This window comes from Lepisma saccharinum, chromosome 9 (genome assembly GCF_977018435.1).
Source record: "Lepisma saccharinum chromosome 9, izLepSacc3.1, whole genome shotgun sequence".
Lineage (NCBI taxonomy): Eukaryota > Metazoa > Arthropoda > Insecta > Zygentoma > Lepismatidae > Lepisma > Lepisma saccharinum.
The window spans coordinates 72,578,865-72,723,043 of record NC_139237.1 but is presented as its reverse complement, the minus strand read 5'-3'; the positions used below and the strand labels follow the sequence as shown (position 1 = coordinate 72,723,043).

Below are 144,179 nucleotides of genomic sequence, written 5' to 3'. Positions count from 1 at the left end.
ATCCCCTAGTGTTAGGTTGGATGTGAACATTCCAACGGGGGGGAGTATGTTGGAGATTTATCTATAAAAGTAACCATGTTTATTCTTTCTTTATATATTTTATATTGCATATAGCTTCAATTGTTTATTTGTGTATTTCAAATGCCTTAAGTAACCTGCACTCCCATTGGCTAATTCAATGTTAGCGCAGTGTCTAGTTGCCGCCATCTTAGCGCGGTAGTTACTTCCAGCCAGTGTGCGTAGAGAGGCCACTCGGGACACAGCCAGAAACCGTCGCGGACAATTATGGATAGCGTAAGCCCAACGTGGCTACGTTTCATTAGTGGCGCGTTGTGGTAACACCAGCTGCAACTTCGTGTAAACAGTTTTCCCTGGACAGGAGTGCATGGGAAGTGTAATCAAGTGTTATGTGTATATACCTTATAATACATAGTTATAGTTATCAGTGTGTGTGCCTGTGTTTTCTTTACAACTACCAAGAGGATCGCGGTGAACTTTGCCCTGTAGCGACACAATCCATACCAGAGAGATGTAAGTGGTACCTACAATTTCACTTACATTTAGATCCTACCGGTTTGGATCATCATTCATTTCTGGTCCTTCACAGCCGGACAGGTTCTACATTCAGTTTTGGTCCTGTACGGTCCGGAACACAAACAATGTCAAAATTCATAAAGAAATATAATTGACAATGTACGTATTCCCAAATATATTTGACTGTATTTTATGTCCACATGTCTGACTTTTCCTACTATCAAATTTTATTCTCATAGTGCCATATGGATATTGTGGCTTGAACATACGTAATAAGAGGCTATTTATAGATAATACATCAAGTAGGTAAATTTATCAGTAATTCTACAGATAAGAGTAACAATATGTTCCATTCGTAAGAAAATTATATTTCAACTGAATACATATTAAATTATAGCAGGGGTGCCAAACGTTTTGACATTTAGGCCCAATAACTAGTTGAGCAATTGGGTTGGGTCATATTACATCATATTTACACTAAGTTATTGCCTCAAAATTAAGAGGCTTTTTAATGAGTACTAAGGCACATCATATACAAGGCAATAGCAGGCCAGGTGTGGCCTACAGACTGTAGTTGGGAGAGGCTTGAACTCTAGTATTCTTAATACAAAAATTGAAAGTTATTCACCAAACATATTTATCAAAGACATAATTTTCATTATTTAATACATTAATTTCAGATGAATGCAAAAACTAAATGTTTCTTCATTTTGTGTTATGGGCTGACTGAAGAATGCTATCATCTTATGTGAACTTTTTTCTGAGATATTGTCTTAAGTTTTCCAACTGTAGCTTCAAGTTTTGAATTTTGCTCTTGCAACAGCCTTATCCGTAACTCATTTGCTCTTATTTGACCCTGCATATCTTCCATAACATCACCCTTTCCTACATCAAGGAAAGAAAACTCAATTCAATGTGAACAACAGTTCTAACAGTTAGAAAATTGCACTATTTCTTTACTCTACTTTATTGTATACAAGATAGCTACTCTAGGATCCAAATACAATTTAAGAATAATACCAGGTTCTCAAGCCAATTTTTTTCAAAATTTAAGCAGAAAATTATACAAAAAAAAGTAATTTTACATAAGTCGTGGTAGACCTGTGAATAGGAAATCTGGTTGTCATGCAAGAGGTGATATCATGTGGGAATTTCCAGCAATGTCTGGATGTGGGGTTCAGTCAGTCAGCCAGTCTCTAATGTATTGGAAGGGGCATGAATTTTTCATTTTTGGCAAAAACCTGAAATGTGAAATAACTAGAGGCACATAATTTTGGTAAATAAAAAAGCAAAATTTTGTTACAAAAACTGATTTCGGGTTCAAAGGCAGTAAATAAAATAAAATTTCATTGTTATAGCAGTGAAAAATCGTATGAAAAGTGGTAAATAGAAATACATTTTGGTTTTAATTTGATTTGATTTAAAAACTACACTTATTACACAAAGTTAACATTTCACTTCTAATAGCATATTTATGTAGTTATCAGAGTATTAAGTTTATTCCTGCATAAAGATATTAATATTTTGCTTCTGCAATATTTACAGCAGAATTAATCAATTTTCCATAAATTACATAACTCACAGGATAATTCATACCTCAGAAAGGTCGCATCGGTAAATAAACCCTAAATTTTGTGTTTGTCTATTTCACATTTTGCATTTCATTTTGCATAATTTCGTGACAAAACATGGTAGTAAAATGCACCTCTAACCTTTCAAAAATGTGAAAAATTAACACTACAATGTGTTTTTTGACATTGTTGTTTTTTGTCAAAAACAAAATATGCATGCCCCTAGAAATAACACATTAAAGTGTTATTTTTCATGTTTTGAAAGGGGTGAGGTGCATTTTGCTAACATGTTGCTCCAAAAAATTCTGTGCGGACACTGCACAACAAATTTGAAGACATTTTCTGTCCTTTAGATGAAATCATGTGATTTGGATTAATCAAAGGATACAGAATTGAGTGTGAAAACCGTATGCTTCTATCACGCATCATTTTCATTGGACAGCCACCTGATACATTGCCACAAGTGATGGGCATATTACAATACACTGTACAGTAAGAAAAAACAGTAACAATACCTACGAACATGATGTTGTGGAGCATTTACGCTTGTACATATCTGTAGGGGTCTCCCTGATGATAGACCAACAATAGTCAGCAAGCATACTGCCGTTCCAACGTCTTTTCAAACACAACAATGTCCTGGTGGAACCTTTCCCCATGTTCATCACTGACTGCTCCCAGGTTTTTCGGGGAAAAGCCCACATGTGAGTCCAGAAAGTGTAATTTGAGGTACATTTGGCACCCCATGATATGAAATAAGTGCACCATGTCACGAACAGTGACTTCATATTTGTGTGCTTTGACATTACCCAGGAAAGTAGAACACACGAACTTGAATGCCTGCCATGCTGCATTTGCTGGGTCAGAAAATGTAGAATCAAACGGCTCTAATCTGTGTGCCAACAAACACACCTTTCTTAATCTTTGCCTCACTTAAGTGTGGGAATTTCATCCAGAGGTGCCTGAAAGCTTGGCCTTCTCGGCCTAGTGCTTTGATGAAGATTCTCATCAAACCAATCTTGATGTGTAATGGGGAGGACATATATTTTGATTGATTGATTATATTAAAATAGCTTCTTCCTCGTTGCCGCATCCCACATTTTGGGGCTTGTCAATTTGATCCCGTGATATGTTCTTAATGCCTGTCGTGGCAGCCAGTGTTTACGAACATAATGATTATCTCTGTCCCGACTGCCCCACTCACAGAAGCAACAGTATTTCGTGTAACCTTGTTGCATTCATCTTATCCTGTCATACCAATGTATAATTTCAAGCATTCATTCTTTGTAACACAGGAGAAACACACTTTCGGCTATTGTACCATACGTTTCTTATTTAACTTTCACATTTTTGGCTAAATTACACGTGATACACGGAAACAAATTGCAGATTCGTTTTGGTCATGCACAAATACATTACAATCACACATTTTCATCTAAAGGACAAATTTCATGTTGTGCAGTGTTATCCTTTCTTTATTATTTTGCACCAGTTTTATGTTATTACAAAACGTATTAATATTTTTTTATGTAAAACCTGAATATTTTAGTCAAACTCATGGTAAATTGATTCATATAATTGGAATGGAATACTCATCCACTAATATTAACTAAAATTTTAAGAACTTTTAATTATTAGTTTTGAAGCATCGGTATTAGTGGCAATCGCTAAGGTTAACAGCTCAGCCTTTCCGCCTTTCCTTGTCCTCTAGATGAAGATACCCCCCTCCCCCCTTCTCCCTGCCCACAGCACCTCTTTGTGATAACATAAACCTTCAATGAAGGTAGAGGGTAACAAAATATCACATGAAAATGTCCATTCTGAATTAAATATGGGCATTTTCCACATCTATGATGGAATTCTCGATGACAAAAAATTGGGTGAGACAAAAAATTAGGTGAAATTTTCTCAAAATTCCAGATCAGTACACACTCAGTATAAAATAGCCTGTACCTGAATGGTGTGAATTACCTTGAAGTATTTAAATTGTCAATTTTTGCAACTTTTATGCAGGAGACTTATTTATTTATATTTATTTATTAACGCCTTGTTTTAAATGGCGGAGTTAAGGCCGTACAAAGCCTTTTCTTCCACTCAACCACACACATAAAATTATACATTATTATATTATACACAAAGTACATTAAGTCGTTTCACATAAGTCCACACACACACATTATACTCATACACACAAGTTTTAACGCCCTGAATATAACACACAAAATACAAAATATATAATACACAAAATACGATATTGGAATGCAACATTTAAAATTGTATAGAAGTAATTACAAAGTATTTTAAGAATTAATGCACTTGCATATGCCCTTTGATCTGCTTGACAGGGGAAGATCTAACGAGAATTCTGAAGAGAGTGGCAAACACGTCTGCTAAAGGAAGCGACGGAGCTTACTGTTCTAGTGCTTTCTGGCAACTGATTCCATAGTCTTACAGCAGATACGGAGAAAGAGTTGGAGAAGTAGTTTGATCTGTGGACGGGGATAGAGAGAGACGAGGAGTTGCGTGATCTGGTGTCGCGATCGTGAAATTCGTGAAGAAATTGGAAGCGAGAGAGAAGATAGGAAGGTGACTTGAGGTTGAGAACTTTGTAAAGTAAAATCAGTGTGTGCAGCGTTCGTCTTTCTTGCATACGTAGCTACCCCAATTTGAGAAAATAAGGTGATAGGTGGTCCCAATATTTTAAATTAAAAATGTATCGTACGCAGGCATTTTGAACACTGCAGACGTCTAGCTGACTCACCTGTTAAGCCGGAATACGCTACGTCACAATAATCTAAATGGCATAAAACTAGGGACTGACATAGTTTGGCCTTGATAGAGGTGGGGAGGAACTGCCCATGCATCTTATAGAATACAGAGATGCGAAGGCTTTTCTACATGCCAAACTTGTGTAATGTGACCATGATAAATTTCCGTCTAATACAATTCCCAGATCTTTAACAGTTTGGTTAAATGGAATGTGAATCTACAAGAATGGAAGGCTGAATGTTAAGATATACGTAACGTTTCAGTTTATCGGAAGCAATCAAAATCGCTTGTGTTTTATTAGGGTTAATATACATGCCATTGTCTAGCGACCAGTTAACAATCCTCTCTATATCTTCATTAGCCTTGGAAATGCCATTGCTTAACATTACTGGTGGTGCAGAATAGTACAACTGGAGGTCATCGGCATACAGGTGATAACGGCAGTGTTTTAAGATATTTGGCAGTCATTAATGTATAAAGAAAATAATAAAGGGCCGAGTACGCTTCCTTGCGGAACGCCACAGGTGATCTCAGATAGCTCTGAGCACTTTCCATCATAAACCACCCTTTGTTTACGTCCAGTTAAGTAGGATTTGACCCAGTCTGTTGCAGAGGTGGTGAAATTGAAAAATGATTTTAGCTTGGAAATGAGAATATCATGGTCGAGTGACTGGAAAGCTTTCGTGTAGTCCAATAAAACTAAAACTGTCGCCTGTCTGCAGTCCATCGCTTGTCTGACGTCGTCGGTTATGTGAGTCATGGCGGTGCTAGTGCTGTGGTTAGGTCTAAATCCCGACTGAAATGGAGCCAGAACTTCATTTGTATGTCGGCTGATTTGGTTGTGAGCAATGTATTCTAATGCTTTGGATAGCGCAGGAAGAATACTGATAAGTCAGAAATTGTCAATGGAAGTGGCAGGGTCAGTCTTGGCGAGAGGAAGAACGTGTGCTATTTTCCACTTATCTGGAAAAATACCAGAGCGCAGAGAAAGATTAAAAATGTCAGTGATGTATGGCAATACATGAGGTAAAATCATTTTTATTAGTCGCAATGGGAGGTTGTCGGCTCCTTCAGAACCAGATTTGATCCGACCGATAGCAGTTGCAACTTGGAACTCATAGACTGGGTTAAAATTAAACTCTTATCATTTCTGTTTTGTGGTTTGCTATAGCTCTAATAGTAACATTTTTAGCATCATTGTTCATTGAATTAGAGAGAGAGAAATGTGTATTTAATTCATCAAGGGACGAAACACGAGTAGGATCTACGTTACGTTTCACTCCTAGCACTAGATTTCTTAAGTTACTCCATAACATTCGGGGGTTGCCTTGCATATTTAATAATTCGTAAGAAAGCCTCCTCTTTGCGTTGCGCACGGCCTGATTACATCGATTTCTCAACACGCGGTAGTTATTAAAACTATTTAAAGTATTTGGAGATTTGAGGCGCTTGTCAGATTTAAACCTGCGGTGAGCCGAATCGCGCTCTGCCATAAGTGTGAGAATGCTGTCGGTCATCCAGGGGGAAGCAGGCCGCGTGACGCGTTTTTTCTTTAGTGGAGCATGTTTGTCGAAAAGGTGTAAGATTAGACTATTTAATTCATTAAGCTTATCGTTAATATTAGTGAAGCTGTATATTGAATTCCAGGGGGTTCTTGTAGCATCTTCGTTTAGTGAAGCGAGGTTAATTTTCTTTAAATCGCGGTATTCAATTATGTTTGGCTTGGATTTCGGAACATTGAGCGAGTAAGCAATGTAAATAAGGTCATGGAACGAGAGACCGCAGGCGCTCGTTTGTCCATGTTTGGTGATTCGAGAGCAGTCTCCTGTTAAGATTACGTCTAGCCAAGAATGCGAGTTGGCCGTGTGGAAGGTAGGATCGAGCTTCAAAATATTTAGATTGTAAGAAGAGATAGCAGCGTGGAATTTCTTTACTTCAGGTTTGTCAGTTTCTAAATGAAAGTTCAGATCGCCCAGTAATAATACATGCGAGTACATGGGAATGAGTTTAGCAAGTTCCTCCTCACAATTTACAAAGCACATTCCAGGTGGATGGTTCGCAACAGCCAGCAGTAGCTTCTGTTTGTTGATGGTAAGTTCCAAGAATAGATATTCTGTCATTCGTGCGTAGTTACCGTCAGATTTAGCAACAACCACCACGTTAATATCCTCCCTTATCAGTGCCATCACCCCGCCACCTCGTTTCCCCAACCTGTCGTTTCGGAAGACGTTGCAGCCTCTCAAGGAGACCATGCTGGAGGGTGTGAGGGGATTAAACCACGTCTCCGATACAAGAATGCAGTGGAGATTCAGGGGGAAGAAAATAGCTTTGAAGCTATCGAGGTGCGCTTCGATGCTCTGTGCATTCACGTGTGACACCAACAGTGAGTTCGGACAATTCTTCAGCTCGTTTCCGAGAATTTCGGCTGTGCTGACCGCAGGGGGCGGAGTGCCAGGGCAATTAGCAGAGCAACGACCCTCTTCAGAATTTCGTCCACTGTCACCGAGATGCATTGTTGCCAGATTAACCAATTTTAGAATTGAGGTTTAACGAACAGAAACAAGATGGGAGAAGAAACATTAGCATACCAAAATTAAATTTAGAATTATTACTTACCCTGTCAATCAGAATAGCATGGAGGAAAGCATCAGGGAATGACACACACACGCACATTAAAGGACGATAACATAAACAAGAACCCGGACAAAAAACTCACACTAAACACACATGATTTGAACACATCACACACACAATTATTCATACACAGCGTATCATAACGACAAAAGTCACATATGCTCTTCATTACACTTCATACTCAGTTCGCGTTGCACCCCATCTCAAGGGAGAACGTCAAGATCCTCGGGGGAAGATATAAGGTAGCGACAACCTCCATGAGATAAGAAACTGCGCCCATCTTGGCTCCAGGCATTGCGTGTCCCTACGCGATCCTTGGCCTCCCGCAAAACCCTCTGTCTGTAGGGAGTTAGCGACTCTGTAATTAATAGGGACGAGTTCTTTAGCATCTTCTTTGACTTCCACACCTCGTTCCTTTGACTTCCACACCTCGTTCCTGGAGCGGTAGCTTACAAATTTCACTATGATGGGGCGCTTTCCCGATCTCAAGACTTCCGCAGACGATCTTTTCGGAGGGCCAAGCCTGTGGCACCGGTCAACGTCCTCAAGCTTGATGTGCTGCAACTGAAGCTTATTTTGAAAAGTCTGGAGCACAATGCTGTCCACGTCTTCGTTGGTGGTTTCGGGGACCCCATGCAGCAAAATCTATTTCAATGGTGTTCTTGTGTATCTGCTTGTCCATGCTGTCTAGGTCTCGCCGCAGCGCTGTCATGGAGTCGCTCGTCGATCTCTTAAATTCCACAAACTCCTCTCTGAAGTTCAGGAGTGACTTGCGGAGGTCAGCATCTTCTTGCCCCGATCCATGGTTGTCTAGCAACTCATCAAGCCGTTGCTGGAATGCTTCCATAGTTTTGCCTATTTCTTCCACTTTGGTCGAAACAACTGACAGTGTAGGCTTGGACATGATAACAACCCCGAAGATCCACACGGTGAAGCTATTGACCTGGTGGAAGATGTGGTAATGTACAGCGGTGGAGAATAGAATGCCAGGCTAGCTGAGGGGTGAAAGCACGGAGCTCTATTCAAGCACGTCCATCCACTACAACTCTCCAGACGCAATTCTTAGGTAAACTATGAATTGGCCTATCAGATACCTTAAATAGTTAGCTATAGAAAATGGTTTTCTTCTTCAGTACTTGTTATTTTCAGATGTCTTCTGCCTGAATTGTTCGTAGGTTCATATCATCTTGGATGCAGGTGGTTACACTCCTCTGTTGAGGTGGTAGGTTTCCACTGTGTAAAATTGGTGCTATCCTCCTGCTAACAATGAGTGTCACGTATGTTTAAAATAAATATACTTAAGAGGAAGGCAACATGGAAAGAGGAATATCCCTCTACTAGGTACACCAACCATGTATTCTGTACTACGCCATGCAGTCACCTATAGTTCAAACAAAGACTATTCCAAGAAAGTACAGCTGAAGTGTTATGCTGACCATACCATGCTAAATGCATGATGCATGGAATTTTAGTTTTGTTTCCAGATTTTGCACTTCTAGTCTCCATGTACAAATATTACAGAAAAATTGTCTAAATTATACATTTCCCTAGTGTACGTTCTTTAACAAGTGCTCTAAAAAAATTTAAAATGAGGTTCCACCATTTCTCTCAGTTATGTTATGTTACTTGGGTTAATTGTAACAATGAGAGTGAATCTAGTGATATTCTGACAAGATCACACGAGCAAAACACATTATCTGTCAGACATGAGCTAATTTCTGAACGAAATTGAAGTTGCTTTGAGGGGTGAGAGAAGATGTAGTGAGGGTGTTCAGAAAAGTAGGGTATAAAATAAGTGTATACGAAATTCAGCAGTAAATCGATGATATGGTGGATGTGTTAACTTCTTTAAACGGTGGTTGTAAAAATGTATTATTATTTTGAATCACTTTTTATGCCACTTTTGATGAAGGAGACACAAACTGTTAACTTTTGATAGACTTATTTGGTTTAATTTTATTTTGCTTCTCTGCCAGTTTTGGCAATTTGCAAATATTAGGATGAGTGATGATGATTGATGATGAAGGGGCACTTGCAAAGAACAATCATGAAGTGCTTTAAAAATATGTTGATCACAGCAATACCACTGGCAACTCTGTTCTCTGTAGGGAGGGGTGGGGATTGAGTTTTGACAATGGGCAATAGTAAAATAAGGCACTCTCTCTATGCAGCAGATTAAAGGGGAAAGGTTGGGCCATATCTCTGTGAAGATTTTCATTTGAAAAAAATACTAATCCTTACCTTTGGTTTGTACTTGAATGGGGCCATTTAAATCAGGATACTGGATCAAAGCGGTTTCTCTCTCCCTGTATTCTGCATTCTCCTTCTCCAGTTTTGAGACTGTGGTCCACATAGAGCAATTCTGGCACTCGAGAGCTTTCACCTTTTCCTCCAGAACTGTTTTCATGCCCTGGAATAATATATGTGATTTTTTGGTCTCGGGGAAAAATAAACAGATTACGTAGAAGTTTATACAGTGGAGCAACAATTTTACATTCTCTAGACATCTCAACAGGTTCGGCAAAGAACAATCTTCAAAGACATGTAATCCCCATTTGTCAGTTTTGAAGAAAGAAAAAAAAAAGCTAAGTTTTAGAAAACCGTAATTTCTGGGTAGTTTTGAAAATTGGATGTCTCCCACTGGATCACTAGTTGCCACATATTGTGAACAATTTTTCTTTGTTTTCATTATTACACATAAAAGTAAAACATACCAGAAAAAATTGGTTGTTCAAGAGTAATACTCATTCGTAAGTTACGTAATTTTTGGAGGGGAAAATCGACATTTTCAAAATGCATTTGTTAAAAATAGTAACAATGTATATATTTTGTTGCCATTGTAGTATGTCATAATTTCATATGTACATAAATGAACAAAAAATACAAAACTGAACTATCTCCAGTTTTCAAGAAATTAGGGATTAATTCAGGTTGGCTACTCACCAGGAATTCCTTGAATTCCGAGAATTATGTGTGAATTGTTGACTTCGGGAATTATGCATGAATTCTGCTTGAATTTGTCTCCGTCGACGTGAAAAATTACAACTTTTATTAATCTAAATCCTATTGAATTTATACATATTTATAAATGCCCTGAGGTTTTGCCTAGGAAGGAAAAGAGTGCTGTGTGAAAAATAAAACAGCATTTTCTGGTTCCACTTACTTTGTTAGTGTCCTTTGTAGAGTAATCTGACAGACGGAAGATTATTGCAAGATATCTTGAAGATTATTCGGTAGATTTGAGTTTGAAATTCTTACACAATAAACAATGTGCCGCAATATTTTTGACTTGGGCTTGTAGATGTATTTTGATACTGAGTATGTGAAATGGCAAATATAAACTACGGACCTCAAATTAAATGTTTTAAATACACAGTTTAATTCAATTGAATTAAATTTTTGATATTGGAATCACACAAACCCTTTATATTGTTACTATATTTTAGGGATGGGACCGATTAATCGGTACTCTATCGGTATTGGTCGATATAGGCATATCGGTTTATCGGTAAAATTACAGATTATTTTACCGATCCGATATATCGATAAATATCGGATAATTTAGTGCAAAATTCTGCCATTCTGTTGTAATTTTTATGGATAATCTCCATAACCTACTTTCTAAAAAAGTAAATGTCTAAATATGCAATTTATTTTGCACTGCAGTCACCTCGAAACACACATTTATTTAGGAGGTCAATGAACCTTTCAGGTTCTTCAAGGACCATTTCTAATTTTATATCGAATCGGTAGAATATCGGTTATCGGTATCGATAAATTATATATCGGTACTTTATCGGTATCGGCCAAAATTTCATATCGGCCCATCCCTACTATATTTGTATGTGTGTGTGGGTGTTGAGAAGCGGTAATACGTAAGGTTAAAATAAAGAAAATACAGTGGAACCTCGATTTTACATTTTTCAGGGGACCAAGCTGAAAAAACTTACAATGCAGGAAAATTTAAAATTGAGGAAAATTTTATAGCATGTTGCTCTATTGGGACCGTGAATATTGAATGCGGGAAAATGTAAAGCCGAGGAACATAAAATCAGGGTTCCACTATATCTGCTTCTAGCCTTGAATTTTTGGAAAATTCGCCTTGAAAACTGGGAATTATACTTGATTTTTATCATGGTCCTACAGTAGCCACCCTGTAATTGTTGTCACATGGTGGGGTCATACTAAAGGCCTCCAAAGGTTAAAATTCTACTCTAAGCACTCCTATCCCCATAAAGCTGTACACAATTACCTCAAGTTCAGATACATGTTTGTTCCATTTCAACATCTCATTCTTCAGATTTTCCTTCTCCTTCAGTGAAGATTCCCCTTCTATCAACCTCTTCTCCAATTCACGCCGATTTAGTTCCAAACTTCTGCAGCTCTCTTCAGCATCTCGCAGATCCCTTTGCAACCTTTTAGCCTCGTTCTCCAAAGACGAATTATTCAGTTCCAAAGCAGACGATCTGTTTTCAAGAATTTCCTTCTCTTTCTTTGCAGCACCCAGGGCCAATTCAGTTTCTTTTAGATCTCTAGAAGTTCTCTCCAAGTCTTTGGAAACTTTGCTCAAGTTATTTGTGAGTGCTTCTTGAAGTTTTTCTAAAATAATAGTAAAAAATTGGAATAAATGTAAATTTTTAGTAATACTTGTTCCAAAACGTTCTTACATACATGGGGTGTCAGGTGTCCTCTGTATTTACTGGACATGTTCTGCATTTTAGACTTAGGTCCAGCAACTAGCATAATTTGAAAAATTATGGACCATTTGGAATTCTACATTGGATCAGTAGAATATCAGTTATCAGTACATTTTATATCGGTATCAGCCAAAATATCACATGAGTCCTACCCTACTATTTTTGAATTGAAAATGTGCCAAATCTAAGATTAATCACGAATATTTACTAATAATACACATATAAACGAGTTCCCTTTACAAATATTACCTCTGCAGCACATACCATGATGGTGTAGACATTCAAACAGAATAAATGCAGAACACAATGCATAAAACACCATTAAGAAAATCAAGAAGCCCACATGTAAAATGCTGTCGGTGATCCATTTCCTGCATGCGAGGAACATAATAACAGCTGAAATTTTTATAGTCAACTTTGAGAGATGTATGGCAAAAATGTCATAACACACGTGTTCCTGCATCCTTGCTGACAATGACAATGAGGTCAAAGGAGCCATTATCACACAGTTTGCATCACAGGCCTCTTTTTAGCATGAAGAGATACAAAAACTGGTACCCTACTACGACAAATGCCTCAACGAAGGTGATAAGCAGCTCTTCTTTTTCCGGTGGTGCACGATATGCGATACCAGTGTCTTCTTTTACTACAAGTGAGAATAAAACTAGGGGAGAGTGAGGTAATAAGAAACTTACTTTTTATTTTCATTATTTGTGAAAGTAAAAATTTGAAAAAAATTCACAAGCTAGCCTCATTAATTGTCTATCACTAAAAAAATCAAGAAAATTGTGGTTATGTTTAAGATTATTCCATCATTTGTTTATGCTTGTGTGAAACTTTTTCATTGGAAAGTAGCGTTTTCACTCATAAATATTATTTTCTATAGTAAATACAGATTATACATTCTTGATATTTTTTACGTGATTCTGTGGACAAAAGATAGTAGGGATGGGCCGATAAGAAATTTTGGCCGATACCGATACAGTACCGATATAGAATTTACCGATACTGATAACCGATATTCTACTGATCCGATATAAAATTAGAAATGGTCCTTGAAGACCCTGAAATTTTCATTGATCTCCATAATAAATGTGTGTTTCGAGCTGATTGCAATGCAAAAGAAGTTGAATATTTAGACATTTACTTTTTCAGAAAGTAGGGCATGGAGATTATCCATAAAAATTACAACAAAATGGCAGAATTTTGCACTAAATTATAAGATATTTATCGATATATCGGATCGGTAAAATAATCGGTAATTTTACCGATAAACCGATAAGCCTATATCGGCCGATACCGATAGAGTACCGATTAATCGGTCCCATCCCTAAAAGATAGGCTTTCTGGTCCTATTTTGTTAAAAATCACAAAAATAGAGAGTGATTATTGTCATGTATCTTATTACCCCAAATATGAAAAGCAAATGGGGTAATAAGATTGACCCTTGCTTTGGGCAATAATCAATAACACTTTGATTTCTCATCATGGCAAGCAGAAGTCATCTCATGAAGATGAAGAAGATAGTGAAATAGATACTATTATGTCAGAATGATACTATGCCATTTACTATGGCATCAGCTGGTATGTGGGACGAGTTACTAAAGTTCAAGAAGACAGCTGCATAATGAAGTTCCTCAAATAATCTTTGGGTACTTTTAATGAAGTACCTACATATGCTAATGAAATTATAGGTGATTATCAATGTGGATTTAAACGTAACAGATCAACTACAGATCAAATTTTTCACATCAGACAGACACTTGAGAAAAAGTGGGAATATAATCTTAGAATATGCTGTTAGGAAGGTAAAAGAAACTAAAGAAGGACTAAAATTAAATGTGTGACTCAGTTGTTAGCATATGCAGATGATGCAGACTTACTGGGGGATGATGTGAATACAATTAAGAATAATGCTAAAATATTTTTCAAAACTGCTAAAGAGATAGGTTTGGAAGTTAACAAAGAGAAAACTAAATATATGCTTACAGGCCGAAACAAAGTGTTAGGTAATAATCAAAATCTAATTATTGATAACAACTCGTTTGAACCAGTTTCCAAATTCAAATACTTAGGAGTAATATTAACAAATGAAAATTATATTAAAGAGGAAATAAAAAGTAGGCTTAATTCAGGAAATGCATGTTACTTCTCTCTTCATAAACTTTTGTCTTCTCGTTTAATATCTAAGAAAGTAAAAGTTAAAATATACAAAACAGTAATTTTGCCTGTAGTATTATATGGATGCGAAACTTGGTCCCTTACATTGAGAGTATTTGAAAATAAGATCCTTAGGAAAATCTTCGGACCTAAAAGGGATGAGGAGAGAGGTGAGTGGAGAAGGTTACATAATTTAGAACTACATAATTTGTATTCATGTCCAGATATTATTAGAATAATTAAATCAAGAAGACTTAGGTGGGCAGGCCATGTGGCACGAATGGGAGAGGAAAGAGGAGTTTACAGGATTCTTGTTGGGAAACCTGATGGTAAGAGACCTGTAGGAAGGCCAAGACGAAGATGGAGGGACAACGTTGAGATGGACCTAAGGGAAATCGGATGGAAAAGAGTATATAGAACTTGCTCAAGATAGGGAAAGATGGAAGGCCTGTGTTGCTGCAGCCATGAACCTTCGGGTTTAAGAAGGCTAGGGAGTTAGTTAGTTAGTACTTTTAATTGACCTTCTTATGACAACATACAAAGTGTACATAAAGACTTTCTCATGTGTGGCCCTATATCTTTAAATGGAAACGGACAATTTACTCTAAGCTGCTCAAACCTAGTTAGAATCAAAACACTATATGCAGAGAAGAAAAAGGACATTATAAAGTCACAAATATGATTTTCTTTGTTAATTTACCATAAAACCTATTAGAAATAAGCATTTGAAGATGTCAGTTGCTTTTGCTTTGAAAATATAGAGCTGTATCAAAACTTTTGCCATTACATTTATTTTCTAGCATTTTCATTCCTTTGTAGTAAAAAATATAAAAAAAATATGCGCCAAAATTTTATGGGTAAATAAGCTACACATGTTGAGTGTATCTTTTTACTCCAACCAGTTTAACTGCTAGAATGCATTAAAATATACAGGGGTAATAAGGTGAAAAAAAATTGTCAATTATTTTATAATTTTTGTGTGCTCGTTTTATTGCACAATTGAGCTCATTTTTTTTTTTGGGTACATTGGGTTACCAACTGTGCAAGAAAAAATTAGCAATGCTAGAAATTTAAAATTGTTGGCTATGTTAATTTTTCATGTTTCTTATTACCCCCATGTGTTTCTTATTCCCCCACTCTCCCCTAACAACATTCTAATGAAAGAAATGTATCTGTGTGTGTAACTCCATGGGTGCACGATCATCTACAAACATACCACAACATTTTCACTAATTTGTATGATAAACACAACAAAACCAACTTCAAGAGAACTAGAACCTTTTTTCACAGAAAAAAGAAGCTCTGATGATAACTACGTCAAAAACTGATGTTTGTACATAAACTGGCAATACAAAGTTGGCAAACATATTTTTGTATTTTTCTCTATACATCCCATTGGACTTTACTTTCTGGATAACCCCCAAATTTACTGTTAATGATATTGTGTATTACATTTTGATTTAATGTCTCCTACTTTGCAGGGTAAACCTATGTATAAAATATGGATCTGTTGGCGCAACCAAACGTGAAAGTTTTTTCATTGACACCCTACATGGATTCAAAAAATATGAGACATACCTGCATCTGCTAGTTTTTCATTCACTTTCTTCAATTCTGCTTCTTTTTTTGAAACCTTTTTTTGTAATTGCTCAATTTGCTTGTAAGTTGCAGCATGGCCTTCCTTTTCTGAAAAATCACAATTATACTTATCAATTGATTTTAACAGTAAAATGAATGCAGTCACACATAAAAGAAATAGCGTAATATTTATCATCCCAAAACAAATTTAAGTAACATGTGAATACTGCCAATGAGTCACTGAAATCTCCACATATTTTCCCCCATAATAGTGATGCCCCTCAAAAAACAATATTTCGATTGTAACACCATTAAGCCTTGTTTCCATGATATGAAAAACTAAATATGCTGACCAAGGCAGTAATTTACTTTATTAAAAACATAAACTAAACGTAACATTTCAACCTTCTAGCAAGGTCTTCTTCAGACTCTGTATCAAGTACAAATGTTGCTCGACCTTGCTAGAAGGTTGAAATGTTACGTTTAGTTTATGTTTTTAATAAAGTAAATTACTGCCTTGGTCAGCATATTTAATTTTTTTTAATATTTCAATCTGAAATTATCATGCTTCTTCAACGAATTTATAGTAAGTAACACAAATTACTGTGACTGAAATGAAATTATGTGTGAAATAGATAATTTTTAGGTGGATATTAATTTTCCAGGGGGGGACTGCCCCTCCTTGTCCCTCTTCCAGACGTCCATGATCAAGTGGAAGTGCAAAAAGAAAATATGCATGTCTGTCAATGTAAATAAGCACATGGAAATTCTAGTTTCACATACAACAATGCATTGCATCCTACAACTCGGCAGAATCAGGTAACAGCAATCTGCATATGGCATCAAAATGAATTTTGCAGCTGACAGCAAATGGCATAATGTTGGAATATGTTTCTAAGTTCACTTTAAGCACAGAAAGGCTAAACAGGACAGTTTAAAGTGGGATCCAAACCACTATGTGCCTCCCAACAGGTACTGAACACAGGATCCCTAAATTACTAGGTGTCAACCTACTGACCTGTAGCCAAGGTGGCTCAGTTGGTAACGCGTCTTGACTACCATGCTAAAGGTCCCGGGTTCGATCCCGGCCGGTTCAAATCCGGGAACTTTTCTAACGTTGGAAGCGGCCCGGCACCCACCCACCCCGGTACCTGGGGGTTAAAGGCAGTCAGGGGCATGATGCTGATCACATCACTCCCAACGCATGACCGGATAAAGAAAGTGTGGGGTGTTACACCCTATACGCCTTCATGGCGGGGTACTAAGCACAGGGGAGCACTTTACCTTTTACAACCTACTGACCGATTGTATTTATTTTAGGTGTGTTGAAATATATTACTACTGTAAAATGTCTAAATACATACTTTTATTTCCCTAAAGAAAGCCCATCAGCGTTAGATATTAATTGAGGAGGTAAATTTCTTTAACACCATTAGATAGATCATTATCAATTGTGAGCATCAGTATAAAGGTTTATTTGAAGTAAAAGCTGGATAAAAACACAAAGAGGCAACACAGTTCACAAAAAATAAAAATCACAAATGTTGCATCCCTGGTGGATGATGGAAGTGGAAAGTAAAAACACACAAATGTTCCATTGGTAAACATTTTACATTGTACTAAATTCAATACTTCATTTTTATCAAAGAAAGTTCCCTTAATAATCATTCCCTCACCTTTCTTCACTTCAACTCGCAAAGAATTAATTTTAGATTCTGAAGCTCTAATTTTAGAAGTGAAGCCGGCCTCTTCCTTACGTAACGCATCTGCATTTGCCTTCATATCACATCTTAGCTGGGCAATTTCCCTCTTGTCTTCTTCCACCTTTCCCACAAGTCTGTGCACATCGTCAACAATGGCACACCCAATGTCAGCAGCAGCACACCATTGGGTAATTTTATTTGCATTTGCTTTCAGCTTTTCTCTAAAATTAATAATGAATATGAAGAGAGATATAAACTACACAAATAGTCATTTATTTTAAGCATGGAGAGAGATTAATTTATTTTACCTGTACTCGAAAGGTTCAACCATAAAGCATAAGACACCGCTAACTGTGTGTCTCTAGATAGGGCTGAGCCGATACCGATGCTTGAAAATTGTAAAAATTACACTTTCTTCAAAATATTGATTAGTGCCTGATTATTCCACTTCAATTATAAGCATTAATTGCCCAGAGTTTTGCTTTAAAATAATAATAAAAAAATACATAATAATATTAGAATAACTGTTGTGTAATCACAAAATACAGTATTTTTCACATAATACTGGTGCAAAATCAATGGAGACTTTGAATTTTGCATCAACTTTCAAGATAATTAGACTCCACAAAAGCATCATGTGACTTCAATTGATTTATTTTACTTTGCTTTTCTGCCACTTTGGCTAATCATGAAGATGGGAATGAATGATATGATGAAACTGATGAAGAAATAATCACAAAGAACTCACGCCCGTTGTGCCGTAGCTCGCTGTCGCGGAGACTGGCAAGCGGCATTTTTACCGACCATGCAAGAGAACATCCATATCGGCTCAGGCCTAATTCTAGATAAGCCGCTCACCTCCCTAGTTAGCATATTACTCTCGCGGGTAGAGTTTTTGAAAAATAAACAACATATTAGAAATTTATACTACACAAAAAAATCAAAATTATTGGCGTAAATATTAACTGAATTTAAGGTTCAAAATCAGTATATAAATATTGTATTTCGGTGCTGTTATGGTGAACATGATTTGAAAATTTGATTTGGAAACTTCACGTACAGGGTTTGTCCAATAAGTATTGGATCTGAAGTCATAAAAATAAATTTATTGAAGATATATGTACAGTGTGTATTATTCTTCAAAATATGACACTCCTGCATCAATACACCACTGCCAGTGCTTTTTCCACTCTTCATACGCCCCCTGGAAGTCTGCAACCGCAAGGCTGTTCAGGCACCATGTCGAAGCTGCTTCGAAAGCCTCAATCACCCCGAAACGATGTCCTTTCAGGCTCCTTTTGATCCGATGAAACAAAAAGAAGTTTTAGAGAGCCATGTCTGGACTGTAGGGTGCTTGCGGCAGCATTGCCACATTGCGTTTGGCCAGTACCTCCCTCACAATTAGCGACGTGCGACTGGGTGCATTGTGGTGTTACAGCAGCCAGGAATAGGTGATCTCCCTTTGGATGCGGTAGACCATAATCCTCAAATGTTCGAGCACTTCTGCATAAAATTTCCCGTTCTCTGTTTGCCCAACAGGCACAAACTCCTTTAGCACCACACCTTTTGCATCAAAAAAGATGATGAGCAGCGATTTCACTCTTGATTTGCTCATGAGGGACTTTTTTTGGTCGAGAAGAGCTTGTGTGCCACTCAGCACTTTGCCTTTTGGTCTCCGGATCGTAATCAAAAATCCAGGTTTCGTCACCGGTTATTACTCTGTCCAAAAGATTTTGGATCAGTCTCCAAACATTCCAACAGTTCACGACAAATCGTCACACGGTCTTCCGTCTGCTCATCTGACAAAACCTTCGGCACCAACTTCACGCACACCTTCCGCATTGCAAATCATCGGTCAATTGAATGCACAGTGGATTTCAGTAAATTTAACTCCTGTGCTATCAAACGAACACTTAATCAGCGATCAGTGTTGACGTTCTCACACTTTGGCCACATTTTCAGCATTTCGGATCGATGTCGGACGTCCAGCATGTTGTTCGTCTTTGACGCCTTCCAGGCCATTTTTGAATTTTTTATGCCACTCAAAAACACGTGTTCTGGACATGGCTTCGTCCTTGTAAGCCTCACGGATCATAACTTGACTCTCGACACGAGCACTAAACACACTTTCACTTCAGGCACGACCTACACACACCAAAGGTTCGGAGGCAACTGAGCTGGGTCTCCTAGCTCACGTGACATCCCGCAACACCGATCCCACCCACAGAGACCACCCTCCACCCCTTTCCATTGGCCGGACAAAGTCAATCCCGATACTTATTGGACAAACCCTGTATTGCACGCAATAAAAAAGTCCATCCTAACAGGCAGGGGTCCCCACAGGGTGGTTTCATGATGCGCATGAAACACCACCTCTTATGCCTTTAGAATCGATTTGGATTGGGGGGGAGGGGATGTGATGTTCGCATTTATACAGATTAGTCGAGCAGACAAACTACAGAATAAGGTTGACACTAACAATGGCAGTGAGCCATAAGTATTTAAAGTAAACATATATTGTTTAAATATGTCTGTATTATACAATGATGCAACCACAGGGGGTCATTGCCCCCCCCCAACCTAAAATTACCCCTTCAATTTCAAATTTTATGCAAATAAAAATTTATTTTGAAAAATTTTCTTGCTCCCTTTGCTCTCATTCTATTTGTTTTCTGTAATGTAATGTATTTAAATAATGTGCGTTGTATATTTGTATTGAATAAGCTTTGAATAAGTACACAACTTAGTGTTAGCTTGTTGCACATGTATTTTCGAAATGCATTTATCATTTATTTTTTGCCATTCAAAAATACAGTTTGTGTGCTTGGTTTCCATTATTAGCTAATGTGAAATTGACTGTGTTGAAAAAATATTTAAAATTGTTTGTTCCAAACAAATGCTTTAGCACAGACTTCTACCCCTCTTTTGCGTAAATTATGAAAATAACGTCATCTCTGATACTACTACTACTACCAGTAGTAGTAGTAGTAGTAGTAGTAGTATAAAGCCATTATTACTGTTATTATTATTATTATTATATGGGTATGTTTATCCTGGTACTTGCCCCTCCTTAGACAAAAATCATGTTTGCACCTCTGGTACTATATTTTTCCGCAAATTTTGTCTGACAAAAATAATTTGAGTAATTAATTCTGCATAAACAGGGGGGAATGTTCTACCTTTTTGGGGGGAGTGCATCATGGGCCTTGGGGGAGATGGGCACCCCTGTTAACAGGCATGCTTATAATCTTAACACTGTCACTGAGATGAATGCCATGCATTTTTATAAAATTTGTGCTTTCTTAAAGAAATCCACTTTTCTTCCCATGTTTGCCTGCAAAAATAATAACGTTTTGAGATTGTTCATAAGGCACAGGACATTCCCGAATCAGGAAAGTATGTAAGCAGATAATATGAACTATTCAGGTTTATGAATTTATTCTACACTTTGTATAATGTTGTAAATGAACATTAAGGCTCCCCATCACACGTTCATTTCCAGCATGATGCCAGAACTACCATTTGTGCTTGCCAGAATTCATGACACATGAGTCATGCAGGACTGGCATTCTCTGCTCATAATTTCAGTCAGTGTAGCTAGCAGAAATTGCAGAGTGGATAGTTTGCAGCGATGCCAGTATGGAGAAGCAATTGAAGTGATATTCTGTGGATTAGATGGGCCTACATTTAGAATGTATATGTAAACAATTTAAAATATAGAAAAAAAGTACGTCCCAGTATTGAATAATAATAATAATAATAATTTGAATAATGCCAGTTCATATCCAGTTCATATCCAACTCAAGGGTCTCCCCAGTGGCATAGTGGTAGCATCATCGCATTGTAATCAAGGGATCCTGGGTTCAATATCCCGTGGAGGCACATAGTGGTTTGGATTCAACTTTAAACTGTTGTACCAGCCTCGATTAGCCTTCCTATGCACAAAGTGGACTTAAAACTGAAACTCAATATCCAACAAAAGTAGGGCTGGGCTGATACCAAAACTGATGTATCAGAATCCGTCGATACCTGTGCTATCGGTAACTGAAAGTATCGGTTGGAATTTACTTATCGATACCCGTTGGAATCTGTTAGGGAATTCATATTGGCTCAGTTCTAATTATTAGATTTACAGATCGGTATTTCTCAATACAGAAGCATCTATCTCGTTGCTTTACCAGTGCCCCAAAATATAAAGAACATTAGCCAAATTTGCACTTCTATCGAACCTCGCCTTACTTAGCACATTATTGCTATTACATGTACAATATTTGCTGTACCTGACATGTTACCTTTCCTCAGAGGTAGCTGATGGAAGGGAGAAGAGTTTCAAATCAGATTCCAAGACTCGGACAATAGACTTCAACGTTGTTTCTGTCATGGAGCAACTGCAACAGCTCAAGAGAGAGCATGCGTCTGTTTGAACACTTCGTGACAAAGAATCCATCGATATAATGTCCTTTCTTAATCCTGATTTCAAGGCTTCGAAGCTTTCATCAGAAGTTTCATCTGCTTCTCTTGCATTATTTGTCATGTTGGAGTTTTTTATCTGTGAATAATGAATTAAATATTGTAAAGTTCAACAATAAATCACAAACGTAAAACAATAAAACTATACAGATATCAGTTTGGGGAACAAATATTCAAAACAGAAAAAAATGTTTTTGAAATTCATTTTTTCCCTGCCCAAAGGAAAATTAAGACAAATCAACTTGGAAAAATAAAACACATGTATAAAGTAACTATAAAAACATTAATACTTGCTTTTGAAGGTTTTCTAGGTATTTTCAAATCAATCCTGATCATTTTGTAGTGTTTTAATTTACAAAACTAGGTTTAGGCATGGGCGCCGGGAGGGGGGTCAAACGATCCCTTATGGAAATTGACTTTCTTCATTTAAAGATACAAGAAAGTCAAAAGCTTGTTACTCTTATTGTTAAGAACAGAAATAAAGTTAATTTAGTTAGTATTCAAACAGAATAATCAAAGTAAAGATGCATTGGATCGAAAACATTGAGTGAAAAATACAGGACCAAGGTTATATTCTACCATTTCATCCAAAGAACAAATTAGTTCCACAGTTTTCAAAATTCTAATAATTAGAGTTATAGGTGAGAGGTCACACAACAAACTTTATGGGAAAAAAATCCCCCCTAACATTTAAAGCCTTTTCTTGAACGAGACGTGCAAAAGTTAATATCAAAATGCTTTTCAGATACTAACTGCATAAAATGCAAAAGAAATAATGGAAAATAGTTGTGCTGGTATCACTCGTTTGGTGGATCGAGTCTCCCCATTTACATAATACAATTTATTTTTATTAGTTTATAATATTTATTATTGTAGCTATAATAACATTTATAACTGTGGTAATAATACTTATTATTTTTCTACTATTTAACTTTTATCATTTGCCCGACACCTCTGCAAAAATTTCTGGCGATGCCCATGGATTTAGGGTATATTATGTAAACGTCCCACCTGGAAAATTATTGGTGACTAAAATCAGATACTTCATAATGCCAATAGAAACGAAACTGACATACTAACCAATCATCATCCATTAAATAATCCAGTGAACACAAATATATTTTCTGGTCATTTATGTAGCTTATTACTAGTCTCTCCATGAAGGACCTAGTAATATCTTTGAAAGATAATAGTCACTTCTAATCCTCAATAAATTAAAATGAAATAATTTATGTAAATTTTAAGTTGCGTAATAATTTCAGACTAAAAAAATTGTGGATTAACATATTCATGTGCCCAAGTCAGGACTCAAACTGGAGATTTTGGTAGCAAGACTGTGGCTCAATCACCCTTTGGGCTTGACCAGGGAGGCAGGACATGTAATAGAGATTTTTAAAACATACTTTTTACATCTTGTTCTTCCTCTCAAATTTTCCACAAACAAATTCCTTCAACAGCAGCATATTTTACAGAGTGGTTACAAAATTGGCATACCTACTCTTTATTTTCGACACTACGATGGTTATGGTTGAATGCTTGATATGCACACATACATGATGGTTTAAGAGTCCAGAACATTGGTATGGAGACTTGTCATTTTCATAGCATAGTCGAATTCTGCATCATGTTCCGACAGATGTTTTGCGGAGATAATCCGAGGTCACGTGCATAAAGCCATCTTTCACAGCTGCTCGTAACTCCTTGTGTTGTGCAATACTGGTTACTTCTCACTCAGTCATTGATGAACCACCAGAGGTGAGGTCAGGACTTCTTGGAGGCCAGGCAAAGGGAGCTGCATAATCTTCAAAACCTCATGCAATCATCCACCCGGAAAAGGTCTTATTCAGGTAATGACACAATGCAACGTGAAGTATGCCAGAACATGGTATTCTGCTGTGCTACGTAAATGACTGTCTCCATACTGATGTTCTGGACTCTTAAACCAGCAGGCATGTGTGCAAATTAAACATTCAACCGTAACCATCGCAGTGTGGAAAATAAAGGGGGTACACCCACTTTGTGACTACTCTGTATATTCACCATTTGATTCAAATTATATATTGGTAAAAATGTTGCATCACACTAAATTCAATATTTCATTTTTATCATAGCAGGTTTCCTTGATAATCATTTCATCATCCTGTTTCACAGACAATTAATACTAAATACTGTGGAACCTTGTGTTTGCACTAATGGAAGTGAAATCTTGCACATTTGCCAATGCAGATGCAATTTTAGAAATGTCTATATCTTTGTTACCTAACTATTGCTCAATTAACATACCATGGTCCTTAAGATGCTCTTGTACAGGGAAAGCAGTCTGTCCCAAAACATGTTGACAAGGGCTCCAAGAGATATGTGCCTGGGCTGAGTCACGTGGCGAAGTGGCTTGAACTGTCCACTCAGAACTGGAACCATTTCCAAGAACTTAATGAGCACATGGACCAAAAAGTGGAACCTGCAGATCATCATACAAAATAAGATTAAATAATAATAATAGTTATGAAACTTATGATGGGTATAAAATTGAACATAGGTTAGATCCTTTTTCCATAACATTTGTTCTGATTGTCAAAAATGTTTAAGTGCACTTTATGCACAGATCGGCTAATCATTCCCGGAACACTTTGTACATCCACCAGGGAAACCTTGAATACAAGGAGACAGAGCTACCACTACACCAGTGGAGAAACCTTGTTTTAATTGTGGGAAGCACTAAAGATATTTTGAGACACTGATTAATTGGGATTATTTTACTTCACTTTTGGCTAATCGCATGATGAAAGGACACCCACAAAGAATATCCATGGCCAGGCTGGGATTTGAACCTGGGACTCCTGTCGTAGTAGCACAGTGTGATAATCACTCCGTAGCGAAGACCAGCGATATGATACAAGAATTTGATGAGGAAAATCAATCAGATGGTGAGGAATGTATGGAAACAGAAGATCACTTAGAAGAATGACAATCAACTTAAATGTGGAGAGTCCTGAAGCAATGTGTTGCATTTCATAAGCCAACAACGAACAAGGTTGAAGAAAAAGATGAAATCATTTTTGCAATAGCTGTGAAAAAAAAAAATTGTTGATGTTCTTTGATATCATGATACAAAATATATCTAGAGTTCAATATATTTTTTAAACATTTTTATAGACAATTTTTTTTCATTTTCAACAAAAAAACATTCCAGAAATTAACAAAGACTAAATTTTTATCATATTTACATTCTGTTCCAGGTACTTCTGGACCAAGGCCACGCATAGCAGCAGAGGAGGGGGGATCGAGTGGGCAGAGCAAAGCAATACACGCTGCTGAGAAGGCTGATAACTAACTAACTCTCTAGCCTTCTTAAACCTGAAGGTTCATGGCTGCAGCAACACAGGCCTTCCATCTGTCCCTATCCTGAGCAAGATCTATATGCTCTTTTCCATCCCTGCAGTCGCTTTTCCCCCTCTGTGCAATCCCATTCTCTCTCATGTATTCATTGGTGGAACAGTCTCATTTCACTACTTGCACAGGTACTTGCTCCAGAGATAAATGGGACAGAATATATGCTAAGAAATTATTAATCTAATTTGTCTTTCTTCTAATTTTTTTGAAGTAATATATAATTAGGAAGACAAAGGGGTTATTATTTCAAGTAGTCAAATTTATGAATGTTGAGTGTGTAGGGTCAAAATCATACAAAATATTACAGCATTCAGGTTAACTTTTTTTAAAAAAATTACCTGTCATAAATCAATTCCAGCAAAAGAAAATATTGCTCAGCAGATAAGCCAATATTTTGTCTTAATATGGCATTAGCATCAATGCTATCACTTCTCTGATCAGGATATCTCCAAGAGTGACAATCTACTTCTCCTGCCCATGATATAACTTCTCCTGTTACCTTGCACAGCTCCTCAAGATCCCAGTTCATAGATCGTAAAAGATTCTTGTTCAGTTTGGGCATTTTTCTCCAACCCACACAACTTCAAAATATTTCTGCAATATAGGCAAAAAGAAATGGTTATTTGCAAAATTTTGCACTTTAATATTTTTACCAAGCCAAACTTTCACAGTACACAATAGTCCGTTGCATGGCAAATGGGCATATTCAGAAAATCCCTTTGCACACTACCCATGCAACCTTGATGATAGCAGAAGTCCATAAACAAAAGAAGACTGTGAAGTATGCGTTAACAGACATAAATTGAAATTATCAATTCGGAAATGGCTACGGCCATCGAATTTGGGACCTCTTGTGTTCGTACATAAAGTATGTAAACACTCTCACTGTTATAACCTAATTGGCATCTTACGTCAATTAAAAATGAAATGTTCCGTTAGTAAGAGAAATATAATCACAGACTAATGTAATGATGGACTTGTTTTTAAGAGCTAAAGAAATGCTCCTTGCATTTAAAAAAATGGCCATCTATATTAAAATAATGACATGTTGATTTCAATTTTATGCATACGACTTTTGATCTTGGTTTTTACAAAACTGTAATGTATACATTGTCTCCCTTACCTATTAACTTCATTTTAGGATGCCTGCAGGAATTAGACTAACAAAAGAGACCTTAGAGATAGCCTTAATGAAATAAATTTCTATGAATTGTTAAGTACTTGTAATAATTTGACTGAAGCATGGAACAAATTTACACATACAATTGTCGATACTTATAATGAGTGCTGTCCAATAAAATACAGAACTATCAACACTGGTAAGAAAATGAGAACACATCTAACATGGTTCACTCCTAAATTAGCGAACCTTAGAGCTATTATGGCTAGAGTCTAGTTTACGTCCTTCTTGCCCATTTACGTCTTTCTTGCGCACTCCTTCTTGACCGTTTACAAAACCATGCTAGCAGACAGCCGGCGCTCCGGCATCCATAGGGTAAGTAAGTTTTTCTTTTTACACTTTCTGTCACTAACCATTCACGGGAACAAGGTATGCCTACGAGGTTAGGTTAGGCCTGTTAGGTTAGGTTCCATTAGCACTCATTTCACCCCTAAGTATGTGCTTCATCATCGAAAAATGTCCTCAGTACGTTCAATCACGCATATCCGGACAACATCGGTTTTTCTCGATTTTCTCCTCCAGGAAATTTTCCCTCGCCTTGGGATTTACTTTGTTGAATTCCTTATAAAATAACCTTTCCAACGATATATGACACGTATTCCTTAGGAAAAGGACGTAAATTAGACTCTTACCACTATTATGCCCAGACTACATGATAATGCCAAAAATGGCGATCAAACTGCTAAATTGAACTATAATGAGATTAAAAAAAAATTAGAAAGGAAATAAAATTAGATAAGCTAAAAGCTAATCAAGGTGGCCGCGGTGGCTCAGTCGGTAACGCGTCTGACTACCATGCTCAAGGTCCCGGGTTCGATCCCCGGCCGGTTCAAATCCGGGAACTTTTCTAACGGTGGAAGCGGCCCCGGCGCCTACCCAGCGTCGAATAACATGGGTACCGGGGGGAAACCCTGGGGGGTAAAGTCGGTCAGGGGCGTGATGCTGATCACATCAACCCCACTCACGACCGGATCAAGAAAGTGTGGGGCGTTACCCCCACACCCCCTATACACCTTCATGGCGTGGTGCTATGCACAGGGGAACACTTTACCTTTTTACCTTTTTTAAAAGCTAATCAAGAGTACATCGTGAATGGTTTTTGGGGCTAACGTGAATGATTTTTGGGGCTATCCGGCAATGGTTTTTGGGGCTATCGTGAATGTTTTTTTGGGGCTATCCGTCAGTGCTTTGTGATGATATAATGAACACGAAAGTAGGTATCTTTCGGTTAAGAAGGTTGAAACACTGCATACCCACGACAAAACACAAGCACGGCGCGATGATCCATGACGAGTGCATGCCATACTGTCTGTTACCCAAGCGGAACAAGGAAGACAAATAATCACTCGTAATATGAAAAGTTGACACTATTTTATGGAAAAAGGCATAACTTCACCTTAAAGAATGTTCCGCAATGCAGAAAAGGTAAGTACCAGTGGTAAAATTAAGGAAATAAATGAGTTAAAGGTGTCCGGGCGTTATCGCATATTTACCATCAGCTAACCTTACTAAATGAAACAAATAATCCCATTGAGATTTTCACTTCAAAAATCACATGTGCCCCATTACATGAAGGGAGAATACGTTATTACATAATATAAATCAATAAAAATATACGAATCTACTCACTTGTGTTTCGAAATTTCGCACTCGAAGCGATGGCGAAAGTGCGAACTCGTCTCGAACGGGGTCTCCCTTATCGCACAACAAAGAAGGTAAGCTACATAGTGACTAGCTGCTAGTCCCACACATGGGTGCGGACATGTTGGTTGTATACATCTGGTTGCTAGGGGATTTGCTAAGGCGCGTAGCGAAGCCTACTTTCTTCAATGCAGGTACAGTGGGATCCATGAGTATTGCAGTGCAAATTGCCCATCACCATGTTCGTGCACTTTAAATGACCCAATAAAAGCTTCAAACATTAAAATAAATCTCAATACAAGCTGTTGACAACTTTTGAACCAGCATACATAAAAATCCATAGCTTTAAAACACACAGGATGTAAAAGAAAAATTAATGAAAATAGTCATGGACAATTTGCACGGTAATACTCATGGATCCCACTGTACGTACTAGGGGTGTGCGGGATCCCGAAAAGTCGGGACCGGGATCGGGAAAAGAAATTCCCGTTCCGATCCCGACTTCGGGAAATGACTTCCCGGAACGAGTTTACAATACCGGACCACTCTCCAATTTCTATGAAATGTCGTCTACTCACTAATTGTGAACTCCTAAACATGAATCTGCATGTAATAATTGGCGGTCCAGTATGGAAATCGAGAAAAAAACGAAATAAACTATGTTTTCTTAACGTAACGTAACCCTACGATAAGAACAAAAGCTCCACGGAAGACGCCATTTTCCCAACATGAAGAAATCAACAGGCAAGCCAAGGTATAGTTCTCGTAGCTAAAATATTAATTTTTCTTTGTATTTATGCTAATGGAACCTAACATAACAGGCCTAACCTAACCTCGTAGGCATTCCTCGTCTTACGTCAGCAAGATTGTTGTGCATAAAGGAAGACCATTAACGAATTGCGAGAGAAAGATGGTTCCGAATTGCTGTGTAGGGACAATCAGCGTGGTAAATCGCAAGGTTATTTTACAATTTCTAAACGTAAATGTACAATTTTAACAAGCGACCGCCAAATATGAACTACAGTTACGTCATCAGGACACCGAAGTTAGTAAGTAGGCGAAATTTTATAGAAATTGGAGAGTGGTCCGGTATTGTAAACTCATGCCGACTTCCCGATTTTTCAGGATTCCTAGCAGTCGGGAAATACGAATGGTCATTTCAAAAAGTCGTTAATTCTCGACGTTTCTTACATTGTAAATATCGGGAACTTTTCGGAAATTGTTAGTTCTTGTACGTACCAAAAATGTAAAATCAATCACTTAAGGTGAAAATGACGTGAAGAATTCTATATTTCAAAAACTTCGAACATTTCACGTCCCGAATGTCGGGATTTAAAAATTTTCCCGTCCCGCCCCCAAAAGTTCTGTCCCACACATCCCTAGCAGATAGTGATAATTCTTGGTAGTTTCTGCTGCCACGTTATTTTTCTGCTGGAACCTCAAAAAAGATGCTCGTGGCAGCAGACTCGGTCTTTGTTTTATCGTGATTTCATCATGCTATGTATGCAATTACGTCTGTAACACATACTGTGTAGTTGTAGCGATTACTTTAACAAAAATGTTTTAAGATTAGGTCCGGCCGGTTTTTCAATGTTCAGTTAAGGTTCATGTTAGCACGTAACTCGAAGTTAGTGAAAATTTCGGTTTTTCAATGTACAGTTAGCTCGTAACTGGAACTCTGGTGGCGATTATCTTTACTGCAGTAGCGAAGCGTAGTCTTACGAAGGAGGCAAGCAATGTTTCAGTACAACAAAACATGTAGTACAACGACATGCCGAGGGGAAAGATTCAAGGTTTAGTATAGCCTCATTTACCCAGTCGCTGGATTTGTCAAAATATCGTAATAAAGTGACTGTACTAAAAATAAACCATATGATCCGCAAACGTCACATTTACTTTTTTAAAAAAATCCAGGTAACGTTATTCATATGATATTAAACGTTTTGCATATGCGAACTTTCCGCATACGACTAAAGGGAGACGGAATTTCTTACTTACTTATTAGTACCTTTATTTGTTCATTATTATTTAATATGGTCAAACGGTGACCAAACTGATTTAGATAAAAAAAAAAATGGGAATCATTTGTTTATTTTACGCTGCATGATGTAATTTAGTATTTTTGGGCACCCTAAAAACCGCATTGGAGTAACTTAAACACTAAATAAAAAGTTAAACACAAAGAATAAAAAAATCATTTCAAAGCAAAGAAACACATGCATAGACGATGTACTCACCACAATAAATTTCAAACTCTTGGTGTTGGTCGACCCCCTTCCACGATTTTCATTTTAACACTTATCTCTCTGGAGCTAAACGAAGCAATTTTCAATTGCTCAATAATACACCCGCACTTCACATCAACCGTTCCTAAATACGCGTTCATTCCGATAAATTCACAGCACAAAACACGAAGCAACAAACACTCACACTATCCCACGCGCTTTCCACAACTGCAAATGCAAGCATCTACACAAGATCACTTTGAAAATCTCTGAAACAACAGAAAGTGATACCAACCTATTTCCTTAATTTTATCCGTCACAAAGGAAAGATATATCAGTTTGGAGATAAAAATTACGCGGAGGAATCACAATCATTTCAGCAGAACGAGTATGTACATTAATATTTAAGTAATAAAGTGTCATTCAATGGCGTGCCCGGGGCAAAGGGGGGGTGGATGGTAGACATAACCCCCTTTTGGCCCAGTATATCTAAGAAAAAACGTCAAAGGAAGGAAAAGATGACAAAATGGGGACCGTAAAAAGACCCTGGGAACACCACTTGCGTCATAATAATAGAACTTAAAACATATTCGGGCCTCCCCGATGGCGCAGTGGTAGTGTCGTCGCCTTGTAATCAAGGGGTTCCGGGTTCGATACCCGGTGGAGGCACAAGTGTTTCAGATCCCATTTTAAACTGTAGGTCCAGTCCCGATTAGCCTTACTGTGCATAAAGTGGACTTAAAACAACAAATCAATCAATCAATCATTAAAACATATTCTTGTGCTCATAATATGCAGAATGTATACGATTTACTTCTATGCCATGTACAAATGTCAGTAGATAGTTCTTTCTCAGATAGCTTTATTTTCACCCCAAGTTTTATTCAAAAGCAGTCAATTTATTGATTGTAAAATTTGTGAAAGAGCTCACTTGAATTACTGCGTAAATAATTTGGCAGTTGCAAACACTGGTAGCGGTCAACACTTCTGGCGTAATTTGAGCTGGACCGACCAGGAAGCAGGGTGCAGGACCAAGGTCCGTCCAATCTTCCCTCCCTCCCTGAGAAAACTCTTCACGGGGGTGCAGAAATTCCACTGCCCCAACTCCCAATGTCAACTTTTTTTACGCGTTTTACATTTCGCGAAATCTAAAATAATTTGTAATATAATATGATATATATGGAATTTAGAACAGTGATAATAACTTCTTTTAGTTATTTTATGACTAACAATTATTATTATATTTGCGATCTTGTTTACGTGTTCATGAAGACAAATATTCGTTACTAGTCTTTGCTGGCAACGTACCCATAGATGAATCCTTCTGCTTTCGGTTGAACTCGGCTATTTTCGGGAATCACGCAAGCTCGGAAAGCACAGCTTTTTGTAGAAGCTTTGTGGACGGGTTCCACCAGAATTCACGCTTCGCCATGTGACTCCTTCGGAGGCCTTATTTTCCCGCAGAACGGCTGCAAGCATTGAGGCTGGTGCTTGCTACAGAGCTGCTGGGGGAGTTTGCGGCCGCATTTTTTCGCGAAATCGAGTGCGATGGAAACTAAATACGGTTAGAACATTAAGTACATTAAATGATATTCGAATTATGCAAGCAGTGCTTGCATTGCTTGTACTATATCTTCGCCTCTGCTTTACTGGTACTTCTTCTTGCAGTTACCAGCCTAACTGGAAGTTGCGAAGCAACATGGATGCTTCGTGCAGCTATCGAAGTTCCACACTAGCAACTTCAATGTCAGATTAAACAAGATATGATTCATAAAACTTTCAAATTGGTACAGAAAAATACTTGTTTTGTTTGGCAGAGCTCGCCAACGTCCATGCAAATATGGAAATTAAGCAGCGTAGTTGCTAGAATTCGCTTGGCAAGGTTGTGTTAGAGAATTTGTGGCCAGGATATCTGGTCTGCGTGATAATATCCAATCGGCAATTTGGTGTAGTGGTTAGCGGCACCACCTTTCGGAGCGTGTTGTGTTTTGTAATACGAGTTCGAGTCCTGGTCACGGGTATTTTTTTTCTTGTCAATTATTTATTACGTGTGTTGCATTCAATTCACGCTTTATTGTTGAATGTTCTTCTCGGATAAATATTACAGTAAATTTTAAAATTATTTTTACTAGTACCTTCATATTTTTAGAAGTTTAGAAAGCATGCTTATTATTAAAATGTTGTTTTTTCGCTCAACAACATGCATAGAGAGGTACAAAGCATGCAGTCAAATGTACAATGTACAATATTTACATATTGATAATAATAACACACAGTTATTATTAATGTCTCGACTGTCGAGTTCTTCACGTTTCTTCTACAAGAAAGTATCTGCGCTTGCGCCTCATAACATCATTTCCCCCACGTGGAATTGGCCTTTATTAGAAGAGAACCAAATTTGTAGTGCTGCCTTTAGTTAATTTATTTCGTAAGTACAGCGCCTTGAATAACGTAGTGTGGAAAACGACCCAAGAAACTGGTTCCCCGAGACGATGACAAGTAGATGGCAGTGCGATCGACACAGCTGCTAATTTTGTTATGAAAGTAATGCGGCTTAGTTAGTTTTTGGAATATATTGTGTAGATTTGTTTCTCTAGAAAGGCGGTAAGTGAATTGATGGAAACAGTTATATTTGTGGAGTGATTTGCAATCAAGAAATGGCATTAATTTGGAAAGAAAAGTAAAATAAAATTAATAAATAAATAGCATGCGTAACACAAGAAGAAACATCGCAATGTGATTACGGACGTCAGGTCTTGGACTGTGTATTAGAGTTTATTTTTCTATGTTATTAGAATATAAATAGTATCCTGAGAGATATTTCATACCGAGGCGACAAACCACAAATGTCGCTTGAAAGCGAGCAGTCGGAAATCAATGCAGCCTTTCGAACCGTAGGAACAAAAGCTCTGACTGCACCGTTTCCTCAAGGAGATTTTACACCAAAGCGACAAACGATACGAGGATTTCACACCAAAGCGACACGGGTCATTCGGTCCAAGGCAACTTTCATACCGAAGTGACACATGTTGCTTGGGAAGGAGCCAATCAAGAGCAACATTTCACATCGTAGCGGCATGACGGGAAGCACAGGCCAGCGTTCGGTTGGTGAAAACCTCAAGCGATAAGTGTCGCGTGCCGCTTGTCGCTTTGGTGCGCAATCTCACTAAAGCAAGACACTCATTGCATCGCGTATGCGCGAACAACAAACCACGGCAACATGTTGCAAGCTATTGAGGAAATGGCCCAGTTTGAGCGACAAAGCGACACGTGTGGCTTATCGTGTCGCCTAGATCTGTTGTTGTAATGTGCGATTTATCGTGTCGCCTATCTGTTGTTCGCAAGCAACGCTTGCTAATAGACTGAAGGCACCATGTCGCTTGTCACTTAGTTGGGACCCTCATGTGCAATGAATGCTATTTTACAATCTGGAAGTGTGTGTCACTAGTGTGACAGTGTGAACATCCCGTGTCGCTTGTCCCATTGGTTTGAAAGTTGCCTTACACTCATGTCGATGGCACTAAGAAAGTTTTGTGGGGTTCCCCTTGTCGTTTCATGTAATCATCATTATCATCATCGCCGCGATTAGTTTAAAGCAGAAGAAAAGAGATAAATATCCAAAATACAAATGCTTCAGTGTGTATATCTTTAAAAGAAATGATGATGATGATGATAATAATAATGAACCTAATTCATACACAAAAATTTAGTTGCCAAGAACATTCCACGCGTATTTTTTCTCCCGTATTATTAACGAAAGTATGACGATAACAGGACGTGGTCGACTGTCTAGAATGTTCGTTAATATCTTCGCGACCACTGTACCAAATATCATAGCAATTATCACATTCATAGAAATGCTTCATGTAAAAGAATCAGACGTTGCAGCGAAAACTCCATTTACTTCCATTATAAGCAGACGAATGCCTAGCACGTGTACCGACACCAGCGCCTCTAGCGGTATCATTTTCGAGTGGAACCAGCCTGAGAGCGCAGAAGCATGCCGTCAGGGGGTGCTATTCCATCACCCCCTGAAACTCAAGGCCATTTCGGTCAAGAACCTCCCCCTCGTGACGTAGGGACAGGCAGACCCTTGGGGGGTCAAGGAAAGGAGGGTGAAAATTCTCCACACCCTGCAAAAATGCTACTTTTAGTTGAGCTTCTAGCTGTGTACTGTGAACGTGTGCTTTTACAGGTGGATGTGCATTCGCCTTACATTTAGTGTTTTAGTGGGTTTTTTCTTGTTTTTTGTACAAGAAGTAAACTTTTGATGGTATCATGCCATTTCGTAGTTGTGTGCCATATTGTAAAGGCAATTACGACAATGAGTCAAGAGTGACAACTATTTTCGTATCCAAACCATCCAGAAAGCCGAGAGAAATGGATTAGAGCTATCCACAGGAAATATTTTTCACCAACAAAAGCTTCCAAGGTAATTTCAAGTAGCTAGTATAAGATGCATGTTATGTTTGAAATGGCGTTCTCAAGTTGCCTTTGTATATTCCTAAACAGCTAGCAATTCCTCTCCTTCGTTCAAAATTATTACATGAGTAATTAACTAGACAAGAATCTATGTTCTATTCATTCTTATAGACAATACTACTTTTCTCTAGACGGAGTTCTCTTTATGATATTCCTCCACTTGCACATACTTTACACTACATTATGCTTAACTTCAATAAACGGAAACTCACCCTTCATATTTTTATCTCTTCCCTGTAATAGCTATTTAGTTGGGTAATAAATAGAGACAATATAGAATAATTTTGTACTTCATAAAAACGCTACGTTGCTTTTCAGACTCTCTAGGTTAATCACGATGATGAGTACAAACAGTGAATTGATGAGATATATATCATCTTTGCTTATGAAGGCAAGGACAAGTCAAACTTTTCCAATTCGAAAAGAAACCGAGAACGAGACATTCATTTCGAACTCGTAGCGAAACCGAGAACGGCTCAACATTTTTGCAGTTCAATAAGAAATGGAGAACGAGACAAATAATTGCAATTCGAGACTAAACCGAGAGTGAAACATTGATTTCAAACTAACTCGATGCGAAACCGAGAAAGACATTCGAGAACGAGACAAACATTTTCACCTTAATACGAAACCGAGAAAGACATTCATTTCAAACTATGAAAAACCGAGAACGAGACAAACATTTTCAACTCGATACCAAACCGAGAAAGACGTTTCTTTCAAACTGAAAAACCGAGGACGAGACAAACATTTTCAACTCGATACGAAACAGAGAAAGGCATTCATTTCAAACTATGAAAAACCGAGAACGAGACAAACATTTTCAACTCGATACGAAACCGAGAAAGGCATTCATTTCAAATTATGAAAAGCCGAGAACGAGACAAACATTTCCAGCTCGATACGAATCCGAGAAATGCATTCATTTCAAACTATGAAAAGCCGAGAACGAGACAAACATTTCCAGCTCGATACGAAACCGAAAGACATTTATTTCACACTATCAAAACCGAGAACGAGACAAGCATTTTCAAATCGATACGAAACCGAGAAATGCATTCATTTCAAACTATGAAAAGCCGAGAACGAGACAAACATTTCCAGCTCGATACGAAACCGAGAAAGGCATTCATTTCAAACTATGAAAAGCCGAGAACGAGACAAACATTTTCAACTCGATACGAAACCGGGAGAGGCATTCACATCACACTATGAAAAGCCGAGAACGAGACAAACATTTCCAGCTCGATACGAAACCGAGAAAGACATTCCTATCAAACTATGAAAAGCCGAGAACGAGACAAACATTTTCAACTCGATACGAAACCGAGAAAGGCATTCATTTCAAACTATGAAAAGCCGAGAACGAGACAAACATTTCCAGCTCGATACGAATCCGAGAAAGGCATTCATTTCAAACTATGAAAAGCCGAGAACGAGACAAACATTTCCAGCTCGATACGAAACCGAAAGACATTCATTTCACACTATCAAAACCGAGAACGAGACAAGCATTTTCAACTCGATACGAATCCGAGAAAGGCATTCATTTCACACTATGAAAAGCCGAGAACGAGACAAACATTTTCATCTAGATACGAAACCGGGAGAGGCATTCACATCACACTATGAAAAGCCGAGAACGAGACAAACATTTTCAACTCGATACGAAACCGAGAAAGACATTCCTATCAAACTATGAAAAGCCGAGAAAGAGACAAACATTTCCAGCTCGATACAAAACCGAGAAAGGCATTCATTTCAAACTATGAAAAGCCGAGAACTTGACAAACATTTCCAGCTCGATACAAAACCGAAAGACATTTATTTCACACTATCTAAACCGAGAACGAGACAAGCATTTTCAACTCGATACGAAACCGAGAAATGCATTCATTTCAAACTATGAAATGCCGAGAACGAGACAAACATTTCCTGCTCGATACGAAACCGAGTAAGGCATTCATTTCAAACTATGAAAAGCCGAGAACGAGACAAACATTTCCAGCTCGATACGAAACCGAAAGACATTTATTTCACACAATGAAAAACCGAGAACGAGACAAGCATTTTCAACTCGATACGAAACCGAGAAATGCATTCATTTCACACTATGAAAATCCGAGAACGAGACAAACATTTTCATCTCGATACGAAACCGGGAGAGGCATTCACATCACACTATGAAAAGCCGAGAGCGAGACAAACATTTCCAGCTCGATACGAAACCGAGAAAGACATTCCTATTAAACTATGAAAAAAAAACGAGAATTTAATACGCTTTTGATGTAATTGTGTTTTAATTTTTTGAAGGGGCTGTTTAAATTAGGAGGGAGGAATCTTTGCATTTAATTGCATGAGATTATTCTGAAATTCTAACATTTTGCTTAGAGGTGATTTATTTTTTATTTAATCTGCTTAGTTTTGATGTAATTGTTTTTACTTACATTATGCGTTTTTTTTAGAATGAGCTCATGAAACTTATGTTCTTGGTGTTTTAATTTCCATCAGACGTTTTGAGGTAATGACATTTCAGAATGATTTTATTTTTTATTGTGATTTTAAAATTTTAGGTCGGTAGATGTAGATCTAAAATGACCTAATGGAATATAAAGTCAGCCAGGGCGGGTGAATCCAAGTGACACATGAATGACTTGGTCAGTGAATAAGTTAGAGCCATGCATTGCAGCTAGGTTAAGAGAAGGTAGTAATTACACTGTGCACAATTTTCTTATTATCTTTAATAACAAGATTTTTCTGCCTGTTTGCTGCCTTTCCAGGTTAAATGTGTCAACGACAATGAATGAATAAATAGTCATGCCTTAACTTGTTTAAATTAATCGCTGGCTGAAAATCTGTATATCCTCCTAAATTGTATCTATTAATATTTTTCTTTCGAATGCGTTTCAATGCTAAGATCAAAATGCAAAAATTGTGCGTACATAAATGTAAATCACTACATTTGGAAGAAAAAATTAGATGTTCGAACTTATCTAGTACAATGTATATATTACTTTATATTTTGGTATATTAAAATAATTGACATTCAACAGATTTGTATATCCTTATTTACTATTCTTGTTTAACAACATTCTGCTGAACATTACGTAGTAATTCTTTCCCGCTGTAGAAGCAATATCCGGAACTGCTGAGAATCGAACAGCTCTGGCTAAGGGTCGGATCGGCGTGACGTCACGCGGCAAGGGAGTGGCCTTCTAGCTCTAGGGGGTGATGGCTATTCCGGCTTCCCGCGCTACGGCGGCACGTGAAGGTCTTCTGCTAGAGTGACGTCAAAAAGGGGATCCCTCAGCTGCGGGCCGCTTAATAACATGTAAAATCATACAAGTTTATCGCATCATAGAGGCGATTATAACTCTGGGGAAGCAATGTTTATAACATGTAGTTCTTCTTCACTGCTTTCCCGTACCTTCTCAAGTTAACTGAGGTTGGCAAACGAACAAATTCTTGCTGAATTCAGCAAAAAGGGAATCAATGTCTTTGGTTCTTTAACACTATTTGTCTACACTTCTACAAGCAACAAAAAAAGTTGGAAGGTTGATTGGTTGATTTGGTGTTTTAAGTCCACTTTATGCACAGTAAGGCTAATCGGGACTGGACCTACAGGTTAAAGTGGAATCCGAACCACCATGTGCCTTCACCGGGTATCGACCCCGGGACCCCTTGATTACGAGACACAGCAATGAAGTTAAATGATTATTAGATGAGAGTCTCATCTTGAGACGAGCACAATAGAGAACACCCGAAAAATCGTAAGGTGAAACAATTTGAAATGCCTGTGTGTGCTGGAGGGGGGTGGGAGTAGAGTCTCGTGCGAATATTTTCATGCAAATAGTTTACTAGAGTGCGCGTCAAATCTCCTGCATATGGCCTTGAACTGCTGAACAGCACCAGCGAATCACAGACGTGCGGCGTTGCCTAGTTCAGAACCTGTTTCACCTCGCTACTAAATCGTGTACCTGGCGCTCGGATATAAATATATTATTTCAAGTGTCAGTAGTTCAACAGATGGAAAGATAATGAATTTGCGAGTATGTACGAAAAACAAGCGTGATTGTAGCTTATACCGTTCCCTCTGTAGAAGCAATGTCATTATAAACGTATTTGCATTGTATCGTTTTTGTTCTCCCTTCGTTCCTATTGCATTCCGAAACTTTCCGATTAGCGAAGGGAACAGGGCAGGTTCGTTCCCAGTGATGGTAGAAGGAGAAATTGACGAAGAGGATACCGTCACTGTTCGTTTTTCCCACGTTTTTAGTGTGTGTGTGTGTGTGTGTGTGTGTGTGTGCGTGCGCGCAGCATGTCGTTGAGTAAACCAAGTGGTAGTGATAGCGAGAGAAGAGAGAACAATACAGTGTTGTACGAAGCCAGGCACGACGGGTGATTTTTCAGGTGTACAATTTTTTTAAAAAAAAATGTTCGAGTGAAGAAGAGAGCAGTAAAATTGACTTTAAGAAGTGCCAGGCTCTAACAGCTCAAGCGTGTGGTGTGAATCAAGCTACCGTTTCTCGGATATGTTCGGGGGCAAAACAATGTGGATCGGGGCCTGCTCCAATGTTTCAATCACCTAGAAAGCACATTAACGTACCGAAAAGAACGACAAACTTAGATGACTTTGAAAAATACGTAGTTCGTAGAACCGTCTTTGAAATTTACGATTGTGGCGAATTTTCTACTGCCAAAAGGATAACGTACTCTTTACGGGACAAAATATCTTACAAAGGCTGTACAACTTCCACCTTGAGAATATTGAAACAATTATGCAGTCCCTCTGGCATAACCAGGTATGTTCTTTTCTTCCATTAAGTTTATTATATGTTATATTATCTAATGTTCCGTGCTCTCCGTGACAAGGTGTTTCGCTCAACCACGCTGTCTCTTTTCCGTGTGAGATTTCGACATGGCACCGCTGCAGTGCGCTGCTATTGGCTATCGCCATATGCAGGAGATTTGACGCGCACTATAACTTAATTAATTATAGCGTGGACATAACTGCAACAGGATCGAGAGAGTAAGATTGAACGGAAAGGATTAAGTAAGTCCCTCTACATGTATATAACGGATCTCCATGACAGCATAACGCTTTAGGAAGCCAGAGGCCCCAGTTTGAACCATAGTAAGGCATATAGCAACGTTTGTCTCATTCTCCACTCATTAGTTCATCATTCATCCTCATAGTAGCGATCAACCCAGTAGAAATTCGTCTTTAAATGAACGACACATACATACGTATTGATTTATTATTATTTCGTTTTTCTGCTACTTCTGGCTAATCGCGAAGATGAGGAAGAATCGTGATAAGATGAGGTGGATGAAGGGACAATCATAAACATGTAAGGACAACACAATACGAGCCCCACCAAGGATTATAATGGCCACGAGTCCAGACGCCAGAGCCTCGCTAGTATGTAAAATGCAAATTAATTACGTGGAAATTAATACAATTGGACACTCAGGATATATATATATATATATATATATATATATATATATATATATATTGTGTGTGTGTAACGACCCTATATTTAGGCTTTTTTGTAGTCTTAGGGTCATGTCGAGTTGCATCCACGGGAAGCTCCAAAATTTCGGTGTTGTGTGTGTGTGAGTAAAACTATTATTATTATAAGTTACAGTTACGCAATAATAAACTTCTAAGACGTATGAATGCAAATATTGCCATCAGTTTCAATAATACGAATGCCTATAACAGTATCCTTCTTATTTAATTTTTATTTAACACGTAGTGTTTTTTTGATACGGAAGAAACATGCATCAAATTATGTCAATATATTGTAACATGTTACATATATTCAGGTAGTGTTGTATTTTAAAAATTTCCAGCAGTAGAATTTCAGCAACTTCTTTGCAGGGGTGACTTATTGTTGACAAGAATTAATTGAAGTTACTGCTGCATAACATAATAAGTACGAGTATATTGCAAAATCATAGACAAAATGCAGTGGGTGGAGGATGTCTATGCAATTTATCCTAGTGGGGGAATTTTCTTTAAGAGGATTTTCTTAACTAGAGAGATATCATTCCAAACCCTTTCCCTCTTTGCACTGCTGCCTCTCCTGTGAAAAAATCTTGCGGTCGTCCATGTCAAATTGCGTCATTACGAGGCAAATATTTTTTCTTATTTTTGGGTTGCTTTCCTGTAACTTTTACCTAATTGGAAGGCGAGGATGAGTAATGAATAGATTAAATAGATGGACACCCGCAAAGGGACACAATGTCCAGGCGGGACTCGAGCCTTAAACCTTCGCTGGGTAGCGAGATCTTTACTGAACCAATTAACGTTCTCATCTATTTCTATTTTGAGGGTCTCCCGGATGGCGTAGTGGTGGCGTCATCGCCTTATAATTGAGGGATCCCGAGTTCGGTACCCGGTGGAGGCACGTAGTGGTTCGGATCCCACTTTAAACTGTAGGTACAATTAGCCTCAATGTACATAAACTGGACTTAAAACGACAATTCAATCAATCTGTTTTATTATTTCACGTCGGTTTTGACATATAGAGCAAACTAAGGCAATGAAATGAAAATAAAAGATGAAATAGATAAGACACACAATGATACACACCCATGCCTCAACCAAGGTTCGCTTCTGAGTTCATAGAGCGTTACGCTAGCGATTCCTCCAGGTAAGGGATATACGATAGACGATTTGAAGTACATCGAGGGGGTTCATACCTGCAGTTGGGAACATTCAAATGGAAAGTAATTGCTTCCAGTTTCCGAAAGCGACATGGCTTTCATTGTTCGATATAAGCCAACTTCGAGGCACAGATTTCTCCCAGATGTCAGAAAAATCTGCAGGTCCAGTAGTAGCGATCAGGTATTCGTTTACAGAAGTGCTTGTGCTGTTTGTCTTGAATATTAAAGTGAGTAATTTTAGGTCGTATTACATGTATTCGGTGTCTGTACCATGAATAAGCGTGCCAAAGGTAAACATTCTTGTGCTGTTGCAGAGTGTACCAATTGGGGCTTTAAGGAATCTGCACCAAATCTATTTCTGTTTTGAGGGCCTCCCCGATGGCGTACTGGTGGCGTCATCGCCTTATAATCGAGGGATTCCGGTTCGGTACCCGGTGGAGGCACGTAGTGGTTCGGATATGGAAAAAGTTATTCAATTTGAAATTGTGTTTGCATCCTTCCATGGGTCAACTGTTTCCAAGCAACATAAAGTTATGGACACTCTAAAGACAGTACTTCAGTCAAAATTTCCTGAAGATTATTTCCCTGTATGTCAGAACAAGAACTTTTATTAGAATTCGATATTTGAATACACTAATGAAACTCAAGTCCATGGAAGCAAGTGCAGCGAGAAAAAGACGACAGTGGGTAGCATCGTCTTCAAAATCATAAGTCTCCAGCAAGGGTAAGTTGTAATGAATTTTTTTTCTTCCTGATATTTATTTCCGCCTCGGCCTCCACCGTATAGTGATTAACAAATCACATTGCTAAACCAAGACAGAGGCCAGGCCTATTGTTCATGTATTTGTTATTTGACGTCGCTTTTTTACCACTTTTGGTTAATCGCGGCGATGAGTGTTGATCACATAAAATTGATGAAAGGGCAGGCACAAAGAACATCAATGCCCACGACGTGACTCCAAGTCGGGAACTTCAGTGATGGGATTCAAAGTCGAACACGCGGTTGACCAGATTCGCCATCGAGCTGGCACGAATTTCCTTGAATTTATTAAGGGATTACGCTTTCCCACGACATTGCATTTTATCCATTTATTATTTATTTATTAATTTCTAAAAAAACATATTTTGATGTTACGGTTTTTTAAACACAAATCAGTTTAGGTAGAATATTTCTGCAATTTTACCATAGTGTAAACTTTAATGTAAGCGAAAGCATGTTTGCATCACTAGTTAAAGATTTTCACATCTACAAAAAAAATATCCAAAACCCATTTCCACCTCACTCAAGGATTATGTTAATTCAATTCAAATTGTACGCGGGTTCAGTGCCATGAATCTAACCTTTGCTGAACGGAATGAGATTGGTTCATATAATGTATCGCCGAAAATCAATTTCGCTGATATCCCGTTGTCGCTGTTCTATTTTCATTAGATACGAGCTCCAATTACCAATTTAATCCTTCGTTTTAAAAGTTATTCAAACACAAAAATAGTTATTGGGGGTTATTTTAAAGTTTTTTTTTACTTCATTACTGTCTTCATTTGATTTTTTTTATTTTCTAAGAATTTCGGCGGGCTGCAGCCCCTTAAGCCCCTCCTGCGTACACCAGTGCTTGCCATACTCATCTAGCCCATCAAATTTATCATTTCATCATTCATTGTTATTGTTGCGGTTACCCTAAAGACGTAGAAAAGCGACGTCATGTAACAACAGCGACAGCGACATCCGTATACTAGATATATAAATTATAATGAACAAATTATTAATAACAAACATCTGTGAAAATTTGAAGGTATGAAGGATAATAAGTATTGATGTGGTAGCGAAATATTTAATACGTGAAATTGTATTTATTTATCCATACGCAACTTCAGATTTCAATGTAGGGGCGATATAAGAGGATAGTCGGGATTACTTTTTGTTTGATTTGTATAACGCCATTTATTGTAATTGCGTGCTGTAAACTTCTTCATATTATTGCCTAGGTCTTATTCCTTGCGTTTTGCTTATTATTCTGCTGCAAATGATTAATAGAACCAAGGTATGGACAATTAAAAATGAAAATATTTCCCGTAAGCTTCCATTGCTACGCGAGCCTCGCCCCTTGACAGATCCCCTTGGTCACGTCAGAGCTCGTTGCGGCTTCTGGCCAATGGGAGAGCTCCGTGTCTCGGAATGCTCTTCCTAAAATACTTCTATATTCCTTGGCATGCCGTTTTCCACACTACGTTATTCTAGGCGCTGTATCGTAAGTACAGTACGCGTGGAATGCTCTTGGCAACTAATGTTTGTGTATGAATTAGGTTCATTATTATTATCATCATCATTATTTCTTTTAAAGATATACACACTGAAGCATTTGTATTTTTGATATTTACTGTATCTTTTCTTCTGCTTTAAACTAATCGCGGCGATGATGATAATGATGATTGCATGAAACGACAAGGGGAACCCCACAAAACTTTCTTAGTGCCATCGACATGAGTGTAAGGCAACTTTCAAACCAATGGGACAAGCGACACGGGATGTTCACACTGTCACACTAGTGACACACACTTCCAGATAGTAAAATAGCATTCATTGCACATGAGGGTCCCAACTAAGTGACAAGCGACATGGTGCCTTCAGTCTATTAGCAAGCGTTGCTTGCGAACAACAGATAGGCGACACGATAAATCGCACATTACAACAACAGATCTAGGCGACACGATAAGCCACACGTGTCGCTTTGTCGCTTCTGCGTCGCTCAAACTGGGCCATTTCCTCAATAGCTTGCAACATGTTGCCGTGGTTTGTTGTTCGCGCATACGCGATGCAATGAGTGTCTTGCTTTAGTGAGATTGCGCACCAAAGCGACAAGCGGCACTCGACACTTATCGCTTGAGGTTTTCACCAACCGAACGCTGGCCTGTGCTTCCCGTCATGCCGCTACGATGTGAAATGTTGCTCTTGATTGGCTCCTTCCCAAGCAACATGTGTCACTTCGGTATGAAAGTTGCCTTGGACCGAATGACCCGTGTCGCTTTGGTGTGAAATCCTCGTATCGTTTGTCGCTTTGGTATAAAATCTCCTTGAGGAAACGGTGCAGTCAGAGCTTTTGTTCCTACGGTTCGAAAGGCTGCATTGATTTCCGACTGCTCGCTTTCAAGCGACATTTGTGGTTTGTCGCCTCGGTATGAAATATCTCTCAGGATACTATTTATATTCTAATAACATAGAAAAATAAACTCTAATACACAGTCCAAGACCTGACGTCCGTAATCACATTGCGATGTTTCTTCTTGTGTTACGCATGCTATTTATTTATTAATTTTATTTTACTTTTCTTTCCAAATTAATGCCATTTCTTGATTGCAAATCACTCCACAAATATAACTGTTTCCATCAATTCACTTACCGCCTTTCTAGAGAAACAAATCTACACAATATATTCATGGACGTCCGCAGGATTTTTTCCAGGGAGGGGCAAGGAAGGTATTTTTTCCAGGGGGGGGCCAACATGGCATATTTTCCCCAAGAATAGTGTTCAGCCCTCAAAAAACATTGCTTAAATTTCAATTTATCATGTTTGTGCAATAATTAACACACATTATTGTGGCTGAAATTAAATTATATGTGTGAAATATGTAATTTTTGGTTGACTTTCGTTTTCCAGGGGGGGCCATGGCCCCCCCTTGCCCCCCTTCCGGACGCCCATGAATATATTCCAAAAACTAACTAAGCCGCATTACTTTCATAACAAATTTAGCAGCTGTGTCGATCGCACTGCCATCTACTTGTCATCGTCTCGGGGAACCAGTTTCTTGGGTCGTTTTCCACACTACGTTATTCAAGGCGCTGTAATCGTAAGCATACAGGATGGATGCGCTGCCATTGTTCATATCGTTTCACAATGCAATAACGTGCTTTCGAGCGCGCCGTGCTTGTAGTTCTACATTTAAACGCCAGGCTGTGTGCCAGTCGACGCTGTTTAAAACTATACTAATAGATGGCGCGCAGATCGATTTCCTGTAATTTCAGTGCTTCAGAATTGCCAACACACTGTTTCGGAGAACTAACCATGAGTTAGTTAACTGGTAGTTACTTTCACATTGAAAAAACCGGTGCTGGTTAAGACTGGCTGTTATCTCGAACTGGCAGTTAGTTAACAGAAAGATTAACAGGACATTAAAAAACTGAGCATTCTTCTAATAATAAACCTAAATGCTCTCGTAGTTAGGTTAGGTTAGGTTCTGTAAGCATTAAAATAATATCACTAAATGCTTTCTAAAGAAAAAGGTTCTAAATTAAATGTAACTTACATTCATTCCCACTAATCACAAACTTGCATTTCTCTCGTCTTAATCTGTTCTTAAGATTTGTAACATCCTCTTAGCAGACGAATTACGTGGCAGGAGGAATTTGACGCTTATTCTTACTGCTGCCAGGGTTGTCAAAATTTGTGTTTTTTTTTAAAAAAAAAGAACAAAACACACTGCTTTTTTTAACATGAGGGGGGTGGGGGCTAAACATCATTTTTTTTTACAGGAGTATAGATATAACCTCGCAAGGTTTAAGGTCGATGGTGGCGATCCAGTTCCAAAATGGTGGGGGGCGGGGGCAAGAGAAATTTACTTTCTCTTAGTTGACAAAGGTTAGCATTAAAAAGCCATGCTGCGGGGCCAAAAATGGGGAGGAACTGTTTCCTAAATCTGCCACTGTTTCAGCTGCTGTTTTTTAATTTTTTCAGAACGTGATATCGGGACATTTTTTATCACTCGACTCCTCTGTTGCAATGTACGAACATTGTGTTTGTGCCGAAACGATCTCAGTATGTATGTGTGTCCGTTTCATGAAGCTGTTATGCAATGGACAATCCATTCGAATGTGTTCTCCCAGGTATAGATATGATCCTTTACGATGTTGTCGCCTGCCTTCGAAACGTAACCTTAACAAAATCCTAATTTTCCATCCTTGTGACTGCTTCAAGATTTAGGAAGAATTCAGACCGAAGGCACACGTGTCGCTTGCAATGACCCAATCAACAGAAACTTTTCACACCGTAGCGGCTTGTAGCTTCGGTGTGAAACCTCCCTCGGTGGGTCAATATCATTGTCACCTTGAAACGGCAGCTCGTGTTGACCATGGAAGAAAAATATCTCTTCAACCGGTCGGAATGTCACTTAGTTTTATTCTATCTCCTTTTTCTGTGCTTGTTAATTAAACTGGCAACATCTTACGGTTGGGCATACACAAGAGATGTGCTATGCAGAAATTTTAGCGGAAAATGCAGGCTCCACCAGGCATACTGTGCCATTGCTCTACAGCGACAGCAAAAGATCAAGCAAAGCCAAGGGTGACTCGGTAGCTCACTTGGTAGAACAAAGAATGGCACGGTATATGCCAGAGACCCTGGTTTTGGGGTCATGTTCGAACTTGATTTTTCCGCTAAAATTTTCACATATGCAATATCTTCTTGCTTTCTCTTCTCGACATTCATATAATTTTCGGCCTTCATGGCTGCCCCTTTGTGGTAGTTAGTGTTTGAGTGTGTTTCTAAAACAATTGACTTAAAAGTCCAAACCCATGAAACTATCGGACTGCATACACGAAACTTGATCCGGTCACTAATAAATCGTCACTCAAAACTTAGATTTTCAGTCGATCTGTGCAGCTTATTCCTTATTTTTTTTAAAAATGATGCTCCAATGCCCATTACTGCTGAAATATTCACTTTACAGACCTTCGATCTCTTTGACTCATGACCCGAAACTAGCACTACACTGAGGCTCCACTGTCGGCAATGTCTTCAGCTTTGGACCCGAACTGGTACTAGCAGTAGACTTCAGCACTTTCCAGCAAAATGTGTCACTAGTCCTCACCCTCCCCCCAGAATCTCTAAATCTTATAAAACTGTCAATGGGCACTGACTGATCACTAATCGACTGTCACACTTACTCCTGCAGTCTTATTGAATGATTCTGTTGTACAGACCAACCGTGAAATTGAATCCACGTATTTATATCCACATCAGTGGCGTACGCAAGGGGGGGGGGTTACGGGGTTTAAACCCCCCCCTTGAGCTTGTGAAATATTATGAAAAATGCTGTGGAAAAAAATTAAATGGCCAATTTTTCACAGTCAAAGATCTGGGACAGTAATATTACTTCTACTACTACTACTACTACTAATAATAATAATAATAATAATAATTTGAATTATTATTTCCATGCAGCATGGAAAAAAACACAGCATTCCAAACACACGCGTCTTCAAAGTGATGCCTTGAAAATAAACACGAGTTTATGAGGTTAGGTTAGGGTAACTATGATTTAAAAGAGGGGAAAAACTTGTTTTGTATCTCAGTTGCAACAATGTTCAATACACTGGCGTACGCAGGATTTTTTTTCGGAAGGGGCTGGAATAGTAAATGTGGATAGCACATGGCTTCGTTTTGGAGGGCAGGATGCATAATAAAATATTTCGTATTTTTGGAGCTTTTCAGTCTATTAAAATTGTATTCAAAGACAAAAATGGTAATAGGGATTCACTTTAAAAGAGGTTTCGCATTTACACATTTTGATTTTTTAAAGTTCTTAACGGATTTTTATTTGAAAATTCTGATTTTCTCAAAATTTTGGTAGGGGCTGGAACACCATCGGCCATCCCTCTACGTACGCCAGTGTTTAACGAACATGTATTTTTTTTTGAACAATGAAAATTAACTAAATAAAGTTATTGGTACGTTGTAAGAGGCTAATGTATGTATAGACAAAGGCTAGGCGGACAAGAATACAGTCACCAATTCGCCTTCCCATTATATTGTTTACCGCAGCTCGTTTGAATGTCTCCCTTTAAAATGTCTCACCTTGTGGATGAGACAATTATTCAAACGACAATAAGCTTAATTATTGTAAAATGTTTTGTTGGTAAGAACAGCGAGATAATCGAGATGTGAATTGTCGGGGACATTTATGCGGGGAAAAAGCCGGAAAAATTCCAACCAATTTCGGGAATCGAATCCGGATCTCCCGCGTGATTGTTAGATGCTCTACCGACCAGACCACCGCAGCTCCTTTGATGAGTTCCATACTTTGATTATTTCAATTTGTTTTATTATATTTTCTTGTATTTATGGATCTTCTTCACCCTTGAAATGTCTCACCTCGTTGACCAGACAATTATTTCGTAACAAAGAAACAAAAAAATGCTCCCAGGATTTGATAAAAATCGAATGACTAGAAGTAATTTCGTTCTATTGTTTTCATAAATACTATATTTATGTAGATCTCTACTACTTAATAGTAGTAGTAGTGGTGGTATTAGTAGTATTATTAGTATTAATTCAGCTAATTAATTAATTATAAGTATTATTAATTAATTGTGATTATTATTATTTAATTAAAGTATAATAAAACAATGGTAATCTGAATTTGGAATAAAGTTTTAGAAATAACACCCCCCTTGATGAAATCCTGCGTACGCTACTGATCCACATTATATTCTGGAATGTTCCGCACATAAAATGTTTTGTTAATACTGCCAGTAGTTCGACTTCACCTCCTATTAGTGTTGCCCACGAGACGAGACTTTGGCCTGTCTCGTCTCGCGGAAATGCTGTGAAATGCTGTCTCGTCTCGTCTCGAAAATATTCGTTTGTCTCGGGACACATGATCAATCTCGTCTCGTCTCGAATTTATAATATCATCAATAACAGGGTTATCCCTCAGGGTTCTAGAACATTCTCCGCCTTTCTTCGATAATTATATCTCTCCTCAAATTATAATCACAATATTTTATTTCACACACATAAGCCAAAAATCTCATTTTATCTAGTGTAAACCGAAACATTTCGGAGAAGGCTTGAGCCCCCTTCTGGATACGTGCCTGCTACAGTGGCGACAAGGACAGTTGATTTCCCTTTGGAGATAAGGTTTACCATACTGCAGGGTAGCGGTGTGCGGGACAGAATTTTTTGGGTCGGGACGGGAAATTCTTTAAATCCCGACATTCGGGACGGGAAAAATTCTCAAATTCCCGACAAAGTCGGGAAATTTTCGGGACAGCATGTGTTCGAAATTTCCCAAAGCTCTTGAAATCTCGAATTCTACACGTAATTTCCATCTTAAATGATTGTTTTTGCACTTCTGGTACTAAAACTAACAATTTCCCATAAGTTCCAGACATTTAGAATGCAGAAAACGTTGAGAATTGACGACGTTTTAAAATGCCCATTCTGTATTTCCCGACTGCTTGGGATCCTGAAAAGTCGGGAAGTCATTTCCCGAAGTCGGGATCGGGACGGGAATTTTCTTTCCCGATCCCGGTTCCGACTTTTCGGGATCCCGCACAACTCTACTGCAGGGACAAAAGTTGGGGGTAATAGACCCCCTTTTCCCCCCACCACTACTGAAGTAGGTTAGGATTCATATTCATCTAAATTTCAAGAAAATAAATATTATGGAATAAAGCCCGCATCACACGGAACTGGATTTCCAGTAGGTATGCCCTAGTTGGCGCTGGACTGGCTACCAATTTGCTAATTTTCACCTCACACGATACTTATCAGCGTACTTGTCGATAGACTTTTGTTCCCATACGAGGGAAGTTGTAATGGCGGCCGCGTGAGATGTAAACAATGTATCAGTTCACATTTTTAAAAGCCGATAGCTTTCCAACCGAGAGGAATAACGTTTCGTATAAAATGTTATTAGATACAGAACAATGGCGCTGCTTAAATACATACTTTATGGAAGAATATCTTAGTTGTTTTAAATGTAAACACCGCGCACTCAGCATAGATGGTGTAACTCAACGTGCCTTTCATGCTGTATACGTTATACATTGCTGGAGTAACACTCGGGCATTCCTACTAGAAATCTAGTTCCGTGTGATAGGTGCTTTACTAAGCACGGGTCTTTCTTGTCGCACAACAATTTTACTACCTTGTGTGTACATAGCTAGCCTGCCTAACCTAAGAACGTAGGCATTTAGCCTAAAATTAAAAAGCTTTCTCCCGTGACGTCAGAACATAAGGTTGCAGATTCGATGAAAAACAGAGTTGCCGAACAAAAACATTATCACAGACTATAAAATATCAACCACCAAAATGTGTTTCAAACACTTGTAAAAAAACATGTTTAAAACATATTGTTTTAAACGTTTAAAACATTTGTAAAAAAAAGCTGTGTGTTTTAAACATGCCAACCCTGCTGCTGACATGTGCGTGGCAGCAGACGCGGCCATAAATCATTCTCCGGTGACGTTAGATCTAGAATGCAAGGTTTGTCCAGTGTAGTGCGATAAGGAAGACCCGTCTCGAACTACCCAATATCGATTATCGAACAAGTGAAATCGAGAATCGACTTAACTTCCATGGTTTGTCTTGTCCCCCAAATGGGTATTTAACCAGAAAAACAATGATAATGGGGGGGGGGGAGTAGTGATTGCTGCTACAACTGTTTCAAGCTTTGCCATTGGCTGGTTGCTTTTTGGGGTTGTAAATAATCTGTGGTCATTAGCTTAGGCTTATTGGGTTTGGTTCTCTGAGAAGAAGTAGTAGAGCTGGTCACCGTAGTCACATCCTTTGAAGTAGAAATTGGTATTTGGGAAAGGTGGAGAAAAGGAGTTTGCTCAAACTTGGAGGATAACTGGAGGAATGCTCCTGTATGATTACCATGGTGACCATGAATCATCCAGTGGAATGCTTTGCATAAAAATCTTTCTAGCTGGGTATACCAACCTTCATCAATTTGACTTTGAGCACTGATTGATTTGGTTTATTTTACTTCGCTTTTCTGCCACTTTGGCTAATTGCGAAATTGAGGATGAGTGATGATATGATGAAATTAATGAAGGGACATACAAACAACAGTCATGCCCATGCCAGGATTCAAATCCAGTACCCTTAGCATAATACGTGTGCAGTGCTAACCACCCTGCCATGGAGGTCCGCACTTAGAGCTCTGATTGCATCACAGGAATCCTCAATATGAATCTTAAGAAAAATATTCAAGGACATTATTATATTATGCTGAGATAAAAACCTGAACCCCTTCCGAGCTGTGTTCAAAGTGGGGTGATGCCAACAAAATTTTAATGATGCATCCTCCCCCAACCAGTTAGGATTATTTACATAAGCATCCTTCCACTAATTGCAAATCACATAGCATTTTCAAATGTTCTTGCATACATTTCCAGACATTAGAACTTGAACCAACAACTTGCTGGACCATACCTCAGTGATTTTAAACAAATGAACAAGTGTGGAAATCACGTGACCTAGTCAGCAACAAGCTATGCACTTGTGTACTTGGTGCTTTCGAACTGTACTAGGTGACTGTACTTTGTACCTTTCAGACAGGGCCAATGTGGTGAAAATTGTGTACCACTAGTGAAATGACATGGTCAGATATCCAATCTGGTTATTTACAAGTTATGAATTTTCTCAAGTGTTCTGAGGCATGCTTCTATATCTAGAGTAAGTGGCTCCTGGAGATTTTTGAAATATATTAGAGACATTTAAAAATTCTGACACCTTGATCAAAATTCAAAATAATTCTCAATCTAAAATTTTCTCATACCAGTTGAACTGTTCAACTAGTGGTCTGGCGGATCAAAAACACAAAATGTACACTTGCATTCCAACATAGGTTTATAAGAAGAACTTTAACCCTTTGTGTGTTGCGTGAGAAAATTACGTTGATGGTCAGGCATGGTGCCAGACACCAGGTTCTTAACATATGTTCAATTAATTGTCTACAATGCCAAAACCTCGATTATTATGATTAGATCCTTTCTTCCAACAAATGAGATTCTATAAATCTATAAAAATTGAATTCTATAAAACTATAAAAAGGCACTCGTCGTTAGTCGGACATGGAACAGCAGACCAGATTTTCAGTGAAAACTAGGTAAGCCTATAGTTGGTAATGGACTCAATACAGGAAGGGGCTTCAACGAACACCTCATAGAGGTTCGAAGATCTGACTAACACTGAAAACAAAACCATGGTGTAGAGAAGGAAGGTTAGAAACTTAGCTAGACAGAGGCAGTGTGTTGACAAAACAATCGTTGATAAATGACGACATTAAAACCACACACCTAGAACTAGAGACTAAGCACAGCCAACGCAGGGTTAAATATTTATAGTTCTGCTAATTTCATTTTGTTATTGGGCTTATGGTCAATCATCATCAGAGCCAATGGCATGCTCAGGATATTCATAAGCGGCAATAGTCGGTCTTACACGCTCCTCCTGGACACACAAATGGTTACTACTTGTAAGTGAAGATGTATTGTTTCATTACAGTATAGTAATAGTAAGAATGTACAATAAACATGTACATTACATTGTCTCCAATGTTTAATATGTATATATTTTTTATTTATGTACATATTCTTAAAACTTATTTTTCTTGTCCAAAAATCAACAATGCTCATGCAGCATAGTGGTACAAAAAATGTACCTGGTACAGTAAATACTCATAATGCAATTCAGAAAAAAAAATCCAGAGCAATATTATGTAGAACACAAAAGATCACAGAAACTCAAATATATCACATTTTGTTTTAGTTAACCTTGAATATCCCAAACAAATGTATGTACTGATCGATATTTGCCACGTTTAGAAGAATTATTGGAATCACCTTGGTTAGGACATTCAGTTTAATCCATGTTGATAAAAGTTGACAAGACTTATTATTGCATGATATGAAATTCAGCATCAGGATGTAGGTAATGATAGTTGCAGAAATACACTAAAAGTCTACGGAGATCAGAATTCTCATAAAGTGCATATAAAAGGTAAAGCTATCCTCGTTTATTGAAGGGTGCCACAGTTTTCCAATATTGGCCATAGTACAGATGATGTGATAACATGGTCAGACACCTTCACCTCTCTCATACCAAATAATTAGAGACTGAGTGCATCCCAGAGCTGCCTCGTGCAAGTGCATTGTCAGATAAATTCCCACGATCACTAACCTCATCTCTACTGTGTGGCAGGGACATAAAAACTTGGAAAAATATATTTACCTTAGTGCTTAGGGTTGCCCTAAGTATACTAGTGTGTATTTCATTGTAGGGAATGGTACAGGCAAAAAAAATATTATTTTGGCTTTTTTAATACTTTGTATTAACTAAAGAACTCTTACATTTTTGTCTCTCAAAAAGGGTCCTTCTGGTTTAAAACTTGGACTGAGTGAGAGTAAGTAATTTTACTTGTGAGAGGCACCTTTGTTGTTTATTTTTCACCTTTAGCCCCTCCGTCACAAGCTATTCTATCACCTGCGTAACTGGAGAATCTTCAATGCTTGCACTTCCTTTTCCAAATTGACACACTATTCTCTATTACTATTTTTGTTTGTTCACTTTTTATTGGTGAAGCAGTTTTCTGACCCAGATGACCTTGACAAGTTTTTTTTTTGTTTAAAGTCTACTTTATACAGGGATTCTAACCAGTACTGGGCCTACAGTTTAAAGTTGGGTCCAAACCACTATTGGCTACCACTGGGTATCAAACCTGACACACCTTGATTACAAGATGATAATGTTACAATTAACCTGTTGCGAAGGCCCAGATATTGAATTTCCTTGGCTGCACATCTCTTATTTTTCCTATTAACATTAACAATTCACATACCCTGTTTTTAAATGTAATTTTACATAAGTCACTACATTTCTAAGACACAATGAATATATCATTTAAATTTTCAATTTTCTCTTTTGAAGATATTTGGATCGAATAAGGTGAATATTAATAACAACATGTGAAGGCCAAGGTCTACCTACCGACTGCCGGCCTCACTCCCACCTGCCGAAGAAGTGGGAGACCATCCAACCAGTTATGGGGTGATGTGTGGTCAGCATGACAAACACAGAGTTGCCGTTGTAGGTTTCGGTGACTGGGTTACACTACTATTCGTAACTCGCCCATTTTCTCATGATGATGGATGGCCACTGGTCCCATACACAGGTCGAAATCTCAGTAGAAAAGTTGTTACGCTTTCCCCACGAGACTCGGACCTTCAGAATCCTATAGCCAGAGCCCAAAGCTTGATGCCGTGCCGTAGATTGTATGGCCACGGTGCGGGAAGAATGAGAGGATTGAAGAACCATATATACAGAAAACTAATAGTGAACTTCAAATATCGATACAACAAAGAAATGTAGTGAGACAAGATAAAATCCAGAAGGATAGCCTAGACTGACCACATTGAAAGGCTGGAAGAAGCTCGAACTGCTAAAATAAATACAAAATGGCAACCATTTGCATCCAGCAAATTATCTTGTTAATTATTTATTAACAACTTATACACATAATTGGACAACTTTCTCAAATGAATTACAGAAACAAATACATTTACAAAATATGTACATAAACAACTGTGGAATGTCCACTGTCTAGTAGCCACACCATGTAATCAGGATACAACTGCAATTGCTGGAGGTTTTCCTTTTGCTTGAGGCTGAAAGCATAAATTATACAGAGACTTGTAAAAGTCAAACTTAGAAATAATGGAATGAATATTTTATAGAGATGGGCCGATATGAAATTTTGGCCGACACCGATAAAGTACCAATATAAAATTTACCAATACCGATAACCGATCCGATATAAAATTAGAAATGGTCCTTGAAGAACCTGAAAGGTTCATTGACCTTAATAAATGTGTTTTTCAAGGTGACTGCAGTGCAAAAGAAGCTGCATATTTAGGACATTTACTTTTATGGAAGAGAGTTATCAAGTGTTAGAAGAGAAAGCACAAGAAGTAGGACTGGAAGTGAACACAAATAAAACCAAATATATGAAGATGGGAGATCCAGAAAGAGGCAGAAGAGAACCTTACATAAGAATACAGGAAAACCTCGTTAATACGAAGTTCAAGGGACCAAAAAATGTCAACTTCGTATTAAACGACTTCGAGTTATCCAAACTTTTCAAGATGGTGCCTGTTTTCAGGTGTAAATAAAGTAGAGTATAAATTAGCCTCACAAAGGATATTTTATACTTGGTGGTAGCTCAGAAAATAAGCTTTATATGTACTATATAATAATATTGTACGTTTTAAAGGAAGTGTAAAAAATGTTACACAAAATGAGAACACGGAGCTTAACGTGGACACAAAGATTACAAGGAGTCGGTTAACACCATTTATCCTGCCTAGTTATACAACCGGTTATGCACGGGATGCATGTTGTGGCAAAAAGTCTTATAAAAAACGGTATTTTCTTTTAATTGTGCAAAATTGTTGCTCTTCCACAAAATTTTTACAATTTTAGTTCATAAGAAACCCGTTTGCAGGGAGACCTACGGAAAAGAAAACAATCTCGTTTATTGCAAGAAGTGAATCTTGACAATAGTCACACGCGAGCAAGAGACGGGATATAATCGGACAGAATGAATATTGGATTTTATGTACTAGAACATTGTCTGTTACAGGATTAACTGGTAAGAGAAGATTCTCTTGGGAGAGAACACAACCTTTCCCTGGCACAAAACAAAACAAAAAAATCGGGCATGTAAATTTCATTCTGTTTCGGCTGTCTAAAACACATCGTAAAAAAAAGTCACGTATTATTTGCTTCAGTTAACTTCATATTCGCCCCCTCCCCTTTTTCAGGGAGCAGTCCAAACTCTTCCTCAACTTGCATTGTAATCCACTCTGAAAAAGTAAACACACAACTTGCGATGTTTGCACCCAATGTGCATCCTAGGCCACATTAAACAGTGCCGCACTCGATAATCACTCTGGTTTGGATCCCACTTTAAACTGTATGTTTAGTCCCGCTTAGTTCTGCAGTATAAAATGAACTAAAAACAAGTTTTACGAAACTTGAGTATTTTCAGATTAATCGACAATTTATTGTAGGTTTGAGGAGTATTCTGGAGGTGAAACACTCGCTCCGCCAAAACTTTTCCTCTCGTATTCCTACATTGAGCATTGGTTTTTTTTTTTTAACAGCAGCATGCTAATTGTTCTGAAGAAAAGCGGGGATTATATGGCTTTGCGAGATTCAAAACAATGAAGCAATGAAGCTTATTCCTTCCCACTGGATGAGTCATTGCAGTTATCAGCAAGCCAGAGGTTTCCAGACGCTAGACTAAACACTGGCGCCAGCTGCAGCGTAAAAACACTGAGACCCGCTGGAAGTTAGAGCAGCAGGTGGCAGAAGGGAAATCATAGGCATTTTAAAGATAACGCAGTTGTCGAAGACCAACTTTTATCAGCAGTGTGAAAATTCACATTACCATGCACACCAGTGGCGGATAATGAGCTGTTGTAGGAGAAGGAAGGGGGTCACTTTTCTTTTACTTATCATGCTGTTTTTGTTCGTTTTAAAGAAGGTTTTCAGAACTGTTTGCTTTTTTTTTAGATGCCAAAGGAGCCGGTGTGCGCACACGAGCATGAACACTCAGACAACAAAACAAATTTTATGACCGGCACAGTTGGGAAACGTATGAAGCAGTTGGGAAACTGGAGTTGCAACATACGTAAGATCGATGTCAACTTTTGCTACATGTCAACGCTCTTTAGTTGGCCTATGCGGCTTTGATTATCTGTAACAGTTTCCCTTTTTTTATGAAGTTCTACAGGGCACAAAGAACACGCTTTTAATGAAAGTGGTTACCGGAAGTTGTCTGCTACCAGGCCAAAAGTTGCTCGTTCACAGGAAATTGCTGTATCTCTAGCTCAGAGCTAGACAGATTGGTGAGACTTCCAGGCACCACGCATCTTGTATTTTGGAACATTCGTGCGATCTTATCTTGCATTTCTCATCTGGCACTGGTGAATATTTCCAAGGTGGCACATTCAGCGGGGAAAGAACTTGACCCCCCTCCCCCATGCACATTGACAAAGATTGTCAATGTCCAGCGGGCATTTCGGGCTGCTTCCCTCGAGTTGTCAGCAGCTCTTAGGCCAAGGAAACATGTCAAGGTCAAGTTAAAATAACGTCCAAGCTCTCTTTACATTCGATCTTCCCTTGTCGACTTACACAGGCGTCTACTTTGAATTAAGCAAAACCAGTTTTGTGGAAGGGTCTTGTAAACAACTTCGTATTAAAAATTATCCGTATTTCGATTTAACCGTACTGAAATACATTATAAATCCTATCTTATCGGCTGGGGAATGGGAAGAACTTCAGATTAAAGGGTACTTTGTATTAACCAATATCGTATTAACGAGGTTTTCCTGTAAATGGAAAAAGAATATGAAAGAGTGGAAGCCTTTAAATATTTGGGCTCAACAATAACAGCAGATAACAAGACAGCTACAGAAATACAGAAGATAACAAGTGGAAATCGATGCTATTTTTCTTTGCAAAATATGTTTCAATCTAAGAACGTTAGTAGGAACACAAAAATTAAAATATATATAACAATATTAAGACCCATAGTAATGTATGGTTCAGAAAGTTGGGTGATGTCGGTAAGAGAGGAAGATTGGTTGTTAAGTTGGGAAAGGAAAATACTGAGAAGGATATTTGGAGCATAAGAGATAAAGAGGGATGGAGAATGAGAACAAATATGGAAGTACAGGAATTGTTTAATCAGCCAGATATTGTAGTGAAGATCAAACAGGGTAGAATACCATGGGCTGGGCATGTTCAGAGGATGGAAGAAGCACGGGTTGTCAAGAAAATATTCAATGGAAAACCGGAGGGGAGAAGGAGAAGAGGTAGGCCCAGGAAAAGATGGATAGAGGACGTGGAAGAGGACCTAAGTAGATTAGGAGTTAAAGGATGGAGAAGAAAAGCAGAGGATCGAGATGAATGGAGAGAGGTAGTCAGGAGGTACATGGACTGTAGTGCCGACCAGTAAGTAAGTACGTAGTACTTTTTTAGAAAGTAGGGCATGGAGATTATCCATAAAAATTACAAGAAAATGGCAGAATTTTGCACTAATTTATCAGATATTTATCGATATATCGGATCGGTAAAATAATCTGTAATTTTACCAATAAACTGATATGCCTATATCGGCCGATACCGATGGAGTACCGATTAATCGGTCCCATTCCTAATATTTTCTGCTAAATTCAGGTTTTACGCATACTCATGTTATTTTTGATTAACTATTATCACAAGTGATAGTACATTACTGCCAAATGGCTCAATAAACACTTTCATACTCTAATGCATTGTTTTACAGAGAACAGAATTGCTTCCTCAGACTTCATGTTTTGACTAAATGATAAAACGTTTTGCTATTTTTTTTAAAAAAAAACTATTCCCTCACTCTTCACAAAAATATATAATTCCATACATATAAATAAATTGTGTTTTAAGCAAGTTACATGGAATTATTACATATGTGTCTAAAAAGTGAAATTGAACAGTATTTTGAGTTATGACTTTAAAATCTATTCTTCTTTATTACCTTCATAGATGGTGAAACGTACAGGGAATGAAATTACTTTTACTTCCTTACTATTCTTCCTTAACCTTTCTGTTTTTCTGTACAGTGTAAAATCAGTTTAGTGCTACGGGATCTGACCAGAAGGCAAGTTAAAACTGTATCCCTTCCCTCCAAATAGCTATAGGAATAATTATTCCAGTTTCAAAATAACGCAAGACAAGTACGTACCATAACATACACATGTGTTGGCAGCGAACGGTCAAGGAGTTCTCCCAGCTGTGCCTGTCGGATGGGAACATCGCTGCCATCCACAACAGTCAGACGTAGCCTTGGCAAAGCTACCAAACCGGACAGCAGAGGATATAAATTGTATGTCAAGGTTTGTATTGACTCTGGAAGTATGCGTAGATGAAGCTGAATACAAAGCAAAAGAAAAAATGCATTTGTAGTGGACTTATGTGACATTACTGTACTGGGAAGCAGAACATTAAGTATATCTTGATTATGTCCAAAGTATGCTGTTCACACAGTCTTTTAAAACAATTTTGTTTTTAGGTGCAATTCAGTCTACATAGTAAACTTAAAATATCTTCAAATATGAATGTATTATACCAAAATTACACTTGCATGAATCAACTTTTAATAAATTTTAAAAATAAACAAAAATAGTTTTCCTCATAAAATCAATATTTAACAATATACACAAGCAATTCCATGCAGTTTAACTTGCACATAATATATACTGCAACTTTATCAATAATGATATTCAGCACTGTGTATCAATATAGAAAAAGGTTTGATTAATGTTAGTACTGTATGGGTGATGTTCCATATTTCCATGTTGCAAATTTAATTGGTTTTTCAAGTTAATTTCAAAGGACCACTGCCTTCATTAACAAAGGATATGTATGGCATCTTGCAGCAACATCAAAATATCGATCATAACATCTAGAATATTAAAACTGTGTTTACTGTGACCGCCATGAATGTTAGTATGACATACTTTGTATTTACAACTCACTACACTTAAACTATGGTAAAACTAGTTCTAGCACTGACGGTATGTTTATAGCACTAATGAGCTATTATGTTCATGTGACAGTGTATTTTGATATCCAAAATGTCATTTATATGAAATGGGTAAAGTCCCATCATATTTGGATAAACAAGCCCTTGACGTACTACTATTACTTCCGCTGTTATTCCTTGTGATATTTCTCAGAAAACCACCTACAAAAAAGTCATCAACTCAGCCCCAAATTTGATGCACACAGTAGACACACACCATTAAAAACTTAGCAAATGATTAAAGATGCAATACCTGTTTATGACCTGCAAACATGAATGCGTCACTGGCCTCCATTGTAAGTTCCAATTCCATCAGACGCGTTGTGCGATTGTGAACATGGTATGATACTGTCATCGGAGTCCGAACCCAACCATGAGCTGGGAGTTTCATTTCCATGTACAGAGGGATTGTTTCGACCCGAACCGTCGGCAACGTAATACTGCTGCTAGTGACCAACCCTGGATCAACTTTTGAGGTTTTCCTGTTACATATATAAGTAATAACATGTCATCCTGTTCTGGAGAAGTACCACAATCTTACAAACTTGTTCCTTTTTCAGAAAAAAATTGATTTCAAATCACTTATCTTTCATGTTCTTCTCTAATATTCAGGAAATTACAGAGCAAGTAAGAAGGAAAGGAACAAAAAATTAACAGTGAATGAAATGTTACTACTATTAAAAAAAAAAAGCTAATAATAGCATGGTCCCGTCATCCTTCCCACACAGAAAACTACATCTTGCAATTTTTGAAATTCTCTAAGAGTGTAATCTTAAAGCCTGCATGTGACATCAGTCTTTCCTAGGTAGCCACAACACACAGTGACAGTCATTACCAGGGAACGAATTTATATTTAGCAAAAATGTGCTAAATATGTAAATACATATTTAGTTTCACTAAAATATGGAGTTAATATGGACTTAAGATTATAAAAAAAAGGTATTACCTTTTTAATAACAAGACACTACATGAGCTACATGAAATACAGTATGCTTACATTGACATTAATTGTAAAACAACACAAAATGTGTTTACATTATCAAATTTTTGATGTAAGCATTCAAATGTGAAATTCCTTCTGTTGCCTCTTAAGATGAATTTATATTGACTAAAACTGTGTTCAATATCACATGAAGTAATGGAAGCGTGTTTAAAATTTTTCAGTTATTCGCAAGAATTTTCAGAAGTAAGGAAATAATAGTAAAAATAACTTAAATATATAAAATATGAGCCAAAACCTAATATATGTAAAAATATGAAAAATAAAAACTGAATTTTTCGAGTCTACATGCCACTATATGCAATGATAACACAAAAAAAAAACTCATTTCAGCTTCATACATAAATATGTATTTACATACAAATCCATTCATTACAGTCTGTAAAACAGAACAGTAAAATTTTTGCAGAACACTTGCAAATACAGAAAAAACATGAAGCTCTTTTCTTTGTTGTTCTATTAATTTCAGGGTCCACTGCTACCATCCTTGTTGGAACTTGCTGTAACATTGGCAGGCGTGCTTCTGTTATTAGTTTGTTGATTGCTGCTAGGTGTGCTGTTTTTGTCTGCCTGCCTGCATCTGTGTCGTACAGTAGTTTACAGCAAGAAATGACAGACAACGGCAGCACACCTAGCAGCAATCAACAAACTAAAAACAGCAGAAGCATGGCAAGCAATATTACAGCAAGTTCCAACAGGATGGTGGCAGTGGCCATCAAAATTAATAGTACAATAACAACAACAAAATCTTCACAGAAAAGTGGGTACTTACTTATGTTTCTCTGTATTTATTTACTATGGCTATTTTCTAAAATATGAACAAGGCTTGTACACAGTACAAACTTACTCTACTAGTTGCGACCCATGTGTTTGGTTCACTAGCATTATTAGAAAATTATGGGTGAACGTAAGTTACAAATACCTAACATACAGAGATGAATTTATACAACACAACGTTTTCTTACCTCTTCCATCTGACTGTATACATTCCGGCTGAAATGCCATTCTCAGAATTTTGGTTAATGCAGAGGCAGAAAGCTTCGGCACCCATCTCTCCTGACTGCAAGCTGAGGGACTCCAGCTGCGACTGCATGTTGCCGTCAACAGACTTCACCTGGGGAGACTTGAAGATAATGCAAAATAATTATACAACTTAATATACATGCACAATTGTAAAATTACATTTAGGTAAATTGGACATAATTGATAAAATATGACATAGGGTATAAACTGGATTTGAAACCTTTCTAAATGAATATGTTATTAGGAACTAATTGCAACCCAAGCTGAAATTCCTAGAACTATCTTGAAAAACAACCATTTATTTCACGTCATCGCCGTTACATATTGTAGGGCTGAGCCGATGCCGATGTATCAGTATTGGAATGTATCGGTTGGAATTTATTTACCGATACCGGCTGATACTTTTCCGGCATTTTCGTCTTTCACGGACTCTGCAAAAATGTTGCATGGCACTTCCGCTGAGTCAGTTTCTTTTTATTCTGCACCAGTTTTGTGTAAAAACAAATCAATTTTGTAATAATATAACATGTAATTTAATAATCTGATGTAATGCTTGAATATTTTAAGATAGAATTGATTGATTGAATTTAAAACTTAGGAAATTTTGCACCCATCACATACGGGGTCCAGCATCTAAAAGATAACGAAGAGCACAAGTGTAGTGAGGGACAAAAATATTCTGACCAGTAAAAAGCTGAGGCTGTAAAGGGTCGCTCAGCACAAACAAGGACAACACAAACAGTCCTACGAAGATTATACTGGCTGTAGGTCCAGACCTTAGTCTGCAAAATGCAGTCCAGGGTGTATTAGGTGGAAATGAGGTTGCCAATAGGGTGTATTATGTAGAAGGTTGCCCCTTACACCCCATTTTAAGGTAAAAATGTTTGTAAATCGATGCATATAATTAGAGTGGAATACTTTCACACAAATCAGTATTTTGAACAACTTTCAATTTTTGGAATTTTCAAGTATCAGTGTAAGTCGTTAGGGCGTCTGACTACCATGCGAGACCCAGGTTCAATCCCCGGTGGAGGAGAACTGGGTACCTGGAGGAAACTCTGGGGGGGGGGGGGGTAAAGGCGACCAGGGGCATGGTGCTGATCACATCACCCACACCTTTGGCCATGATCAAAAGTGCGGGGGTCCTAACTCCACACCAATGGCATGGTGCAAAGCACTGGGGAGCACTTTACTTTTTTTTACGGTATCGGTGGGAATTGGTATCAGTTCAAAGTGGAATCAGCTCAGCTTTAATTTATTGCCTTTATCTTTGATGATTGTCTTTCAGGCAGCATGGAAGAATACAAGGCCACTGCTTAAAATTTGTACTTTCTTCTTGAAAGAATACTATCAAACACCTTAAACTCACAAAATATTAATAATAATAATAAAAAAATAAGATTATGTGTTTTTTTATGAATATGAGTAAAATATGGTGAAATTTACAAATAACTGTAATTTGGCAACAATTAATGTCTTTCGGTGTTATTTGAACTGAAAAATGCAGGTCCCTATGAGGCCTTCCATTGTCACAGGTGGGGAACCCAGACTATATTTTTGACATTAAAGTAACTATTCTACTGATAGTTAAGCAACATTTTTCTTAGTTTCTGTGCAATGAATTATGAAAGTGAACACTGTTCAATAAACATAACTAGCTTCAAAATACTTTTCCAGATTTATAGCTATATGTGAACATTTTTTTTGTGTCGTGGGTTGTACAGAAAAAACACCGCCTCCTTAGTAAGAAATTTATTTTGCTTTCTGACTAGCAAGACAAAGAGCGAAGGTAATTAATTGACCTTTGAATATTCTAGTGGCGTTGAAGGGGAAATGTACAGTTAAAAGGATAAATTACAACCTTGGTGACAATGAAGTTCGACCAGAAAGGAATACATGATTAAATGCAGAGGCATAGGCGGTGGAATGGGTGACCCGCAGAAGTGACGCATGTGTGTAAGAGGAGGCGTGTGAGCAGGCAAGAATCGTGATCCCAGCATGTTGCACCCAAGGTCACGTAAAGAACGAAAACGGGGAACTATAAGCGTGACATTGAACTTCGACCAGGCACCAGACCCATACGGAAAATTCCAGATAGTGGCGCATTCCACGGAAGCATGACGTCACGGACACGATAAGGGAGTCCGCCGTATATAAGTGCATGCTGTGCACCGAGGAACTGCAGTGCATCATCACCATGGCCAGGGGCAAACCTATTGACAACACCGTGAGGAGAAGAGTGGTGGAGTTGCAACGGGATGGACTCAGTGAACGGGAAATAGGGCGCCAACTGAACTTACCCAAGTCAACCGTCCATTGCATCGTCAAACACCACCAAAATACGGGTACTACAGAGCCAGGTAAGGCCCCCGGTCGAAAACGCCTGCTGAGCGTGCGTGACCTACGGATATTTAGGCGCTATATCCAGACCAACAATCATGTTTCTGTGGCCGAATTACGACTGTGGACTCGAGAACGCTTTCACATTGAAGTGTCAACCAGAACCATTCGCCGTTACCTACAGCGATGAGGTTACCGAGTGTACAAGGTGAAACGTAAACCCTTCCTTTCCATGTTAAACAAAGGCAATTGACTACGGTGGGCACGAATGTACCGGGGATGGATATTTCGGCAGTGGAACAGGGTTTTGTGGACGGACGAATCCATTTTCAATGTTGTGTATGGGAAAATACGCAAAACAGTCATTTGTCAGAAGGAGGAACAGAATGAAGCAAAATGTTATGCACTTCGGGTACAGAAACCTGCGTCAGTGATGGTATGGGGATGCATGACGGCATTTGGGGTTGGCCCACTGCACGTCTGTGAGGGCATTGTGAATGCACACGCCTATACACGCATACTGGAGCGGCATCTTCCCCCAGTGCGAAGGCACCTGTTCCACAGGCAGCGTCTCATCTTTCAACACGACAATGCCAGGTCTCATACAGCGTGGCTGACAAGAGAATGGTTGACTCGCCATCGCGTGCGAACTCTGCCATGGCCACCATCGAGTCCCGACCTCTCGCCCATTGAAAATGTGTGGCGTGTTCTTAAGCGACGTGTGCAACAGAGGGTACCCACGACAGTGAATGCTCTTATCGCCTGCCTGCAGGAGGAATGGCACCGCATTGATGTGGAATACCTTGAATGACTCGTCCGCAGCATGCCCCGACGCATTGCCACAGTTATTCGCCGACGGGGCGGCGTCACACCATGGTAAACAGGATCCCCTCTAACAGTGGTCGAACTTCAATGTCACGTGTAGATTTACGAAAATGTTTTATTTTGTGTGGACACCATACATTGCTGCGTTGCAGTGGAAATTTATGTTTTCCTTTGTTCCATGTAGCCTGCTGAATAAAATATGTTCAGCATATGCATGCGTTCTCCTTCTTTCACAACGCACTCCTATATTTGTGACTGGTCGAACTTCATTGTCACTAAGGTTGTAATTGTTTCTTGGTGTCATGGGTGGGACACAATACAAAACAAAAGTAAAGCAAAAAGTTAAAATAAACAAACAATATGTAAATACCTTCTAACTTAATTACGTATGATACTTGAATTTTTATCCAAATCACAAGTCTAGATTGTTGACTCACAAGATTAAAGTTACAGCATTTCATTTCAAAAATTGAGATTCAGAATATATATTTGATACGGAATATCCTTAAAATAAGTGGTTAATTATAATAAACATGCCAATGTTTCAGTTTTTCAAAACACACTAACAACTAGCCACCAAAAATATTCTTACAAACATAATTTCATGAGAATTTTTGAAGGGCTGAAATTTCTAATTTCATAATACAGTGGAAACTTGATTTTGTTTTTCAGGGAACAAGGGCAAAAGAAGATTTTTAGTCTATTGGGACCATGAAAATTGAATTTTAAAAGCAAGGAAATGGTAAATTTGGGGTTCCACTTACTTTAAGGGATTCATCAGTATTTATACATACCAGATCCAAGTTTGAAGATTCAATGATGATTGGCAGGGGTGACAAACAACTAACTTGCGGCATCAAAATGAAAGGCTCCTGGACAAATGTTTTGTTGATGGGCTCGAACTTCATGGAGAAGAACTTGGCTGTGATATCAAATGGCTTCTGCACCGACAAAGTGAGGGAAGTCTCCGCAAAGCAGCTGCCATTCACTGCTTGTGGAACATTATAACTGGCCTACGAAAAGAAAACAATACAAATGCCGCTGAACACCTCTGACTTTATTTTCCCTTTTTTTTCCGATTTATGATCTTTCTTTGTGTATTTCATTTTTTATCATCCGTACACAGTACATCGCTATTAACAAATACACTTTGGGTTAATGAATGCCACGGATTAAGTAAATTATTACAGAGATCAAATGTTCCCTTGAAGGTTTCGTGATCAGGATAAAACTTTTGAATACGGATGAATTACTGATATAATGGTTACAATTACTGGTGAATGATATTCTACCAATTCAATATAAAACCGAGCTGCAACTTTGGTTTGATTCCTGCAGTGGGTGATTTAATGTCCGAATTTTTCTGATACTGTCTCTCCGAAAAGGAGCTCTTAGGCTCACACAATCTGTAATAGATGGGTACCTGAGGCAAATCTGTTGGTAAAGGCAACCAGAGCATGGTGCTGTTCGCATCAACTCCTGTATAGCGAAGACTGAGAGAATTTTTAGGGTCCTACTTCCTATGTAATGAATGGAGGATGGCTTTACCTATGATGAACCTGAATGGTTTATTAATTTTGTTAATTAATGTATGCAATTAGGTAACTGCTAAGGATTTGGCCTTAGAAAAAGACCCTGTGTGTTTAGTAGAGGTAAAATGGAGTTCTTTGTACTGTACTAGCAGAATATTAAGTATTAAAAAAATTATTTAATTATGGTAACCATAGTAACACCTATCACCTTACTCCTTGTTTTACTTCTATTGACACGGCTATGAAGCAATTTTGCTACCCAAGGAGATAACCTAAGGAAGGGATCGACTGACTCCCGAAATGTAGTTTGGCATACCGTACATCCTCATACTAAACTATATTTTGGTATTTTTAAATAATTTTTAAATACTTAATATTCTACTAAGTGAGTAATTCGCACAAGCGCAAGATATGAATAGCATTAGCAGTTACAGGTATATAGTTGTATAGATTTACAGGTAAAATTACCAATAATTTTACTGATTCGATATAAACTATAAAACAGGTCTGTAATTTACTGCAAAATTCCACCATTTTATAATTTTATGAATATAAACACATAAGTGCATGGTTTTGTAAAGTAAATATGTTATTATTTTTTTTCTTTCTTCTTGTATGTATGCGTTGCTTGCATTGCAGAATTATTTCTCTTGTAGTCTACGGTTATTACAAGCATAAAAATACAGTTTTTCATTGTGACATTTCAGGAGAACACACGCTCCCTTCATCAGACATTCAAATATAAAACAATAACCTACTTACGTACATTAATTAAGGACGTTCTGAAGCATTCACGTTGCAAGGATCAGTAAAATATCAGTTATCAGTAAATTTTATAAATGTATTGACATCTATTTGACATTGGTCCATCTTTCCTTTACTTTATAAAAATCAGGCATAGTCAATTTAAAAAAAAAAAATGTTCCAAGTTATAGGCTATTTTCAGAAATACAGGACCAGAAAAAATACCAACAAACCAATACATTCTTACAAGCTGATGTCGATAGTGTATCAATTAGTCTGTCCCATCCCTAAACACACTGTTCCAGCTTCCGAAGTTAAAAAATGAATGACATAGTGATTTGAAACAAGAGGTAAAAAAAATGCAAGGAAAAATTAAAGAAAAAGAAGCAAATGACATTGCACAATGGTAATTCTGAGTGGATAGGCTGCTTACCTTTATGACTAGAATCCTGTTTCCTGTAGAATGTGCCCTCAAATAGAATGTATTCTCGGTTTTTATTTTCTTCCTCAAATCACCTACTTGTACTTCTAAGGCCTTCATATTCAGAGAACTTGGATCTTGATCCAATGTGGTACACAGCTGAGCTGTAGAAATCAATTGATATTGAATTAATTAGTTCATAAGAATAAGAACAATTGTATTAGCCACTGATAATTATATCCTAAAAAAAATGAACCTGTACGGAATGTGTGCAAAATATGTAATAATACGTCCACTAAAATATTTATTTTAAAAAGTACCTGAAGTTACTAAATTTGCAACAGGAACAAAAGAAACATTTATGTGCTTTGGATGATAATACTACAGAAAACTGTATGAATACTGTAGTAAAATCAATCAGAGAGATTTTAATTAACATTGCTTATTTGTGTCATTAGGTTGAGATGGTGAAGTGAATAGCCAATGGAAAGAAAAGGAACGAAGTCAAAGCCAGTATTTGCCTGTAGTGGCTCATAGAAAACCTTAGGATGGCATCAGAACTTAGTTTGTTCTTTTATGTATATTGTTAGTACTTTTACCTTTAAACTGAAAACACAACACTCACTTGACTGTTCCACACTTGGATCTTCGCCAACTCCAAGGTTGATATCCAACACAATTCCAGCAACATCCATGTCTTCATTGTTAGTGACGGACAATGTGATTGGATACCATTCACCGACTAATGCTGGAGAATCATGAAAGACTTCGATGATCAGTTTGGAATTTCGGGGAGTTATCTCTGTTGTGGTAATTTGCTTGATGTTTTCAAAGTCTATTCCATTTTCAACTGGTGGTCGCCTGGAAGAAACAAACACACAATATGTGTGTGAATAACATTAACTTTCACATAGCTATTTCAGTTTGAAACTGTAATGAAAATACGTAGGTAAATTTCTTTAACATTTTAACTACTGAGAGTTAAAGGAGTTCATCTTTCAAGGTACTACATTCACCAATCAAATAACTTTGATCAAAAATTATATTTGTACGCTGCTTAACAAATTGCATGATGAGGATGAGTGATGACATGATGGTAAAATTGATGAAGGGAGAGTCACACAGCACATTGCTATTTGAACCCAAAAACTTCGGTGGCAAGATTGAAAGTTAACCTACTATCCGTGACAAAAATATTGAGCCCTCGATTTGCATGCTTGTAAAATTGTACTCCATGGGAGGAAAAAAGTCAAATATACCTCATTGGAAAGCTACAAGTGTCTGCTTTTAGACAAAAGCAAGACAAAGTGATTTTAACTGTCTTGTTTCTATTCAGACAAAAATGTTTGAAAAAGTGTAGCAATTAGTCGAATTCAATTGTGTGTAGCTTCGTGTAAAACAGTCGTAAAAATATGATTCTTTTTGTGATTGAAGCTTGGTTTTGTGGAAATATCTCAGCCAAATATAATGGTACTATCAGCTGTACAACAGCCACAATTAATGATTAATTATGATGTTGCAATCTTGGAAATGGTCAGTGCAATGGTCATGAAATGCATATCAAAATGATGGCCGTGGAATAAAAATCAAATTTTCATATCTCATTCTTTCACACTGTGCGAATTGAAAACAACAGAGCGAATTGTTTTTCTTGGCAACCGGTTCCCGCGCGATGCACATCGTTGCTATGAACGCATGTAGTGCAAGTGAGCTTTGTTGCCAAGCATTTCCATTGCCCTTTAAACTCCGCGTCCAAGCAGCTTTGACACGGGAAATGAGCCGAAACAATGTGTTGTGCAAAAAAAAGCATTGTAGAGATGCCGAAAGTTTTTTTTTGTCACTTCTGTGTTTACATTCCTGCCATGAATATTGCCTGAACACCCACATAGCCATAATAATTCTTATGTGCATTCTGACCAGGCAGTCGGTCTCTCACAAGTTCATGTGTTTGTTTGTACGCACAGTATTGAGTGATAGCGATTCTGTGAAGTCATTTTTTTTGTTGCATGATAATGGCAAGATGGTAATATCATAGTGGTGCAAAAGAAATGATAGTCAATGCCAAGAGATATTTCTACCAGGAGAAACGAATGGGCGCATCTCACGACATAAGCCAAGGTGTCAAATGCACAGCGGAGTGTTTGGGAGTTATGTCAGCACAGTGAAAAAGGTATGTAAAGAGGAAGGGAACAACAAAAATTTGCATCGACCCAATATTTTATTGGGCGAGTTTTTGCAAGATGTGGTGAGAAGAAAGATACACGACTTGTATTTTAAATATCCAGTTCAACAGAATTCATTATGAACAGCATTTTATACTTTTACCTTTCACTCATTATATTTATTGAAAATTTATTAGTTTTTAATCCTTCTGTCTCTCTAAATGAACCCACAACTCCTTGCTTATTACAACAGTTGCAGTTGTGTAAGAGACCAAAATATAAAAGCAATATTTCAGGTGGAATGTATAGCAACACGTTAAATGCTGAAACCACCACCACTACTCCATACAGTGCTTAAGTGAATTTTGAGAGATTAAACACAATTTACATGTGTTTTTGATCGAAATATATTTTAAAATGTTAGTTAGCGTGAAGGCTTCAAATGCACAATTTTTTAAATATAATTTTTATGTGTTGCTATCCAGGGGTGCTGACTTGTCAAAATTATTAGGGGGGCTCTGATCACTGAAATAAATTAATGAATGACTCACTCTCTCCCATTTTTAAGTTTTGCCCTCAGTGTTTGGAATTTCATAAAAGCCCATGAATTCCTTAAAAATATCAAAATTTTTATTCACAGTTCGAATGTAGAATATTAATTGTCCACGGATGGATATGTCACAAGTTTCGTCAACCATAATAGCAAAATATTCCCGACTTTTAATATCTGCTACCACAGAGCGCAAAACAGATCTCCCTCATATATCAATGATTTCGTTCTGAATGTCATGTGAGAGCCATTTGTAACCTGAACATCCCATACACTACCCTAGTTCATGCACATAGTCTTTTGAAACTCTTTTAGTAAAAATTTTAACAATACTCATAATTACATAATTAGTATATAGTAATAAGTCATGTGTTTTGCTGTTTCTGGTCATAGCCCTCCCAAAATTGATGGTTTAGTGGTCTGAGCCCCCCCTCCAAAGTTGATGGTGTAGAACATTTCAAATGTGTATTTAAAGTTAAGTTCATGTGGCACAATTCAGAGTAAACTTTACAAGAGAAGCAAAATAATACATCAGATCCTCTTAAGCAAAATTATTTGGGGGCTCTGTCCCCACATCGTTAACATTGGGGGGGGGGGGGGGCTTGAGCGCCCCCAAGCCCCATGGAGTCGGCGCCTATGTTGCTACTCCTTATACGCACCTCGCTCTGTTTCCCTTGCTTATGAAATCGCTGTACACAGCAGGTGCGTTATTATTGTATAAAGAGAAGACTGGATCTCTCATCGAACATCGTTGCACTCAATATATCTGTTTAAATGTACGACATAAAATAATACTGGGAAAATTACGTTCATATAAAGCTGAGTGGAGTTGTTTTCTCTTTCTTTAAGTTCACTTTATGCACAGGTAGGCTAATTGGGACTGGATCCGAACCACTATGTACTTCCACCGGGTTTCGAAAAAGACAACGTTCATATGAAGTTAACAGATAGAAGAAATACACCCCCCCCCAAAAAAAAAAAAAACCCAGCAGTACTCCATTTGCAATGTGAGAAATATTTCATTCATTATTTCATGCTGCGACAATACGGAACGCAGTTGCGCGATTCTCGAAGCGAAGTGCAGCGAAACGGCAACCCTGTGGAAGTCGCCTGCAGCCTGGGGAGTCTGAGACTGGCCGCACCCGGGGATTCGTCATGCACCCGTTTACCATATTAGGAGTGCGAAAGAATAATAAATATCTGGAACTATATTTGAGGTACACACGCCAAACTTCTGGAATTTGATCATATGTGTTATATCAACAGTTTTTTGCAATTTCATTGAATTTGTAATTATGCATTTCAAGTTTGCACATTTCCCTAAAACGCCAATTTATGAAACATCTATTACAAATATGCATTTGATTTTTTCCACAGAGGTGCAGAAATAATCAAACTTTAAGTACACAAAATCTTAAAATTATATGTACAGTCGATTTTGAACTTTATGGTGTTAAGTTCCCCATTTGTGAAAATTGGAAGATAACTACACTTTTCAGTGATGTTTTTATTATAGTAACATAACAAAGTTAAGATTAATTTTGAGATAACGCTTATTAAAAAGTAGATACTTGAAGCTTTCCAATGAGGTATATTTGAATTTTTTCCTCCCATGGAGTACAATTTTACAAGCGCGTAAACCGAGGGCTCAAAATTTTTGTCACGGATAGTAAGTGGTTGACAACCAAGCTGGCTTGGGTCAGAAATAGTTGTAAAATTCTGTGATGACAGCACTCAGACTAATTCTTTCTTTCTTTCCTCATGATTTCATGGTCAGCTGGCTTCGCTATTCAGTTACATTTTGTACCACAATAGCAACAACAGGAAAGACAACTGCACAAATGATCAATTATGATAACTGTACATCACAGGGAAAATACACCATGACACGACAGCTTCAGTTCACAAGCATTCTCATCTTAGGCCCACTTTAGCTTCTCCTTTAACATTTTTGATAGCGTAAATGCTACGTAAATGCTTGCAAACATTTTATAGCAAATAGTACTTTACAGGGAAGCATTTCATGTACAATTTCGGTAAGCTTTTGCGATTGCAATGTATAATATACACAGCATGAAAGATGTGTCGAGGTACACCATCTATGGTGAGTTCACGGTGTTTACAATTGAAACAACTAAAATATCTTTCATATGTGTTCAGTAAATGCAATAAAGTATGTATTTAAGCAGCACCATTGATTTGTACTTAATACCTTTTAATGGGAAATGTTATTCCCCTCGGTTGAATAGTTATCGAACTTTTCAGTTTACATGGTAGTATTTTGGTCATGACATCAATGCTAAGAAAAATGCTATCGTCTACAGTGGGCCTTCCACTATGTGATAGCACTGCGACCAAGTCCCCAATCTACAATTTCATACAAACAAAATTCCCAGACTTTTCAAGGTTTTCCAGTCCAACAACCAAAATGTTCGAGACCATATCATGCGAGCAGCACGTGTACATGTCTGTGGTCCCCATATTTTAGCTGAACACTCATATTTACAATCCCACTGAACCGAGTATAAAAGTATTCACTCCAGTTATTATGCGAGGAGAAATTGAACAGTAATCGACTGTTGGGTAGAGGGAGGAAGATTCATGTAATACTTCACGTGTATTGACGAATGATTAGCAAATAAATATATCATATATGAATTCAAAACAATTATAGTACAAATAATATATAATTATAGTAAAATGTAGTAATATATTTCTTCAGATAACCATCTACAAAACATTCTCTCAAAAAAAATTCAACAAGAGAGCAGTAAATACTAATAGCCACTTATTGAAGTGGATTGCTCCATGAAACAACATGTAGCAAGTTCGAAATATGACTCTTCTCATAGAACATTTAATAAAACAATTTCTATTGTAACAACCAGTTACTCAGATTATCAAACTGATGTATAGTTTGTCCACAATAAACTTAAAATCTCTTGCTTTTTCTATTTTCTTTATATCAAAAACTTACTTTCACTACACTGTAACAAAAAACATTAATTCTTCTAGGAAAAGAGTAAATTTACCTGAATTTCCCGAAAAAGAAAATTCCCAGACTTTCCTTTTCAGACTGGTACATGCCCTGATGCTTCACTCAAGAAAACAATGCATTTGTTAATTTGCTCAGAATAAAGATGGCTGTTGGTAATATTACCTTATAACCACAGGGTTCCATCTGTGGGCACATAGTGACTTTGGTCCCACTATAAACTGTACGTCCAGTCACAATTAACCTACTTGTGCATAAAGAGGACTTAAACAAACTTTCTGACTATTAGTAAAAGATTTAAAATCACTTTATGAAGTGAGAAACGTTTTTCCTTGTGTAGTAGCCAAGTAAGTTGAATGCTTGACAAATGATCTTGCCCAGAAAGTTTTAAGTTTGAGTGGATGCATCAGTGTTATGTATAATTTGTTCTCTCCTGTAATCCATTCCATGAAAATCCATTCTCACCTTTGCAGTGCAAGAGATACCAAAACATGATCTTTTTTGAGTTACTGAGTACATGTCATTGAAACTGAAAATAGCACACATACCTGAAGTGGTTGAGCATGGCGGAAACATTATCTGCAAAGGAGGAATCATTTCCAGATACAGAAAACTTTAACACAGCATGTCTCTCCTTTTCAGAACCAAGTTGCAGTAATATCGATTTAATCTGCAACAACAAGAACTGTGAATTATACACGCACCTACATAAAATCAATAAAATCATAGGTACTTACTGTGATAAAACTGAAATATCCCTTTGAAATCGGTATTTAACCCCTTAAGTGTGGATGGTGTGTATGTATATACCAGCCGCAGTGTGCTGTTCAAGTGCAGAAGGAGTATATGTATGCCTTGTGTTTGCTTCGACAATATTAGACTGCAGATGGCATACATATTTACCCAGATGTTCTGAATGTAACAATAATGTTAGGTAAGATTATGATAGCTGAAAAAAGAACAAAAACAGTAGCAGAAGAGGAAGAGCACAAAAAGAAGAAGAGGACGATGAAAAGGAAGAAGTAGAAAGAGAATATAAGTTAGATGTAAGAAAAGTTGTCTGTCTGCTCTCGTGGGGTGTTTTTTTGTGCTACGATATGTGGGTTACAAGGATTGATTAGATACAAGTAATTAGTGCATTCTGATAGATGGAGAACATTTGTAATATATTTCCAGTTTCAAGATATAAATGGTTCGTAATCATCACAATGCATGGTGTACATTTACGGTGTAATCCTTCTGCGCCAATTCCAAGTAATGAGACAACATCCCCAGTTGGTGAAACTAAATTTTCTGTTATGGTTTTTGGAAGCCTTATTAACAAAGGCAGCAAAAAGTGCCATTTCATTCAGTTATGTCGTTGTCGCCTTGTAATCAAGGGGTCCCGGGTTCGATACCTGGTGGAGGCACACAGTGGTTCGGATCCCACTTTAAACTGTAGGTCCAGTCCCGATTAGCCTTACTGTGCATAAAGTGGACTTAAAACACCAACTCATTCAGTTATGTAACATATTTTAATATTTGATTGTTGGCATATAAGTTTCAGGTTACTATGGGGCCAATCCATATCAAGTCATACAACATGGTAGCTTGACCATTTTTAAAAAAGTTTATTTTTTGTGTGGTGTGAGCCTCATATGTTGACAATTCAGGACCACTGTTATTTTATTTTTACTATCACCGATTTGAAGATGGTGGGCATTTTTTAAATCATGGCGTGCGTCATTTCCTCCAATCGTAAGCATCAGCGGCAACTTTTTTATCTCAGCTTTGGTATGCAGTGCTTTAATTTTGATGGTACATACACACTAACATGCTATTCATTATTGTATTATTTAAATTTGTTGTGGAATATGAAAGCATAAAAGAAGGTGGGAGGCAAATACTGGTGTTATAGGTCAGTTAACTTTGTTCAAAGGAATTTTCTTTAAAAAAAAAACATACATTTTCCAGTAATGACTTGTTCAGAAAATTCCACACAGGGGTTAATATTATAAACAACACATTCTATCTTGTTACGTTATCTTTGCATATTATACATGTTGTCACACTCGGATTAGACTTTTAAAAAAACACTGTTTGCACCACGACGGAACCTTTTCATTACTCAACATTTCAAAACAATTTGCATGCGGAGTCTCTGGATCTATATACAGATCTTGAGAAAGATGCATGTGAAATGTTTGTCAAGGTTTTTGATTTGATTTGGTGTTTTAAGTCCACTTTATGCACAGTAAGGCTAATCGGGACTGGACCTACAGTTTAAAGTGGGATCCGAACCACTATGTGCCTTCACCGGGTATCGAACCCGGGACCCCTTGATTACAAGGCAACGACGCTACCACTGCGCCATCGAGGAGGCCCTTGTTTGTCAAGGTGTACTTTGAGTCCACTTTCTTTGTTCAGATAGGCTAATTGGACCTGGACCTATAGTTACAACTTGAGGAAGCTCCTGTGAATAGTATGGAAACATTAGTAACTAAAAGGGTTGATCACTAAAACTACAGTTCTATTGTTATGTATACAAAAGCAGAGGGGGGGGGGGTGTTATGAAACAATACAAAATTTCATAATTTGTTACTATACTGTCAAGAAGATAGGTGGAGGAACTTGACATGCATGTTAAAATTACAGAAGATATGAAAGAAATTGAAACAAATGGTAAAACGAAAAAGAAAGGTGTATGTATACCTGAAGTTCTTTCCCAATGCCTTGCTGATTTGGAAGAAACTGACAGCAATACTTTTTTACTTCATCGTAACCAAATTCCAGCGAAGGGTTTTCTGGCCCTCCTTTGCCTAGCGTCTCTTCTGCAGCATCCGAGGAGCACACCACGCACTCTGCACTGTATTGCGCAGCATTGCTTAGGACAACACTCAGCTTGGAGAAGTGAACAGGCTGGGTACAGAAGCTCCTGCAGAAACAAGGATGCAATATGACTAGAAAGCAGAGGAATGATCTCTGAAAACAAAGATCAAACAGTACGTAAAAAGTATTCTGTAAAAAGATAAATCAAAACTTAAAAAAAGAACTGGGTCTTAATGAGTGTAGAATCTACTACTTTAAGCCTTGACTGGACTGGCAGCTGATTTTGAAATTTTCTGCTCCTTTTGAAAAACAGCTATGATATTCCAAAATTTAAAAAATTACATATGCTTAGAATTCATTCTAGAGCTTTCATGTGAATTTTCATGTGGTTTGCAATTGCTGTTGTCTGAATGATATAACCTTGCTCTATGAATTCTTAATGTCCCATCGTTGCAGGATAAGGAAACAGCCTCAGTGGCTCAGTGGTTAGCGATTCAGGGAATAGTTTAACCCTTTCGAGGTGGAGCCTCCAGATGACAAAAGTAACTGAAGGGCAGTTGACGAATATTTCGGCAAACACATATCTTCGTAATAAATGTTCAATAAACAGGAAACCGAATAAAAAAAAAAACAACAACACTGAATCTTTTTGGCTTTAATCTCCAAGTATCCACCTCACATCTGCCGTCATAACCGGGTCGACTCTGATGTCATTGTCGTGTCGCCAGGCAGATTGTTAAAAGACAACAAAAGCCCACGTGTTTTTCAAGGCTTTGTAAGTTAAAGGGTTCAGTCTTTCAAGGTCTAAACAAGCGTCATTTCTACGCAGTAAATTTGACTCTGGAAGGAAGAAAGGGATTAGAGCTTTGTTTGTCCTGTTTTTTCCACTTAGCAACAGGCGGGGAAGTGGGAGGGGGAGGAAGCCTTTCTGTATAGCGTTATTCGAGAGTGCTTTTCACGGCATCTGTGGCGCACAGGTGGCTACGGTCTTCGGGGGGAGGGAAGAGGCATGGGTGAAATGTAATATGCACTTGCAGGCAAGGAGTTTGGCTGCACAAATCATTCTCTTGTTATCGGGCTATGAACGTGAGTGCTTTTGAAACCTTGTCGTAAGAAAGAGTCTTTTGTGATGGCATCTCTTTGGCCAGGAGAAATTCGTGACTTGTTTTAGGAGGGGTTTGACACGGGGGATGAAACAGAAGTTGAAGATATACAGGGTGGTTCAGAAGATGATATACAGGGTGTGCCAGAAGATGACCGAGAAGAACCAGAAGAGGAAGGGGGGAAGATGAAGAAGAATTAGAGGAGAATGAAGATAGTGGTGATGCGAGTGAAGTGCAGTGGGAAGAAGTGAAGAGGGGGATAGACATCGAGGGGCCAAATGTTCTTCCTTTATCTGGACAAGTAGATGTAAGAGTTCGTGCCCTTGCGAACAATCCTACTCCTTTTCAAGCTTTCAGTTCGGCGATGGGCAAATTTCTGATGGAGTTTCCAGTCAGTTGTGATAAACATTCTCCTTGACCTTGAGTTTTCTTCTTCTTTTCTTTAAAAAAAAATTACTATTTGTATTATCGTTTTGATACTATATATTCGCCATTACAAAACTTGGGGCAATCAGCGACAAGTGGTGGTTTATCCAAATCGATGAGTGATACTGGATTGGAACTTGAAATTCCTCTGTCTGTTGCTTCCAAAAATGGGTACACATCGACATGTTTACCTTACCGAACGAAAGCCTTGGAAAGTCTGAATAAAACGAGCCCTCATTGGCATTTATCGTGTTATTACAACTTCTTTTTTTTTTTAAAAAAACATTTTCCAACATGTTACATTTTGCTTAAAATGAGCCCCGTCCTTGGCGAATTTCAATGCATGACGAATATTTCGTCATCTGCCTCGAAAGGGTTAAGGCTTGGCTGCACCTTTGGCTGCTGCCTGGGCAGGTTTTTAGAATCTTCCCTTTCTTTCGAAAAAGTGCTGTGATATTCCAAACTCTGAAAAGTTTCATGATTACACAAGACTATTTAACTATTGATAATAACCGCAAAAGCAAATCACACGAAAATCCACGTGAATGCTCTAGATGGAATTCTAAGCTGATTTAATTTTTCAGATTTTGAATATCACAGCAGTTTTTCAAAAGGAGAGGAAAATTCGAAAACAGTTGCACAGGTTGCGGCCGAGCCTTAATATTCACACCTTCATTAAACACTCATTTTCATCTGCATGTTATGAGAGTAAATGAGTGAATTAGGAAAATTTCTGTAACCTGCAAATTGATAAAAAGATGTAAAATCTTACTTACCTCACAAACACTTCAATTTGGATATTCTCGTCTGCCTTGAAGTGGGTCTGGGTGAACCTGGCTTTGCTCTCCACAAAAGACGTAATGTTGCTCATTTCCACAGAAACCATGAGGGGCTCTGTCCTGCACATGACATTCCACAAATCCTTAGAATTCGAAAGCTCTGCTTCATTGCAACTTGGCTCTGGATCAGGTGGAGCCATCTGTAGCAGATAAAAATATAAAAGTAGCTTCACAATTGGTAGAAATGCATATTACTACCCTTTAAATAGGAAATTTTCATAAATAGAATGTGACTGCATAAAAAAAAGTTCATAGTTTTATAGACATCCTGTTTATTTAAGTGGGCTTATCAATATTGCCACAATTCTCCTTGTTCACATGTCTCAAAATAAAGTTCACTAACATGTGGTGTCATATGCTTTGTTCTTTGGTGGGCAGCTACATGTTGACCACAACGTACATTATGACACAGAACTGGCAATAGTTGGCACTAACAACGAAAATCATTTATTGCCGAACACAAAAGGATGTAACTATGTCACAAGAAAGCACTATTCATAACTATAGAATTTTTATGACTCATTTCTTGGTAAGAGTGATGCATTCCTGAAATACTGGGTGACTCAAAACTCCCAAATTTTGTTTATAACAATTCACTGCTGTAAAACTAGAAAAAAAATTCCCAATATTGTTGCTTGCAGTATACATGGGTGTAGCCTTTCTGTACCACACAATAGCTGTATGTGAAAGTACACATTCACGGTATGTGGCAACAAGTAAAATCCAGTCTGCCACGAGTCTTCACAGGGAGAGAATTGCTGTGATGGAAGCTTCCAACAGTAAAAGTGTTGTATTTATTATGATTTTTTTCATATATTATACAACACTATATAAACTGTATTAGTATAGTGGAACACAGGTAAAAGAGCCTGCTCAGGCCCACGACTTCTGGAGGGAAGGGGTAAAGTGGAGCATGCTTCCTTATGGCCTGAGCTGAACTGATGGAGGGGAAGGTGCACAGAGACTTTTGGCTCAATGTTCTTTTCCTTGTGGTCACTCTATATTGGGTATTCCACACATGTTCTTGCACCCAAAGATCATAGGATTGAGTACAGGACTGGACATGGGAATTCTTTTGGCACGCATTGGCACTAGATTAACCCCTTAAGTGTGGGATTTGTTGAACAAGTCGCTACTGGAAAATGTATGTTTTTTCGTCAAATTCAGTAAACGCCGTCCGCATTGTGCTGCTGTAGTGCGGAAGGCGTATATATATGCTTTATGTTTGTTTCAACTATATTCGGTTTACTGTGGCGTATATAGTCATACAGATGTTTGGTGAGATAGTTCTAGCTGTAGTAGAAAAAAAAATAGCAGCAAGAGAGGGAAAAGACGAAAAAGAACAAGATGAAAAGAAAGAAGGAGGAGGGAAAAATGAGTTAGGTGCATTGTCCTGCTGCAGTGCGGAAGGCGTATATATACACACTTTATGCTTGTTTCAACTATATTCGATTTACTGTGCACTACAGCAACACAATGTGGAGGGTGTATATATACGCCATCCACACTTAAGGGGTTAAGGAAAAGAACCAGAAGGGCAGATAAATGAAAATAAGTATGAGACAGAAAACACTTACCACATACATAAAAGAAAGGCTGATATTACGTGGCCTGGCCACATGTTGACCGTAGAGAAGATGGCATCGGTACTGGCCAGGTGTTATCAAAGTATGTTCTCGTCAACACCTGCTACCTATCACTTTCTTTCTGGCTACACTACAGCACAGATGCCATCTTCATCTTTATGGTCAAAATGTGGCCAGGCCACAAAATATCAACCTTTCTCGTATGTGTGTGGTAAGTGTTAACTGTCTCCTACTTGACTTATTTTTAAGTCGATTATATTATTGTCAGATTGTGACAAGGATGAAATGTCCAAACTGGTACTCAAGTGCTTGGCATCGGAGGTAGTTTTGCCTTTGTCCATTCATAAATTTCAATTAACCTCAACGGCTGGTTAAATGACAAAAAATACATAAGATACAAACCAAAACACAACAAATGCAGGTACAATATGGCAGGAATGAAATGTAAATCTCCAAATAACTACAGAGTGTACTGACCTCTAAAACCTTCATTAAATTTTCGAACACCCTCATCTTCTGCTCTTTCTCAAAAGTGACACATGGCCCAAGAGCTTCCAAGCAAAGAACAATATATTCCTGTACATTTGCTGTGAGATAGGCGCAACACAGGGCAGAGGAAAGGATGTTTGAAAGCAGCAGCCACCACTTTTCAGAACGGTAATCCCACAGCATGTTGTTCAAAAGACTGAAAAAACAAATACAAAGTAGCATTTTAATTATCATATACGGCCAATAACATTATTTCGAATGGTTCTCGTTTTGTTTCTGTCCCATTTCCAGAGACTTCCTCAGGAGTTTACTGTCCCATTTCCAGAGACTTCCTCAGGAGTTTAAAACATTCAAAAATAAGAACCTGTAGCAATGATTACCCACAACTTTTTATGACAAGCATTCTTCAGCAGTTTGCTACAAATCTCCAACCTTCTGTTTTAACCTTTTTAATTATACTTGTAAAAAACAATACAAATTACATGAACAGCCCCATAAAGGCCCTTTAAAAGTTTGTGTGAGTTTTCGACTCCATCTCTGATGATGACTCCAAGATTGAGTCAAAAGTTCGGACAAACATTTAAAGCATCTTTTATTATGCTTTTCATGGTCTTTTGTGTTGTATTTAACAAGTATGTTGCTGGCACGTGGCATAAGAAGCTTTTTACTGTCATATTACTTTTTAATCATATTACCTTTTAAGGGCACGAGGGAAGAATTTCCGCATGCCATCCTCTCTGTGGCAGCTGGAGCACTGTTGCCAACTTAGCTCTTTTGATTTAGGTCTGGCTATTTTGTGCACTCCTTTGGCTGTGAACTGAGGTACACATCATCCTGCCTCACTATGGTGCCATCACTGGCTCCGGCTTACATACTTTTGCCACAAGTATACATTTTGCACATGATATTTGTTATATTTGCTGCATTGCACCACTCCCTCTTACCTTGGCTGACATGAAGAGGGTGTACTATTATTATCCGGGAATACTTTATTTTCGATTTCATACAAGCATCAGTGGATTATTGAGATGGGTGATGCTACCGGATCTAGACAGTGAAAACTAAGAAAAAAATACCATCACTTTAAAGCAAACGGTATTAACAGAGCACACCCTCGCCACCCCCACTCATTTGTCACCTAAAATTATCCTAGGAGGTCATTTATTCAGATTTGTAATTCTAGCTCCTTGATAGTTTTACTCCGTTTATGGTGAAATTCAGCTCTTTTATGCGCATCAGGTTGGCAACACTGCCAGGATGGCCGTAGAAGGCAAGAAGAAATGCATTGCGCTTATGAAACTATTATTTTTTTTGTTCTCTTGGGAATATCAAAAACTTCCGATGGTATAGAAAAAGATATCAATGGAAAAAGGACAGACTGAAGGAATAATTGACAGGCGGAAAAGTCGAAACTTCCACTTGATTAGCCATAACTTGAAGTTGATTCCCCATAAGGAATACATGGGTTTCTGAAAATTCTTATCCATCATGTTTATCAAACATCATATCTAGCTTAATGATGAACTTTAAATAATGCTTTCACTTGCCACATGTGGAGAAATTCATACTCTATTCAACGCCGGCTTTTTTCCTCAGTAGCATTACACATTCGGACAATATTGAAATAAATGCACAACTGGTACGAAATTGTCACTCTTTCCCTTAACCCATTTGGTGAGTCTTTTCCAATGCTTTAAATTTCTAGAGAAAGCCCTTGGAAATGTAATTTCGGAACAAGAACCACATGTAAGTACCTTTTTATTTTCCATGTTGTGTAGCAGTAGTTATGTAACCATTCAAGAAAGTTACATATATACCTATAAAGAAGAGGGTGAGTTGTAATGACTATGTACGTTAATGTGTTATCATAAACTTCCTCATCAAGAAGGTATTAATTGATGAAGTTGGAAGACGAAAATAGTTTATAGTTTAAACTACAAAAAAATAATGGTTCACTTAAATGCACCCCTTCACTAACACACCACAGCCTTACATTATAAACCTAACTTCCATTATAGTTTTTAGCAAGCTAGCAAGTTAAAACATTCCCAAAATAATAATCAATGTGGATGAAATCATCACTTGAACTAATTACTTGTCACTTTAGCCTGAAAGCTCCCCTAGTGGTAACAATCAATATGATTTATGATTTTATGTTTTAAGTCCACATTATGCATAGAAAGACTAATTGTGACTTGACCTACAGTGGGATCTGAACCACCATGTGCCTTCACCTGGTATCGAACCCGGGACCCCTTGATTACAATATGACAAAGGTACAAAGTACACATTTGGGTTAATTTACTAAGCTGTTCAGTTATTACATGACAATCACATCTGTCCATTGTCAGCAATTTATCCATGCACCCCCAACAGCCCCCTCCCATTTTTTTTCACAGCATTTTCACAATAGTTCAGTTTAAGGTTATTTTGGTGCAAAACTCTCCTTCACACCCCTACCTAAAAAGATTTTACACTCCCTCATCCCCTGTCCATTCTAATTCAAATGAGGATGTTCACTTGTAACTTATTTATTTTGGTTAGTAGCTATCCTGTTTCAATTACACCAAAATTTAATTGTACTCACGTTAAGGCTTTCCCATAATCTCTAGACCAATTGTACTCCTCGGCCATTTGAACAACTAAAGAAGTGAAATAAAACAGGAAATTAATTCTAAAAAGTAATGTTAATACACATATTCAAATTACAGGAAAACCTCGTTAATACGATATTGGTTAATACGAAGTACCCTTTAATCCGAAGTTCTTCCCATTCCTCAGCCGATAAGATAGGATTTATAATGTATTTCAGTACGGTTAAATCGAAATACGGATAATTTTTAATACAAAGTTGTTTACAAGACCCTTCGGCAAAACTGGTTTAGCTTAATTCAAAGTAGACACCTGCGTAAGTCGACAAGAGAAGATCGAATGTGGAGAGAGCTTGGACGTTATTTTAACTTGACCTTGACATGTTTCCTTGTCCTAAGAGCTCCTGACAACTCGAGGGAAGCAGCCCGATATGTCCGTTGGACATTGACATTCCTTGTCAATGTGTATGGCAGGTCAAGCTCTTTCCCCGCTGAATGCGCCACCTTAAAAATATTCACCAGTGCTAGATGAGAAATGCGAGATAAGATCGCAGGAATGTTCCAAAATACAAGATGTGTGGTGCCTGGAAGTCTCACCCATCTGTCTAGATCTGAGCTCGAGATTCAGCAATTTCCCGTGAGTGAGCAACTTTTGGCCTGGTAGCCGACAACTTCCGGTAACCACTTTCATTAAAAGCGTGTTCTTTGTGCCCTGTAGAACTTCATAAAAAAAGGGAAAGTCTTACAGATAATCAAAGCCGCATAGGCCAACTAAAGATCGTCAACCCGATTAATGCGTTGTCATCTAGGTTTCCCACAAAAGTTGATGTCGATCTTACGTATTTCCTGCTTCATACGTTTCCCAACAGTGCCAGTCATAAAATTTGCCAAAACAGTGTTCTGTTAGCCGAGTGACTTCTCCCCTTTTTCTATCAGCAAACAGGGGTGGGGGGGGGGGGGGTGTCCGTTGCTAATTGTTTCGGCCACGATTTTCTTGCTCGTGTGTGCACACGGGCTCCTTTCCTTTGGCGTCTAAAAAAAAAGCAAACAGTTCTGAACAGTTTTGTTCAAAACGAACAAAAACCGCATGATAAGTAAAAGAAAAGTGACCCCCTTTCTTCTCCTACACCAGCTCATTCATTATCCGCCACTGGTGTGCATGGTAATGTGATAATTGCAGAATTCAGGTCCCTCTTTCTTGTTTGAATGCAGCTGTCTGGATAGGAAATATTGCCCGTATTATTGTCTGTTGCATGGTAAAAGGTAATGCAAGGATCATTTTTCTTTTCAACACTGCTGATAAAAATTAGCACGATGCTGTTAAAAAAAACAACTCAATGCTCAATGTAGGAATACGAGAGGAAAAGTTTTGGCGGAGCGAGTGTTTGACCTCCAGAATACTCCTGAATCATACAATAAATTGTCGATTAATCTGAAAATACGCAAGTTTTGTAAAGCTTGTTTTGAGTTCATTTTATGCTGATGAGCTAAGTGGGACTAAATATACAGTTTAAAGTGGGATCCAAACCAGAGTGATTATCGAGTGCGGCACTGTTTAATGTGTCCTAGGATACACATTCGGTGCAAACAGATCGCAAGTTGTGTGTTTACTTTTTCAGAGTGGATTACAATGCAAGTTGAGGAAGTGTTTGGACTGATCCCTGCAAAGGGGGAAGTGGGGGGGGGGGGGGGAAGGGGTGAATATGAAGTTAACTGAAGCAAAGAAAAAGTGACTTTTTACGATGTGTTTTAGACAGCTTAACCAGAACAAAATTTACAGCCCCGGTGGGTTTTTTTTGTTTTGTTTTGTGCCAGGGAAAGGTTGTGTTCTCTCCCAACAGAATCTTCTCTTACCAGTTAATCCTGTAACGGACAATGTTCTAGTGAATGCACATAAAATCCAATATTCATTCTGTCCGATTATCTCCCGTCTCTTGCTTGCGCCAGTGTGACTTCTGTCAAAATTCTTCCGAGTTTCACTTCTTGCATTAAACGAGATTGTTTTCCTTTCCATAGGTCTCCGTGCAAATGGGTTTCTTATGAACTAAAATTGTAAGAATTTCGTGGAAGAGCAACGACTTTGCACAATTAAAAGAAAATACCGTTTTTTAAAAGACTTTTTGACACAACATGCATCCCGTGCATAACCGGTTGTATAACTAGGCAGGATAAATGGTGTTAACAGTCTCCTTGGAATCTTTGTGTCCGCGTTAAGCTCAGTGTTCTCATTTTGTGTAACATTTTTTACACTTTCTTTAAAACGTACAATATTATTATATAGTACATATAAAGCTTATTTTCTGAGCTACCACCAAGTATAAAACATCCATTGGGGGGGGGGGGTAATTTATAATCTACTTTATTTACACCTGAAAAAGAGGCGCCATCTTGAAAAGTTTGGATAACTCGAAGTCGTTTAATTCGAAGTTGACATTTTGTGCTCCCTTGAACTTCGTATTATCGAGGTTTTCCTGTATTCAAACGCTAAACAGTGCCAGAGTTGAAAGCTCTGTTGGCAAATAATATAGTGATGTTAACATTATAGTTCAAGCTCATGGCGGAAATTTTTTTTAAAGCAAATAATACAGTTAATATTTTTGCCATATGTAAAATTGCCTACACTCAGGTGCAACCTATCTTGACAGTGACGTCAGCTGGGACCGCACTACACTACTAGTGTATCAATCTGCACCAAGCATGGAAAATTCTCTGTCACATTTGCATCTCAGAGTCTGCAGAGAAAGCACACAGGAAGAGAGGAACGTTCTTGTGTACCGCTGATCTTCATGAGGAGAAATGTCAATGCTTGGTGCTAACGAAATACGAACACAAAAAGATAAACAAATTACAAAGTTAAAAAATATATTTGGACTAAGAAAGTATGGGCTTTTAATGTTTTGAATGCATGTAATAGACGAAGTATTGATATAAAGTGTTGATGTGCTTATGGTAGGCAAGTAAGGATCACAATGAATTGCGGAACCCACTTTTTCCATTGTTCATTGTTGGAATTTCGTTTTTCTCATTTCTCATTCTCATTACAACGTTTTTGTGACAATTGAACTCGCAGTTTCATCAGAAGTACGTCGCAAATACAAATATGTTTAACACTTCTTTTTTATACATCACAATTTAAAGTTTTCCCTTTACAATGCGATTTAAAGTAACACACAACAGAAAAACCTGTCTGGATCTCGCTCACTGAGGATGTGTGATATCCAGCAGACAAATATAGGCCATGCCCGAATTGGCAACAGATGTCACCTAGAGCACAGCACATCTGTTGTCCGAATTGGCGGCAGACGTGGAGATGGGGGGGGGGGGGAGAACTGCAAAAGGCGACAGATGCATGCTTGCTGTGGCGCTGCGCTTGTCAGCCATATTCCAACTTTCACTTCGTGCAGACAAAGTTTACTGAATAGACGATGTAAAACTCAGTGGTACTTGAACATTTAATCGATAACACTGAATGTAGAAAAATTGTAAATTAAGAAATCACATGTTACATTTTTAATATGAGTAGTAAATATGTGGAATTCATTGTGATGTTTGTTTGGCGTCTGCCTTCTGCTTCCGTAAGGTGTGCCTGCGCCCAAGAGTGCGGTGGGTGATGTTTGGGCTGACACTTGGCGATAAAAGTGACAACCATACGGCAAGGGGACATGTTTATTCGGACGACTTGGACGTGACTATGACGGCACGCAAGAGGAACGGGATGGAGCACTTGCCAATCCGGACATGGCCAAAGAGTTGTCCTTATCCTCACCTCGACCTGCAATCAGCTCCAAGATTTCGGTCAATGAACCCATGCATATTTTTTTTTAGCTTTGAATTGCAATAAAACAATCATACCAAATACTCTTCATTTCAACAGGTTTTTCAGAATCTAATATCTGTAATACATTTGTATGTACTGTATACGCTGCAACATGCTTCAATTAAGGAGCTATATTTTTGTGCTCAAGTCTAGCGAACTTGCCGTTCGATGGTGCATTGACAACACATATTCATTATCACATTCCAAAGAAGTTTTGTAAAGTTAATTATATTTATGTATCGTGCTCATTTTAATTACTATTTATTATACATTATTAAATTCTGCAAGAATCCTCGCATTGAGACATTTTGAATTTCCTTCCCTTGTATCTTAATCTATTAAATTTCATTCCCTTCTTTTTCTTTTTTCCGAGTGCAGTGAAAGTATGAACGCTGTAAGTTTGCAATGCTGTCACAACGTCACTGTCAAGTAAGGTTGACTCCCAGTATAAGTTATACATTCACATGTTTATCTATCCATTTTTTTTTTGTACCCAGAAGATTTTTGCTAATGACTTTATAATATTGACATAATAAATATTGTGCAAAGAATATACTAAATTGTTTTTACCTATGGATTACCAAATAAAAGTTTCAAGCATGTATAATGTATTACAATTGGCATTGTAAACTCTATGACTGCAATAGTTCTTTGAGAATGAAGGCTTGCCAAGCTGCTTTTTATTCCACCATGCAGAATCAATATGTCAACTTATTATACTGTTCCAAACTTTCTGCCTAGGATTTGCCACTTTTACTTAATTTGTGTGTTTGGTCAGCACCAAGAATGAGTAACCAGTGCATTTTTACAATTTAATTTGGGAGGAGGGGCTTAATTTTTTTTAAAAAAAAAAATTCCATTTATTAAGTCTATAGTCCTCAAACTCCATCATTTCATTACAGCTGTACCTTAGAAGAGTAATTACATCGACAAGGGGCGTAAAGCAGTATTTTTTTTCAGAAAATTTCAGCAAAATTCAAGCTCCCTCCTACCACCTTAAATATGCAACCAAAATGAATTTGAATTTAAAATTTTGGGTGTGTCAGCACGTAGGCTATTTTGCACCCGTCACTTTATACGGGGTCTTAGCAGAACTAAAATTACACAACTGTAATGTCGTGTCGTAACTAAGATATTCTGACCGGTTAAAAGCTGAGGCTGTAAAGAGGCACTCAGCACACACAAGGACAAAACACAAAATTATACTGGCCATTAGGCCAGTCACCAGAGCCTCGTTAGTCTGCAAAATGCAGTCCAGGGGTACTACGTGGAAGTGAGGTTGACAATTGGGTGTATTATGTGGAAGGTCACCCCTTACACCCCAGTAACCAAAATGAATCAAATACCATTGCTCATGTATGGTTGGCGACCAAGGTTGAGCCAATTTTGGTGGTATTGAAAGTATTATTTTTTCTTTAAATCATCAATACTGGTCAATAATTTTCTGCAGTTTGGGTATATCATGAGGTCTACTACAAGACATTCTTACATAGTATAAATATCCTGAAAATGTAAAATTCACAATTTTAATTAATTTTGCACTACAGTTCTAGAATTTGTGATTAAATTACAGGTATTTTAATATGTTATCATGTATGAGAAACGAATAAACTTTAAAATAGAACTCTGGTAAATTGATATATTATTCAGTATATTAAAATTTATAAATATTCTGAACAATATTAAATTGTCAAGTACCATTATCAGTTCAGAGTGGTTTCAGCTCAAACCTATTGGGAGACATTATTGTATAACACACAAAGACATATAAAGTAAGCAGTTATACATATCCATTCAAGTTGAATTAGTACATATATGAGACTTAATTTATAGTTTGGCATTAAAGCAAATGCTTCAAAAAAGCCTGTATCTACAAAAACATTACAATTTTGTTAACCAGGAACTGACATACCTAAATGCCTTCTCATTCTTGGACATCTGTAGGTTTTGAATTGGGACATTGCACTCCCAAGTAATACAATAATGATCATCTGAAAAAAGAAGGAAAAGCATATCTACATAATTTTTTTTTTCGGCATGTACAAGTACTGTGGCACATTTTGTTGTTAGAATGAGGGTAATCCTCTGAAGACCTATAGCTCTCACGATCAATATCATAATCCAAATGATGTGCCCAGAAGTTAATAACATGAAGAAATTTCAAGATGGGAAAATATTGGCATGAAGTGGACCGAAACCTGACACCACCAATCTGCACTAGTGCACTCACTATCACAAGATTCCTGCTTAAAAACCGCTAAGAAAAAGTCACACAATACAGTGGAAGCCCTATTTTATGTTCCCAGATTTTACATTTTCCCACATTAAACATTCAATCTTGAAGGTCCCAACATAGTAAAATGTTAAAAAATTTATCTTGATTTTACATTTTCCTGCATTTTAAGGTTTTTCAGCTTAATCCCTCGAAAAACATAAAATGGAGGTTCCACTGTATACCTTTGCTTTGTGTTTCACTATTCCAGATTGAGCTCTATCCTTCTTCAGGGATGGAAAAAAGGTTATGATTTCCCAAAGTTCAGTCCTTTTTCCCTCTGTCCCTGTGGAAGATTTGTAAAAAAAAATGACCGAGCATGAAAATTTTCTTCCACACTTTAGTTCATATCCCCTTTTCCTTATGAAGGATCGAAGTTAATCAGAAAATCTGTTGCAACTTTGTCTTAGATTTTAATATGTTAATGACACATGGCATAAAATACCACATTTAAAAAAAAATACTTTATGCTATTTTTATATGCATGATATTGTAGGATTTGTAGTTTTTCTCGTGACGTGATTCCCTGACGATAACAATGTATGTGCTCAAAACATTGGATGCTGAAGCCGATTTAACCTGGCTGGTAAACCGAGAACACTTGTTATCGTACTTCGCCAGGTATTATTCCTGCAAACTCTTTACTTTGACTGTTCAATTACATTCACTCAAGTGGGTTACACATTTTACTCACCGAATGATTCACATGGTTCTTTTCCTGGAACTGTAGAGCCTGCACTCCTTCCTTTTCTTTGGCTGGATCCGCTGGTTCTGCACTCAGCTTCCCTGGACGCCAAGGTCTTTGACCGTAAAACTCCATGAACTCCGATCCTTCCAATGGGTCTGGTTTTGGGTAGCTCGTAATATTCTGGAAAACATAAATTACTCTCTCAGAGCATCATACAATGGCTTTTCTTCATACATGCATATGGTGTAAAATGTGAATACATGCTAAAACCCACATTTAATGCTCAGGTACTGACAAAACCTTGAAAATTCAAATTCAGAAAGTTTCTGCAGATTGGGTAATCATTAACTGATTACATCCAGGTTAAATCATTCAGGGTATCTTTTAACTATCAATTCACGAGTATGCTGGACTCAAAAATTAGAAATCGATATTCTGACATTATCAATGCTCTACGACCAAAATAATGCTCAGAATGTATGTGTGATAGATTTTTGGGATGCTGAGTCTGATAAAACTGATGAAAGAATTCCATCATGGCATGTTGCCCCACAAAATTTGTTGTTATTATTATTATCGTTACGTTGGAGTGTTCAGTAATCGTTCTGCAAGGAAAAGTTGTAATTTACAATTCACGGAATGAAGAAAATCAATAGTGTCTGTTCCATAGTGATATTGACATCCAATAGCAGAGATTGTTTTTAAGAATGGTGCTGGAACAATTGGGCCACATTGGAATTTGATAAACTATACGAACTGCTTGAGTGCAAGGAAATGGCAAATTCGACTGATTCACAAGTAATTTATTTATCAGTTTCACATAACAGCTTAAAAAGAAGTTATTTACAATACCTCTAAAACTAACAAATTGTACTCTTATATTATGTAAACTCAATATTCCAATGTAAATCCACAAATAGAAAGACAACAGGATAAGTTTGCAAGAAAATTTATCAATTTATCAGTGTGAATTATCGTACTGATGAAAGTAATGTTTAGTTAAGTTACAAGCCTTTTAAGGCTGAAGTTTTCTTTACGTTTACAGTAGAAACCTCAACATCATTGATTCTTTTTGGAAAATGTCCCATGATGGGTTTCGTCAGTTTGTCTTTTTTGTTTTCCAAGAATAGTCACTCCAAAATCCATGAGATATGACACAAATTACTCAATCTGTATAATAGAGTTTGCGTAGAACTCGCCAGGTCCTGGGTGTCATGCAAGAATTTATGGAATTCATTAAATTTTCCCCAGAATTTCCTTAGTCCCACCTGGCTAAAGCTAGAAAGTTACCTTACGACAACAACCAGGACGATAAGGCATTGATCCCCCTTATGCCCAGAATTTAACTTACATTTGTCACCGATTTGCCTGAAACCCTGATGTAATGAAGGAAAATGGAAACCATTTCTCATTTCAGCGTATCAGAAACTACAAGAATCATCAAAACATGTAAAAAGTCTCACAAAAAAAAAATAATAATAATAATTTGCAGATTTGTGTATTCTAGGCACATTCTTTTTCATTGTACAAACATGATTAATTCAATACAATTTCCACTCAAGAAGAGAAATCAAACATCATAGATTGTTTGTTTTAAGCCCACTTTATGCTCACACTGGAACTGAACCAGTGCAATGTGCCACTATTGTGGATTGAACCTGGTTGATTACAAGGCAACAAAAGGTCATGTTGTAGGTAACTGAAGTGTCAAGCCATTAGCAACAGGTGACATGTGTCACTTGGAAATGAATCTTCAGAAATAAATGCAACCTTTTGTGCCGAGGTGGCACAAGCTGCATGCACCACTTGTCGCTTCCTTGTCACTCAGATTGGGCTGTTTCTCAATAAGCGTGCATCGTGTTGCCTCCAGTCCTGTTGTTCATGTATGTACAGTGAATGCTTTTTTACAGAGAGGAGCGGTCCCTGTCGTTTGCTGTTTGGCACTTCGATGTGAACGCACTTGTCAATTGTAGCTTGTCACTTTCCTCTCACAAAGTTCCCTTACACCTAAGCACAAACATAGTCTCCAGCATTTATGTTGACTGACTTTCAACAAATTTGACTTGGAAAGAGGATTGCACATGACAATTATATATGAATAGGACAACTTCTCGTATGTAGTGAAACTGAAGTATAAGTTTATTAGTTTGAATAATAGTTCACATACTGTACCTTGCATAATTCTAGGGAAGCCAGCTTCCTCTGTATTGAATACTGTGCTGCTTGCTGATAATAAAAGCCTGGATGTTGAATCTGGATAGCTGGCAACCCTTGCTTAATTGCCTCATCAAAGATGTCACCAAACACACAGAACCTAAATACCAGAACCAAATTTAGCTAACATATCCAATAACTTACACACTCAACACTAACATAAAACACTTGGTACTTCATGTCATGTGTCGTTAACATTGTAAAAAGTTTGTTTTAAAGGCTAAATGGGACAATCTATACTTTAAAGCATGATCCGAAACTGTGGTCATTTAATTACAAGACATAACTGTAGTCACTATGCTATCAGGAAGATCTTTGCTATGACAAAATAGGCAGATCCAAAGGTTTGGATCGCTACAAAAACATATATGTATGTAAAAAGTTCAATGACTCTGCACTGCCCTTCTTGTTCTCATGTAGGATTAATTTCGAAGGTCTACTGCCTTCATTAAAATGGCTTATGGAATCTGGAAAGGTGGTGTTATTGCATCACTGAGGCTAGCCGAGTGTACACATTACAGTGACTCAATACCACCTCGATCCCAGACACAAGGGCTCGAAGCAGTGGACATCCAAAATAAATTAGTTGTAAAAACAAGATTATTGGGGGAAATATGAAACTTTTTCCATAAAATATTTTCAGCACACTACACTATCAAGATACATGTTTTGACTTGTGTTAAATTTAGCTTTAAGACTACCTATGCAGCGTGAGGTTTCCTATATGGGTAACATTAGAGTTTTAGAAAAGAACTTATTTTGGTGTTCAGAACAGTACATGTGTAATCAATACATGCAAAACTGTGCTGGTAACACTTTCTCAGCAATGATGCTGTTTACCATGATGCTGACCTAAGAAACATGCTTTCTTTAATCTGCAGTAAGTGACTAATACTATCTTCTATGAAAACTAATGAACTCCCTATCTGGTATAATTTGTCTTGTAGGCTTTGGTTGTTACAAGCTTAGAAACACAGTCTTTGTTCTGGCATTTCAGAACATATGTTCCTTCATCAGACATGTATTTTTAGTTTGATGAAAGATACAGTTTTAACAATGGTTATGACTAGGGATATCAGACGATATCAGAAATTTGATATTGCAATATATCGTCAAGAAAATATTGTCACAGATGATACGATACGATATTTTTTCTGTATCATGATATCCACGATATATATTGCCAAATATCGTGATGATATACAGAAGGTTGTTTCACGTCGATTGTAACAATTTCGATCACCAGGAAGCGGCACAGCACAGAGCAGCCAGAGCCGATAGGACAAAAGTAGTGTGTGTTCACTTGCAAAGAAGACGGTTGGTGTGCGAGTGAGTGTTTATATGGCACCGAAAATTTCAGTCTTTTGGGAGGGGTACATCTGTGCCCTTTCTGACGATGGTTATAGTTATAGCCAGATAATTAGACAGTACCAGACCAAAGCCTTCCATGTGTCAAAAAAGGGCATCAACGCAGTGTTGAATCGCCATAAAGCTTGCACCGTACCTGTTGCTGGAACTAGTCAAAGTGAGCCTCGGACATATCGGAAGCCCAAGCGTTCCCCCGATGTTGTGCGGAAAGTGAGATCCTTGGTGCGACGTGAAAACCCTGCAACGCAAAGAGCGATTGCACAGGCAGTGCAATGTTCCCCTGCAACTGTAAATTGCATCATAGCCCAAGATTTACAACTTGTGCGGAAGCACAAGGCTCAAGTTTATAAGCTGCGTGCCTCACATGTCCAGGTGAGGAAAACCAACAGTCGGAAGTTCTACGAACGCCATCTACGACTGGAAGTATGTGGTGTCCCTGGATGAAGCATGGGTGTATCTGTCGGGATGTGATAAAATAAAGGGCCATCTACTATCGTCCACGTGATGCAAGAGGTCGATCTGAGTGGGTACGCGAATGTGCTGAAAGTTTTCCATGTGGGTTCATGGTTGTTGGTGGTTACTGCTATAACGACAAACTTCCACTGCGCAGAGTTGACAAAAAGGCTAAAATGAATGCAGCCTATTACCAGACGAATATTTTGGATCCACTTTACAGACATGATATTCCTTCTCTCTATGGCAGTGACACATCTCGCGTTGTCATCCACCAGGACAAGGCATCCAGTCATACGGCAAAGTCCACGTGAAACGGGCATTCATGCAATCCCCTTTACAGACATTCCCGTGAAATCCCCCAATGCCTCTCCCATGGATTTTTGTGGGTTTCCGTTGTTGAAACGAGCCTTGGGAAGCAGACGGCCCCGCATAATTGAGGGTCTTTGGAAAGATTGTCAGGAGGAATGGGATCGTTTGGACCAATGTGTTCTTCAACGCAGTCTCCTCCAATGGAAACTCCACTGCACGGCCATTGCTGCAAGACAGGGGTATCACATGGAGCACGGATTTTCTTAAGGTGAGGTGGGTTCTAACTTTGTTACCATGGATGTGAAATGACCTTCTGTATCACTGACACAATACATATCGCTAAAATATATTGATGATATAACACCAAATATCGTGACAATATATTGCCACAATATTGTGACAACATATATCGTCAAAATATTGTGATGATATATCACCAACACGATATATATTGCCTGGCCGATATTTTTTCAATATCATGATATATCATCTGGATGATATATCACCCAACTATCTAGTGTCTACATAACTGTATTAAATGTCTACATGCTGTTTCTACAACATATAAAAATTACATCATGGAAAATGTAAAAAAGAGAACAGAAATATGTTGCATTTACTGTAATGAAAGTTGCTGTGCAATTATATGTTTTTAAATGAATACATACATTTATATAAATACACCTTTTTGGTGGCAACAGCACCACTACCAACAATGACTGATAAACAAGGGACTCATATCAGAACAACCATGACCCCAATTTGTTAAAATGAAAAATAAGTGGTCATTAACCTTTTGGGACCCAAGCGTCTCGATCGAGATACCCAAATGTAACCCTCACGGTCCCAAGTGTCTCGATCGAGACGCTGTGTCAAGGTCGTAGTTTTTACGTTATAACTTTTCTATTTTTGGCTAGAAATTCGATTTTTTTTTATATTGTTCCTAACACATGTATTTAACAGAAATGTTTCTTGCACCTTTTTCTTTTCTTCATGAAAATGGAGGTGAAAAGGCGGGAATAGGGACTTCTCTTTTGCATCTCTTTTCAAGGGAAAATTTTTGCCGACAAAGGAAGACAGGCTTTGTTGTTCTAAAGCAATGCTTTTCACTCCCGCCTGTTAACTGCATTCGAAGGAAACTTGTTTATAAGTATCTGATGTCAAAATGAAACTTTTCCGTGAGGGTGCAAGCAGGGGGTGGGGGTGGGGGAAGACTGGTTGTTGAATCTGCGTTGTGAGAATGGAATTTCGAAGCGTGCTGAAGGAAACCTTTGTTTTTTTAACACAAGTGTCCACAAGTTGCGACAGGAGTTATACCTGCCGCAAAATTAGTTTGGTATTGACGCTTGAGAAGCACGTGGAGGAAAGGGGTCTCCTTCACTGCGGGAGGGTGGGTTATTGTCATGCGAGCCAATCAAAATCTTCCCAATGCTTCACCAAAGCCCTGGTTACGTAGCAACAGAAAACGTTTATCACGGTGTTGCCGCTTATCGGGCGATTGTTCTTGCGATCAGATTCATGTTGTTGGGAGAAGACGTGTTGTTTGTTTGCTGCGTTGCGTTTCTGTGATATTTTAACCGGTCCGTTTGTTTAGAGTTTACTGAATTTAGAGTATTCTTTGTTGTATATAGCGTGTTGTTTTAGTGTGTTTTTTTTGTACATAATTTTCTGTGTTCTGCTTGTGTGTGTGTTGTGTGAATAATGTCAAACACAGGAGACAATAATCGAGATGACAATGTACCAAAGAGGCCATGCACTAAAATAAATAAAGCCTTCGGTAAAGGAATTCCTCTCAAAGGCCAAACGCGGGAGATGGTTTGTTCTGTGCGCAAATATTTTGAGCAAGAGAAAAACAATGGGGGTCCAATCATATCTGTAAATAAAGTTGTGGACAGGACTGCTGCTGCTGTCGGCGTGTCTAAGAACACCATTGTTACCATAGGGAAAGAAAAATATAATGTGGTGGAAATAAATCAATGCGAGGCTTCAAAATTGGAAACCCCAGGAAAGAAGAGGAATATCAGTAAACGCGTGACAAATTTAGATACCTTTCAGCAAGACGCTATTCGTCGCCATATTTACTCGTATTATAGGAGGAAAGATCATCCCACTGTTGGGAAACTGCACATTTCGTTGAAAGATTCGGGACTTTTTCAAGGTGGGGAAACATCTTTAAGAACAGTCATAAAATCTCTGGGATTCTCATACAAGAAAATTAATGGACGCAAAATACTGATGGAAAAACCTTAAATTTCTGCATGGCGATGTAGATTCCTCAGGGAAATTACGAAGCACAATTTTGATGAAATTGTTTGGCTTGACGAAACCTGGGTAAACGCCAATCACAGTGTGAATAAAGGATGGACTGATGACACACCTGAGGGTACGATGGGATTGCCTTTAGGTAAGGGGGGCAGGATAATATTACTTCATGCCGGTACATCCTCAGGGTTCATTCCAAACTGTTGTCTGCTTTTTACTTCTAAGAAAACGGGGGACTATCATGAAGAAATGAACCATGCCACATTTTTAAAATGGTTTCAGGACTCGCTTCTTGACAATCTACACACACCGTCCACTATCATATGTGACAATGCAAGTTATCACTCCGTGCTTTTGGACAAAGCTCCAACTATGGCGACTAAAAAAAGTGATATTGTTCAGTGGCTTACACGCAAAAATGTACCAGTAAATGAAGACCTGAAGAAGGTGGAATTAATGGAACTCGTTAACCGTTACAAGCCGCAGTTTCCTACGTACGTCATTGATAGCATTGCTGCAGAACATGGGCACAAAGTAGTTAGACTCCCTCCTTACCATTGCCATTTTAATGCCATTGAAATGATATGGGCGCAGATCAAAGGATATGTTGGTCGCAACAACAAAGAATTCACCATGTCATCTGTAGTGAAACTGACTGAAGAAGCTACAGCCTCGGTAACACCCGAGAATTGGAGAAATATTGTGCGTCACACCAAAAAAGTTATTGAAGATGCATGGGAATATGAGGGTATTTTGGAGGAAAGTGTAGAACTCATCATAAATATCGGTAGTTCCAGTGATTCCTCAGATGAAGATGACGACAGCTCCAGCACGGATAGCGATAACATTAGTGATTTACAGATGAGTGGTGTTTTACCTCTGGAATAATCTTCAAGGTACAGTGCTTTTTAAATTATTTATTATTCATTTACTTTGATAATCTTATGTTATATATCTGATGTAACTGACTTATCTTTTCTTTCCATATTTTAAACAAATGTATATAAAGTATGTAGGCATATGGGGATGTAGAGTTAGGGCTCCACACATTCTCGACCTCGACCTAGGCCATATTGTGGAGGTGATGTGGTTCACCGACCGCCTTTACCCCAGGTTTGCCCCAGGTAATCACTTGGGCTGAGTCGACCCCGTAGTCGCTCAGGATATTTGAAAAAGTTCCACAAAGTACCACAGGTCACCCGCATGAAAGTCACACGCCCCAACAGCTGGACCTTTGTGCACTTCAGTTGCGGTATAATTGAAAGATGGGCAGACTTGAATGGCGACTTCGGAAAGAAATGGTTATTGCATGTGTATATATTAAATATTTTCAGAATGGATTTAAAAGATAACCTGTAAAAAATGCTCGTTTCGTTAATTCGTTCATGTTGTAAGGGATATGGAAATGAAGAGAGAAAACAATAACACATTTCATCATTGTTGTTCCTTTTCATAACACGTAAATGAATCCCGGTTTCCTCGAAAAACAATGACAATAACAATAACTCATTTCATCATTGTTGTTCCTTTTCATAACACGTTTTTCTCGACACAGCGCCAGACGACTGCACTGCGTACCGTATCGCACGATATGGCAACACCGTGTCGCGTGTTCCTTCAGCTCTCAATACCAAACTAATTTTGCGGCAGGTTTACCCTGCATTGTCTAAAAATAGAATTTCAAGCAGCTGCAAGAATCGGCGCTCATTTTTCACTGCATTCTAGCTTTTCGTCCGTGAATGTTGTGCGTAGGTGTTGTTTTGTGCCCAAGTGCGAGGACATTGTTTGGGTGAAGTGACAATTTTTTAAAATATTTTTTGGGGGTTTTCTCCCTTCCCCCCCATATATACTCCAAATTTGCATAACTTTTGCATTTTGTGCATTTTGACTTTTTTCGGGGGGCGGGGGAAATGCCATTTTTTTAAAGAAAAGTATTTTTGAGGGGATTTCCCCCTTTCCCCTCCATATGTACGCTGAATGTGCATAGATTATATATCGTCTGAATCTGTGATTCATTCTGCGTACAACGGTAAATCTTTCATAACTCTAGGGCATTTAGTTTCTGAGCTATAGTCATTTCAATGTAACTCTGCAGTTCGCTCAATTCCGAAGCTTGAGACAGTGGCGTACAAGCCTTTCGTTTCAGGGGTACACTGGCGAAATTTAGAAAAAGGTCTCCCTCCTCTTAGTTAGATTGGAAGGTAGTTGGAAACACTTCATTACTCCTGTATTGGATAAGAAAGTGGGGGAAGGCAGTTGCAGACAAGGCCATCACTACCCTATGTGCACGGAAACTTGTTTCCGGAAAGCTTTCTGTTGGAGTCTTGTCAGGCATGATCTGGGCAGTTTATGGAAAATTTTTGTGTTCCTACACCCCCCCCCCCCCACTATCTCTGTGTATATGTGTGTGCCGTTTCTTTTTAAGTTTGGCGTATTTTTATTGAATCGACTAATTGCTGTTATGGCTGGGAATGAGCCAGGTTAGCAATGGGCAAATAAAAAAGTATAAAAAATAGCAAAATTCCCGGCATGAGAAGTTAGTAGTAGTAAAGGTTAGGTAAAGTTCCTCGTGTGTATAGCAACGTGCCATGAAGGCACATTTAGAGGATGTGGTAGTAGGACACCGCATATTCTCGAGCTCGGCCATTTTGGAGGTGATACGATCAGCACCACACTCCAGCTGCCTTTTATTTCGCCAGGGTTGTAGTAGAAATGAGAAAATAGAAATGTTTTGCATTCTGAGTATGTGACAGTATTCTTTGGATATTGTCCCTGAAATATCTGTTAACATCCTAACCCGCAGTTTTTTTCAGGATAAACTAGTTGAAGGCCACGAGTGGTTCCTGAGAAGTAATGAACATATCACAGAATGCGCACTAGTTTAGCTCACATTTCTTGGGGGGAGGGGGGAGTATGATATACAAATTTCTTCTATGAATGCTTACGTCATTGTGAGAATGGAGTATATTTTGCAGACTAACGAGGATCTGGCGTCTGGACACAAAGCCAGTATAATGGTCTGTGAAGTTTGGGCTGTGTCCTACGGTTGTGATTACCTTTCACAAATTTCGTCTTAACTCACCTCTCATCCTTATCTATGGGATTACTCAAAATTGGAAGAAAAGCGAAGTAAAATAAATAAATCAATTGGTCATTGTGTCCTGCGTTTTTCAATATTTCTTCCTGAACGAAAATTAATGTTTCACCTATGTAATGCATGAATATAGTCATGTGAATTATTATTTTCCGTCATCATAGTGTGCTTAATCATTCCAGCATAGTCTTTAACACTGTTGTCCTTAGAGTAAACTATCTTAACTGTGTGGAAGTTTTTAAGTAGGCAAAAAAATGGTTAACAATAAATCCCAATTGATTGTTAGAAAATTAAAATATTAAAACTCTGACGTGACGCATATTAACTGTTCTTAGTTCGCTGTCAAGGAACAATTTCTCCTAACTAAAAAAGATTCCGTGGTAGAGTGGTTAACACAGCTTGCTTAAACACCGCCTTGACATTGAGTTTGTTCGGTGTTCATTGTGACTGTCCCTTCATCAATTTCATCATTTCATCGCTCATCCTCATCGTCGCGTTTACCCAAAAGTGGCAGAAAAGTGAAGTAAAATAAACCAAACAAACATAAATAAGAATCTGAAGGGAAAATTATTCCATTACCAAAAATAAAATATATAAATATACAGTAATTACTTTGTTTACACTGCAGTTTTTTTGGCAGTGTGTAGCTGTCTTAGGGTCGTATGTCCGAATTAGCTGATCTCAAAATATACGAAGAGTGAACGATTAATGGAAATGGGGATGCACATTTCTATTACTTTAGTAAGCATTCAGTTGTAAATCATGTGGACAGTGTGATTTTCATGCAAGGAAGGGTTCCTGGGACATCAACTGGGACATCGTTTACTTATAACATTACGAGGGTATGGATGTCTCTTAACAAGTGCAACAAATGTTTATGTTCATGGGAATTATTTATAAATTTGTTTGAGTAACGTCGTTTTCTACCTCTTGAAATTAAAGGTGACTGGAGATGAAAAGACACACGTGGCAGATTGTAATGTGCTTTGAAGACAGACGTCTTAAGTTCGAACCATGATTAAGGCATGTTTACCCCATCACATCCATGTTATCAATTGGTCAATCATTCTCATCGCCACGAATTAACCAAGAGGCAAAAAGGCAACGTAATATATCCTAAATAGAAAAAAATACAGAAAAGGGGCAAGAAAATGCACATATCATGCCGAGTCGAGGTTGTGTTTTGCAAGACGAAAATGTGTAACTATTATCGCAAGAGCACGTTCAATTATATTAGGGCAGAACCATATATCACACAATTCAGGTGAAATTGTTGTAGCTTGACGTGAACTGTTAATCTGCCTAAACTCTTAAAATACTCTAATATCAGGTTTTTTGTTCCACTTATTATTTCAATTTTGAGGGTCTTCATGAACGAGTGCTTTGCATACTGCTCTATGAAACCGGAGACCCTATGTTCGATTGATTGATTGATTGATTTGATTTATTTTATTCCGCTTTTTGTGCCACTTTTGGCTAAGTTGCAAATATGGGGGAGGCCTCCCCGATGGTGCAGTGGGAGCATCATCGCCTTGTGAACAAGGGTTCCCGGGTTCGATACCCGGTGGAGGCACATAGTGGTTCGGATCCTACTTTAAACTGTAGGTCCAGTCCCGATTAGCCTTACTGTGCATAAAGTGGACTTCAAACACAAACTAAATAAATCAAACTCAATCAAATAAGGGGATTAGTGACGATATGATGAAATTGATGAATGGACACTCACAAATCCATGCCCAGGCCAGGATTTGAATGCGGGATGCCTGGCGTCGTAGCATGATGTGGTAACCACTCTGCCACTGGGGCCGGGATCTATTTTCGAAGCGTGGGTAATATTTAAGAGCTTATTGTGTTCGTTCATTTTTTCTGGTCACTCCAACATTCGTCCTTATTGTTGAAAGTAAACAAGAGGGATATAATATGGTCGTAAAAATAGCAAAGTTACCACATATGCCTGTTACGTGCCGAAAGAAATGACCTTCTTTGCTAGTTTTCTTTTTATATTTGTTTTAGAGCTAATGACAAAAGAGAGAAAAGAAGCGAAAAAATTAACAATCTATTTTCATTCATGAAGGAAATAAATCGCCAGCTCAGAACCTCATTTCTTGAAAGCTCAAAATGGACAAGAAATATTTCTTCCGAGGCCTAATGACCATAGAAAGAAATGCTGTGCTAATTCCTTGATGACTCGTGGTTAACATTGCTCTTCTGTGTGGTGTTCACTACTGACAACTGTGCACCTCTTCCTTATCTTGCATAGAGTTTCGGCATTGACGTTGGAATGTTTTCAACTCTATATCGGTTTTTGTTTGTTGCTTCCAATCTAACTGAGAGGAGGGAGACCTTTTTTAAAAGTTCGCCAGTGTACAACTCACGTAATATTGGTCATATGACAAAAATGAAAATATTTTTCTGTTTCTTACATGCTAGCAGCGGCGTGCATTCAGGATACGCAAGGTACGCTCTGCGTAACCACAACACAGTAAGAAAAAATGAACATTTTTTCGTCTTCCCCGAACATGAAAATTCAACAATTATCGCTCCGAAAGCAGTTCCACTGCAAGAAATTCCGATTTTCGCACTAACACGCTGCTGCCTTCCTGAAGGCAGTTCCGAATTATCCCGATTGTGGCTTGGGTACCCACCCGATCCGCGTTCCTGCCGATTTCCGCAGAAAGACGCTGTTTCTTCTGCTTGGTACCCTAGAAATTCGGAAGGTAATCCCATTGGCTCAGATCAGACCACCCCACCACGTGTTTGGGTCTGCCCGCGCTTACCCTCTCTCCCACTTCTTTCCCGGTTCTAAGCATCGAGGGTACCCAAGATTTTGACAGCGTATGCAGTGTTGACAGTAGTCAACATATTTTTTTCTGGAATGCTTAGCTTACTAGCATTTAGCAGCCACGCGTAGACAGATTACTGTTGGGTTGCAATAAAAATACATTATAAAAAGTGATACAGGAATCAGACAGGATGGCAAGAATATGAAGTGGTGGAAGATCTTATTTAATATACGCGTAAACTATCACATAAAAAATATTTATGTGAGTTTAAAGCTACACTAGCAAGTTGTTTTTTTTTGTATAGGGAGGTGAGGACCAGAATGGACTGCCACTGTGTCGAGGGGAAAATATGTGAACAATTTGCAAGTTTCGCACAATTCTCAGAGTATGAGAGTATCTGTTTATCTCCTTTCGGGATCAACATTTCCTTTGAGTTCCATAGCATGGGTGTTGATTGTTGACCCAACGATATGAATGAATGATAAAATAAAAACATAATGCTTACAATGGGATTAGAATGAGCCCCCCCCCCTCCCGCCAGACATTGCAAATTGATGTACGGTAGTTTAGCTTTTGAAGTGTTCTGGGATGTATGCTGACGTATTTTCTACTTGTCCTTAATTATCTCCCGTCTACAAAATACTTTGTCGACTGGCAACTCCGATTCATTCGTCCACAAGAACGCGTGGTTTTCGGGCATAGCGGGATCGAACACAACGTGCCGTGGGAGGTTCACTTTTGCTTTCTTCTGTCGTGTGAAATTTGCAGCGAGTGTTTCGTTCATATTTACATTACAGGATCTCTATTGTTTGTTGGGCTGTGAAGTGATAAAATAGGGGGACCGGGAGTTATTGATAACATTCTGGAGAAGGGATTTTCGGAATTTACGAAAAAAGTGTAAACAATCCGAAATGGAAGGTCTGTTCCTGATTTGGAAGAATTGTTTCAGGCAGGAGTTGTGAAGGATGGTAAGCAGTATATTAGGCATTTTGATTTTTGAGAAGAAGAAAAAATATCTCTACAGAGTGATTGACTGAGTAGAAAAACAGTGAGACTATTGTTGGCCTTATTTGTTGGTTTCCTCTGCAAAAGATGTTGTGAAATAGTAGAGGATACTGAGATTTATCAAATTTATTACATGAAATTTGAAAGGACGGAAAATGATTGAGCCATTTCCTTCCCGTTCAATGTTCATCGCACTACATGAAGGAAATAATCGAAGTTGAATTGTTGGACTCTACGTAGCTACTATCAGAATATGTTTGCGAATATAAAATATCATACATCTATTTTACCTCGTTACATTTGGATATTGATACAAGGATGAGAAATTTCCCATTATAAAATTGTAGAAAAAACTTATTTTCTGAATAACATGATGGCCAGGGAGGGGGGGGGGTGTTCTGGCCCCCATAATTCATTTCGGTTGGCCCATGTTGCGTACCCTAGTTTAAATGTCACCGCACGCCACTGCATGCTAGCGATAATTTCTATGTGCATTTTGAACTTTTCATATCCTTATTTTGGGGGGTGGGGGGTGGAAACCCCTTATTTTCTTTAAAAAAATATATTTTTCAGGGGATTCCCCCCCCCCCCTTTCCCACTCCACATGTACGCCGAATGTGCATAAATTATATATAGTCTGAATCTGTGATTCATTCTGCGTACAACGGTATATAGTTCATATCTCCAGGGCAAATAGTCTCTGAGCTAAAGCCATTTCAAGGTACCACTGCATTTTGAAGCTTGAATCAGTGGTGTGCCGAACATTCCTTTTTGGGGGTATAACTCACGTTACTTTGGTCATATGATACTAATGCAAATATTTATGTGTTCCTTACAAGTCAGCGATCATTTCCATGTGCATGTCGACACTGTCATGTATTTTTTTCTTGGGGAGGGGGAGGGGGAATTCCATTCCCCCCCCCCCGAAATTTTGGAATTTTGAGTTAGCCCCCTCCCCACCGCCACATATACGCCGAATTTGCTTAAATTTTATATAGTCTGAATCTCTGGTTCATTCCACGTACAATGGTATATCACTCATCTCTCTAGGGCAATTAGCCTCCGATCTGCACTCATTTAATTGAAACTCTGCATTTTGCTCAAAATCGGCTTGGGCATCAAGGGGGTTACATGTGAAAATGGGCTTGAGCACCAAAAGGTTAAATTATCCGTAAGTTAAATCTATAGATATGCTGATACTACATTGGACAATATATGATCTGATGTGGATTCTGTCAAATACAAGATTTGTAGTTTCCAGATCCATCCACAGATCATGGGAGTTTTGGGCTCTGGATATAGACTCTTGGATTTCATAGGAGGGAGTGAATCTGGCCTGCTACATTTTCTCAGCTATTCAAGTATTCAACGTTCTTTGTTAAAGTTTATTTGAGCTAAGTGAGGCATACAATTCCTATCCATATATCTTCCCCGGGCACACTACTGATTCGATGTCAAATAAGATAATATTTTATGGGTGATCTATACCTAGTGTAATGTGTAACAGGCAATATAATAATTTAAGCGCTTCCTTAATAAAGCTTCTCTGGATGTAATTATAAAACTTTACATCACAATACAATATAATATATGGTAATGACACTGGAACTGGATGTTGCTGTTGCGAGAAACATTCAACCAACAGTTAAAAAAGCCTATGTTCCATCATGATTCATACCTGCCAGTTTAACAAGAGAAACATTGATAAGTTAACAAAATTTTAAAGTTGTTCTGCAGTATGAAGCATACATACTTACTGTTTTGACATCCAGGCATAATGCTCAAAAGAAAGATCCTTTGGCCCAACTTTGCTCTTAAAAAGTTCGGTGTGTTTCCTGAAGTGCTGAATTGAATCTCTCGGCAAATTCAAATGGAACATGAACTTACACATCTTGTAGTTGATGAACCCAGACACCGTCTTCACTTCAAGATTATTTGTATCGACAATTCGAACTTCCATCAAATTAGCATATGCTTGTGTGTAGTGCCTGGAAAGTAAAAGATATATTATGTATTTTTTATAAGAGGCTACTGTTCCATTATGGTTCAATTTTACTTGATGTTTCCTTATATAGTGTTTAATATAAATTGGTGTAACATATTAGACAATTTTGTCATGTATGCATTTCTTATTTGAATGTCACCAAGGTTGTACACAAATACAGAAGCTCTATTTCTCATTTTTCAGGCGACCAAGTAAAAAATTTTAAAATGCTGGAAATTGTGAAATCAGAGATAATTTTATGACATTTCACTTTATTCACACAACGAAGATTGAATGTACACTCCTGTTCACATAAAGTGGCAATTTTATAAGGTCTGACAGTTTTATGTGCCACTTTAATTGAACAGGAGTGTACAATGTGTGAAAATGTAAAATCTGGGAAAATAAAAACGAAGTTCCATTTAGTAGTGGTGGAAAGAAAGTCCTAAAGCTTTTTTGTATGTCTATACTGACAAAAAAAAAACACGATGGCAATTTGGACCTAATTTAGAAGTATTTTTCATTCATTAAGCACAAAATGTCATGAAATTTTCCATAAATAATAGTTGTGAATAATGGGTAATTTGTAGGGACACGCATATTTCATTTTTGACGAAAAAACGAAATTCGAAAAAAACACATTGTAGCAGTGGCGGCCGGCGGCAACTATGATGGGTAGTGCCAACGTGATCAATTAAATAGAAAAAAAAAACCTCCGCAATGCCCCCTGCACCGTCCTTGAGGTTGCGCCACTAGCCAAGATGTTTGTCCTCGTTTGGTAACGTGGAAAACAACATGCGTTTAAGTAATAACGTACTAATCCGATTCATCTTCACTCACTAACCTATCTTTATACACTACAGGAAACTTCCCTAAAAATATAAAAATTACAAGAGGAAAGGAAAACAAATCCTATCACCTTCTCCTCCCCCATGCACACGTATTCTAACTGGATGTCGAAAATATCTTTGTTATGAAAAGAAATTGTCGAAATGCCAAAAGAAACTTGCATCATCATAGGATATTTTTAAAAAAGTCTGGATGGCCCTCTTGGTGCATCTATCTATTATCAAAAATGTTCATTTAACTTTGGAAAAATATTAGGTTTGTTTCTCCAAAAGTAGGCAGAAATTACTTCCCTAACGGGTCTTACAAACCAGTCGTATTTAGCGACTTTTTTCTTAAGGTGGCAACTGTGTCGTGTCAACACTGCGAAAGTTCCCTCTCCAGGCCAGGCTAAGACTGGCACGGTTTCTTATGGGCTAACCCCGCCCCCTGCCACTTTGTTCTCGGCTCATGGTGGAAATGTTCTTCGCTGAGACTTCTGCACGTGTGTCAACTTGGTTAGGTCCATGATTAGGCCAGCTCTTCCACGGCACGGACTCTTGCCTCGCGAGGGTACGAACGAAACAGCTGGAGATGCAGTGAGGAGGTTGGGGCGGTCGTTACGTCAGCTTGACCGATTGCAAAATTCGAATCTCCTTGTCTGTAAACTATCAATGTATTAATTTAACTTTACTTGGCGACGTATGAATTTCTTCTGAGGGTAGTGCCATGGCACGGCAGCTCTACCCCTTGAGCCGCCGCTGCATTGTAGTGTTAATTTTTCATGTTTTTGAAAGGTTTGAGATGTATTTTATGACCATGTTTTGTCACGAAATAATGCGAAATGAACTGCAAAAAGCAAAATTAACTCTTAAACACGAAATTTAGGGTTTATTCACCGATTTGACACCTTCTGAGGTCTAAATTATCCTGAGAGTTATGCAATTCCCGGAAAATGGATTAATTCTGCTGTTAATATCGGAGAAGCAAAAATGGACTAATTTACTCATAAATAAACTTAATACTCTGATAACTACATAAATGGGCTATTAGAAGTGAAATGTTAATTCTGTGGAATAAGTGTAGTTTTTAAATTAAATTTACTATTATATTCACAATTTTAAAACCAAAATGTCTTTTTATGTACCACTTTTCATCCAATTTTTCACCGTTATAACACCGATATTTTATTTTATTTACCGCTTTTGAACCCGAAATTGACTCAGTTTTTGTACTGAAATTTTGCTTTTTTGTTTACCACAAATATGTGCCTCTAGTAATTTGCACTGTTTGAAGATTTTGTATGCTCTCTTGCAAAAATTTAACATTTCTTTGGTGTTAGTGCAAAAAAAATATAAAAAACATAATAAAACTCAAGGTTTGTAATGTTTGGTATAATATTTAGTGACAAACCTTTTAATTTGTGTTAAAACCGTTTAGTACAACTGAATATTAAATGCACAAGTGTACTTTAGGGTCACGATGAAATACACATGTATAGTGTGTAGCTCCTGAACAAATAAAAAAAAATGGGCAACTAAGAGTTTCTTTATCAAAATTCTTCTCCATTGTCCATGTTACCAAAGAAGTCATGTTATAAACATGTTGTAATAGTTAGTTCATTTTCAGATCTTGAGACAGTTAGTACTTGGGACCAAAATGTGTAGAACATCAAAAAACATGAGTATACCACAGATGCAATACAATCTGATTAATTCATTCTACAATGTTTTTCAGAGTGTACTAAATGTATTAATGCAAATATGAAGAAATAGAGAAACTGTTTCATCATGTCACATTAAAATTATGAAATGTTGAACTTAAGAAAACTCACAACACTTACTTATATGCAGCATGCATGTCCTGCTTCAGTTCATTGAGGAAGCCCATTTTAAACTGATGCCGTACAAACAAATACTGATGAGTCGTTCTGTTCAGATGATCTCTGTGGGATTTCACAGTCTTCAACTCATGAATATAGTAGCTTTGGGCAAGCTCATTGAAGGCATTCTCTAACCTACAAGTCAAGGAAAAGAAAGGAAAAATATACATGTAGAATAAGAAACACAAAATGTTTATCTGGATACTGCACAAATTGATTAGAACCAGCATTTAATTTTTAAGAACTTTCTTTCTGAATGGTGTCCTTAATATCACCACAAAAACAAAATTTTCCGATGTGAATTTTGGATAGATTTTTTGACTTAACACAGTATTTACTTGGTCATAGTTATTCTCCTTAAAAAAACGAAGATTCTCGTTCCAAGTAAATTCAGTTCACTATTTTGTGTCAGAGATAGGGCCGAGCCAATAGCGATGATATTGGCACCAGTATCAGAAATATCAGTGTGAATGTAATTACTGATACTTTCCTGGAGCCCAGCTATCTCCCAAGATATACAAAATGCCAAGCAACACCTCTAGAGTCTAAATATACTGGAAATTATGCAAAATGCATAATTTTCATTAATTTTGCACCCAGCGTTGTGTGAAAAAGTGGATCTTGTAATTAAATGTCAGCTATTTTAATATTCTGATCATCTCATGTGGGTGCCTATGAATATTTAAAAGTAGGGACGGAACAGATTAATCAGTATCGGCTGATATGAGCACACTGTTGTATCTAAAATTCCCAAGGATATGGAAATGTGGATTTTATAAGATATGTATTAAAAACAATTGTCAAATTTTACTAAAAATTATTTTTTTAAATGTAAAAATTTCATGGTTTCAAGATCTGGTTGAAAGAAAACGACATTTTCTTAATAAAATCGGACAAGGAAAATAAACCTGTCCTTATCCGAATTAAGGACTATAAAGAAAAAATGGAAGAATGTTTCAAATTAAACAATTTCACAGAAACCTCTCGAAACCCTATAACTAAAATAATAAATGAGGTAAAGAAAGTAATTGAAAGCAGTATCACGATACCAAGAGAAATGAAGAAAAAACTCATTGTCAAAAATTCAACCCTGCCGATTGCCTTTGGACTACCAAAAACTCACAAACCGGGAACTCCAATACGACCCATCATTGCAACTTTCACACATCCTGCATACAAACTTTCCAAATATTTAGTTGAAAGACTTGCTATAATTAAACAACAAACACCATTCAGTGTTAAAAATGCATATGAAGTCAAACAGAAACTAAAAAATATTGTTTGGAATAGTGAGTATCGTATTGCAAGTTTTGATGTTGAAAATTTATATCCTAGTGTCCCAATAGAAGGTGCCACAGATGCATTACACAGATGGCTTATTGAGATGAAGGTTAACCCAGTAGAATCATGGGAAATGGTTCGATGGTTTACTGTATGTGCAAATTACAATTACTTTATATTTGATGGCAAAATCTATCAGCAAAATAATGGTCTATCAATGGGAAACCCAGTATCCGGAATCATCTCCAGCATTTTCCTTCATTACATAGAATCTCCAATTGTTAATGCGATAGGTGCGGATATCAAACTCTACATCAGATATGTAGATGATGTGCTAATTATTGCTAAAAATGAGAACACCATCATGGACGTATTTAAATCGTTAAATGAATCACATCGTCGCATAAAATTCACTTGCGAACCCATGAATAACAATGTAATTTCTTTCCTTGATCTGCAAATTAAGACAACTGACTCAACAATTCAAACATCAGTCCATAGAAAAAAATTAGCGGGGGAAAAATACATCCATGCCAAATCAGAACATTCGCGTATAACAATGGATAACATATTTTTAAATTTTTTCCTGAGAGCACAAAGACTATGTTCTAATAATGAGGATATCAAAAATGAAGAAGAAAGGCTCTTTAATATAGCAAAAGAAAATGGCTTTCACACTAACAGAATAAACCAAATCAAAAAACAAGTTGCAAGAAAACTAAAGGAAAAGAGAAATACAGACAAAGATGAAAAATCTGTTGAAAAGAAATTTGTGTGCATTCCATTCCACAAGGGATTCTCACATAAAATTGCAAAAATTTTTAAAAGTTTTAATTTCAAAATTGTTTTTAAAGCACCAAGAAGTTTGGAATGTACATTTAATGAATTCAAAATGAGAAACTCGCTACCAGATGTGGAAACCACAGGAATATATAATATAAGTTGTTCATGTTCAAAAGATTATGTGGGACAAACAGCAAGGAAAATGGCAATAAGATGGCACGAACATGATTTGGACATTATAAATCTAAACCCAAGAACAGGTTTGTCAACTCATATCATCGAAGAGAAGCATTTGATTAAAAAGAGAAGGGTTTTAAAAAGATTAACGGGAAACACAGAGTTGAATGTCTGGGAAGCCTCGTTCATTGCAGAAGAACACTGGAATAAATTAAATAATGAAAATGGTAACATAGATCCAGTGTGGAGTTTTCTTTTTCACAAATGGAGTAAGCCACCATCTTTAAAATTTAATGTAACAGAAAACATCAAGAGACTTTGTGAAAACAATGATGAATTTGAATTACCTGATGATATTTGGGATTCATAATTTAAAAAATTCTAAAATAAAAATAAAATAGACTGCTTTTTTCACAGTTAAGTTGCTATATTACAACAATGTAACATTGACAACATCCATTATATAACGGATTCATTTTGTTTAAAAATTACTAACCATTGTTATAACTGTATCTTTAGTCAAAATGAAAATAAATGTCTGATGAAAGGAGCGTGTGTTCTCCTGAAACGTCACAAAGAAAAAACTGTTTTCTTATGCTTGTAATAACCGTAAACTACAGGAAAATAATTCTATCATGCAAGCAATGCGTACATACAAGAAAAAGTAAAAATCTTAACCTCTAGTGAACATGAGAACATATTTAATTGCTAAATTGGTATATTTTAGGGCTACAGCACCACTTTGAGCTAATGCTCATAGTGATGCTGATATTCTTACTAATTTCCATCAATACAAATGCTAGAAAACTCTAACAATTAAAAGTCATTCAAATTACTGATCAATATTAGTGTGTAATGACTCCACTCCAATTATATACATTAATTTAGCAGAGATTTGCTTTAAAATATTCAAGAATTACATCAGAATATTAAAATACCTGTTATGTACACACAAAATCCAATTTTGGCATGGTACAAAATAAATGCAAACTTCAAATTGTGCATAACTTCCAGGATAATTAGACTGCAAAAGTGCCACATAGCATCTTTGTGTACCCTGGTGAAGATCAAAACTCCAGAAAACTATCACCTAGTATCAGTAAATAAATTTCAACCAATACTATCCGATACTGATATACTGGCAGCAGTATTGGACAGCCCTAGGTTATAACTGATAGTGTTCTTCAAATCTTCTTTCTGAACATTTCTCAAGTCTTTGCTTACGTGGTGGCTACTTGGAGCACTTCGTCCATGGAGCACAGGTTAAGAGTATCAGTTTTCCTATTCATCCAATCTCAGCCAAAAACTCAATATGCTGACCAAGGCAGAATTTGTTTTATTTTAAAACATAAACTAAACATTACATTTCAATGAAAGGAGGCCACGGAAATAGAGAAGAAAGGGGAAGAAGACAGAATGAACTGGAATGGGGGACTGTAGATAAACAAAGAATGGAAGAAGGTGTTAGAAAGAGTGGAAAGACCAAGAGCAAAGGAGGAGAAAAGAAACTTGGAATTAAGAAAGAAAGGATAAGGAAAAAGTGTGTGAGATAAGGAGTCCAACCAAGCTACAGATGAAAGGAAATGTTTATCTAAATCGCCTGTTAGGTGAAACAACATTTGACAGGAGAAGGCCACCTGCTGGAACACCTGCAAAGGAATGTTCCAGATAAACAACTTTCTAATAATCTTGTGTCTGAAGGGGAGTGATTTTTGTATATATATATCTTTCTGTTTTGTATCATTTTTAATTTGTATTTGGTACAGAGTCTGAAGACAACCTTGCTTGAAGGTTGAAACGTAACGTTTAGTTTATGTTTTAAAATAAAATAAATTCTGCCTTGGTCAGCATATTGAGTTTTTGGTTACCATGGAAACAAGGCTTAATGGTGTTATCCAACCTTAGGTACAGACCCTTTATCTTTTACTGAAGAGGTATGTGACAAGTAACCCTTCCCATTTCCCCATCAACTTTCAAATTTACTTGAAAAACAGATTCTAATGTTCAAAGTTCTGGTGCTTTTTAGTTTTGCAACACACGTAGTACTGATAACCTGTTTTGTACCTGAGAGTGTATCCATGTAAGTGATCGCTGTGTGGAAGGACGAACAGAGACTTGGCTGACAATTCGCAGCTTGCACACAGCGCAGATGCCCTCTCGGCTGCCATCACATCTTCCCCGGCTGGGAGAGGCACAGTTTGTTGTATCAGGACTACAGCAACGCGTGTGTTTCTGCCTTCCAATGCTGCCCTGGAAAATGAATTTCAAGCCTTAGAAACAACTTTCTCCACACGAAAAGTACAGAAAAGCACGATAGAGTAAAAAACATGTTCATGACATTTGAAAGGTTACACAACACCTGACACATGTCACATGGCATATTTTAAAACATTGCAAAATTCATGTAGTGAAAGGCTAGAGTTTCCTGTTAAAGTACAGTTTGGCACCACAAATTACAATTTTGCTCATTTGTATACTGTAAATAAAAAAAATTAAAAATCCTTTGTAAAGCACCTCTCCCTCCAAATTTGTAGTATCACAGGTCACGAAATCCAGATAAATTATGGGATAGAATTTTATCTGAATTTGACATTCATACTACTTTCTTGTTAGTAATAACTCGCTCATTTATCATGCCTTTATTAATTGAGAATTCACTTAATGAATCACAAAATGGATATCTCTCCCTCTGCAAATGGAGCAAATCTTCCACCATTTAAATTTGCTACTAAGAAAATTGTGAAGAAATTTTCCATTGAAATAGTGATGTTGATAGTCACGATGAGGAGGAATGATCAAACACTACTCTATGTCTCACATAATAAACTTCCCAGAATGGTAATAAAAAAATAAAAAAAAATAAGACAGAATCTACAGAGTAACTTAGGGGCTACCTTTTAAGAGGCAGAACATGATTGATTCATTGATTTGGTTTACTTTATTTTGCTTTTCTGCTACTTTTGGCTAATCGTGGAGACGAGGATGAGTGATGATATGTTGAAAATTGATGAAGGGACACTCACAAAGCACAGTCATGCCCAGGCTGGGATTTGAACCCGGGACCCCTGACATCGTAACTCACTCTGCTAACCACTCCGTAGGGGCAGAACATGAACCTCAGGTTCCACAAGGTTACTCCTACAATGTAAATTTTAATAAACCTGGAACTTTTGAGGAGGTAAGTGTCCCCCTTGCCCCAGTCAAGTTACAGCAATGTCTATGTTGACTGACAGAATTATAAACTAAAACGAACCAATGACAATGTAAAGTCTTACCTAACAGACTGCACTCTTGAAGCACATTCCAATCGTTTCTCATTCCACAAGGATTCGTCCCAGTCGAGATCATAAAAAACAACGATAACTGCAGGAACTTGGTTAAGATGCTTGTTCATCCAATTCTTCTTGAGAATTCCTTTTGGTATGTACCAGTCATAAGAAGATCTCTAGAAAAAGAAACACCAATAAAATGTACATTTTCGACACCAATATACAAATTGAATAGCAATTTACTACTGTTGAGCCGATATGGTGTATTGATATCAGCTGATACCACTGGTATCAGAACGAAATCTTAATTAAGATACTCTATCTAGTATTTTGATCTTTTATGTGGTCCACAAAAAAGTTGCAGTACGCTTTCGTGAAAATGCTGTACATGTGGGAAATTATGCAATATTCAAAGTTTTCATTTATTTGCACCAATATTGTGTGGAACACAATGTATTTCATGACGGATGAGGTAAATGCAGTTTAAAATTACTTACGTTAAATTCAGACGCCGTACCCTTAGTGAATGAAGACAGAGGATCTTCGAAATTAATAGGATTTAACGATTAAATTGTGCAACGCGGAAATACGAAATTTCTAAATTTCACGTAAGTAAAATGTATTTGATGACTATATAAGAGGTATTTTAATATTCTGATGTAATTCTCGAATATTTTGAAACAAATCTCGGAGAAATTAATGCTTATAGTAATTGGAATGCAATATGTACACACTATCAATCAATATTTTGAACAATTTTTAAATTATTATAATTTTCAAGCATTGGTATTGGTTCAGCCTTACAATTTACTATTATTATTATTATTTTCGTGACATGTGGTAAGCAGTGGTTCCCATTGACACTATTATCAGGTTTTGATTGCTGTCTGCTACTTTTCTTTTCATGCAACCCCTGTCCCCCCTCCCCAACTTGTCCATATAATGCTGAATCAGTGCCAAAGTTCTGGGTTGTTAAAGGGACATAAACTAAAAACCACTGGTATGAAAGAAATGTGAGAGCATTTACTAAGAAATCTAAGAAAAATGTATGTGAACCTATGGAAATTCTTGTGGTAAAGGTCACATTCTAACATTTAATACTACTCACAGTAGCTTTAAAGTGGTTCAGTGCCTTTGAATGTCGATACTAATTGAGCAATTCAACCCTAAGAAAATATTTTTCTCAAATGTTTGTTTTTAAAATTTGAAATCTGAAAAAAATTCAAAATCATCCAATGCACATGAATTTCCTACATGATTCTAATTTGATACATGTTTACAAGAAGATAATGAAGATACTTACTGATTACTAGTAATCTTTTCTGGAGAACAATATTTCCATTCCACTTTTTATGTTTGCATGAGTAGGTTAGGAAGTGAGACAGCATTATAATGAATGCTCCTACTACTTACAGTAAAACCTTAATTTTCCATATGGTCAAGGTGAAAAAAAACCTTTATGAGCAGGAAAATGTAAAATTGGGATTCCACTTTATACACTTTCTGTAGGTTAGGATAAAAGTGTAACCATCTAGTATTTCCACAGACATCCTCTTCTTACACGATCTACCTTTCATGACAATTTTTAAATTCAAACTTTCTGCAACTTAAAAAGATATAGTTTTGATTAACTTCAAACGTACTTACCTCCCCACCATATTTTACGACATTTTTTAAATTATGAAAAAATAACGAAAGAGATGTATCACCAATATGTCCAAAGGAGGGAGAGAATAATCTAGTGTGTACTGTAAACTAAAACTACTAACGAGAGTAAAGTTTATCAAAATCAAAACAATTTGCTAATATTTCTATCTCACGCTGATTATTTTTGGTAACATCATACCTTAGGCTTCACGGGAGGGAATTCGTGTGCCGGTCCAAGAAGCTTGAAACTGACAGCTGCTCTGTCTGGTCTTCGGTTGTTGCTGAATGCATCCCAAATCGCTCTGTGGACAGCATTATTCAATGTATCCAGCCCAGTTAGGCCTATGAGGGCTAATGGTTTGGTAGTCAATTCAGCAGGAAAATCAAAAGTATCTGATGGTGCCGCCATTGAAATCAATATGTTAGCTGAAATACAGAAACTCCGATTATAAAGGAAATCTGACAGTTAATTATTATAACACACATGTATATTCTGGCTTTACAGGAATGAGAAGTTTGAAATAAAAAAAATTAAAAAATCTTGAGAAATAAGTAGGTGTTCATATGAACTGCAAGTAGGCTGTGACTTCAGGAACTTTTTTTGTGTCTTAAGAGTAACATCGACTCCAAAGTATTTTTGGAAATGCATGCCCCTTGGAAGAACTCTTCTTTCAAAAGAGTTTAAGGAAATCATTGCATCCTGTCCTACTGGACCTTTTCAAATACACTGAGTATAAACAAAAGAGAAATACAATAAATTCCTAGCATGTAAGTACTCTTAACCTGGTAACAGTTGAGATTCTTTTATGATGTTTTCAAATTATCCTAGCAGAAAGACTAATTATCGTAGAATTTTGGAAATCATTGCCACACAAAAATTAAACCTTCCTTAAACTAATGAGCACTGTTTGGATTCCGAAAAAAGTTATTTATGTTGAAAACATTTAAAAATTTCCCTACGCAAGCACGTGTGCTCCCCACGAACAAGGATTTCTCTGTTGATAGAATTCAAACCTTTTGGCTGCAATCAGGAGTAGAAAGCATTTAGGGATCTTATTTTAAAGCTAAGAGAACTAAATCTGACCCAACTAACCTAACCACGTAAGCATTTAGGGTTATTAACCTTTTGAGTTCCAAGGCCATTTTCACAAGTAAGCCTCACGGTCCCTAGCCGATTTTGAGCAAAATGCAGTTTCAATTAATGAGTGTAGATCGGAGACTAATTGCCCTTGAGAGATGAGTGATATACCGTTGTACACGGAATGAACCAGATATTCAGACTATATGAAATTTATGCAAATTTGGCGCATATATGGAGGGGGAAAGGGGGGAAATCCCCTAAAAATACTTTTTTAAAAAAATGGGGTTTCACCCCCCCCCCCCCCCCGAAAAAAGTACATGACAGTGTCGACATGCACATGGAAATGATCGCTGACATGTAAGGAACACAAAAATATTTGCATTATTATCATATGACCAATGTAACTTGAGCTGTACCCCCCAAAAGGAATGGTCAACACGCCACTGATTCAAGCTTCAAAATGCAGCGGTACCTTGCAATGACTATAGCTCAGAAACTAAATGCCCTAGAGATATGAAAGATATACCGTTTTACGCAGAATGAATCACAGATTCCGAAGATATATAATTTATGCACATTCGGCGTACATATGGGGGTGGGGAAATCCCCTCAAAAATACTTTTCTTAAAAAGAATGGTGTTTCCCCTTCCTGAAAAAAATGTCAAAATGCACAAAATGCAAAATTTATGCAAATTTGGCGTATATATGGCGGGGGAAGGGAGAAAACCCCCAAAAAGTATTTTAAAAAATTGTTGAAATGTTTGAAATTTATCTTTTCCCTTGAAAAGAGACGCAAAAGAGAAGTCCCTTTTCCTGCCTTTTCACCTCCATTTTCATGAAGAAAAGAAAAAAGGTGCAAGAAACATTTCTGTTAAACACATGTGTTAAGAACAATATTAAAAAAAAAAATCGAAATTCTAGCCAAAAATAGAAAAGTTATAACGTAAACACTACGACCTTGACACAGCATCTCGATCGAGACGCTTGGGACCGTGAGGCTTACTTTTAGTTATCTCGATCGAGACGCTTGGGATCCAAAAGGTTAAAATACTAAGGTCCAGTTTTTCAATGTCCAGTTATTCTTTCTTTTAACTATCTGCCAGTTGGAGATAATTGCCATTCTTAACCAGCATCGGTTTTTCAATGTGAAAGTAACTGGGAGTTAGCGAATCGTGAGTTTGTACTCCAAAATAGTATGTTGGTAATGCTGAAGTGTGGAAAAATAGGGAATCGATCTGCGTGCCATCTATTAGTCTAGTTTCAAACAGTGTCGATTGGCACACAGCCTGGCATTCATATATAGAACTACAAGCATGCCACGCTCGAAAGCACGTTATTTGGAACAATGGCTGCGTATACATTCTGCATGCTTACAAAATAAATTAACGAAAACAAGCACTACAGATTTGGCTTTCTTCTAATAAAAGTCAATTCCATGTGGGGGAAATGCTATTATGAGGTGCAAGCGCAGATACTTTCTTGTAGAAGAAGTGTGAAGAACTCTTAAGTCGAAACATTAATATCATCTGCCTGCTGATATAAACACAATTAATATGTAGATATTGTACATTTGACTGCATGCTTTGTACTTCTCTATGCACATATCTATCCGTGGATAATTAATATTCTGCATTAGAACTGTGAATAAAAATTTTGATATTTTTGAGGAATTCATGGGTTTTTATGATATTCCGAACACTGAGGCCAAAACTTAAAAAAGGGAGAGAGTGAGTCATTCATTAATTTATTTCAGTGATCAGAGCCACCCCAATAATTTTCACAAGTCGGCGCCCCTGGTTGGAAATCCAATGTACCAAGAAAAAATAACGAGCTCAATTGTGCAATAAAACAAACACACAAAAATTATAAAATAATTTACAATTTTTTTTCACCTTATTACACCAATAGGGGTAATAAGAAACAAGCTGTGTATTTTAATGCATTATAGCTATTAAACTGGCTGGAGTAAAAAGATACACTCAACATGTGTATCTTATTTACCCATAAAATTTTGGTGCATTTTTTTTAAAATATTTTTTTACTACAAAGGAATGAAAATGCTAGAAAATAAATGTAATGGCAAAAGTTTTGATCCAGCTCTATATTTTCAAAGCAAAATCAACTGACATCTTCAATTGCTTATTTCTAACAGGTTTTATGGTAAATTAACAACGACTAAACAAGAAAATCATATTTGTGACTTTATAATGTTCTTTTTCTTCTCTGCATATAGTGTTTTGATTCAAACTAACTCGGAGCAGCTTAAAGTAAATGGTCCGTTTCCGTTTAAAGATATAGGGCCACATGTACACTTTGTATGTTGTCGTGAGAAGGCCAATTAAAAGTACGAGAAAGATTCTGTGAGGAACTTGATTATGCAGCTGTCTTCTTGAACTTTAGTAAGTCATCCCACATACCAGCTGATGTCATAGTAAATGGCATAGTATCATTCTGGCATAATAGTATCTGTTTGACTATCATCTTGATCTTCATGAGATGAGTGTTCTGCTTGCCATGATGAGAAATCAAAGTCGACATCATCATCATCATCATACTCATCATCATTCAGAAGCTTAGGGTCTAATACATCAATATCTTATTAACACATCTGCTTTTCATATTTGGAGTAATAAGATACATGAAAATAATCACTCTATTTTTGTGACAATAAATGAACAAATTAGGACCAGAAAGGGAGCGAATTTACAATATAGAGAAAGTCTCCAATTTTGTTAATTTTCGGTATACTAACTAATTTTGACCTCCTAATCACGAATCTGTTGAAAAAAACCGGGGGTCACGTCTGAAAATTTGAAAAAAAGTCGATCGAATTTTTTTTATATATAGGTGTATATCCGTAGTTTTACGAACAAAAATGTAATCTCCTGTCATTGTGTCCAACTACGCCGTTGTTTTACAAGAAAATGATTTATGATGTTCAATTCTAGTACGATCCCTATTTTTTTCGATGAATTTAGTGGTGAAATGAGTGCTAATGGAACCTAACCTAACAGGCCTAACCTAACCTCGTGTGAATGGTTCGTGGGGCTACCCGTGGATGGTTTTTGGGGCTGACGTCAATGGTTTGTGGGGCTACCCGTGGATGGTTTTTGGGGCTAACGTCAATGGTTTGTGGGGCTACCCGTGGATGGTTTTTGGGGCTAACGTCAATGGTTTGTGTTTTTGTTCAATTTCCAGACGTAACCCCCGGTTTTTTACAACAGATTCATGATTAGGAGGCCAAAATTAGTTAGTATACCGAAAATTAACGAAATTGGAGACTTTCTCTATATTGTAAATTCTAGCCCCAGAAAGTCCTATATTTTGTCCACAGAATCATGTAAAAAAATATCAAGAATGCATAATCTGTATTTACTATAGAAAATAATAATGGTGTGAAAATGCTACATTCTGATTGGAAAGTTTCACACAAGCATAAACAAATGATAGAATAATCTTAAACATACTCACAATCTTCTTAATTTATTTTACAGTTATAGACAATTAAAGAGGCTAGCCTGTGAATTTTTTTCAAATTTTTACTTTCACAAATAATGAAAATACAAAATAAGTTTCTTATTACCCCTGTTTCTTATTCCCCCACTCTTCCCTACTTTCTCAAGTTATATATATTTTATGTTATTTTAAATTTTTGTTAGGTTAGGAGTGTTTGATGGCAACAGTACTTTCATGTTGTTGTTAGGTTTAATGGTGTTACCAATTTGATATGCGGATAATAATATGACATTGTTAGGTTAGGGATGTTAGATTTGATGGCATTAGGAATTTGTCATGTATGCTATTATTGGCGTTTTCCTTATTAGAAGTGTTCGGTTTGATGCTAATGGCATCGGTGTTCAACGGATGGTACTTAAGACAGAAAAATTGAGTAAAAAAGTAGTCCGGAATAGGAATTTTTGGTACCGTCGACGATCCGTACCCCCGTGATAATGTGATGATTGTTGTGTCATTTATGAAGTTTATGTACTATACGAACGATTTGTGTTGTTTTTAGATTTAGGAGATGTATTAAAGTGGAGTAATGAGAGTTTTTTGATGGGACTATTTATGACGTCATTTTCATCGTTGCCTCTGCATGTGATATTAAGGAACATGTTGTAACGTTATTTGTGTTTTGTAACTTGGAGCCACGTTGGAAATATCTGAGATTGAAGGCTGGCAATCCTGTTGTTACGTCAGGCCCCGCAAGATTTACTGCACACGATGTTTCGGTTCATGTCACATGGTACTAGGATTATGTTTGCAAGGTGGGTGTGCGTTTTTAGTGTGGTAAGTGCTATTCATTGAAAATGGATATTGGGGAATGTATCGACATTTTCAGTATTGTGGCATTCTTCGGCCGGGAGCCGGAGGTGTATATCCGTGAGTTGCAGGATAAGATGATGGTTTTTAGTGACCGGAAAAAAGAACTGTGTCAAATGCAGTGGAGGATATCGCAGGAATGTGTGGATAAAGTTTAAAATACGACAGCGAGCAGAGAGTGGCAAATTTCTTCCATTTTTCACATAGTCAATAATTTAGGCCTCGTAATCAAGAATCTGCAGTTAAAATTTGGCGCTGACGTCATGCACGGGTAACACCACAAACCATTAACGGATAGCCCCACGAACCATGCATGGTAAGGTTAGGCAATCATAGTTGGCATCGTAGTAATGTCAGGATATTCCAGGAGTGTTAGTTTTGCTGCCGTTTGGGAATTTTTTACGGGAAAAATGAGTGATAAGTAGTCCAGAATAGGAGTTTCTTGTGCTTACGGGGGTCATACTTTGCGATCAAATATGTCCGTTATTTGTGGTTTCCTAACACTGGAACAACTTTTATATTACGTAAAACGTTGAAATCTGTCTATTTAAAAAAAATTGACGTAATTCTTCAGGGGATACAGTGTGCCGACGGCCCCAAATTTTTCACTTACGTGGGCTACTTTCAGATCAAATATCTCGGTTATTTGTGGTTTCCACATGCTAAAACATTTTTATGTTACATAAAATATCGAAATATGACGACTAAATAATTTTTGGCATGAGATTACAATACCGGACCACACTTCGATTTCTATGAAATTTCACATACTCACTAATTGAGACCTCCTAATCACGAATCTGCATCTAATAATTGGCAGTCAAGCATGGAAATTGTAAAATAACGTGTAGAAGTTGTAGAATAACCTTGTTAAATACCACCATGATTCTCCATACAAAGCAATTGATAACCATGTTTCTTTCGCATTTCTTGTCGCACAACAGTTTTCCTACGTTGTGTTTCGATGTCAGAATGCCTACAAGGTTAGGTTAGGTTCCATTAGCATAAATACAATGAAAAATTATTATTTACGCTAAGAGAACTAAACACACTAAAATTAAAAAGCTTTCTGCCTTGATGTCAGAACACAAGGTTGGTTAAGTGTTGTGCGACAAGTGAGATCAGATTCATTACGCTGCATCCAGCGTTGCCACGCTGTTGTGTTCTCAGTTACATTGTGTTCAGCATGGAAGAATGGCGGGAGACACACACAACAGTTTTCCTACCTTGTGTTCGAGGAATGCCTACAAGGTTAGGTTAGGTTCCATTAGCATAAATACAATTAAAAATTATTATTTAGGACTGTGGACTCGTTTGATTAGGTACGTTTGGCAACGGTGTATTGCACGCTGATATTTTCATGTTGAGAAATTGGCATCTTCCGTGGACCTGCTGTTCTTACTGTAGGATTATGTTACGTTAGGAAAACATAGTTGATTTCGTTTTTCTCTACATTTCCATACTTGACCGCCAATTATTACATGCAGATTCGTGATTAGGTCGTCTCGGTAACAGTTAGTTATAGTGAAAACACATTTCTTCAAATTTACAGGAGAAATGACGGGAAAGTACTTACGGAATTGAGTTCCTGTGGACTTTTCGAAGCTGGGAATAGTGTTTTTGCCATTTATGCAACTTGTTCGGCCAGTAAATAATGTAATTTTCGACATTAATGTATCTCCATTGCACGATAGCTCGTGCCACCGATACCGTCGACTACGTGAATCAAATGTTCCGTATGTTCGAATATGCAATCATCCCGTGTCAGTGTAGCAACAACGCGGTAGTTTTACAAGACCTATTGAGCGGTTTTCGTTTTTTTCCAATTTAATTTTTTGTTTGCCTAACCTAACCTTCCGTGAAAGGTTTGTGGATCAATGTTAGCCTAAAAACCATCATTTTTCGGTTAATAAGTGTTAGTGTAGCAACCACGCGGTAGTTTTACAAGATGACGTGTGAGCGTTCCCCCCCCCCCAATTTAATTTTCTATGTTTGCCTAACCTAACCTTCCGTGAATGGATTGTGGATCAATTTTCGCTTAAAAACCTTTTGTGAATAGTTTGTGCAGCATTTTTCGGTTCACAAGTTTGGAAACACTGCATATCAGCTGGCGGCACTGCATATCTGCTGACGATAGACAATGTGAGTCAAGATTTGCCCACCATATTGTGTGTAATGAAAGTGAATTAGCAACGACCAATAAATACTTCTAATGTGTAAAATTACGCTTTTTTCAGTGAAAAAAAAACATAATCCCAAGTTGAAAATTTTTCCGCTATGCATATAAGGTAAGTAGAAATGTAAATAATTCGGAAATAAACGAGTTAAGGTTAAATGGGTTACCGTTAAATGTGTTTTCACTATATCTAACTGGTACCGTCGTCTCAACTAGTGAGTAGGCAAAATTTTCATAGCAATTGGAGAGTGGTTAGAGTCTAGTTTACGTCCTTCTTGCCAGTTTACAAAACCGTGCTAGCAGACAGCCAGCGCTCCGCCATTCGTAGGGTAAAAAAGTTGGTAACACTTTACTATACCGGAGATGGATTTCTTAAAATTTACAGGAGAAAGTACTTACGCAAATCATTTTCTGTAGCGTTGTTGATGCTCGGGAATGTAGTTTTGATCCATTTTAATGCGAATGCATGTGGATTTCTACGAAAATCTAGTTCCGATGCGCTACTGCTGCTGCCGCCATTTGCTTTCTGCACGAGAGCACAATACGCTCTCGTATTGTCCGTATATGCTAAATTGAACGAAAGGAGTGATAATGGAACCTAACCTAACAGCCCTAACCTAACCTAGTAGGCATACCTCGTCCCCGTGATGGTTCGTGGGGCTATTGTGAATTTTTGGGCTAACGTCAATGGTTTTTAGGGCTACCCGTGGGTGGTTTGTGGGAAATAAGGGACAACAGTAAGTACTCGTTAATGTAAGAAATAGACACAATACGCTCTCGTATTGTCCGTATATACTAAATTGAACGAAAGGAGTGCTAATGGAACCTAACCTAACAGGCCTAACCTAACCTAACAGGCCTAACCTAACCTAGTAGGCATACCTCGTCCCCGTGATGGTTCGTGGGGCTATCGTGAATTTTTGGGTTAACGTCAATGGTTTTTGGGGCTACCCGTGGATGGTTTGTGGGAAATAAGGGACGACAGTAAGTACTCGTTAATGTAAGAAATAGACATTATTTTCGTTAGAAATTCATTATTTCTGCTAAAGAAACGTTCCGTAATGCAGAATAGTACCTTCTTCATTTTACACTTTGTCACTAACAATTCACGGGAACGAGGTATGCCTACGAGGTTAGGTTAGATTCCATTAGCACTCATTTCACCCCTAAATATGTGCTTTATCATCGAAAAGTGTCCTCAGTACGTTCAATCACGCATATCCGGACAACATCGGTTTTTCTCGATTTTTCTCCTCGAGGAAATTTTTCCTCGTCTTTGGATTTAGTTTGTTGAATTCCTTATACAATAACCTTTCCAACGATATATGACACGTATTCCTTTTGAAAAGGACATAAACTAGACTCTTACCTAATGTCACTTTCTGACACTTTTGGTTAGACGCGACGATCAAAATCGACGAAGGGACACACAAATAGCATGTATGCCGGGACTTGAACCTGGGAACTTCGGTGGCGATATAGAAAGTCGGCCGCTTATCCGACGTTAGTTCAATTTGTAACCATTTTGAAATTATACGAAACCAATGTAATAACAAATATATTTCGAAACACAAGTTCTATAGGTCGGTGTTTCCTCACTTGTAAATGTTGGAAATTAATTAACATACAAGAGTTGGTAAATAAAAAATAAATAAATCAAGGAAAGCAATCCACAAATAATTCTCGAAAACGGCTTTGCTTCTTTCTCACCTCTACATATTATAGATGTTACAAATTAAATTATTTTACTGCATTCGGCTCTACTTTTGCGGTAATGTTTTCGTCATTGACGGTAACAGTGCAAGGAATATAAAGGTAACAGTGATCGACAGTGTCCGTGAAAGTCATTGTAATGCCGCCGTTCGAATCGGTCCGCAATCCCTGCTTCATTCAGGGAAGAGTGCGGCTTGTTCATAGACAGGCTTGTTGCCCAAAGAGGAGGGCAGCGGTCAAGGTAAATAGAGATTATAGAGAGATTAGGTAAAGCAATCCGAAGATTGCCGATCTTGCACGAATGCGTGACGTCACCGGAGAAGAAGTGAGCTCGGCTGAAGCAGACGGCCCCTAGCACAGATTAGGCCCCTAGCATTTATATACGGCTGTTCGTAAACTCCAGCCAACTCAGCGCAGATCTTACGAGTGGATTACGCAGACGTCACACGAAACGTCATGTCGACGTCATTAGCCAAGCTGTTCCACGCTGCAGTTTACGAACAGCATGGATTATGGCGTGGTGGATCGTCTCGTCTGCTTGACTCTTGAGCATGTTTAAAAGCAGTTGACTTTCTTTGAAGTAGTATTGGGTGTAAATGGCACTAAATCTCACTTCTATATAAAGCTCGGCTACATTAATATAAATTAATAGAATATTTTGACAAGATTTAGAAATTGACTAAGAAACTAAAAGTTAAAATATACAAAACAGTAATTTTGCCTGTAGTATTATATGGGTGTGAAACTTGGTCCCTTACATTGAAAGAGGAACATAAATTAAGAGTATTTGAAAATAAGATCCTTAGGAAAATCTTTGGACCTAAAAGGGATGAGGAGACAGGTGAGTGGAGAAGGTTACATAATTTAGAACTACATAATTTGTATTCATGTCCAGACATTATTAAAATAATTAAATCAAGAAGACTTAGGTGGGCAGGCCATGTGGCACGAATGGGAGAGGAAAGAGGAGTTTACAGGATTCTTGTTGGGAAACCTGATGGTAAGAGACCAGTAGGAAGGCCAAGACGAAGATGGAGGGACAACGTTGAGATGGACCTAAGGGAAATCGGTAGGGATGGAAAAGAGTATATAGATCTTGCTCAAGATAGGGACAGATGGAAGGCCTGTGTTGCTGCAGCCATGAACCTTCGGGTTTAAGAAGGCTAGAGAGTTAGTTAGTTAGTTAGTTTAGAAATTGACACAAAAAATAACCGAAAAAAATGATCATACGTATGCTTACACATCAAAAATAATTATTTTGTAGTATTTTATTGGTTGGTGAATTTAGTTTAGTATACCGTGTGTTAACACCAACTAATAACGCTGAATTATGGTAAATGAAATGGTTTCAAAAATATTTATTTCATTACAGTTCAGTTCAAAAACAACTATTCATTGTTTTATACTTTTTTCTCTTCGGATACCAGTTTTTGCATATTTTCCCCATATATATACATCTACGGAAAGAATGATAAGATAATATTAACTACATCTTTTCCTTCAGCTGCCTTTCTGACTTACGAAGGCATCAAATAAATGATTGCCGGCCATTGAAAGCTGTCGCGTTGTGTTTTCTGCTAGTTTTCGTCTGCAGTCAGCCAACTCAGTCGCATCGAGAACGGCTTACAAATCTTACGAGCCAAGTAAGCCGGATACGTCACCGTGACGTCACGGAACCGGAAGTGGGCGGAACTAGCCGTACTTGGATTGAGTTTAAGAACAGATGTAGCCAGCTTCGGCTGACTTGGCTGGGAGATGCCCGTTTGCACCAACGTCAATTTACTCGCGAGTAAGAGTCAACTCAGAGTTAACCCACGAATCGGCTGATTTTCTGTTGCACCAACAGAAACGCCGGGTAATCTGCGAGTAAAAGGAGGGTCAACTTTACCCTCCGAGATCGGCGAGTAAAGTGTGGGTCAAGTGTAAAGCCAGCGAGCCAGCGTGATATTAAATATGGCGGAAGAAGTGGAAGCCGTCGAGGTTTTAGATATTATAGAAGAAATTGAAGACGTTTTACGGCCGGAACGTGTATTGAGAGATCGAAGCAATCCAATGGAAACCTTGACAGATGATGCTTTTGTCAAAAGATTTCGCTTATCGAAGGCAACCGTCTCAAATTTGGTCAGAAGATTTGGAGAATGGTTGAATTATCCTTCCGCAAGGAATCACCCTGTTCCACCTGTGCTGCAAATACTGGTCACTTTACGATTTTTTGCAACAGGTAAGAATTTTAATGCATTTATTAATGTTGTCCATAAAGTGTGATGCGATTATATATATATATATATGTATATATATATATATATATATATATATATATATATATATATACATATACATATATATATATATATATATATATATGAGTAAATCATCGTGAATATTGCAAGGTCTCCCATCTTCAGAATGAAATAATTTAACATGTTGATAGACAACTAATAATACTAAAAGTAATGAAAAACTTTGGCTGTATTTTTTGTGCCACTGGCATGAGAGAATGAGCCCCACAAACCACACACCATATTGGCGCTCGCCCCACACACCATTGGCGCTAGCCCCACAAACCATCCACGGATAGCCCCACAAACCATTCACGATAGCCCCGGGGTATGCCTACGAGGTTAGGTTAGGCCTGTTAGATTAGGTTCCATTAGCATAAATACGGAACAAATTTACCTACAAAACATAACATTTCTCCGTTAAAATTAGTTATTTCGCTTCCCAAACTCTTCCTTTGGAAAGAGGACACTTCTATCTACATAACACAGTCTACGGAAATGTATTAGGGTAAGTAGTTTCTTCTGTAAAAATGAAGAAAGTTGTCCTGCACATAACGCAATTTTACCAAAATGGATTATATTCCTCAAAATTTACATGTGTACTGCATTTTATAGATTTATTACATTTTCTGGGGATGTAGATAACTAAAATAGATTGTGTAACAACAACTACAATAACATATATGGAAAATTGGAACAGCCCACAATAAAGGTGATTGCATTTCCCACCAAAAATGCATTATGCCTGATAGTCTAAAAATATAAATTAATAATAATAATAGCACAAATGCTTACCTTCTACATAATCCGAATCAAACGGATTGTCCAAACGTTCGAACCTCTGGGGTAAAATACTGGTAATTTTCTCCGACACCTTGTCTACGACAGTATCCTGTGGACCTCCACCTGTCGCATACAAGGACCTCCGGTCTTGCGCTAGTTGTTTTCTAGCTCTCTTCTTTATATTATTCACCGCATTCTTTAAATTTATGCACGTTCTTTTTTGTGTATTTGGCAACGCATTGAATTCGGACGTGAAGTTTTGCCAGGCTACTTCCTTTTCTACATTGCTCACGGCATCGGTCTTCTTATTTTCAATTTTCAATTTGAATTTCTCCACCAAGTACAGAAGGTACTCAGTCTCCTGTGGAGTAAAATTTGGTGCTCGCTTTTTTCCATTCTCACATTCCATCACGTGTACAATTCACACAACAGGCTCACAAAAAGAGAAAAAAAAACTTTCGGCAAACAATGTTCTTTCTCCTACCCTACACAATAGCGCGCTTTCTGACGATTCTGCTGTTGCGGAGGAGAGCTGTCTTTTGTTACTTTGTGACGTTTTGACTCTTAACCAATCACTTACTTCCATTCTTAAGAAGTTTAGATGCTTGCTTTGAGGCTAGCTTTTCTCCTAGGGTTAATCCAGAGTCTCTTGACTCTCGATATTCATCGCACATTTCATGTTGGTGCAATAGAAGATGATCGTTACTCGAGGATTACTCTGACCCACGGATCACTTTACTCGCGAGCAGTGGCGTCTCCTGACCCTGAACTCCAAGCGTTGGCAAAGCAGAAATGTTAACCCCTCCCCCTCTCATTTCTGTGAACCAATATTACATTTTTTCTCCGTACCTTTTTGGTGTAATTTTATAAATATTTAGAAAAACATTAAATTACATAAATTATTTTAAATGAAGTAAATACTTCATTTAAAGTATTAATATATTTGAAGGGTAAGGAGAAAATTAATATGTTCAATACTTCGCCATACAATTAATTTTTAAAGCACGAGTTTGCAACCAGAGGGATTGGTGGAACTCCTACCTATCACCCCTAAAAAAACACCGTGGACATAAGAATGACCCGTTCATTGAAAAATCGCTAAAATGCATATGCACATTCCCGGTTTTCCCCCTTTCCCTTCATTTATCCTTCCAAAAAGTAAATTTTGAAAAATCAACTGCTCATTACTTATAGTTACTTGAATTCCAGTCTATTCCTCTTTCTTTAGAGAGAAATGCGCTGATCACCGCCTCATAAAATTTGGATTTATACCCTTCTCGCAGCTTAGATAGTAATTCTTTCTGGATGGAGATAAGACTTAAATTCGTCATCCGGTTCTGAGTTTGAGTAGATCGGCAGAATGTGTGGATCCTCTTCAGTGATGAGAACGATCTCTCGACAGATGACGTCGCGGAAGGAATTGTTGCAATCAACACTGCTAATTTATATATTTCCGTAAACTCACCCACTAGATTCGTGTCCAGTAGATAATTTACAATCTCAATTGATGTTTTCTCTGATCCTTCAGTCGAAGCATACCAAACATAAAGTTCATTCTGCAGTTTGGTTAAATTAAACACACTGCCATAAATTTACTGCAATTTATGTACGAGATGGTGAGGAAAGTTTTCTCTTTTATTCAAGTAGCCCCGTTGGTCTTTCTGTGATTCGTTGTTCAGTCGCCTCCTTTTCATTTCAACAAACTCTTCCTCTTCTACTGCACCATAGTGTTTCGAAATTCTCACTTTCCTTTTTCAGCTGTTGCTGAAATTCAGTTATTTTATTACTGCAATACAAAATATCAACATTTTTAGACTGCAATATACTGAATAATACGTCTGAAAAGGCAAGCAAGTTGGATAAAGCCTTTTTTAAAAATATATTTTCGAAATCCTTCAGGAAGCTAGAAAATCCACTTGGAGTCATTGTAGTCAAATGATCGAAGTCTCCACTTTCACTAACATAGTAGAGAGGCAGCACTTCGTTCCTACGCGTCAGCAAAAATTCGATGCGACTGGTGTTATGTTACATCCGGTGTAGCGGGGTACGAGCGATTTTATTGTTGAGTCAGCAGAACGTGCCTGATCACGTTGAAGGCATCGGAAGCGGTGGGGGAGGGGGGTCAATGGATTTGTCACGTTGTTTCTTGATGTATGCTAACCTAACACGTGCGTATGTTTGTGTGTGTGCGTGTGTGTGTGTGTCTGTGGAGGAAATGCGCGCGCAACCATTGCGTATGATGCAAACACATGAAGAAATGATTTAAAGATGGCGCCGAATTTTGCTGTACCCCGAAAGCTTAGCGGCTAAGGTTATTGCTCTGTAAAACAAGAGGCGTCGAGGGTTCGATTCCTGGTAGAGTCAATATTGATTGATTGATAGATTGAGTTAGTTTTTTTAAGTCCATTTTATGCACGGTAAAACTAATCACGATTGGACCTACAGTTGCAAAGTGGTGATTCGGACCACTATGTGCCTCCACCGAGTATCGAACCTGGGACCCTTTGATTACAAGGCGACGATGTCAATATTGAATGGTCTCGATTAGCCTGTGTGTACATAAAGCCAACAAAATGGTTGAGTTCGAAAATCGAGTTGGGTTAGTGGTTAATGTTGTCAGATGTCAATGAAGAGGTCGCGGGTTCGATTCTCTAGGTAGTTAAATTAGGCCAATTGTTTAGTCCCGCCATTATAGGTCCCCGATTAGTCCATCTGTGCATAAATAGTGTTTGAATAAAATCAATATGGCGGCCTTGGGTTAGTGGTTAATGTTGTCGCCTGGTAATGAAGAGGTCGCGGGTTCGATTTTCTAGGTAGTTAAATGAGGCCAATTGTTTTGTCCCGCCATTATAGGTCCCGATTAGTCCATCTGTGCATAAATAGTATTTGAATAAAATCAATATGGCGGCCGCGTTTTGTGTTCAGCGGCGGCGGCGGCGGCGGCGGAGCGGGGGCGGCGCGGCGCGGGGCGGAGCGGGGCGGCCCGGCGCGGGGGGGTTTTTTTATTCCGCGAGATGTTTTAACCAAGTGGTTGAGGATTCGATTCCCAATGTTGGTGAAAATTGAATATTCAATTGTATTTGTTTAAAAGTTCCGATTAGCTTTTTGTGCACAAAGAGAAAATGAACTAATTGGAAATAGGATGTTTATGCTGTAATGAAAAGGTCCCGTGTTCGATTCACAATGTCAAATTGGCTGATAATGATGGTTGTTTTTAAAAATTAAAAAAAAAGAAGTGTGTTGAGTCCCCATTAAGTATTTATGTATTTATGCAGGAACAGATATTAAAAATCAAAACAAAATGCCTTTTGATTACAACGCAAAGACTTTACCGCTAATGTATAAACATAAATTAGAATCTGTTGTTTTGCCGTGTGGGGCCCCCAGTACCGATTAGCTTAAATGCATAAAGAGTACGTAAAATAAGCAAGATGGCCGTCACTATTGTTTTGTGATCAAAGAGGAGTCACAGGTTCGATTCAATCAAAGGAGGCAACATTCTATGTTTCAATTCCATGTAAAAGTCTAAAGTTATGTTTCGATTAACCTCAATGCATAAAAAAGAATTAAACAAAAAACAAGCAAAATGGCGACAGATATGATAAAAAAAATTGAATTAGTTTTTTATAGTGTGGTACAAGAAAAAATAGCGAATCACTGTTAGAAATAGAATAAAAATAAAGATACTTGCCTTTGCGTGTCCAGCGCTGTGCAGAAAAGCTCTCATGCTTTATCTCCGACAAGTCCACAATACACATTTTTTTTATTGTATAGTTAATTATTAATGTTGTTATTAACACAGATTCTTACCAGTGTGAAGAAAAGCTCTCATGCTTTATCTCCGACAAGTCCACAATACACACTTTTTCATTATATAGTTAATTATTAATGTTGTTATTAACACCGATTTTTACCAGTGTGAAGAAAAGCTCTCATGCTTTATCTTCGACAAGTCCACAATACACTCTTTTTCATTTAATAGTTAATTATTAATGTTGTTATTAACGATTGTTACCATTAAAAATATAAACCATGAGGATTTTTAAAGGGGTGATAAGTGAAAAAAAAGCCAACATATATTTTATCCCTGTTTATTACCAATATTTACAAAATTCAAAAGAGCCGCACACACACACATACATATGTAAAATGTTTATATTGTGTCACCAGTTTATCAGCATGTTATTTAACAAGTTTTTATTCTTCAAGTTTGTTCACTCACCCACATAAGGAATTGTGTCACTATCATATCCATTTTCTGCTGCAACCACTGAATTAAAATGTTTCACTATTTTTTCCACAAGCATGTTCTCGCAAAAAACAAACACTTCTTTGGAAAGTCTTTTTCCGTCGATGTTTTGTATAGACAAAGGCTGAGGTTTTGTACATCCATGTAGATGGGAAAGCACAAACTTCTCCTTATTACATGCATGGACAGGGGAAATATCTGTGCAACCGAAACATTGTTCGCGAAGGTCGAGAATGCAAGATTCCACACTGTTTCCAAAATATGATTTTAGATACGGCGACACTGACGTGCACTGAGGAGTAGCTAGTCTAGCAGAGATAAATCAATCAATCTCACATCTCGAATTATATTCAAATCACAATATTTATTGTCTTGTTAAAGCCACCACAGCTCATACGTAACACTTTCTTTTCCACGCACTTCTCGTCCATCGGTGTTCTCCGCGGGCAAAGCAGGCTGGATACCCTAGCTCGCTCTTCTTCAGCCAGGCCAGTTTCCAGGTAGAAACGGCCGGCCCAAGGAAAAGGAAGATTTCTACCTCTAGTTCCCTTGCCACCACGCCCCCCGCTGCAATGGTTGAAAGCCCAGGCTTTCAGGTCCCCCAGTCTATCTCCTATAGGACAGATAGGGGATTGGTTTCTCATAATTTTTTTGTAAATCCTCTAAAGAACACAGGGTAAACAGGTAAAACAGGTACTTATGTTCTCTGTATTTACACAACCTTTTACACGTTGTACAATATGTGTGTATGTATAATATGGGATGTAGTTTTATTATTTATAAAATAGGAACGTGTTATGTGCAGACAATAATGTTATGCTTTCTTTCTTTTTTTCTTTTTCAAATATGGAATATATAATGATTAAATTACAAATATGTGCTCAGGCTCTCTCTGACTCTCGTTTTAGTAGTGTTTTATTTAAATATACTAATATATTGGCCTGTAACAGTCATAAATACGGCTGTATTTATTTGGGCAAGAGAACGCGTGTTCATATTGTTGTTGGTTTGGTTTATTTTACTTCGCTTTTCTGCCACATTTGGTTATCGCGAAAATGAGGATTGAGTGATGATATGATGAAATTGGTGAAGGGACCTCATATGAACAATCCAGGCCAGGATTCGAACCCGTGATGAGTGCGCATTCTTGTCCTATGTGTTGCAGTGAATAATGAAATAATTTGGAATGAAAAATGTATCTCAGAACTCAAAAAGTCAAATGAATATCATTGAAGAAACTACAAAAAACTGTGTTGTGTTTTGTTTCCTGTCACCAAATCAACCAAGCGCGGGGGAGTGGTTATCACAGCGCGCTACGACACCAGGCGTTCCGGGTTCGAACCCCGACCCTGGCATGGGTGTTCCCAGTGCTCGTCCCTTAATCAGTTTCATCGTATCATCTTCACAATTAACCAAATGTGACAAAAAAGCGACGCTAAGTAACAAAAAATGAAATCAAATCATTGATTGATTGCTCAAATTGGTTTATTTTACTTCGCTTTTCCGCCACCTTTGGCACAACAAAATAGATGAAGGAACACACACAAAGAACACAAATGGCCAAACCGAGATTCGAACCCAGGATCTCTGGCTTAGAGTCAAATCAAATAGTTTTTTTATTTTCGAATGTGGGTGGGGGTTACGTGTACTTTTTTCTAGTACTCATTCATAATTTTGCAATCTTTTCCTGTTATTGACATTCTTCTTTTTTGAAGGAATACTGGCCCTAAAGGGAGGAGGGGTGTGACTCACACCAACCCCCCCCTTGAGCACGCCACTGACTGCTACCCCAAGTGTCGACGTCACCGCACGTCACTGCTGTTTCACACATAACTTTCGCATGCTCGATGCACACAAATATCTTCATAAAGTTCCGCCACGAACTTTCAGCGATGAACACTATCTCCAGGGAACCGTAAGCTGGTTTCTTCCTTATAATGATCTGACGGCGATTGTACAGTGTGGTTATCAGCAATTCATGTTGCTCACTTAGTGGGTAGGAAACACGAGGCTGCTCAGCTGGAATAGCGATGTAATTGTCGATTACTGGAAACAATTCCTGAAGAGCGTGCCACTCCTGCAACTGTAGTTCAACACCGGCCGCCCCGCTTCTGTGTAGCCTGACCACAGGTTGGAAATCCAGATGAGAGGAAAGTCCGATTGAAATAACCTTTGTTTTCGAAGCATTCAAATAGTAGACGTGATCAAATAATATCGACTGGCATATAAGACTAGTTACTTGTTTTTGTTCTTCAGGTAAATGCTGATCGCTCTCTTTCTGAAGAACCCCCTTGAAATTAGTGTACGGTTGAAATCTTTTTTTCAGCGGCATCGAAATAGAGGATTCCATGACTAAGAACTGCGAGATACTGCATGTCGCAGCGTGCAGGTATACATTTGAAGAAATGCGTGGGTGTGTTTTTGAGACGCATGCGCGCGTAGCAAACCAAGCATGTGCTGGACAAAAAAGGTGGAGGGGGCGGGGCTTTACAAAGATCAATGGTGAGAGAAAAATCAGCAGAATATCATAAACGTCATATTGAGGAAATATTGGATAACAAATATTAATTAATTTAATTAAAGCATCAACCGCATTGTCGATCTGAAATTAGGTTTATAGACAGGGGGCAAAATGGAAAATATCGACGATGTTCTAGTATTGGATTGTTTCTGTATTTCCATCGGCATAATCCTATAATTTACATAGACAGTAACTCCCGGGGGGAATTTTTTGATAGTTACGGAAAACCTCCACATGTGCATAACCATTTGCGATTTTTGGAAAGTAACTCTAAATTCTATACGTACAACACTCATCAGATACAAAGTTACGGGTCTGTGTACTGTGGGCATTACTGTTTTCTGTATTTATTCCATAGAGCCTCTGGTAAACCCATGCATAAATTTCAAATTTTATTCCCAGTACCGATAAAAAACGACAATATTATAACAACTTATTTGCTGACTCGTAAATTAAATTTATAATACTCGGTACGTATACTAGAAAATATTGACAGTAAATACTGTTTGAAATTTTATACAAGTTACATATAGTCCTAATAGTATATTAATAATTTTGTAGCGTTACAGTTTACAACAGCTTACTTATAATATTTATCTTGTTTTGTGTCTTTACAGAACAATGACGCAATATCCAGAGATGGGATCTTTCAATGCTAGATTGTCCTCTTTCAGAAACTGGCAATCAAAAGAATTCCCGTTTGTAGAAGCTCTGTCCGAAGCAGGATTATTTTACATTCAAAAAGAGGATAAAACAGTATGCTTCAAATGTGGTGGAGGATTATACCGATGGAAATACAGAAACAATCCAATACTAGAACATCGTCGATATTTTCCATTTTGCCCCCTGTCTATAAACCTAATTTCAAATCGACAATGCGGTTGATGCTTTAATTAAATTAATTAATATTTGTTATCCAATATTTCCTCAATATGACGTTTATGATATTCTGCTGATTTTTCTCTCACCATTGATCTTTGTAATGCCCCACCCTCTCCAGCTTTTTTGTCCAGCACATGCTTGGTTTGCTACGCGCGCATGCGTCTCAAAAACACACCCACGCATTTCTTTAAATGTATACCTGCACGCTGCGACATGCAGTATCTCGCAGTTCTTAGTCATGGAATCCTCTATTTCGATGCCGCTGAAAAAAGATTTCTACCGTACACTAATTTCAAAGGGGTTCTTCAGAAAGAGAGTGATCAGCATTTACCTGAAGAACAAAAACAAGTAACTAGTCTTATACGCCAGTCGATATTATTCGATCACGTCTACTATTTGAATGCTTCGAAAACAAAGGTTATTTCAATCGGACTTTCCTCTCATCTGGATTTCCAACCTGTGGTCAGGCTACACAGAAGCGGGGCGGTCGGTGTTGAACTACAGTTGCAGGAGTGGCACGCTCTTCAGGAATTGTTTCCAGTAATCGACAATTACATCGCTATTCCAGGTGAGCAGCCTCGTGTTTCCTACCCACTAAGTGAGCAACATGAATTGCTGATAACCACACTGTGCAATCGCCGTCAGATCATTATAAGGAAGAAACCAGCTTACGGTTCCCTGGAGATAGTGTTCATCGCAGAAAGTTCGTGGCGGAACTTTATGAAGATATTTGTGTGCATCGAGCATGCGAAAGTTATGTGTGAGACAGTGTCGCCGTATCTAAAATCATATTTTGGAAACTGTGTGGAATCTTGCATTCTCGACCTTCGCGAACAATGTTTCGGTTGCACAGATATTTCCCCTGTCCATGCATGTAATAAGGAGAAGTTTGTGCTTTCCCATCTACATGGATGTACAAAACCTCAGCCTTTGTCTATACAAAACATCGACGGAAAAAGACTTTCCAAAGAAGTGTTTGTTTTTTGCGAGAACATGCTTGTGGAAAAAATAGTGAAACATTTTAATTCAGTGGTTGCAGCAGAAAATGGATATGATAGTGACACAATTCCTTATGTGGGTGAGTGAACAAACTTGAAGAATAAAAACTTGTTAAATAACATGCTGATAAACTGGTGACACAATATAAACATTTTACATATGTATGTGTGTGTGTGCGGCTCTTTTGAATTTTGTAAATATTGGTAATAAACAGGGATAAAATATATGTCTTGGCTTTTTTTTTCACTTATCACCCCTTTAAAAATCCTCATGGTTTATATTTTTACTGGTAACAATCGTTAATAATAACATTAATAATTAACTATATAATGAAAAAGTGTGTATTGTGGACTTGTCGAAGGTAAAGCATGAGAGCTTTTCTTCACACTGGTAAAAATCGGTGTTAATAACAACATTAATAATTAACTATATAATGAAAAAGTGTGTATTGTGGACTTGTCGGAGATAAAGCATGAGAGCTTTTCTTCACACTGGTAAGAATCTGTGTTAATAACAACATTAATAATTAACTATACAATAAAAAAAAATGTGTATTGTGGACTTGTCGGAGATAAAGCATGAGAGCTTTTCTGCACAGCGCTGGACACGCAAAGGCAAGTATCTTTATTTTTATTCTATTTCTAACAGTGATTCGCTATTTTTTCTTGTCACTATAAAAAACTAATTCAATTTTTTTTATCACATCTGTCGCCATTTTGCTTGTTTTTTGTTTAATTCTTTTTTATGCATTGAGGTTAATCGAAACATAACTTTAGACTTTTACATGGAATTGAAACATAGAATGTTGCCTCCTTTGATTGAATCGAACCTGTGACTCCTCTTTGATCACAAAACAATAGTGACGGCCATCTTGCTTATTTTACGTACTCTTTATGCATTTAAGCTAATCGGTACTGGGGGCCCCACACGGCAAAACAACAGATTCTAATTTATGTTTATACATTAGCGGTAAAGTCTTTGCGTTGTAATCAAAAGGCATTTTGTTTTGATTTTTAATATCTGTTCCTGCATAAATACTAATGGGGACTCAACACACTTCTTTTTTTTATTATTTTAAAAACAACATCATTATCAGCCAATTTGACATTGTGAATCGAACACGGGACCTTTTCATTACAGCATAAACATCCTATTTCCAATTAGTTCATTTTCTCTTTGTGCACAAAAAGCTAATCGGAACTTTTAAACAAATACAATTGAATATTCAATTTTCACCAACATTGGGAATCGAATCCTCAACCACTTGGTTAAAACATCTCGCGGAATAAAAAACACCCCCCGCGCCGGGCCGCCCCGCTCCGCCCCGCGCCGCGCCGCCCCCGCTCCGCCGCCGCCGCCGCCGCCGCTGAACACAAAACGCGGCCGCCATATTGATTTTATTCAAATACTATTTATGCACAGATGGACTAATCGGGACCTATAATGGCGGGACAAAACAATTGGCCTCATTTAACTACCTAGAAAATCGAACCCGCGACCTCTTCATTACCAGGCGACAACATTAACCACTAACCCAAGGCCGCCATATTGATTTTATTCAAACACTATTTATGCACAGATGGACTAATCGGGGACCTATAATGGCGGGACTAAACAATTGGCCTAATTTAACTACCTAGAGAATCGAACCCGCGACCTCTTCATTGACATCTGACAACATTAACCACTAACCCAACTCGATTTTCGAACTCAACCATTTTGTTGGCTTTATGTACACACAGGCTAATCGAGACCATTCAATATTGACATCGTCGCCTTGTAATCAAAGGGTCCCAGGTTCGATACTCGGTGGAGGCACATAGTGGTCCGAATCACCACTTTGCAACTGTAGGTCCAATCGTGATTAGTTTTACCGTGCATAAAATGGACTTAAAAAAACTAACTCAATCTATCAATCAATCAATATTGACTCTACCAGGAATCGAACCCTCGACGCCTCTTGTATTACAGAGCAATAACCTTAGCCGCTAAGCTTTCGGGGTACAGCAAAATTCGGCGCCATCTTTAAATCATTTCTTCATGTGTTTGCATCATACGCAATGGTTGCGCGCGCATTTCCTCCACAGACACACACACACACACACGCACACACACAAACATACGCACGTGTTAGGTTAGCATACATCAAGAAACAACGTGACAAATCCATTGACCCCCTCCCCCACCGCTTCCGATGCCTTCAACGTGATCAGACACGTTCTGCTGACTCAACAATAAAATCGCTCGTACCCCGCTACACCGGATGTAACATAACACCAGTCGCATCGAATTTTTGCTGACGCGTAGGAACGAAGTGCTGCCTCTCTACTAACATGTTCAAAAAACATAAGTAGTGCTTCTCTGTTGTCATTGACTGTCCACACTAGCCTAGAGGTAACATTTCATCTGGTAGGAGCTAAAGACGGGAGCTTTCTGGACATGAAAGCAGAAAGTTCGTGTAACCTCTTTGGAGAATGAGGTTTAAGTGATTTAAGACCGCAAAAGAACACCTTAAGCTCTTTGTTACATTCTAACGATTGTTGCAGCACCAAGTTCATGACATGAACATAACAATGCGTAAAAAAAAACTTTCGGATAATTTTCCAAAACTTTGAAGACCATTCAAATGACCACTCATTACAAAATATCCATTGTATGTCTGGGCAATTAATTTATCCCCACACTTATATTTATCCATTATTTCAGTCACGTGACTAAAAAGAGTTCCTGCAGTTTCATCGGCGCTCAAGTCATGAAATCCAAGAAATCTTTCAATGACTTTTTTTCTGTGAGGCCGAAAAAAAAGTAACACTGTTGACACCTGAGATTGATTGCTAATGTCTGATGTTTCATCGACCATGATAGCCACAAAGTCTGTGTTTTGAATTTCATTGTAGATTTCATCTCTCAGAACATCCGAAACTGAATGTATTAAATCATTTTGAATGCCTGCCGAAGTACCGCGAAAAACTGTAGAATTTAATAAATGTTCTTTTAATGAGGGATCAAACTCGGCACTTGCAATAAGGAATTCCATGTAATTACAGATGCTACATTTTCCTCATGACCTCGGAATGGCAGTTCTTGCTTTGCTAAATAGCAGACGGCGTTAATCAACCTCTTGAATATTTTCCTGTTCTCTTTTACTTTTTCATTGTGTAGCTCTATTTCATCTTTTCGTTGAGTATCCAAAAGAACGTCAATTCTAGTAGGGGTGGCAACAAAACTACTAAATTTAAAGAAACTATAAAGATGCAATTCAGACTCGCTGTGTTTTCTCACTGCAGTATTGAGATGATTCAAATCCGCATACCCTTGATAATACCCAACACCTTTTTTAGTCTAGAATAATAAACATGTCCAACACTAAAATTTATTCACCACATCACACCCGCAAAGCCAGTCTGAAATTTCATAGAGTTTTTTTCGAAAATGTCTCTCAAAACCTTTTCCAGCACCACTTTTTCCTTCAACACATGTTGACATCGTGAGATTCGGACATGGTCGACCATTGTCAATCACTTGTTTCTTCTCTGAATACGAAAGCGAAGAAAATGAATTATTTAAATACTCTTGCACGACACTTTCACTATTCTCCATCCTAAAATAATCACATCACTTCACACCACACGTTTAAAAAATAATGCACAACAATCACGAGCAAAACAACGCGGAACGCGGGGCGAATGAAAGCCAAATCGTTGGGAACAAATACAACGCCTTGAGAAGGTAACCATGCTGGTGGGTGCATGCACGGTCATCCTATGTTTTGGCAGTGGTAAGACGTTGTATTTCCTCTCCAACGCCCTGGCAGTGCGGGACCGATCTGCCTGCCTGACAACCACTGCGCGCTGCGCCGCGTTCGAAAACTACCGGACGCTCGTGACTGACAATTGAAGAAAAACGCTCAAAATCGTAATTTATAAAAGTACAGATACTTTCTTCTTTATTTCATTTTCCTTTGGCCGTTGACACACGACTTACACACCCAGAGAAATCGCCACTGCTCGCGAGTTAATGCAGTGTTGGTGCAAACGGGCGCGAAAGTATATTATTACTTTTAGGAGGGGGAAAATAATAATTGTCATCCCCCAAGATGGTATTTAGGCATCCTTTTTAATGATTAGTAACATAATTGAAAACGCGCTACTTTTAATAGGGGACAAAGTAGATGTGAAAAAATGTATTTTGGAAATTCCATATTCCTGAAACTTTCTGACCGATGCACTACAAAGAAAGTTGCGTGTTCTCCTTTAGAATTTCCGTCGTTTTACAAATCGTCATATAATTTTAACAAAAACGTTGCATGCTAAAGAAGAATTAAAAAGTTTAAAAAAATAATTGATTTATATTTTACTTCGCTTATCTGTCCCATATGGCTAATCGCAAAGATGAGGATGCGTGATGATATGATGAAATTGAAGAAAGGAAAGTAGACCCATGCCCGGGCGGGGATTCGAACATGGGGGCCCTTGTCATCGTAAAGCGTTGTGCTAACCACTTCGCCACGGAGGTCAGCATTACAAGGAAATAAACAGAAAATGGCATCTGTTTTAATATGCGAGAAACATTTGCGAGGAGGTTATTGAAGTAACAAATAATTATTACAAGACATTGTGATGAAAATTATTAATATATCTGAAATGTCGAGAGCAGTGGTGACTCGTGGTGAACCAAAGTGGAGGGGCGATAGCTCACAAATTTACTTTACTAGTAATGTGAGTTTATATGATGAATTTCGTATAACAGCCAAAGTAATAAGAAATTGATATGTTCGTGTTTTCCAAATATTATATTTTACAGGTTTGCACATATTATAATAAATTAATAATTATTTAACAGTAATGCGAAGAAGAAATAAAATTCTAACATATTTAGTCGTAGCATTTTCTTTACTTAACAAGGGAAAATTCAGAAGAAGGTATATTAATTTTTACACAACTTGATAAGCACAATGACGAATATTTACATGCATTGATCATGAAAATTTCTAGTAAAATATTTACACATAAAAGTTTCCTGTCCAACATGACTAATTCATATGTGAAATAGGGCACCAAAATAAATATCTCACTGGAGAGCATCTGCATTACTAGAAGGTCTACAGTAAAAACTTCAAACTTACCAGAAATCTTCTTCGGACATGCTTGTAACTGGAATTCATCCTTCTGTCCTTCAAGGCGAAATTTGCGAGTGAACTCACGACCTCCCTTCTTGCACACTTGTTCTAGAATCAAATTCGACCTAGGTTTTTTATTTTTTCATCCAGACTTCACAGACTTCTGGTAGAAAAACTTCGCACCAACAATTCCTCCACACTGTTCATCGCGATAAATGCACAACTACCGAAAAAGCTTCACTTTTGCATGGAAAACGAAGAAACAACAAGTGTCAATAGAGTATCGTCTTCCGATCCGGTCGTTTTATTGCTTCGGGGTTGCCAGACAATTTTGTTAAATTTTCAGAAATTTGTAGTTGACAGGTTCCTGTAAGATGTTGAGTTTCTAATTTATTTAACATCCGGCGTGAAAAGAAATTGGACAACTTTGTCACATTATCAGGAATTTTTTCAAACGCGCTAATCAAAACATGCAATTAAATTTACATGATACTTTCCACTAAACTCGGTAAAAATTTAACGCATATATACGATAATTTTGCGTGTAACAAGAATCTATAGCCGATCTCCGTGGCTAGCATACCGCATTACAAAGCCAGGGCTCCTGGGTTCGAATCCCGGCATGGGTATGTGTGATCTTTGTGAGTGCTCTTCCATCATTTTCATTATATCATCACTCATCCTTATCGTCGTGATTACCGAAAAGTAGCAGAAACCGACGGTAAATAACAAAAATCAAGCAAGAGTCTGTAGTTTTTCAGTTACCAATATTATCTTTCCTAATTGGAAATTGCGTAATTTATTGCTCTACTTTTATGTCATAAGTGAATAAGATTATGGAATACAGAATGATTTATTTCAACGGTTGGTAATTTTCTATCTTCTGTTAACTTCATTGCTTCTGGCAACTCCTCATTGTTTACTGTTCTCTGGAGAGAGGGGCAGTTTCGCTTAGGGAGTGGGTTTCGGACGACAAACCCTCCCTCCTCCCTTGAAAAGATCCCGCGCGTGTTATTCACCCAGTTCCCTTGCCTCTTACCCATAGACATCGCTTACCCCTCGCGGTCGCGCCTGAGAATGCTCCCAACGATCTATAAGCAATGGAGTATTTGCAATTCAGACAATGTAAAAGCTAATATATAAATGTTAATGTAATGTTTGTTCACTTGTGGTTACATACGGCAGTGCGGCGTCCGTATCGTCCTTATGAGCGGCCGCCGCTGGTCGAGAGTTGAAATTGCAGTCTCTAAATTTACTTTTAGGCAGTGTCTGCTGCCACGTTCTTTTTCTGCTGGAACCTCAAAAAAGATGCGCGTGACAGTATACTCGGTCTTTGTTTTATCGTGATTTCATCATGCTATGTATGCAATTACGTCTGTAACACATACTGTGAAGTTGTAGCTATTACTTTCACAAAAATGTTTTAAGATTAGGTCCCTCAGCATTCTTCTAATAATAAACCTAAATGCTCTCGTAGTTAGGTTAAGTTCTGTTAGCATTAAAATAATATCGCTAAATGTTTTCTAAAGATAAAGGTTCTAAATTACCTGTACATTCATTCCCACTAATCATAAACTTGCATTTCTCTAGTCTTAATCTGTTCTTAAGATTTGTAACATCCTCTTAGCAGCAGCAAATTTGACGCTTATTCTTACTGCTGACACGTGCGTGGCAGCAGACTCGGCCTTACTTTTAGGGTTACGCAAAACCTTTACTCAAAATTGATAGTGTAATTTTATAAGCTATTAAAATTTAAAACTTATTCCTGTTCGAAAAAAGAAACTGCCAAGCCAAATTAATATTTCGTAGAAATACATATATTTTTCTTTCATGAGGCCAAGAGAGTATTTGGAGGGGACGGTGGCTTGGGAAGGCTATAGCCCCGGATCTCGATCTGCAAAGGGGTTTCCAGTGGGAAAACATTGCGTGTTGAAGGTAGTTATGAATTATTGAAAAGTCACAAAATGAGAATTTTACAGTGAATGGTGCATAGCATGTGTATTTCTTATGGAGAAGGAAAATGTTCATTATTTAACTTAACATTTTCACTATTTTAGCATTTCTATTCTGATGATACCTTATTCACCATATATTCTTCCCTTTATACAGTATGTAACATTGTTATTCGTACACATAGAATTTCCGAGGAAAAAATGTCATATCTACTAGTAAATATAGTAATTTTCATATGTACCTGGAAATTAATGTTAATGAAGGTTTCACCAACAAAGGTTAATAAAAATATATGCTCAAAGTGTATAAACAGAGCATATAATTTGTGTGAAAAGAGAAAAACACGCTGTTTCATGCAACATTGTTATTCCTACAGGCAAGAGTTTCAATCTTCCTCACATACAGCGCCACCGCTATTCGGGCGATTTCGT

General features: G+C 37.8%; 2 protein-coding genes across 3 annotated transcripts; both read right to left on the bottom strand.

Annotated features, from left to right (window-relative positions):
• Nucleotides 1-737: 737 nt before the first annotated feature.
• On the bottom strand, nt 738-28,400 carry LOC145992729 (uncharacterized). The gene is made up of 9 exons (XM_083129114.1): nt 28,316-28,400; nt 25,845-26,100; nt 24,400-24,574; nt 21,939-22,195; nt 17,620-17,867; nt 15,944-16,051; nt 11,761-12,107; nt 9,750-9,918; nt 738-1,419 (listed from the first exon to the last, which is right to left on the bottom strand). Exons 2-9 carry the CDS (start codon nt 26,066-26,068, stop codon nt 1,274-1,276), a joined length of 1,674 nt encoding a protein of 557 aa, XP_082985240.1. The 5' UTR covers nt 26,069-26,100; nt 28,316-28,400; the 3' UTR covers nt 738-1,273.
• Nucleotides 28,401-54,966: 26,566 nt separating this feature from the next.
• On the bottom strand, nt 54,967-125,081 carry gry (trafficking protein particle complex subunit 11 gry). 2 transcript variants are annotated; one of them, XM_083128393.1, is made up of 21 exons: nt 124,961-125,081; nt 115,870-116,096; nt 114,030-114,199; nt 112,819-113,004; nt 108,475-108,648; nt 105,580-105,810; nt 92,504-92,645; nt 90,338-90,511; nt 89,284-89,362; nt 83,551-83,605; nt 80,952-81,159; nt 78,826-79,028; nt 76,404-76,626; nt 74,261-74,382; nt 68,631-68,866; nt 68,018-68,169; nt 66,103-66,321; nt 62,086-62,243; nt 60,374-60,602; nt 59,281-59,466; nt 54,967-55,159 (listed from the first exon to the last, which is right to left on the bottom strand). In XM_083128393.1, the coding sequence occupies exons 2-21, from the start codon at nt 116,077-116,079 to the stop codon at nt 55,115-55,117; spliced, it is 3,402 nt and encodes a 1,133-aa protein (XP_082984519.1). In that variant the 5' UTR covers nt 116,080-116,096; nt 124,961-125,081; the 3' UTR covers nt 54,967-55,114. The 2 variants fall into 2 exon arrangements, with proteins under 2 accessions (XP_082984519.1, XP_082984520.1); XM_083128394.1 differs by lacking the exon at nt 124,961-125,081 and adding an exon at nt 121,850-122,114.
• Between the last annotated feature and the right edge of the window lie 19,098 nt (nt 125,082-144,179).

What these genes read in the sequence shown, in the direction of transcription:
- gry (XM_083128393.1), bottom strand. Translation starts at nt 116,079, where the DNA reads ATGGCGGCACCATCAGATACTTTTGATTTTCCTGCTGAATTGACTACC. An exon ending in AATCTTCAAACTTGGATCTG is followed by an intron (nt 62,244 to 66,102) that starts GTATGTATAAAT and finishes ATTATCTTCAAG; the next exon opens with TCTCCCCAGGTGAAGTCTGT. An exon ending in TATACAGTCAGATGGAAGAG is followed by an intron (nt 60,603 to 62,085) that starts GTAAGAAAACGT and finishes TATATGTAACAG; the next exon opens with GAAAACCTCAAAAGTTGATC.
- LOC145992729 (XM_083129114.1), bottom strand. Translation starts at nt 26,068, where the DNA reads ATGCCCAAACTGAACAAGAATCTTTTACGATCTATGAACTGGGATCTT. An exon ending in TCAGCTACCTCTGAGGAAAG is followed by an intron (nt 17,868 to 21,938) that starts GTAACATGTCAG and finishes TATTAATTTTAG; the next exon opens with AGAAAAGCTGAAAGCAAATG. An exon ending in CATTCAAGTACAAACCAAAG is followed by an intron (nt 1,420 to 9,749) that starts GTAAGGATTAGT and finishes TCCTTGATGTAG; the next exon opens with GAAAGGGTGATGTTATGGAA.